Source organism: Scardinius erythrophthalmus, assembly GCF_964197995.2.
Source record: "Scardinius erythrophthalmus genome assembly, chromosome: 1".
Lineage (NCBI taxonomy): Eukaryota > Metazoa > Chordata > Actinopteri > Cypriniformes > Leuciscidae > Scardinius > Scardinius erythrophthalmus.
The window spans coordinates 69290981-69435159 of NC_138221.1; the positions used below are offsets into that span (position 1 = coordinate 69290981).

The window sequence follows — 144179 nt, forward strand, 5'->3', positions numbered from 1 at the left end:
TGGGTAGAAATTTTTGCATCTACAACATTGAATCTACAGCACTTGAATAAAATTACATATTTCATTTGTCTTGTAAACTTACTCAAAACCTTTAATTACAGGGAACGACAGAAAGGTGATAAAGAAGTTTGTAGTGATTTTTACACAGGCTGTTCAAAAGTGGCTGCGCTATATGCACCAGACCGGGCAGGAGGGACTGGACGACAAAAAATATTCAGGCGTCATAGGACACTGAAGTGTAAATTAAGAATACAAATAATTAAATAAAAAGGCTAATAAAAATGAATTTGTTTTTAGTGTGGTGTGTTCAGTGTTTTATACAAGATTTCAAATGTTCCATTACTTTTTAACATCCTGGCTGTAGATAAAGCAGGCTATTTAATTTATGGCATTACATTTAAAATTAATATTTAAAAACGATTTAAATTCCATTGAAATCACGTTGATCCTGCAGTTGAAATTTCAACATTGTTTCAATATTCCTGATAATTGAAATACCATTGAAATTCCGTTGATCTATGGACAGGATTTCAACGTTGTTTCAATATTAAAACAGGGTGCAAAATGATGTAGAATCAACATCAGAGTTCGATGTTGATTCAATGACTTAATGTTGAAAACGGAATGTAGCTTCAATGACTGTTTGCTATCTGGGAAGTGACTCCGCCGTAAGACATCTAGCCTTTATTATATGATATCTATGGTTCTACTCACACCGGTGTAATCGTATCGTGCGCTCCAGGGACCAGCCTGATCACACAATAGACTACGTGCACGTAGTCTCGCGTAGCCAGACCTTCAGACTGACGGCTAAAGGTCTGGAATTCATAGCAGCTTTCTTTGGCCAAGGCCCGCCCATAAGGCCGTTTGACCGACATGTCAAACAACCAATTACAGTTCGTTTCGTTCAGCGTCACGTTTCGGGGCGTGGAAATGTCCCTACAACAACAGACCGGCGTGCAACAAGTCAGTCAGCATAGAAAATCAAAGAAGGAGAATAAAACAAGATAGATAGGAGGGGACACACAACTAGTAAAATTGGATCTGCTGGGAATCCTTCTAAATGCTGACAAAGGGTCGGCCAGGCTTGGAAAATAATACTCTTCCCAAATCCCGTCGGCAAACAGGCTAAAATATTTCTTTTTGTCTCCACTAAGTGCCTCAAACAAAACTCCTGGACATCTCTTAAAGAGTCTATGCCGTGAACCTCGCATACTTTTGAGAATCCTACGTTTAGCTGATCTTAATAAATGCTCATTGTCACTCATGTAAACACAACAGTTTTTCTTCCGCAATCACACGTCTGCGCTTTGTTTCCCGGCAGACCGAAAATAAACGCGACACTCGTGCCCCCCGGAAATCCGATAAAATTCAACCAATCAGATGACGACTTCGACATTCATGAAGTGTTTCCAGTTAAGTGTACCATATGCATCAGACGTTTAGCCAACGTTCCGTGGGCGTGACGTCTGAGGCTGAGACTAACGTGCACGTAACTAAAAAGTTCTACTTCCGCCGCCTTGAGTGTGCGGTCGACCATTTCCGGTTCACAGCATTGCTATAGCAGCGAGACGGCAGGATAGTGTTGATTGCGAAAGATGGCATATTTCATATTTCAATATTACGACATACTTTATTAGTGTTACCTTGTTATGATTATCAACTGGTTGAGTGTATTTTTAATTTGGGTTTTGTATTTCCTCTCAGTGTCTCAGAAAGATCCAGTGACAGGAGTAGTGTGTGTGAGGGCGTTATGTCATCCGTCAGTGGACAGATCTAAACCACCTCACAGTTTAAGTGTAGGATGAGTGTAGCGTTAAGAAGGTTACCCATGTTCCTGGGTTAATCGTGTTCTTTTGGTTCTTTGCTCTAGGTTAACCATATTCATTTGGTTGACCATGTCCCCCATTCACGTTAAAAACGACCAGTGTAAGCTTAGTGCTATGTTACTACTATGTTTTCACTAACTGCAATCAGTGGTGTAGTATAGTTTGTTTTTCCAGGTATGCTGAACATCCCATGTGAAAGGTGAAACACATAAGATAGGTATATAAGTGTATGTAAATCTGCTAAGTCTAAGTAGGTATACTGCAATCTTGGTACTTTTTAAGTGGGGATTCTGTGTACCTGCAAATCAAATAGACGTGCTCCACTGACCACATACAAATAAATAGATTATTAATCCCTTTGCTAACAGTGTTTACAAGAAAAAAAGTTACGTTTTTACTAGCTATTTTAACTAACAGTGTACAAAATAAATAGTAGCTTACTAGTCCATATACATATATGACAAATCAGTTATGCTACTCTTTTTTTTATATATATATATATATTTTTAACATCTTGTTACAGGTGGGGCTGAAGGACTCAATCCCTGTTGAGCTGGCCCATCACAGCTGTACATGTGTAGCTGGATCAGTGCTCTGTAACCATTGTGTAGCTCTACTTTTCCAGTCTGCACATTATTCTCAGCTAGACACTCCAGTTGTTCCACCAGTGCTGAGCTGTACGGAGAGTGAACAACAGTGGCACAAGCCAAGAACCCTGGCAAGTCTTGGAATAATGTTACAATAATTCCAATACTACATCTACACATCACATACGCTCATCGCTGCTTATGGCCTATATTCACAGGGTGTTAAACCAGGTCCTGTCGAGAAGATGTCTGTGATGTCTGCCAAACCAAAGCAGAGGACCATGGCCGAGGGAGTAAGGTGAGAATTTGACTAGTAGTTAGTAATCTATTAATTAATTTGTTAGGCCTACTTTTCTCAATCAAATCAAGAAAATTGTAGTTTTGTTACTTGTAGTTATGAAGTGAGGTATCTTACTGGTGTTTCTCAATTTGTTTCAAATAGGTCCACACTGTACAAAGCCATCAGTGGACAGTTGCTGGACCTGTCCATTCTCAGAGTGTCAGAGATCTACAAAGAGTTCACCCCTGTTTCTGCACCAACCATTTGTACAATGGGTATCACCTGTGAGGTGCCACTAGTGGACTCTGCACTCGGTTTGGTACAAGCAGGCAGTCCCCTGTCATACCAACAACTCAAGGCAAGAAGTCGCCCTTTTCCTCACCATGACGCTCCACCACGCCCAGATTTGCCATTGGCTGGCTGCAGACTGGAGACATAATGTGGACTATGTGGATTATCCACATCTGAAAATGAAAGACGGCAACCTGGAATTGAAGCAGGGTCATGGCTACTACTGGCAGGTGCAGGGTCAGCTGCTCCTAACAGGGATGGAGTGGTGCGATTTTGTGGTGTTTGCAGAGGAAGACACCCTGATTCAAAGAATATACCGGGACAGTGGTGTGATGCAAAAAATAAGAGAGAGCAGACTTCTTTTTTTTCTACACATACCTACATAAATATCTGCTGTAATAAATTGAATTATCAGTAAACAACTTCTATGAACTGTCTTGTTCTTGTTGATATCTCATTATAGTGTGAGGCCTTCAAGTGGGTTGTTTTAAATTTAAGTTAATTTAAATTTGTCAAGTTACTAATCAGAAGATATGTGCTAAATAGAGTTGTAACACTTTTAGGATTGATCACTTGAATTAAAGTGTACACAGCAAAGGTGAACCCATACCAGTGTATTGCTAGATGTTAAACTAATAGTCAATGATTCAGGCACACTTGAGGGGAAATTAAACAACACAAAGGGAGACCAAGTTAATATAGATTTCAAATAAATCATTTATTAAATAAAAAAGTCAGTAAATGTAAGCCAAAATGAAATTGTGGAGTGAATCAGTATATTGTTTGTAAAAAAAAAAAAAAAAAAAAAGGAAAATGAGGAAGAGGAGCAGCCAGCCATGAAGCAAACAGTCAGATTTCTACCTGGCTCTTATGTTCTCTCCAGTCTTTGACCAGAGGTCCATTTTGGTAGTTGCACAAGATACAAGCTACAGTGAAAAGTTGGCTAATGCTCCCTGAAATAGACAAAGGGATTACAGTGTCAAAAAGTTTGTTCTCCTTAACCCGCCTGATTAGCTTTTCAACATGAACTCGCAGCTGGGTGATTGACTGGGTCTCCAGGACGTCCTGTGCTGCCATTTGTTCCTTGTTGGAGCGGAAGGCAGGCCTGTGAAGTTTTCCTGGCACAAGGTTGTCCACCCTAAAGCCCTTGTCCACCATCACAGCCATGTCAGGGGACAGGAGAGGTATGATGCCTGACAATCTGAAGAGCTCATGGTCACTGATAGAGCCCCCATAGAGTGCAGAAACAAATGTCAGAGGACCATGTGGTGCCATGCCAATCATGGCCTTGAAGGTACAGTGTGATTTGTAGTGCGAGTACACCTCACTCTGTAGCACAAGTGAGGATGGAGTTTGACACCGCAGTTCTGTGCAGTCAACAATGACCTGAGTGTCTGCATATTCCTTGAACTCAGGAGGTAGGTTGGCTGTGATTTCTTCAGGTGTCATCCAGATACACACAGCTCCCAGTACAAAGTAAAGAAAGTTGGCCCAGGTTGTGATGATCCTGCCGGCTGTTGTCCGATGGATGTTAAATCGGTGGCCAAGCTCTCTCTGTGTGCATACGGTTGATAGATAATTTAGAAAAATAAATAACTCACCTATATATATATATCTATAGTTTTTATTACGAAGATGGAATTTTGTAGGTTTGTTAAGACTGTCAAAATCAGATTTTTTTTTTTAAACAAATGTAAGCAATATTAACCTTTTAAACTGTGGCCTTTTGCGTTCGGGTCTGTATTGACCTGAAAGTGAACTGTAGCTATACACATGAAATTATGCTGATGTTTTTCATCTATTGGTTAGATTTGTCTCAAAATTAATTTCACTAAAATACATGTATCCTCTTTCCTACACTGTAAAAAAATATTTTTGCAATTTAGTTATTTCAACTTACCCACATTTCCCACAAAAGTCCACATTTCACTTTGCTGCCACTATTGATGAACCATTGCAGCATGAAAAGATTCAAGCTGTTTATCATCTCATTTTTTCAAGTAAAAGTTTATTAATGAAATGTTTACAAACAAAATGTTAATTTTACTGAGTAATATTGATGTTGTTTTGTTGGGAAAACAATATGTAGGTTTCATAAGTTTAGGCTGTTTTGAGCAGTCATGAGTTATTAACATCTGCTTCATTTCTCCACACAAATCACTCTCATCTTCACTGTTATTGCACAGGGGAAAACACGCATTATTAACAACACACACTGATCTTGTAATGGGGCATGTTGACACACTAATCTGGGGAAATGAGAAACTCTTTACATTGAAAACAACAACAACCGTTCATTTGATGCAACTTACATGTGAAATAAAGCTAACTAGATGTACCGCATGGCGGTACAAAATATGACCGCCGCTCAGGCCTGCACTGGCTTTCCACAAAAATAAATGACATGGAGCAATTTGGCTGTATTGCGTGTTTATGTATATACCTAAACAAAGTAGTAGTATGTGCATGTCTGTCTGTGTGTGTGTGTCTCTGTGTGTGTATGTCTGTGCGTGTATGTATGCGTGCGTACATGTGTGTGCGCGTGTGTGTTTGTGTGTGTGTGTCTGTGCATGTGGATTTGTATGTGTGTGTATGGGTGTGTGTCTGTGCGTGTGGATGTCAGTGTGTGTGCATGCTTGCGTTTGTTTGTATTCCTGCATGTGTGTGTGAGTGTGTGTGACAGTTAGGGTTGCCAACTTCAGAAAAGGAAAATGCGGGACAATCGTGGTTATTTATAGGAAAATGAGGGACACTCAAAATATTTGTACTGTATTACACAGTGTACGTCATTTCAGTGTCTGCAGTTAAGTTTGTGTTTAAAAGGTTATCAGACATAAACACATTTGTATTGCTTAACCTATTTATGTATTTAATTCTAAAAATAATTTTAATGTCATACATGAAACAAGTCACATTACAAACAAACCATAGTTCAAAATAACAGCATTTATCTAAAATAGAAAGATTATTACATTATACACTAGGCTTACAGTTCAAAAGTTTGGGGTTAGTAAGATTATTTTTTGGGAAAAAAAATAAAGAAAGTAATTGCCTACTTTTATTCAGCAAGGATGCATTACATTAATCAAAAGTGACAGTTAAGATAATGTTACAAAAGCTTTCTATGTACTTTCTAAAAGCTTTAAAACATTAATAATAATCAGAAATGTTTTTTGAGCATATTATCCCCTCAGGTAATTACATGTTAACTTGCGTGGCTGGATGTTAGACTCATGAACAATAATCACGTTGTTTGCATTCGCCAAAATTGATTAGCCGAAATCAAAACGTGGACAGTGAAAGGAAATTACCGTTAGCGCGAGACGAGTCCGGCTTGAAGCGGAAGCGACCAGACGGCAGAGGATGTTCGCAAATCAAACAATGATTTGTCTCAAAACAGTGATTAAAAAAAGCTGTGATTGGATGATGACAGGTGTCGGTGATCATTCTCAAGTGTCGTGGTCAGCACTGCTGCTGTTGCTGTTGTATCAGTCAGTGGTTTATCAGCTTGTCAAAAAACGGGACACGGGAGGTCACGCACGGGACAAATAAATTAGGCCCAAAATACGGGACGTCCCGCCTAATTCGGGACAGTTGGCAACCTTAGTGACAGTATCATCCTAAACCAGCAACCCTTCGCTCAACACCACCATCTACAGGCCGATGAGTGTACAGTCACTAAATGTGCACATAAATGAATTTATTTTATACCCCCCCATGGATGAAATTCTACGAAACTTAGCATACCCCCAGAGGATGTCAAGTTAATCATACACATGAAATATGGTGCAGTTATGAACATCTCAACTGAAGATAGAGGCAATTAAAGCAGAATAATATTGCATTTTCATTTTTTATGGGAGGGGCGCAAATCACAAATGAGTGATTATGGGCTAGGTTGATGTGGGCCCTTAAGAGCAACATACCATAAAAATGTCTTCATCCTCGGTGCCACGGTTCAGGTAGTTATTTAGGAAAAACTGCATTTTTTGGGTTTGGGGGGGCCCAGCGCGGGAGGGGAGTGGCCCCCGGGGACCAAACGAAATTTTTCCGTAAAAGTCTAGTGGGGCTACATGCCCACCAAATTTCATGTTCCCCGGTGTTTCGGTGTCCCTGGTATCGTTGACGAAAAATTACAGTAGATGACGAAAAAAAAAAAAAAAAAAACTTTGACAATCGATTATGGGCTAGGTTGATGTGGGCCCTTAAGACCAACATACCATAAAAATTTCTTCATCCTCGGTGCCACGGTTCAGGTAGTTATTTAGGAAAAACTGCATTTTTGGGGTTTGGGGGGGCCCAGCGCGGGGGGGGGGGGGGGGGGGGGGGGGAGTGGCCCCCGGGGACCAAATGAAATTTTTCCGTAAAAGTCTAGTGGGGCTACATGCCCACCAAATTTCATGTTCCCCGGTGTTTCGGTGTCCCTGGTATCGTTGACGAAAAATTCACGGGGGGCCCAGCGCGGGGGGGGAGTGGCCCCCGGGGACCAAATGAAATTTTTCCGTAAAAGTCTAGTGGGGCTACATGCCCACCAAATTTCATGTTCCCCGGTGTTTCGGTGTCCCTGGTATCGTTGACGAAAAATTCACGGGGGCCCCAGCGCGGGGGGGGGAGTGGACCCCAGAGACCAAACGTAATTTTTCCGTAAAAGTCTAGTAGACCAACATACCATAAAAATTTCTTCATCCTCGGTGCCACGGTTCAGGTAATTATTTAGGAAAAACTGCATTTTTTGGGTTTGGGGGGGCCCAGCGCGGGGGGGGAGTGGCTCCCGGGGACCAAACGAAATTTTTCCTTAAAAGTCTAGTGGGGCTACATGCCCACCAAATTTCATGTTCCCCGGTGTTTCGGTGTCCCTGGTATCGTTGACGAAAAAATTCAGTAGATGACGAAAAAAAAGAAAAAAAAAACTTTGACAATCCCTATATGACCGCTTTCGCTAGCTACGCTAGCGGCGGTCATAATAATGGACATTATGAATCGTAGTGATGAACCAGTCAGTGTCTGTCAGTGTTACTCTGAAATCAGAATCAACGACTAGAAACTAACCTTTATTAATATAGATATAATATATATATTTAGAGAGAGAGATTCATCATATATTCATGTTGTTTCAATCCTGATGTAATAATGACTGTTGAAAAAAAATAAACGAGCATTTATTTTTATTTTTTTCTTATTTAAAATTATAATTGCAATATTTTTAACATAATTCAGATGTAGTCTCACATATAAAGGTGTTTAAGGACAATATGTACTATATTCTTTTTACATAAACCACATTACAGTTTTTAAACTTGTAGAAAATAATATAAAAGTTTTCTAAAACTATATGAATCAAACACGAATACTGCGTACATTTATAAACACTTGATACATGTTTTGTTTTTTACATGTTTTTGTTGGTCACACTATTTTACAGTGTCATTGTTACACGTTACATGTATTTACTATAGTAATAACTATAAATGAACCCTAACCCTATAGTACGCACATGTACTTAATATTACTCAGCACTTAAATATATAATTACACATTAAAATAAAGTGTTTTTTGACTTTGATTATTTGTCCCAGACTCATTTACTTTCCTGTTCAACAGTTCTTCTGTATTAGATTCAATCCAAACTCTCTTTTGATGAAGATTCATAAAGTGATTCAGTCAAAACTGGACATTAAAAAGCAAACGTGTAAAAACAGTGAAACGATACTTGGTTACTCACGTAACCTCGGTTCTCTCTAGAGAGGGAACGAGTATTGCGTAAGGAACTTACGCTACGGGAAAAGTCATCTTTTCTCGAGATACTGAAGCCAAAAAATTATCCTTAATTTTTCATAATTTGTCAACGCAGTGCAGCAGGCAGCACAGCAGAGCTAGAGCGGGCAATACTGCGTGCTCATTGGCTGCCGCGCGGCAACTGCTTAAGCCTACCAGTGAGCCCCGCGTGACGTCACGCCCAATCAGGGTGCGCGCGCCCTCGCGCGTCACAGCCCGCCAGAAGGGGCGGCGTCAGAGCGTATAAAAACAGGGCTCGGAGGCTTAATTCTCTGGTTTCTGTCGAATGAAGCGACATGAGCTCGAGGCGCAAGCACGGCAGGGAACGCAATACTCGTTCCCTCTCTAGAGAGAACCGAGGTTACGTGAGTAACCAAGTATCGTTCTCTTACGAGAGGTTCTCTCGTATTGCGTAAGGAACTTACGCTACGGGAACCCTTTGTCAACGCCGTGCGCGCCATGCATCCACACACAACTCCAGGGGGAGGGGACCCGGGGAGTGAAGAGTGGGGAGAGAGGTGGCCAGCCATGCGGGCCAACACATGTACATAAGCACCCGTAGGGAGAAACAGAGCAGCGCAGCCGGTCTGTATATAAAAGCTTTCCCTGAAAGTGCGGCTCGACCAGAAGAGTCAAATCTAATATCCAGCCTGCGAAGAGCAGGGCATGAACATGATTTTAGACTGCAAGAAGTTTAGCCTGCAGGGCGGGAACTTCCAGGTTATAAAACCTAACAAATGTAGACGGGGAGGCCCAGCCTGCTGCCGTACAAATGTCATAAATGGAAATCCCACTGGACCATGCCCACGATGAGGCAACGCCTCTGGTGGAATGAGCCCGTATGCCCAGAGGGCACTGCAGGTCTTTGGACGCGTATGCTGTCGCAATAGCATCCACTATCCACCTGGATAACGTCTGTTTCGAGGCGGCGAGACCCTTGGTGCGCCCACCAAACGAAACAAAGAGCTGCTCTGAGCGCCTGAAGGCTGCAGAGCGCGTAATATAAAGCCTTAACGCCCTGACAGGGCAAAGGAGGTTATTATCGACCTCGCTGGCTGCCGGCGGCAGGGCTGAGAGGGAGATAACCTGTGCTCTGAAAGGAGTACCCAACACTTTAGGGACATAGCCATGTCTGGGTTTGAGAATGACTAACGAGTCGTTAGGTCCAAACTCGAGACACGACGCGCTAACTGATAGCGCATGTAAGTCACCCACGCGTTTTACTGAGGCGAGGGCCAGCAGAAAAATGGTTTTGAAAGTGAGGTATTTGAGACCCACAGAGTCTAGCGGCTCGAAGGGAAAAGCTTTAAGGGCCTCCAGGACCAAAGACAGATCCCATATCGGAACCGAAGGTGGCCGCGGAGGGTTCAGCCTCCTGGCGCCTCGCAGGAAACGGGTAACGAGTTCGTTTCTTCCAAGTGCGCGGTCGCGCGCCGAGTCGGCGAACGCAGCAATCGCCGCAACATATACCTTGAGCGTGGAGGGGGACCTGCCCGCGTCCAAGAGCTCTTGGAGGAAGTTCAGAACCTGTGGAACCTCACAGGACTGAGAGTTCAAACTCTTCCCTGTACACCATTTATTAAACACTGACCATTTAGACGCATAGAGCCGCCTCGTCGAGGGGGCTCTGGACTGCGAGATCGTGTTAACTACCCCTTCTGGCAGATCAACGAATATTCGTTGATTACCCACGCATGCAGAGACCAGTGCTCTGGATGGGGATGCAGAATTGACCCTCGGGCTTGAGAGAGAAGGTCTCTCCTCACCGGAATCGGCCACGGGGCTGTGTCTGACATGTTCACCAGCTCCGGGAACCAGGGTTGGTTCTCCCAGTGCGGGGCTATGAGGAGCACTGCGCAGCGCGTTTCCCTGATCTTCGCTAATACCTGAGGCAGCATTGAGATCGGGGGGAAAGCGTACAACGGGACACTGGGCCAAGCCTGGGCCAGTGCGTCCTCGCTCTTCGAAAAGAACCTTTTGCACTGAGCGTTCTCGCTTGTGGCAAAAAGGTCCAATTTCGCTTCGCCGAAGCGGAGCCACAACGTCTGTATCGTCTGGCTGTGTAACGCCCATTCCCCTGGGGGAACATTGTCCCTGGACAGTTTGTCCGGGCCGTCGTTCAGGTGCCCGGGCACGTGCGTGGCTCTCAGCGAGCGCAGCGAGCCCTGAGCCCAGACCAAAAGGCGTTCTGTTAGAGCGCGCAGGGCTCTGGATCTGAGTCCGCCCTGGCGGTTCACGTAGGACACCACTGACATGTTGTCTGAGCGAACTAGCACGTGGTGTCCCCGCAAGTATGGGAGAAAATGCTTCAAAGCTTTCTTGACCGCTAACATCTCCAGACAGTTTATATGGAGGTTCCGCTCTGGGCCCGACCAGGGGCCGCAGATTGGTCTGCCCTCGTAAAGCGCTCCCCAACCCATGTTGGACGCGTCTGTCGAGACCACTTTGCGGTGTGAGATGGCTCCCATTGTCACTCCCTGACGGTACCATTCGGGCGCTAGCCAGGGCTGCAGGGCTGAGAAACAGACCTGAGTCACGCTGACTCGAGCGCTGCCCGAAACCCACGCTCCGCGGGGTACTTTCGATTTCAGCCAGCATTGTAGCGGGCGCATACGAAGTAAACCCAGCCGTAGGACCGCTGCGGCTGATGCCATATGGCCTAACAGCCTTTGGAAACGTTTCAGAGGGAGGTATCTGCCCTTTTGGACGGATGCGGCGAGGTGTCGAACACAGCGCGCGCGCTGTTCTGACAGCCTGGCAGTCATCGCCACCGAGTCCAGTTCTATTCCTAGGAAGGAAATAGACTGACTGGGGATAAGTGAGCTTTTGTCCCAGTTCACCGAAAGACCCAGGCTTTCCAGATGACTGAGAAGCGCTATCTTGTGAGAGATGAGTTCCTCTTTTGACTGCGCTAGAATGAGCCAATCGTCCAGATAGTTCAGGATTCGCATGCCCTGTTTTCTCAGGGGAGCGAGAGCTGAATCCATGCACTTCGTGAATGTGCGGGGTGCTAGGGACAGGCCGAAAGGCAGGACGGTATATTGATACACCTGGCCGTCGAAGGCGAATCTCAAGAATGGCCTGTGACGGGGTATAATCTGGATTTGAAAATACGCGTCTTTCAGATCGAGAGATATAAACCAGTCCCTCGGGCGAATTAGCGCGAGGATCTGCCTGGTCGTAAGCATTTTGAACGGCCGTCTCATGAGGGCTCTGTTCAAATGTCTCAGATCTAATATGGGTCAGAGCCCGCCGTCCTTCTTGGGCACGAGGAAATAACGGCTGTAAAAGCCCTCCTCGGTCAGAGAAGGAGGAACTCTCTCTATCGCCTTTTTTCGCAGCAGCTTCGCTATCTCTGCATGCAGCAGATGGGCTGCTTCTGCGTTCACTTTCGTTTCGGTCCGGGCTAGAAAGCGTGGAGGCCGACGACTGAACTGTAGCGAATAGCCCTGTATTACCGTGTCCAGCACCCATGTCGACACACCCGGAATAGCCTTCCATGCATTCGCACTCATAGCTCGAGCAAGAGCGCGCAAGTGGTTTTTTCTAGAATACTCTGTTCTCCTGTTATTTCAGTGCTGTATTTTAATCGAGGTAAGGCCATCTTCGATTCTCTGCTTACTTTGTATTTTTAACTTCACATAATTCTGTATTTTAGTTAGACGCGCTGCTTTATTTAACATAAAGCCGCGAGTGATATTAATTATTATTGCAGTCTAATTTGCACTTAAGCCGTTGCTCTTATTGCAGTTTCGTCTTGGCACATTTTCGCGTTATTCAGACTTAATTGCCCGACCGAAACAGCTTATGTAAGAATAGATTTAAATAGTGAAGTCTCAGATAACTCCATAAGGACCAGCGAGCAGCACGCAAGAGACACAACAAGAGCGCGCAAGTGGTTTTTTCTAGAATACTCTGTTCTCCTGTTATTTCAGTGCTGTATTTTAATCGAGGTAAGGCCATCTTCGATTCTCTGCTTACTTTGTATTTTTAACTTCACATAATTCTGTATTTTAGTTAGACGCGCTGCTTTATTTAACATAAAGCCGCGAGTGATATTAATTATTATTGCAGTCTAATTTGCACTTAAGCCGTTGCTCTTATTGCAGTTTCGTCTTGGCACATTTTCGCGTTATTCAGACTTAATTGCCCGACCGAAACAGCTGTACTCACTCAAGCGGTGAAAGCATTATCTGTATATCTGTGTAATTTGCGCGCTGTCGCGGAAGCGTCAGCGGAAGCGTTCAGCTCTCGTGTTCAGCCTCATCGTGTGAAGACCGACTCGGGTAAAGACCATCGACTCTACCTGCGCGACTCCACCGAGCAAGGACACCAGAAAGGCACTTAAGTATCTCCTTTTCCCTTTTCCTTCACTCTTTTTATCTTATTGTTCACCTTGAACAACATGTGCTTTCAACACATTACTGTTATCACTCGGCAACGCCCTTTCATCACGCTCAAAAGGCAGCGCAATACTGCCAATCTGCGTCCCATTCTCTCATCCGCACACACTCCTCTCTCTCTTTCCGTGGGTCTATGGAATTGCCAGTCAGCAGTCAATAAAGCTGCCTTCATTCCAGCCTTTGCATCTCATTCTACTCTAAATATCTTGGGCCTGACTGAGACCTGGATTCGTCCAGAAGACTCAGCAACCCCCGCTGCTCTCTCTAGCAATTTCTCCTTCTCCCACTCCCCTCGCCAGTCTGGGAGAGGTGGGGGTACAGGGCTCCTCGTTTCTAACAATTACAAATACTCTGCGCTCTCTTCTATATGCAACAACAACTCATTTGAATATCATGCTATTACACTCACAACTCCCATTAAGATCCATATTGTAGTCATTTATCGTCCCCCAGGTCAGCTGGGTAATTTTGTGGATGAGCTGGATGTGCTGCTGTCCTCCTTCCCTGAGGACGGCACCCCACTTCTAGTCTTTGGTGACTTCAACATCCATCTCGACAAGCCGTATGCAGCAAACTTCATCTCTCTCCTAGCCTCTTTCGATCTCACACAACTCATCACCACAGGTACTCACAAATCAGGCAACCAACTGGACCTGGTTTACACACGCAACTGCACCACAGACAACATCTTAGTGAGACCTCTCCATGTCTCAGATCATTTCCTCATTACCTCCAGTCTACAACTCTCTACCCCTGCACCACCAACCCCACCACCAGTCACTTTCAGGCGAAACCTGCGCTCACTTTCCCCCTCCCATCTTTCCTCTGCCGTCTCATCTTCTCTTCCCTCACCCTCACAATTCTCATCTCTGGATGTGAATACCGCAACGGATACCCTATGCTCCACTCTAACCTCTTCTCTAGACATTATCTGCCCTCTCTCCTCCAGGCCAGCACGCGCCACTCCCTCTAACCCCTGGTTATCTGAGGTTCTTAGGGAACACCGGACCGAACTCAGGGCAGCGGAGAGGAAATGGCACAAATCAAAAGACGCATCTGACCTGAGTACGTATCAATCTCTCCTCTCTTCCTTTTCTGTTGATGTTCATGCTGCAAAATCTTCATACTTCCACAACAAGATCAACAACTCCTCCAACACACGATTACTCTTCAAGACATTCAACTCTCTCCTCTGTCCACCTCCACCACCACCCGCCGCCTCCTTAACTGCTGACGATTTTGCGATCTTCTTCACCAACAAAACAACATCTATCAGCAGTCAGTTCTCAGCTCCACACACACAGGAACCCAGACCGACCCCTTCCACAGCCAACATCCCTCTGCCCTCCTTTTCTCCACTAACCGAGGAAGAAGTATCTACACTTCTCCTCTCCAGTCACCCTACCACCTGCCCTCTAGACCCCATCCCCTCACACCTTCTACAAGCCATCTCTCCCACACTTCTACCAGCACTCACACACATCATCAACTCATCCCTTCATACTGGCATTTTCCCTACAGCATTCAAGCAGGCTCGGGTTACTCCACTGCTTAAAAAACCAACGCTAAACACATCATTTGTAGAACATTACAGACCTATCTCTCTCCTACCATTCATTGCGAAGACACTTGAAAGAGCTGTTTTCAACCAAGTAACATCCTTTCTGTCTCTCAACAACCAGCTGGATGTCAACCAATCCGGCTTCAAGAAAGGGCATTCTACTGAGACTGCATTACTGTCGGTCACAGAAGCCCTACGGATCGCAAAAGCTGCTTCCAAATCCTCAGTCCTCATCCTCCTGGATCTGTCTGCTGCCTTCAACACTGTGAATCATCAAATCCTTCTGTCCAGCCTCTCAGCACTGGGCATCACAGGAACTTCACTCCACTGGTTTGAGTCCTATCTCTCAGGTAGGTCCTTCAAGGTCGCATGGAGAGGCGAGGTATCCAGAGCACATCAACTGACCACAGGGGTTCCCCAGGGTTCAGTTCTTGGTCCCGTCCTCTTCTCCATCTACACCACATCACTGGGACACATCATACAAGCACACGGCTTCTCCTACCACTGCTATGCTGATGACACACAGCTCTTCCTCTCGTTTCAACCAGATGATCCCACAGTAGCTGCACGGATCTCAAGCTGCCTGGCAGACATCTCGACGTGGATGAAGGAACATCACCTGCAGCTCAACCTGGCAAAGACTGAGCTTCTCGTCCTCCCTGCCAATCCGTCTCTACAGCACAACTTCACTATCCAGCTAGGGTCATCATCAATCACCCCATCAAAGTCGGTGAGAAATCTTGGAGTAACGTTTGATGACCAGCTGACCTCATTTCTAGGCTTGACTACTGTAATGCTCTTCTGGCCGGACTTCCATCATGTGCAACTAAACCCCTACAGATGATCCAAAATGCTGCAGCCCGTCTTGTCTTCAACGAGCCAAAGAGGGCCCACGTCACTCCTCTGTTCAGCTCACTGCACTGGCTACCTCTCGCTGCTCGCATCAAGTTCAAGGCATTGACGCTTGCTTACAGATCTATCACAGGCTCAGCTCCCTCCTACTTTCACTCACTCCTACGAGTCTACATCCCTGCCAGAAGCCTACGATCGGCCAACGAGCGACGTCTCGTGGTTCCATCCCAGAAAGCCACAAAATCACTTTCCAGAACATTCTCATTCACAGTTCCATGCTGGTGGAACGCTCTCCCCACCCTCATCCGGAATGCAGAATCCCTGACAACCTTCAAAAAACATCTGAAAACCCATCTCTTCCGGGAGCACTTAACCTCATAAAAAAAAAAAAAAAAAAAAAAAAAAAAAAAAAAAAAAAAAAAAAAAAAAAAAAAACCTCCCCTTTCCCTCTAAACCTCACTTATCGGGCTTATGCTACTCTGAATAATGCCTGAACTTTGTATCTTGAGCACTTCTTGCGCTGCTTTTTGCCTCTTCATGATGACTCGCTTACTCTAGTCCTACTTTGTAAGTCGCTTTGGATAAAAGCGTCTGCTAGATGACTAAATGTAAATGTAATAGCTAGGGGTCGAATGGCCTCTGAGTCCCGTCCGTCGCATAGCGCGGGACGAGGAATCTGCAGTGGCGGGCGCGCGCTGCGCGCTGAGACAGTGCTGCGAGACGGGGACTCGCTGATAGCAGTGACCGGCCGAATTGCGCTGGGAGAGCGCGCGTGAGTGTTTACAGCAGAGTGTGAACGCGGGGGAGCAGGCACAGGACTCTTTATTAAAACACGGCCGGTGGCGGTGGCGATATCTGAACCCTGAATGTGTGAGACAGAGCGAGCAGTGTGTGGTTGTGAGCACTCGTGAGCGGGCACATTTCTTACACTTATCGCTCGAGCGGCAAGAGCGCACTTTATGCGAGTGTGCTCTGTAGGGTACACAGGGGGATTTGTGCTTGTGTGTAGAAATGAACACTGGGTTGTGGGCATATTTACTACACTCATAACACTGTCGGCATGAGCCGAATGGCCAGATATTATGCTCATATTGTGATTTATCTGGGTCGCCGTAAAAACGGCGTTTGAGTGCAGGCGAGTGAGTCGACACACTGGCTCGTTGGCTGCTGAAAACACTACTGCAGTAGCCTTTTTTAAGGGGACTGGCAGAGGAAGACAGATGAATTTTGACGGCGGTCCGGCGGGACCCGGCCGTCTTTTCCTCCCGACGAGTGCTAGGAGGACTTCGCAGGCTCGGACTTCAGCGAGACTCGAGGCCGAGGCCCTCGCGGGGGCGGCGGCCTGCGCTGGCTGGTTGAGCGGGACCTAGGGCGGCCGCGCTGGCGCTACTGTGTGGTCGGAGGGCGGGAAGAGCGCTGGGCAGAGCTGCGTGCAGGAGGCTCTGTGCTAGAGCGGCCTGCAGCGGAGCTCGAGCGGCGAGGCAGGAAGAGGCTCATAGCCTGTGATGCCTTCTGCACCTCCGTAAACCGGTCCACGAGGCCACTCACTGCTGGTCCGAAGAGGCCGGTGGGGGAGAGCGGGGCGTTAAGGAAGACGGACCGCTCTGATTCTCCCATATCGGCTAGCGTCAGCCACAGGTGGCGCTCTGTGACGGTGAGCGAGGCCATTGAGCGACCGATAGCTTGTGCAGCTACCTTGGTAGCGCGGAGAGAGAGATCTGTCGCGCTGCGCAGGTCGGTCAAGGTGGTCTGGTCGGGGCCCTTCTCGTCCAGCTGGCGGAGGAGGTCGGCCTGAAGGACCTGAAGGACCGCCATCGTGTGCAGGGCTGAAGCGGCCTGTCCGTTAGCCGAGAAGGCGCGGTGGACGAACGCCGAAGTAGTCCTGCAGGCCTTGGACGGGAGGGCAGACTTTGAGCGCCATCTCGCGGATGGGGGGCAAAGGTGCGCTGCGACCGCCTGTTCGACCGGAGGGATGTCGTTGTATCCCTTCTCCGCGGCTTTGTCCACTCGTGAGAGAGTAGCTGAAGCTGGAGAGCGGAGCCTGGCCGAAACCGGAGCGTTCCACGCTTTGGAGAGTTCCTCGTGGAGCTCGGGCAGAAAAGGCGCTGGTCTGGACGCTGTAGACTGGCGGCGGTTGGGCAGGAAGCATCCATCGAGCCTGTTCGGTGGAGGCACCGCAGGCGGGGACCACTCGAGGCCTAAGCGCTCGACTGCCGTCGTGAGGAGGCGGAGAAGCTCGGTGTCCACACCGGTATGGGTCCTGCCAGACTCTTTTGAAGACGAGGCGGAGCGGAGTGAACCGGACCACTCTTCGCTGTCTGACGCCAGAAGAGAGCAGCTGTCCAGAAGCGCGTCCACTTCCGCTTCATCCTCAGAGGCGACGGCATCGCGGGCCGTAGCCGGCGGCTGCGCGTCGGGAAGCGGGGGAGGCGAGGGAGAGAGCGAGGCTCGCGGGAGGTGCTCCGGCGAGGGCCTGACTCGAATCTCCGGCTCCGGTGGTCTCTGCGAGCGGCGTTTCTTCTTACGCGGCCCGGAGACAGTTGGAGCGGGTTCTGCATTGAACAAGGCGAGTCGAGCCCGCAGGGTCGACATCGGCAGTTCCTCGCAGAATTCGCAGCCGCCCGAAGACAAGGCAACGGCTGCATGGTCACGTCCCAGGCAGAGAGCGCAGATCACGTGGCGGTCTCTGTCGCTGAGCGGAGAGCGGCATGAACCGCATGAAACTCGAGGCATTTTGAAACAAACGCCTTGCTCTTTTAGTGAGTGCTGCAAGAAAAACACACACAAAGCAAGCGAGAAAGGATATATCGCCGGATAGCTGAGCTGGCACGGCAGGCTGAAGGCGGCGAAGATTCCACCGGCTTCCTCAGGCTGTCCTAGGCTGGCTCGTTGCTGGTTTCGACGCAATACGAGAGAACCTCTCGTAAGAGAACTCAGGGTGACAAACGTTTATCATGAATGAAAATAACAGTCAAAGATCAACAACTGAAGAAACATGTTCAGACTGAAACAGGAACAAGCGTTTATTGACCATAAACTACAATAACATGATTAAACTGTAATAAAACATGTGAATTAACAGTGAAATACTGGAGGTGACAGTAGATTAATGTTCATTTTACAGTTATCTCTATGATTATATAGATGATGTGTTATTCATCTCACATTATTGATTATAATAATCCTGTGAGATCCAGCAGTTTTAATCAGATCATCTGAAGGATTTTAATAACACATTGTGCACAAATAAAGTGTGTGAATATCAATAACGGTGATAATGCAGTAACACACACAATCAGTTACACAGCTGGAAAAATTTAGTGAGTGTGTGTGTTTATGTGTGTGTGTGTGTGTGTGTGTCAGTCAGTGTGTTTGTTGTTTAATGTGACACAGAGACACTGAAGAGTCTGAATAAGGAACTCTAAATCCAGCACAGAGGGGTTCAGTGAATGTGTGTGTGAATGTGTGTAAGCGTGTGAGTGTGTGTGTGTCAGAGACGCTGTAGAAGGACAGAGTGCCGGCCAACACGTCCACAAACACTCCTACTCTCTTACAGGATCCTGAACCAGCAGAAACATCAGTGGAGTTATTATTGTGCCAGACAGAGAATCTGTGATCAGAGCAGTTCAGACTCCAGGACTTCACATTACATCCAAACCAACAGTCTAAACTCTCTCCTTTCCTCTTGATTCCTTTATATGACACTGATATATCAGCACCATCTCCACTCCATTCAGCCTCCCAGTAACAGCGTCCAGTCAGACTCTCTCCACACAGAACCTGAAGACACTCAAATCTCTCTAGATGACGAGGATACGACTGACTCTCTTCCACAAGCGTCACCTTTCTGTTCTCCTCAGACAGAGCGAGACGAGTGTGTGCTGTGTTTGGATCCAGTGTGAGATCAACGGCATCTGAACACAAGAACACACACATTACAACAGCAACATTTACAACAACACACACTAAAACTGTGTTTGAGGACTTACATCTGTGTAGTCTTGATGTCATCATGAACTCTCCACATTGATCCACACTAGAAAACACACACACACACACACACACACACACACACACACACACACACACACACACACACACACACACACACACACACACACAAAATATAAAATAACCTTAAATAATGAATAATTAAGACACACACACTCACTCTCTCTCTCTCACACACACTCTCTCTCTCTCTCTCTCACACACACACTCTCTCTCTCTCTCTCTCTCTCACAGACACACTCTCTCTCACAAACACACACACTCACAGACACACACACTCTCTCTCACAAACACACACTCTCCCTCTCTCACAGACACACACACTCTCTCTCACAGACACACAATTTCAATTTCAATTTTTCAATTTCAATTTCATGTTGCTTTATTGGCATGACAAAAAAAAAATGCACCCGTGTTGCCAAAGCATAAGAGCAAACATATTTAAACAACAACAAGGAGTTAATACATCTGATATAGTAATACAAGTAAACAGGATAATTATGATATAGATGCAGATACTAAACACATTCTGTGCATGTCCCTCAAAGGGTACATTGAAACAATTATATATATATATATATATATATATATATATATATATATATATATATATATATATATATATATATATATATATATATATATATATATAAAACATAAAAATAAAAGAGAATACAGACAAAAAAAAAAAAAAAAAAAAAAATCAAATATATATATATACCTCTTATACAAGTTTCTATTTATTTAGCCTTGTATTGTGGCAGGAGAAGACATATTTAGCTGCTAGCCATGCTGTGCTTTTATCTTCCCCTAATAAAAAAGGAAGCTTTTTGTCCTCAGTGTAGGTAGTGAAGCCTGGTATATGTTTTTCAAATTTTTGGAAATATTTGTTTCTTAAGTCTTCATATTTGGGACATGTACATAGAAAATGTAATTCTGTTTTGATACCCTGGTGGCAGTGTGTACAGACTCGTTTCTCTCTTGGTCTCCACACTTTTAAATGTCTACCTCTTTCAATTTCCAGCTCGTGGTCACTGACTCTGTATTTTGTTAAAATTCGTATTTCTTTTGGATTTTTTGTTTTGAGATATTCGGCCAATTGGATATCTCTGTTCAGGGTTTGATAACAGAGGAGTTTGTGTTGTATTTTATTTTCATTTTGCCATTGTTCTGTATACTCGTCTTTTAATTTAGTTTCAAATCTTTTGATTGAAGACTGAGGATTGTGTCTGTGGCGACTCTGATGCTCGGTGTACCTGTCTCTCTCTCTGCCTGTCTGTCCACTACTGACTGTGTTTATCTCCGTGTACCTCTGAGCCAGCTGGTCCAGGGGGTGGACATCTGAACCCCGCTGGTTGCTCAGGAGAGCTTTGTATGCAATGGAATTTTTATCAGCTTGATTTAAATGCTGCCAAAATTTAATTGACCTTTTTTTAATTTGAATTTTCAGAGGGAATATACCGAGTTCTGCTCTGCATGCATTGTTTGGGGTGTTTGGGCGAACTTTTAGAATAATTTTACAGAATTCCAGTTGCAGTTTTTCAGTGGGAGTTTTATCCCAGTTTTTAAATTCTGGTTTCGAAATCGGGCCCCAAACTTCGCTTCCGTAAAGCATTATTGGTGTTATCAGAGAATTGTAGATTTTTAGCCAAATTCTTGCGGGGATATTTGTTTTTCCAAATTTGCATTTGATTGCATACAAAGCTCTCCAAGCTTTATTACATAGTGTGTTTATGGCCAGGTTGAAACTCCCTGATGCACTAATTTCAACCCCTAAGTAATTATATCAACCCTTTTGTTCTAGTCTGGTGTTGCCCAGAGTGAAGTTGTAACTCTGTCTATTTCCCAGAGATCTGGCTCTCCTCTGAAATACCATAACACTGGTCTTTTTCAGATTGACTGTCAGTGCCCATTTCTGACAGTACTGCTCTAGGACGGACAGGCCCTGTTGTAAACCTTCTTCTGTTGGGGACAACAGAACCAGATCATCGGCATAGAGCAGGAACTTGATGTTGGTATCATGAAGAGTGAGACCTGGGGCTGCAGATTGCTCCAACATGGTTGCTAGTTCATTGATGTAAATGTTAAACAGTGTTGGACTCAAACTGCATCCCTGTCTCACGCCACGCCCTTGCTTGAAGAATTCTGTTCTTTTGGAGCCAATTTTTACTGCACATTTATTTTCTGTGTACAGTGATTTAATAGTGTCATAGACTTTACCCCCTATCCCGCTTTCGATAAGTTTATAAAAAAGCCCATCATGCCATATTGTGTCAAAAGCTTTTTTGAAGTCTATAAAACATGCAAATATTTTCCCATTTTTAATTTTGGTGTAGTTTTTAATAAGGGTGTGGAGAGTATAAATGTGGTCTGATGTACGATATTTTGGTAAAAAGCCAATTTGATTTTTACTTAAGACATTGTGCTTGGTGAGAAAGGACAGTATTCTGGCGTTGATAATACTGCAGAAAACCTTCCCCAGACTACTGTTCACACTAATGCCTCTGTAGTTGTTAGGGTCCAATCTGTCGCCATTTTTGAAAATAGGGGTGATGAGTCCATGGTTCCAGATCTCAGGGAAATAACCAGACTCCAGAACGAGGTTGAACAGCTTGTGGAGAGCTGCCTGCAGTGTAGGGCTACTGTGCTTTAGCATCTCAGGGCAGATGCTGTCCACTCCACAAGTCTTTCCAGCCTTCAGAGCCTTCAGTTGGATCTGTATTTCTGTTAGTGTTATTACTGTATCTAGGGGGGTTTGGTAGTCTTTCACCTTTTCCTCTAAGTGGTGAAGTTTTTCAACTACTCAGTGTTGTTGGGGGGTGATTGCACTATAATCAATATTCTTATACAAAAATTCAAAGTGATTTTTCCAGATCAAACCATTTTGTATTGTTAATTTATCTTTAGTTTGTCTTGGACTGAATTTATTCCACAAATTCCAAAAGACGTTTTGGTCAATGGCTTCTTCTATTTTGTTAAGTTCTTCAGATCTGTAAAGCTCTATTTCTTATTGATTAGTATTTTGTAGTGTTTTAGTGCCTGATGGTATTGGACCCGTATCTGACTCTCATGGGGTTCTCTGTGTTTTTGGTTTGATAATAGTCTTAGTTGTTTTCTAGCATAAACGCATTCATTATCATACCATTTTTCTTTTGAGGGTTTGTGTTTTGTTATTTTGTTACTATAGTTAATTATTTTGAGATTTGATTTTGTAGCTAATTCAACAAATATATTGTTTAAGTGCTGTATAGCCAAATTTACTCCATCTTTTGTGCATGGGAATTTAATAAGTCTGAAGAGATTAAGTTTTGATTTGATTTCTGTACTCTCAAGTGCAGTTAAATAATTCTCTATGTTGCTGCATTTTTTCCATATATATTTTTGGTGGAGGTCATACATTTTGCTGGTTTCTGATTCTTGTACAAAGCTATACTTTGAAGACTTATTTAAATAAAGAGTTGTTTGGCAGTGATCTGAAAAGGGAAGTTGTGGTGAAACTACAAATGTATTGATATCCTCTGGGTCGATATCGGTTATCGTATAGTCCACCACACTGTTACCTAACACAGAGGAATAGGTCATTCTACCCAGAGAGTCACCTCGGGTCCTTCCATTAACTATGTATAAGCCTAGGCTTTTGCATATCTGGAGAACTTGTCTTCCGTTTTTGTTTATAATATTGTCAAAACTTTGTCTTTGTGGTATTGCGTGAGCTGGGACTGGGGAGATTTGACCGAAAATGTGTTTGTTTCCATCTACTTCGATGTAGTCTTTCTCTTTTCCAGTTCTTGCATTGAGATCTCCACATATTAAGATGTGACCCAATGACTGGAAATGAATTATCTCCTTTTGAAGGTCTTGAAAAATCTCCTCAGTGTAATAGGGGGAGTTTGAAGGTGGGATATAGATTGCACATAAATATATATCTCTGGTGCTATTAACTATACCTCTGTTGATTTTTATCCAAAGGTGAGTTTTTCCTGTTTTCACTGGTGAGATATCATTTTTATATTGTGCTTTATGCCAAATTAATGTTCCCCCTGAATCTCTTCCATTTTTAACATTTTTCTTTTTTACAGAAGGTACCGAAAATTCAATGTAATTATTAGGACAATAAGATAGTAAATCTGAATAGTTCCATGTTTCATGTATAATGATGATATCTAAATTATTTACACTTTTTACAAATTCAGGATCTGAAGTTTTATCCCCAAAAGTTGTGGAGTACAAACCCTGGATATTCCAACTACTAATTGAGAATGACATTTGTCCAGATATAGGATCTGTGTTTCACGTAGAAATGTGAAAAAAAATAAAATAAATAAATAAATAAAATAATAATAATAATAATAATCCAACTCCAACGATATTAAGTATTATAAATGCTATGTACCTGTTATATATGTTATAGATGATACATAGGTTTGGTGTCTAATAATGTTGAAAGCCCATGTTAATTTAACAGTTTTGAGCACAGCAAGGTGACTAGGTCTCTTATCTGGTTTGGATCACAGTGGGCAGATGGTGGTATTGGTGCTATGGCAGCTAAGGCGTAGCTCTCTCTCTGGCTGGGTGGTGCAGATGGTGGTATTGGTGCTCTGGTAGCTATGGCGTAGCTCTCTCTCTGGCTGGGGGGCTGAGGCATGTAGGTAGGTAGCTCCCTCGGTGGATGGTGGGCTGTGACTTCGTTAGGTAGATAAATCTCTCTGGGAAGGCAGGGCTGTGGCAGGTAGCCCTCTCTCTTTGGATAGTGGGTTGTGACAGGTAGATTTCTTGGTTTGTTTGGTTGTACTGTTGTTGTGGTTGTTTTGTGTAGGGGGGCTGCTGAGGGTACATCTGCTGGGTAGGGTGATGTCTGCGTGGGTGAAGAGAGTTTCCTGATTGAGTGGAGTTTCTTCTGCGGTCAGGTGTGGAAGTGCATCGGCCTAGGGCAGTGTCTTTGAGGCTCTTCGCAAATAGTCCCACAGCTCTCTTACTGAGGTGGATGTGGTCACATAAGTGCTGCTGAAGTATGTCTCTGTGGAGGGCTACATGGACGTTTTGCAGTTCTGCGCATTTCTCTCTAATCTCCGCGTTGATTGTATTAATTGTGTGTTGGGGTGTGTCAGTCCTTGGAAGTAAAGATGATATAGTTACTCTTGCTCTGGGGTATTTCTTTCTCGCTTTCCTTGCCACCTGCAACAGTGCTGATGGTAGGTCGCTGATCCTTGCAGTCAGGTCGTTGGTCCCTGTGTGGATCAGAATGTGCTCCACATCTTGGTACCTCTGTTTGGATAGCTGCTCACTAGCCTTCTTCGTGGTGGGGCTCCAGAGTTTCACTGCTTCTCGGCCTGGGAAGAGGCGTTTTAAGTCAATGTGTTTCCCGTTTGAGTCACACAATAATATGATCTGAGAAGTGTGTGCTGTGTGTGTGTGATTGGGTTTATCAGTACTGTAGTCAGTATGTGTGTTTGAGGGGGTTCTGGAGGCGAGTAAGTGGTGGGGTCTGGGTGGAGTGTAGTGGGTTCCGATAGGATAGGAGGGTTCGGGGGCAGGGAAGTGGTGGGTGTGGGGTTGATGGGAGGGGGGGGGGCGATGATCTCTCAGCTCTTCTCTCAGGGTGTGGACCTCCGCCTGTAGAGCCTGTAGAGTTTGCCGCTGGTTGCTCTGGGTGGTGGAGTGTTGGGTGAGATCCTCCAATACTCTGTGTAGGGCTAACCTCAGGGCCTGGTTATCTTCCTCCAGCTCCTTCATGGCCTGGTACAGCTCGTGAATTTCAGCTTTCTGCTGAAGGACCATACTGCTTAGCTCACTCACTGCTGGGTGTTGATGTTCACTGTTGTTGTGAAGGCAGGTCAAGGTCTTTTCTTTGAAGTCCACAAACTCCCTCTCCAGGATGGAGAGTCCCTCTCTCAGTACCTTCACACTGGTGAGGAGTTTGGGACTGCAGTGAGGAGAGGCGGTCACATGACTGCTGCTGGGGACGGCTGGTCTCTCTGGGGTCTCTGGCTGTTGTCTGTTTCCTATCTTCTTCTTTTCTGCTACGATTTTCATTGACTGGAAGTGTTTGTAAAAATTATCCAGGCTATTTTCTGATCTAATCCCTGGATCATGATTGTGCCATTGTGATATATTTTGATGATCAGGGTGGGAGAGGTAGGGTCTTCCTCACATACTGTAATTTGTCTTCCTTTGCTGATTCCATTCTTTTTAACATGGGTGAAGATTTCACAAAAGGCTGCATGCCAGGCAGGAGGATGATGGGTGAAGAAAAGAAGGTTACTTTTGACCCTACAGTTTCCTTTCATTGTAAAATCTGCAATGATCCTCTCAGGTGAGTCCCGGAGGGCTTTTATTTTGAAGGACTTCCTATCTTTTAGGGAAGTCACATGGTCCGGATACTGGATCTCATATCTGTCAGTGTCCGGTGGCAAAAGCGGCAGATCTGAATCTTTTACCGGCAAGCTGATAGCGGAGCCGTCCTCCATCGCGGCATCCATTCTCTCGAACCTAACGTTACGGTAGGTTTTATTTCCTGTAGTTAGGATTATCGTTTGACGGTGCCGGTTGATCCTTGTAACGTTGATTAGTGTTTGGTGCTTCGTGTCTTCTTGTTTGTTTTCGGTCGTAATGTTACCGTTACAAGCTAGCGAACGTTACAAGCTAGCAAACATTAGCGTTCCGTTGATGCTGTGAGAGGCATCCAGCTGCAGCCCCGCAGACTCACTTCTTGCTAGACACCAGTGGCTGGACACCAGTGGATGGACAGCAGACGTCATTTCCGTATCGTCATTCACTTTTCAAATTGACGTCATTTCCGTATCGTCATTCACTTTTCAAATTTGACGCGCCACGCAGATGTCAGCGGTAAGAAAAAATAATAAACTGTCGATAATTTATAGGTCATGTCAGAATTCAAATGCACAAACTAGCTAGTTTAAAAAATCGTCTTGTTTTCAAGGTACTGTGTCGTGTTTTTTAACGCAATTTTCCACCGGACAAAATTGCGATTGTTAACTCATGATTTCTGTTCTGTCTGTGCACACCAATCTTGCACTTCTATCTACTCCTCAACCAGACCACCTAGAGACTTCGGGTTTTCGGCATTATGTTAAGGAAGGTCTAATCTCGGGAACGCACAAAAAAAATCCAGGAAAAGATTTACTATCTCTTAGTGTTGTGATCCCATGACGTGAGAAAATTGCGCTAAAACACTCACTGAGTTTTTATTACTTGTTTAAAGGTATTAGTGAACTCTGTTGTGCCTCAATTCTAGAGCTAACTTAGGTTGCTACAATAGATTTTCCAATTAAATCGTTCTTTGAGTGGTATGATTTAATATTGTAAATACGTTTTTTTTTTTTTTTTTTTTTAACTTGAATGTGTGAAGATTGTACCATTTGTACCATGTGTAATTTCCAATAAATATTGCAAAAACATGAAGTGTTAATTTGATCTGGATTGTTTGGTAAATTGTCTGATCATGTGAATCTACGTATATTTTAAAAACAGAAGTGGTTACATTTACACAAAAAAATAAGAATTGAATATCCAAATGGGCAAGGCAAAAAACTGTGGTCAATTAACATGTACAAGTCTGTTGTATTGACAAAACGTTATAGTCCGTTGAGGCTGAATTTAAGTCACAAAAAATAGTGATATGATCTGAACAATATATATTTTCAAGGTGGTTCTTGTGAATGCAGTTTGCATGAATTATTGATGTTATAATATTAAGTATATTATTGAGAATTGTTTTATGTAAAGAGATATGATAAAGATCATATTTCAATTTGCACACAGCTTTCATATTATATATTTTAAGTCATAAAAGTAAAATGACAATACGGAAAAGACGTGTGCAATTAAGCCTGCAAAGAATGCTGTCACTGGTGAAAACAGAAAATAAATATGCTGTCTATCCATAGGTGAAAATATAAAATAAATATGTCAATCCAGAGGTGAAAATATAAAATAAATATACTGTCCATCCAGAGGTGAGAACTAAATATGCTGTCAATCCAGAGGTGAAAATAGGAAATAAAATTGCTGTCCATCCAGCGGTGAAACCGGAAATTAGCGGCGAAACGGAAATGACGGAGAAAACGGAAATGACGTAGGCTGTCCATCTACTGGTGTCCAGCCACTGGTGTCTAGCCGGAGGTGAGTCTGCGGGGCTGCAGCTGGATGCTATTGGATGCTGTCAGTTGTGTTCTTTGTGTTCATATTTGAGGAAATAATGAACGGATTTTATCGGTCTTGGTCTCAAAAAAAAAAATCCTCTCCGTTTTATGTTCTTCGTGTCAGGAGTTGAAATTGTAAATTGGACATTTCACCGTGAAAGCACATTAAATGTATAATGTATCTCAAGAGCTTGTCATTTTGTTGCCAAACAGTTCGGTAACCATGGTAACTCTCACACTCTCTCTCACAAACACACACACACTCTCTCTCTCTCACAGACACACTCTCTCTCACTATCTCACAGACACACTCTCTCACAAACACACGCACTCTCACTCTCTCACAAACACACACTCTCTCTGACAGACACTCTCTCTCTCTCAAACACACACGCACCGATCTCTCACAAACACACTCTCTCTCTCACAAACACACACACACTTTCTCTCTCACAGACACACGCACCGATCTCTCACAAACACACACACACACACACACACACACACACACACACACACACACACACACACACACACACACACACTCTCACAAACACATACACTCTCTCTCTCAGACAGACACACTCTCTCTCTCTCACAGACACACTCTCTCACAAACACACTCTCTCTCTATCACAGACACACTCTCTCTCTCACAAACACACACTCTCTCTCTCTCACAGACACACTCTCTCTCTCACAAACACACTCACTCACAGACACACTCTCTCTCACACACACTCTCACAGATACACACTCACTCTCTCTCTCTCTCACACACACACACTCTTTCACTCACTCTCAGACACACTCACTCACTCTCTCACAGACACACACTCTCTCTCTCTCACACACACACTCTTTCACTCACTCTCACACACACTCTCTCTCTCACAGACACACTCTCTTTCTCACACACACTCTCTCTCACAAACACACACAAACACTCTCTCTCTCACAAACACACACACACTCTCTTTCTCACAAACACACACACACTCTCTCTTTCTCACACACACTCTCTCTCACAAACACACACACACTCTCTCACAAACACACACACACTCTCTTATAGGTGGTTAATCGTGGTTATTTATAGGAAAATGAGGGACACTCAAAATATTTGTACTGTATCACACAGTGTACGTCATTTCAGTGTCTGCAGTTAAGTTTGTGTTTAAAAGGTTATCAGACATAAACACATTTGTATTGCTTAACCTATTTATGTATTTAATTCTAAAAATAATTTTAATGTCATACTTGAAAAAAGTCACATTACAAACAAACCATAGTTCAAAATACAGCATTTATCTAAAATAGAAAGCTTTTTTAACATTATACACTAGGCTTACAGTTCAAAAGTTTGGGGTTAGTAAGATTATTTTTTGGGAAAAAAAAATAAAGAAAGTAATTGCCTACTTTTATTCAGCAAGGATGCATTACATTAATCAAAAGTGACAGTTAAGATAATGTTACAAAAGCTTTCTATGTACTTTCTAAAAGCTTTAAAACATTAATAATAATCAGAAATGTTTTTTGAGCATATTATTCCCTCAGGTAGATTACATGTTAACTTGTGTGGCTGGATGTTAGACTCATGAACAATAATCACGTTGTTTGCATTAGCCAAAATTGATTAGCCGAAATCAAAACGTGGACAGTGAAAGGAAATTACCGTTAGCGCGAGACGAGTCCGGCTTGAAGCGGAAGCGACCAGACGGCAGAGGATGTTCGCAAATCAAACAATGATTTGTCTCAAAACAGTGATTAAAAAAAGCTGTGATTGGATGATGACAGGTGTCGGTGATCATTCTCAAGTGTCGTGGTCAGCACTGCTGCTGTTGCTGTTGTATCAGTCAGTGGTTTATCAGCTTGTCAAAAAACGGGACACGGGAGGTCACGCAAGGGACAAATAAATTAGGCCCAAAATACACAAAATTTCTTCATCCTCGGTGCCACGGTTCAGGTAGTTATTTAGGAAAAACTGCATTTTTTGGGTTTGGGGGGGCCCAGCGCGTGGGGGGAGTGGCCCCCGGGGACCAAACGGAATTTTTCCGTAAAAGTCTAGTGGGGCTACATGCCCACCAAATTTCATGTTCCCCGGTGTTTCGGTGTCCCTGGTATCGTTGATGAAAAATTCAGTAGATGACGAAAAAAAAAAAAAAAAAAAAAAAAAAAAAAACCTTTGACAATCCCTATATGACCGCTTTCGCTAGCTATGCTAGCGGCGGTCATAATAAGCTGATAAGTGAGTAGACTAGGTAGGCTACTGTAGCTTTACTGTGGCGATCCAGGAGACGTCCGCTATGCGCTCTGGCTCTGACCACAGCTTATACACACTCTGCCTCCTCTTTCAGTGAGAGTTTAAAAAACTATATAACTTTATACAGTTCATATATTTTCTTATTTTTTGAAAAATTTAATGTATACATTTAATATCCCTTGCGTTATTCAGCCCTGACATAAAATGACTAAATAAATAAATAAAGTAACAGTAACTGGTGTTTCTAATAGCGCTGCCGAGGGAGTGACAGTAAATTTGACGTTTGTCTATTCTGGCTGCCTTAATGCATTTCTCTATTTTTATTTTATATTGAAAAATCGTGAGAATTCAGTAGTGGATTTGTTCTTTCACTATTAGATAAAATGGTAAATTAATTTGCTCTGTCCTCCCATGCCACCGAGTTTACCCTGCTATTATATTATTCCAGTCAAGGAAATGTAAAAAGGCTTGTCCCAGTTATGTGCTATTGGACAGCCCCAAACAAGGTTTGAATAAATAAATAAATAAATGCAATATCTGGCTGTATGTTGTTAAAGTCACACTCCGGATGTTCGGGGTCTTTTTTGACCCCATATAGGATCCATAATGCCCCACTAAACCATAAAACCGATAACTTGAAATGAAAAATCACAGAAATGATGAAGCAAAACTATTCTACAAGCACAATGTTAAATGCACACACACACACACACACACACACACACACACACACACACACACACACACACACACACACACACACACACACACACACACACACACACACACACCACCATCCCCCCAACATCTGCAATATGGAGCATCTGCTGGACATTGTACACAAGGAAAGCTTCTCCACAGTTCTCTGCACTGTAGCACAAAGAATCTCAAGAGATCTCTCGCATGTTGCCAGTGTTTCCTTGTTAGACTTGGTTGGACCAGAATGCACATTGCTGTGGAGAAACAGTTGTCGTACTGCACTTGTTTAAGAACAACAAAAAAAAAAACATTTTTAATAATACAAATATATAATTGCTTTGTTTACTTCTCTATACATTAATGCTGTGTTTTGGGAGATTTGAAGTACTTTTGTAGCCTACTTATTTACTGCAAAACTCCTCAGCTACACCATTAGCATGCATATGAAATATTACATTTTTAAGAAAGAAAAAAACACATTCATTAATAATGATCAAAATTAAATATGAGTTGTTTCTGAATATTGATCATTTTTGTTAGATGCATAATTCTGCCATTTGGTCAGAATTTTTTTTGCAGATAATATAGTTTTAGCCAGAAAGTGTAATTGCCCCATAGAGATCCATTCATTTTTCTGGATGTGACTTACTGCTCTTCTAACAGCTTTTGTTATGAATATATATATTTAATCATTTTAAAATACATTAAATCAGTATTTTTGGCAAAGTTTAGATTTTTTTTTGTTTTGTTTGAGGTCTTTTGAAGTGTCTTCTTATTGCAATAATGTATAAAATTATTAACTTTAGAATAAGAAACACATTTTTAGTAAATAAAACCAATAAAAAAAAAAAAATAACAGCAATATGCGGATAGGAACATGAGTGAAGAGTGAAGTGAAGAGAGTGTGTGTGTGTGTGTGTGTGTGTGTGTGTTCATTCCACACTGCATTAGTGCTCTAGTATACCAGGCCTTCATTCAATTCTGAATCTCTGTGGATTTTAAGAGATTTCAGCCCTGTTGCTCAGAGGTCTTTAAGAAGAGGAAGGTCTGTTTTAAGTCTCTGTTGTGTGATCAAACAACCTCTGGTGTTATCTTTGTGCTTTTCTTTTTGTAAATCATGATGTCTCTTTTTTTCCCTCACTCTTCTGTGTATGAACCTGGAACTATTCATCTTCACACTCCGGCTCTAAAATGCAGATCTCCTCTCATCACCTCTGCAGATTTCCCCTCTTAAAGGGTTAGTTCACCCAAAAATGAAAATTCTGTCAGTAATTACTCACCCTCATGTTGTTCCAACCGCGTAAGACCTTCGTTCATCTTCGGAACACAAATTAAGATATTTTTTATTAAATCTGAGAGCTGGATCACTTCTCCATAGGCTGCTAGGTGACCGAAACTTGCAGGCCCAGAAAAGTTATTAAAGAGATCGTTAATATAGTCCAAGTGACTACAGTGGCTTAATCTTAAGTATATCAAGCGACGAGAATACTTTTTGTGCGCAAAAACAAACAAAAATAACGACTTTATTCCACTATTTATTTCCTTCTCTCTGGGCCTCGTAGTGTTTTTGCGCTGCGCGTCTGTGTTGCACGTCAACACGCATCACACACATGACCAGCTTCGGCCAATTGTGAGCCTACGTGGTGACGTGTAACACAGACGCGCTACGCAAAAACACTACGTGAACCAACTAGAGGCCCAGAGAGAAGGAAATGAATAGTGGAAAAAAGTCGTTATTTTTGTTTGTTTTTGCGCACAAAAAGTATTCTAGTCGCTTGATATACTTAAGAATTATTATTCATACAGGTTTGAAACAACATGAGGTTGAGTATATGATGACAGAATTTTCATTTTAAAGTGGAGTATGCCTTTAAATCAAACTTCATTCACGCACATATGAAACCCTTGCATACACATATAGGCCTACTAAGTAGTCACACATACATGTATACTGCTGAATGCTCAAACTAATACATATGAAATGCACAACGTCAAAACTAAAGTCGCTCACGCACAAACACGCAAACTCTACACACACGAGACGCGCGGAACTCTCCGCGAACATACTCATCTGAGACGCGAGCACACACACACACACACAAACTCTCCGCGCACATAATCATATAGACGGCGCCTCATAAATAGATCGATCTCCGCAACGTATTGAAGCGCGTGTCCGAGTGAAGACAGTGTGTGCGCGAGCCACAAGAGAAAACACTGTATCCGCGCAGAGCACTTTGATCACTTGATTTAAAAAACACATTTCAGCGCTAGATCGTCTCTTATTTAACAAACGAACTAAATGAATGCTCTGCTGGTTTACTGGAAACGTTTTATTATTGGATCATTCGTGCCGCGAGATGTTTTATAGGGGGCGGTAAAAAACGTCAGGCACCGAAATCAGGCACCGAAAGTTTCGTTCTTATTCGGTCTCGTTACTACTAGGGGTGTAAATATTAATCGATTTGTATCGATGCATCGATTATACAGCCGACGATTCGATGCATCGATGCGTCCGCGAGAGTATCGATTAATGTGTTTATTTTGCCGCCCGTCTATTTTCAGCATTTGCTCCGACATATGCGTACAACCTACTAAAGCTGCGGGTGGCGCTAACCTCATTATTGTCTTCTTCACACCGCTTCACACGCGTTACTTACGTTTCACAGTCTATCTATGTTCACACACATTGTTGAGTCTGACATGGATCCGTCAGAGCGAGCTGGAAATGACAGTGAAATGTTACACACTCCAGTCGGCGTCAAGTCATGGGTGAGGATGTATTTTGGCTTCAGGAAAACAGATGGAGCGTTTGTCTGATTGCGCCCGTTTCACACATACTCCGTTTGCAGTGCGTATGCGGTGCATATTTTTTTCAGTACCCATGTTAACAGGTCAGAGCACGCGGTTGCGGTCCGTTTATCCGTTCCAGTTGCGGTGCACAGCAGTGCAGAGATCGTTTCCGCACCGAGTCTATTTCTGCTGTGCTGCACGCGCTGAATTAAAGTGACAGCACATGTTTCGTGGTCAAAATGAACACAGATTGACATGAAAATGTAGTAATTTCACCATAAATGCGTTTAATTAAATAAATTGTAGTAATCTCACCATAAATGTATTTAATTTAATTCTACTATTTTTCACAGTCATCTTTTTTACTGTAAGACCGGGGTAAAGCAAGGAAAACTACAATTTACCTCAACAAGGTGACATAATGAACAACACTCATTCGTGGAGGTGGAAAAACAATTTCTTTGTTACATGCAAATGTATTCTGTATTCTCAATAAAAGGCAAATTATTTATTATTTTTGTTGATTTATTTGAAACTTAATAGATATCATGTAAAAATCTAGTATTGAATCGTATTGAATCGAATCGAATCGTATCGCAGGGAATTCTGAAGTATCGAAAATAATCGAATCGTTGGCTTAAGAAATCGGTATCGTATCGAATCGTCATGTAGGCTCCGATTTACACCCCTAGTTACTACCGTTTACGTCGGAACCGGTTCCCTATTGTCACCGGGTTTCGGTACCCAACCCTAGTAATTACTGACAGAATTTTCATTTTTGGGTGAACTAACCCTTTAATGGTCCTGATTTAAAACTATTTACCTAGTTATTTTTTTTTTAATGCTGTAACAAAACTATGTGTTGTTCCATTAGTTCATTTTTTAAATACAACTTTTAAAGGGCACCTATTATGCCCCTTTTTACAAGATGCAATATTGGTCTTGGGTGTCCCCAGAATGTATTTGTTAAGTTTCAGCACAAAATTCCCCACAGTTAATTTATTATAACCATTTGAAAATGTCATTTTTGGGGCCTGTTTTAAAAAGAGCTGTTTTGGTGTGTACCACCTTAAATGTAAATGAGCTGCATAATCCCCGCCCTGCTGCTGGACCTAGATGATGAAGAGACTCCGGCACAGAATAAACACGAATGAGAATGGACTAAACGTCTCGGAATGGTTATTTGATACATTTATGTACTTATAGAGTTTTAATTGCGTCCCCTTTGCAATTATGGATGTGCAACACACACACACACAAACAAATTGTGATAACTTTCGCGCAATTTTTTGAAACTAACTTACACACACGCTTATGTGGCAAATATGAGAAGATGGCTAACGTTACAGAACCAGAAAACAAATGCTGCAGGGAGATAGACGTTTATATACTGTCTGTGGAGATAGAGGTATTCATTTTACATTTGTTATTGCTGCAAAAAATAATGTACGTGACATAAAACTGTCTGACGTTGTTTGTTGAGACATCCTATGACGACGACAATAAATAGCTTTAGACGCATTTGTTGTTGAACTGGCTGACATCGATTGAAATGACTATTTGCTCAAAAATAATAAAATACACTTACTTCTTCTGGAGATGACGTTGGATCGCGAACAGTAGGCAACGATCCACACTTGAGGATTAACTTTGACCCTCGTTCACTAAACAGTCAGTCAGAAAATTATTCTTGTATTTAGGAAGTTTAAGTGGTGCCTTTTCTTCATAAATAAAATCCATCCGCTGCGTTTTCAGTGGCTCTGATGTCAGTGAAGATAGTATGTCCATTCTTACATCCCACAACAGAACACCTAAACTTCTTAGGAGACATTACCGGCTGTCGTTGAAACAAACAATGGCGATGGTGTACAGAACAGATCACCGAGGGCGGGGTCTATGCCAAAACCAGACTGTCAATCAAACACGTCGGTGGGGCTTAGCGCATTTCTACGTCACAGTGAGGAAAATCTAGAACAGGGCGTTCTGAGACAGTGCTTGTTATTTATTGAGATAGTAAAAAAACTACTGGGTGGATTTTTATCATTCTAGGGTGGTTTTGCTCACACACTGCCAACACACATTTATGTTCAAACACCATGTAAAAGTGAATTTTGCATAATAGGTGCCCTTTAAAGCCTGTTTTGTAATTGTATTGTCAGTCATTCGATTTAATCTTGCCCAGAAGATCACAACTCAAAAATGTGTAATGGTAAAAACTAGACAAATCTTTCATATTTGCATAGTCTCTTATCTGACTGCCATGTGGTGCAGTGGTTTGAACACTGGGAACAGTTTCGTAATGTCTTGTCACCAGGGTTTGAAAATTATCTTTTACACTCACCAGACAATTTGGCTACAAAATGTTTAAGTTACCGGCCATTCAGAACTTCTACAGTGTTATCGCTAGTGTTGTCAAAGTACCGGCACTTCTGTACCAAGTCGGTGCTGAAAATGTGTCGATACCAGCATTTCAGTAGTACCGGGTATATTCAGTACCCACTAATAGGAGCTGCTTTAAGTCGCTTCCGTGTTTTTATCTTAGTGCGCGGCTCCAGACTAACTTTTTTACTTGGCGCACCGTCTGTAGCCGATATCTACAACGATATATATAGTGCCTGTGTATATTAAACTGCAAAAGACTATTTAAATATTAACCCTGCATGTTCTGCTTGTCTCTGTGTGAATGAATGGCGGAGACGCGCGGTTTCATTTACCTCACACACACACTGAAGCACGAGTGACGCTCGCGCTGTTTTAAGTCTCTGCTGCCTCACGATTTGATGACATGATGAAATTCATCTCCAGAGCCACTTCATGAGCATTTTACCGTTTAATTTGAGAAAAAACTATCGTCATATGATATCATACACACACACAGAAACTCAAAGCGGCAACCCGTCAAAATAAAAGTTCGGTTTAACTTGAAGTAATTATATTAGGCTTCTGTACAGTAGATTTAGCTCCGTGTCCATGGGATTTTTTTTTATAAGCAATATTTACGTTTAAACAGCATGTAGCCTTTAATGCTTATGTATTATTTACTTATGATTACCATCATAAATAAAGTAATTTAATTGAATTTAATATTTTGTTCAAATAGTTAAATAAAAAAATAGTTCCAACAGATTTTGCTGTTGTACAAAAATTGGTCCCGAGAACCGTAAAATTTGAATGGTATCGGTACCGCTCGACCTGTCAGTCAACCCGTCACTGTTATATGCGCTTGCCACTCGACCAGTCACCGTTATATGCGCCCGCCACTCGACCGGTCACAGATATAACCAGTTTCGACACCTAAGAGTTGCGCCAGCCACAAGATCTCTCACTGTTTTCATCTACCAGACACTCCGATTGATAGACGAAAGCAAACAGACAATGCAATCCTGCTCTTATTTACCTATTTCTCATCTTATCTTTTATTCGCTCTTTTTGCCCATAATTGAGCGCATCTCGTGGTTCTTACTAAGCGTCGCATCAGCCACAAGATCTCTCTCTGTTTAAATCTACCAGACACTCCGATTGATGCACATGTGCAAACAGACTGCTCTTATTTGCCATCTTATCTTACATTTTATTCGCTCTTTTTGTTCATAATTGAGCACGCTTGTTGACTCCTAAAGCGTCGCACCAGCCTCAAGATCTCCCACTGTTTTACTGCCTGATACTCCGATTGAAACGCTGAAGCGAAAAGCAGACGAAGAGTCTTCACTACATTGATTTGTTTGTTTTATAGGCTATTTTATTTCATTTTATTTAGAATATTGCAGAATATCAACATTTAAGGATGAGGTCTTTGAATTTGCATCAGTGAGAACTGCAAAACAAACAAAAAAACTTGTTCAGGCAAAGAACAAAATTTTATTTTAATAATTAAAATAAATAGAAATTAGTGCATGGGGTTTTACCAATCGGTGACTCTACCAGAGGCCGTTAAAAAAAATCAACACGGTATGGCAAATCCAACACAAATGGACTCATATACTGAATTTAGAGTGTGAAATTGATAGCATTTTAATGATTAATCTAAAATATTAAAATAAAAGAGAGGACACAGCAATATTTTGCACTTAGTTGTTATTTTGCCAGTTTTTCACACAAACATCTAATGCGAAAGATGGGAGCTATAGGACATTAATTACTTGGTAGACACAACCGTAATTTCTACATAGACCTTTATCAGAATATCGATCACAAGTAGCCTAATAATTATGATCTACCATAACAACAATTTGCAAAAAAAAAAAAAAGTAAATAAAATAAATTCAAATAGATAGGCCTAGGCCAGGGATGGGCAAACTTTTTGGCTCAAGGGCCACACTGGGTTTTAAAATTTGACAGAGGGCCGGCCCAGTAGCAGATTATGAAACACGATCTTATGAAAGTGCGTAACGTTATCTATACCACAAATTTTATTTATTGTGCAATTTATACGCCAAAAATGTTTTTGCCTGCATATGCTACCCACTGCAAACCCCTTGGTTAGGATTAGGGGTGCGGAGTGCTTGCCTATTACACGCCATAAAGTGCGTATCATATGCACGCGAAAACTGCGTATCATAAGCACTACAAATACAATTCGTGGTATTCGCACTTTCATGAGATCGGGCTGAGCAAACACATTTACGTTGTGGCAACGTCTGTGCGAAATTCAACAACTGAGAGACGACATTCTGACAATATTTTTTTTTATGCTAGATATCCCCCATTTCGCATTTTATGTTTTGAGGTTAATTTTGAATTAGTCAGATGTTAGATAATTATATCCTATACTTTTTAAATATTGTTTATCCTTATTATTATTTAATTGGCCTAACAGTAAATTAGAAACAAAACACCTGCAAGTGTAGGCTACACTTAGAACAGTAAAAATGACAGAAGGTTACTTCAACTTTATTGACAATCAATTTGCACTTCCAAAAGTCATACATTTGTGGGGAAAAAACGAAATAAATGAATATACAAATTTATTTAAGTATAATAAAATAAAACATAAAAAGCAAAGGCAGATCAGAACATTTAATGAACAAAACCGGGTTCTGTACATGGCAGACAAACGGTCGGTAAACGGAATCAGTCAGGATACATCCACAATTCCAGAGGAGCAAAGAAACTAAATAGCAGACAAATCAAAGGAAAAACTAAACAGGTGTGCAAGCGGTTACCAAACATTTTTTTCTGTGAGTTTCCAAAAAAGGAAAAAACATTAACGTGCAACAAGTCTATGCGCTTAAGTCGCTGTCTGTTTGGTTTCCATGGTGACGCGTCATTGCTTGTTACGTGACACACTCACACACCGCAGCCACAACAGCGCTGAATGAATGATGATCTGCTTTTATGTCATTTTTCCTTTTTTACATTTGTTAGCTATGGCATGACATATCCGATATTCCGATTGTCAAATATATGCAACACAATATATGTATAACGCAAAGTATTGCAAGAAAAAGGCTAAATTAATGCAATCTTAAGACAATTTTTTTAATACTAGACGGGCCAGATTAAACAGCCTAACGGGCCGTATGTGGCCCGCGGGCCGTATTTTGCCCACCCTGGCCTAGGCTGTAAAACAAAAAAACTGATGTAGTGAGGAATCTTCGTATGCTTTTCCCTTCAGTAAATTATCAGGCGGAATAAGTGAGAGATTTTGAGGCAGGTGCGACGCTAAGTTGTGGCTGGCACGACGCTGATAGGTGACGTGACGCACGCTCCATTATGGACAAAAAGAGCAAATAAAATATAAGATTACAAATAGATAAATAAGAACAGGACTGCACTGTCTGTTTGCACATGTGCATAAATCGGAGTGTCTCTGCCTGGTACATGTAAACAGTGAGAGGTCTTGAGGCTGGCAAGACGCTTGGAGCTGACACAAACGCTCCATTATGAACAAAAAGAGAGAATAAATTGTAAGATAAGATGGCAAATAAGAGCAGGATTGCACTGTCTGTTTGCACATGTGCATCATTCGGAGTGTCTGGTAGATTTAAACAGTGAGAGATCTTGAGGCAGACGCGACGCGTAGGTGTCAAGACTCGCGCTCTGGATTAAACGGCGGATAAAATATAAAGTAAGGTCGGTGTATGTTTTCGGTAACCCCAAAGCGCACGTTAAGAACGCATGCTTTTATGGCAAATCTTTGGCTGTCGAAACGCACGCTTTTGACGTGTCAGTGTGCAATCAGATGCCTGACCATGCGTTTATGAATACTTTGGCTTGCCATAGTCTACGGCTCGAGCACGCTCGAAACCGTGCACTCGGAAAAAGACGAGACAAAACCGAGAGTGTCAGAGCTCTGTCACAAAACCAATAATTGAACTAGACAGAAGTGACAGAACCCTGACACTTTGTTGTTTATGATGGGATAATTCTCGAGTTTCAGTCAGAATTCAGCCAGAGAAAACGCGCACTTTGGTTCAGCGATGACTAATCTGAACGCCACTGATTGGCCATCACACTCAAACTCAACAGAAACGTGTGTGATTGGTTATACATTATTAAAAATGCGTTGTCACAGTTTTTAATAAATGTGATAAGTGATACTGTTTGAAGGGCAAATGCTTGGATGGGTGAAAAAAAAAAAAAGTCTGAAAATTGCTTTCCAAAACAACAATTGTGGCTGTTCATGTGTTTATGTCTAGGATTGTTGTTGATCTTTAACATTATGGCAAAGAACAATATGACATCTTTTGAAATGCAGTGCTGTTATAATAACATTTTCTCTGCACTTTTATGGGGGATTTAATTTTTGTATTTTATTTATTTGAAAATTGACTGTGAAATAAAGTTTTAAACATATATATAAAACAACCTCTCTCACACACGCGCCGTGTCATAAATGGGTTCACAGACATGTTCGAGAAGTTTATCTGTTTGGGTGATCGTGTAAGATGGGGGTCTCTTAAAGAGTATGTTGGGAAATGAAGGAGGAAGTTCCAGTACTATGTCTTTGTGAGGTTTCTACAGCTTCTATAGTATCAGAGTCTATACATTATTTTCTCAGCACATTCTCACAAACAACTCGTCTGGATGCTTTGTCAGGACTGTTTGGTGTCATTTTTTAACACACTGGGACCCCTTCAGAGTTCAAAAACTATTATAAACTCTCAGTCTCTCTCACATACACACCAACCAGGATGATTTTTACTGGTCCACTTACTTGAGTTTGTCCAGTGTGCAGTCTGGATGGTTCATTGCATCAGTGAGCAGCTTCACTCCTGATTCTCCTGGGTGATTGTAGCTCAGATCCAGCTCTCTCAGGTGTGAAGGGTTTGAACTCAGAGCTGAAGCCAGAGCAGCACAACCTTCCTCTGTCACCAAACACTGAGATAATCTACAACAACAGTAAGTGTCCATGTCAGTGTGCTTCATTTTTAGAGAATATACCCTACAATAAACAACCCGGCTCTTCAACCCATCAATTATCTTTACAAGGACTTCTGATTGATAAAAATTTGTGATGCTGAGATTACCCAATTTCAAAATTGGCTGTTATTACAATGGTCACGTTATTAAACAGTAAGAATTTGGAAGCTATGTTTAAAAATAAATAAATAAATAAATTAGTCTTTCAGACTTGTGTGTGGCGTGACTCTGCAGTGGCGGAGCCAGGATTTTTTCATAGGGGTGCAAGGGCCAGCAACCAGTCTGGGGTGGCACAGAAATCTTGATTATTAATCATCTCAGTATCTGTGCATCTCTGCACCTGAACTGATCATCTCTGCATCTGTGCATCTCTGCCCCTGAACTGATCATATCTGCATCTGTGCATCTCTGCCCCTGAACTGATATTCTCAGTATCTGTGCATCTCTGCACCTGAACTGATCATCTCTGCATCTGTGCATCTCTGCACCTGAACTGATCATCTCTGCATCTGTGCATCTCTGCCCCTGAACTGATCATCTCTGCACCTGAACTGATCATCTCTGCATCTGAACTGATCATCTCTCCACCTGAACTGATCATCTCTGCATCTGTGCATCTCTGCCCCTGAACTGATCATCTCTGCATCTGTGCATCTCTGCCCCTGAACTGATCCTCTCTGCATCTGTGCATCTCTGCCCCTGAACTGATCATCTCTGTATCTGTGCATCTCTGTCCCTGAACTGATGATCTCTATATCTGTGCATCTCTGCACCTGAACTGATCATCTCTGCATCTGTGCATCTCTGCCCCTGAATTGATCATCTCTGTATCTGTTCATCTCTGCACCTGAACTGATCATCTTTGCATCTGTGCATCTCTGCATCTGAACTGATCATCTCTGCATCTGTGCATCTCTGCACCTGAACTGATCATCTCTGCATCTGTGCATCTATGCACCTGAACTGATCATCTCTGTATCTGTGCATCTCTGCACCTGAACTGATCACTGTACTTCTAGATTGTTACAAACACTACCTTCGAAAATCCTCCCGTGTGCCACAGGAGGTCTCCCTCATCTGAGTTTTAACAGTATTAACTGAGTATTGACTACAAATCCCAGAACTCGCATACCTGGACTGATTGCACAAACACGTTCCCTGTTCCCTGTCCCGGTGGCTCGCCCGTACCATCCGGCTCGGCTATGCAATTCAGTTTGCTCGCCGGCCTCCCAGGTTCAGGGGCGTCCACTTTACCCGTGTGCGGTCAGAGGATGCCCCTGTCTTGCGGAAAGAGATCGACGTCCTGCTGGCAAAGGACGCAATCGAGCCGGTCCCTCCAAACGAGATGAGGTCTGGGTTCTACAGCCCTTACTTCATTGTACCCAAGAAAGGCGGTGGGTTACGGCCAATCCTGGACCTGCGAGTTTTGAATCGGGCCCTTCACGCGGCTGGGGTGCCACGTACAACGGGCATGCAGTTTCGTGTCTATGGACGGGGCCCCAACTGCATTGGCACATCAACTGCCTAGAGTTGCAAGCAGTACGCCTAGTTTTGTGTCGCCTCAAGGGGTTTCTCAAGCACAAGCAGGTACTGGTCCGTACGGACAGCACTGCGAACATTGTGTACATCAACCATCAAGGTGGTCTACGCTCCCGTCGTATGTCGTGACTCGCCCGCCATCTCCTCCTTTGGAGTCAGAAGCATCTGAGGTTGCTTCGGGCCATTCATATCCCTGGTGCACTCAATCATGTGGCCGACGAGCTCTCACGACAACCGCCACTTCCGGGAGAATGGCGACTCCATCCCCAGGTGGTCCAGCTGATATGGGGGATCTTCGGAGCCACTCAGATAGATCTGTTTGCCTCTCCGGACACAACCCATTGCCAGTTGTTTTATTCCCTGACCGAAGGTACACTCGGCACAGATGCACTGGCGCACAGCTGGCCCCAGGGTCTGCGCAAATATGCGTTTCCCCCAGTGAGCCTTCTCGCACAGACTCTGTGCAAAGTCAGGGAGGACGAGGAACAGGTCCTGCTAGTTGTGCCGTATTGGCCCAACCGGACTTGGTTTGCAGAACTTATGCTCCTCACGACAGCCCCTCCTTGGCCCATTACTCTGAGGAAAGACCTTCTCTCTCAGAGACGGGGCACTCTATGGCACCCGCGCCCAGACATCTGGAAACTTCATTTCTGGTCCCTGGACGGGACGCGGAGGTTATAGGTGGCCTACCACAGGCTGTGGTAGACACCATCACTTCCGCTAGAGCCCCCTCTACGAGGCACCTCTATGCGTTGAAGTGGAACCTATTCGTCAATTGGTGCTCTTCCCGCCGGGAAGACCCCTGAAATTGCCCGATCAGTGTCGTGCTTTCCTTCCTGCAAGATGGGTTGGAGCGAAGGCTGTCTCCCTCCACCCTCAAAGTGTATGTTGCCGCAATAGCCGCACATCACGATGCAGTAGAAGGTAAGTCCTTGGGGAAGCATGACCTGGTCCTCAGGTTCCTCAGGGGTGCTAGGAGATTGAATCCTCCTCGTAATCAGCACCCCGTACCCTCTTGGGATCTGACTTTAGTGCTCAGAGCACTCCAGAATCCACCTTTTGAGACCTTGCATGCAGTCGATTTAAATATCCTGTCAATGAAGACAGCTCTCCTGCTCGCTTTGGCGTCCATCAAGAGGGTAGGGGACCTGCAGGCTTTTTCGGTCGACGAATCGTGCCTAGAGATTTCTCTCACGTTGTTCTGAGACCCCAGCCCGGATATGTGCCCAAGGTTCCTACCACCCCGTTTAGAGATTAGGTAGTGAACCTGCAAGCGCTGCCCCCGGAAGAGGCAGACCCAGCCCTGGCTTTGCTCTGCCCTGTTCGCGCTCTGCGCTGTTACATTGACAGGACGCAAAGCTTTAGGACCTCAGACCAGCTCTTTGTCTGTTACGGAGGCCAGCAGAAGGGGAAGGCTGTCTCCAAGCAGAGGTTAGCCCACTGGCTAGTGGATGCTATCGTCCGGGCTTATGAGTCCCAGGACGTGCCTTGTCCACCTAGGTTGAGGGCACACTCTACTAGGAGTGTTGCCTCCTCCTGGGCTTTGGCTCAAGGCGCCTCGCTAACAGATATTTGTAGAGCTGCGGGCTGGGCGAAACTTAACACGTTCGCTAGGTTTTATAGCCTTCGTGTGGAACCTGTTTCCTCCCGTGTACTTGCTTCGGCCAGTAGCGCGAGGAATTAGGTTAGTGTCGGCTTGCCACGCCATTCTCGCCCCATGGGCCAGATACGTGCGTTATTCTGCTCCGTTGGTTACCCAACAAACGGCTAACCTCGGGAGTTCCTCCATCACCCCCTCCGGCGACAGGCGAGGTGGATCGCCGGTCGCCAGGCCTTTCCTCTCTGTTGAGCTGAGTTAGGCTGGGTCCTATGTAGTGGTCCCTAAGGCGACCCCATAGGTGTTTTTCCACATTAGGTTACCCTCCGGGTTAGCCAGTGTCTTCCCCTTGACAGATTCTATCTGTCGTCTCTGCTGAGTACGCTCCCACCCTCCGGGCTGGGACTACCTCAGAGACTGCCATGTGTTCACTACCCTACGGGCTAGTGCACATGTGTTTTCCTAGTGCCTCCCTTCGGGCAGGCTGGGCTCTGCAGCGTTCCCTTCTACATCTTGGGCACGCTTTCCCAGTGTTATCCAATGTGAGTGTGTGAGCAGTGTGACTCTTCCCAGCTAAGCTTCCGCACATAAGAGTAAGTTTCAAGAAACTGCTGCTGAAGCTTAGGCAGGGCGCTGGAAGGGGCCAGCATCATGGCGTTTTATTAGGGATCCCAATTCGTTGGAAACTCCTACGACGAGACGTAGGAGTTCCCGAACGAAAGGGAAAGTCTCGGTTACGTATGGTAACCCTTGTTCCCTGAGTAGGGAACGGAGACGTCTCGTCCCATCGCCATGCTGCTGTACCTTCGCGGAAGACTGGACACCGTTCGGCTCCTCAGCGAAAAGCGTTTGTGTATGCGCTTGCTTCCGCCTTTATACCCGCGTTGGTAGGCGGGCCGCGGAATGCAAATCTTGCATGCCAATGTTTATTGGCTCGTTTTATTTCACTCAAAGGCAATTGGTCTCCCTAGCGTGATCCCAATTCGTTGGAAACTCTTCCGACGAGACGTCTCCGTTCCCTACTCAGGGAACCAGGGTTACCATATGTAACCGAGACGTTTTCTGATAATATAATTGACATATTAAAGTGTGGCAGTAAATTAAATGTAATAATACTAAATATAATCATTCCAATAGAGTTGTTTAATGCAAGTAAATGGTGCTCTATCTATTTTATAGTTTTTATAGTGTTTATATGGCAGAATATATGATCATGTAATATAGACTATAGGCTTATATTTATAAAAAAATAAAAAAAGATTAAATGGACTTGAACCTCCAAAAACCTGTAGAGTAGTGGTTTGAGTTTAAACATTCTTAAATGCAAAGTGAAGCATTCACTTGACTAGAAAAAAAAGTGAGGCTTCGTTTTTCGTTGATCACGTTTCTCTGAACAAAATCTACACCCTTTATTCCAGTGGTCAGGGGAACCCTCTGAGTTACCGTCCGTTGATGACTGGCTCTGACGGAGCGAGACACTATGAAACCAAGCACACATCCAACTTCTGGTTAAGGCGGAGTGAACTGCGATTCTAATCGTGTCTCATGAATGCACAGTCTGCACAAAATACCAAAAGCAAATGTCAGGATTTTCATTAAGTAAATTAAATTTCGATTTGTTTTTCACCAAACACTATCATATATCCCTAGAACACTTGGAATTTATGACACGTCACATGGGACCTTTCTGTGATACTTTTGCATCTTTTTTTAAGCTTGATTCTGGTCACTATTCACTCCCATTATGTGAATGAGCATGAGCGGGATATTTTATTTTAAGTCTCCTTCTGTGGTCCGAAAAAAAAGGACATACTGCATTAGAAGAACACCAGGGTGATTACATTATGACTTTTATTATTAACTCTTTCCACACCATTATGCATCTTCTGAAAGAGTTCTGAATCTCCTGAACAAAACACAAAGAAGATTCAGAAACAAGGGATCTCATATGTAATCATATGCATATGTGAAATAACGCGATCACCAACATTAAACAGCATATAAATCAAAACTGCCTAATGTTACTGAATTAAATGTCTATTCACGATGAGCTATAGGCCCGTGCAAGCATTAGGGGTGTTGAAGGACTCGATCTACTCCATCTGTGTTTTGATCATTGTTCTGAATTCCATCTGGATGTGGTCTTTGACAAAAACATTATCGTAACCCCCCCTCAGATCTTATAAAATCAGAACCAGAGTTTCTGCTCCTGTATTGTATGGAAGCATATCGGTAGCAATATTCAATTTGAAACGTTTCTGTATATAAATTTACATTTTCTATTACATTTGTGCAACATTTGGTGCAAAATTAAAATTAAATTATATAATTTACATTTGACATTTAATACACTAGGTTTAATATGTAAATTGAATGCATATTTTAACGCTTTATAAGTTGCAAAATTAAAATGTATTACAGAAATGATAAGATTTGTTTAACATGTTCAGGTAAAATTTGTAGCAACATGATCATTTAAATTTTATTTCTCTTAATTGCATTTACACTCGTAGGTAAGACACTTGCGATTGCATTTTCATTGAATGTCAATGAATGTAGCAAAATTACGAGCCAATCACGTCCCCACCTTGTCCCTCCCTGTCAGTCACTGCATCAAGGTGGGGCTCGGCAACAGGTAAACATAGGCAAATGTTCGCGTGGGAGCGCGCAGACGTTAGTGCAGAGAGGAGACCCTGAGGTGGAATGAATGATCATCGTCAGAAGAGCCGAGTGGTGCTGTGAAAGAGGTTTATGTTTTAAAGAAAAACGTCCATTGGACAAGCTAGATATTGTGGAGAGCATACAAATACATGTTTGGAGCAGAAATGAAACATTAATGCTGTGCTGTTGTTGTCTGATGCTGGACTGTGTAAATGATGGTTTCGTTTTTATATAAAATATTCTCATTGTTTGATGTATGCTTATCTTTATTTAGGCCAAATTTAGGACATTTAGGCCAAAGTGGGCGAAGATAAAAATCTTAATTCAGTCAAGAGTAGTGAGTGATTTTCTCTTTCGTTGTTTTATTAACATTAAAGGGATGAAATGAATGTAGAAATGTTTACCCGGCAAAGCTTTAAAGCACAAGCAAATAATTTGTGAGAACTTTTGTGATTGCGAATAAGTGCAGTGTCCTGTGAGTGTAACTCTACCGCTGCATTAACATGTGATGTGAATGTATGTCGAGTTTTACAGTATTGGGACTGAGGTGCCAGAACTGCAGCTGATAGAATGTGCGCTGTAGCACGATACTATCATATTTCTTCAAAAGCAGATCGTGGAGACATTATGAATGTCGTGTGACTATGTCGTGTGACATATCTCACTATGTCGTGTGACATATGTCGCACTGTACAGCCCTGCTTATGCTCATGCAAAGCCTCATTGATGTAATTTTTTTTATTGCAATGTTTTATGTTGAAATGTTTTTATGGGGGGTGCTGGATGGCTAAAATACACATTAATTGCGCAGATATTAACAAATAAATATGTGATATTCAATAAAAATAAAAAGCATGGATAAAAAATAAAAAACAGTTTGCACTGCAATTTTTTTTTAATTATATATAGATTAATTCTTATTAAAGTTACAAAAGGTCTTTAGTCAAGAGCAGTGAGTAATTTCCTCTGTTCCCTTTGTTCTTTGATGAACTCTACTGACAGAAAGCTTCATTGGCTACTGTCCCTTTAAGATCTGCCGCTGCTGACAGAGACACGGATCTCACACGCGCCTCATTCTCTCACAACTTTTTACGTTCATTTAAGACTTTATTTAACTCATTTAAGACTGCTCAGTCTGCTCTTATGAGGATACTCGATAAAACGGACATTTTGGCATAATTGCATGTGTTAGTGTTCGTTCAACTTCAAGCCGAAAGAGAACTTGATTCTGGTCTTTCTGTGCGTCGTGTGTGTGTCTTGAATGGTTTAAAAGCATTTGCATGAATAAGAGCGCATCATATAATGTGACGCCAGCCAAAGGATGACCGAAAAAAAACGGATGCTGCGTTAACTGCGTTAAATATTTATCACTGAGTCTTCTCCTCCCAGTTCTACCAGTGACGCTTATCCAACTTCCCAACTACTACCTGCGCAGACGTCAACAGCGCAACTGGGTTGTAGGTTGCCAGGTTGAGCTCACAAATGGGTTGAAATTTGTATGAAGTGTAGATTGTGTGAGTAGGATACGTTTAATACAAGATCTGGCAATCAGACAACCTTGGAATAATAAATTGATGAGGTTATTCATATAACGAGGTTTGGACCATACAAATTATGGGAGTTTGATGGGAGAAATAAAATGGGAGGGGGGTGGGAGATGGGTGTGAAATACAGGAGACTCAGGGGAAAACAGGAGTGTTGATAGGTATGCACGTTAGCTTGTTTGAATTGGAAGCTGTTTACCTGCCGCCTGCGTTCTGCGCATGTTGCTAGCGCGTGATGTCACACATTTGCGCACAGCATAGAATTACCGCGAGAGCGTTTAGAGAGTCGACTGCTTGTAAGCTTTCGAATCGCTCGCGCTATAATTTGATGCCCCTACGGATCGGGCCCATTGTTACCGATACCCGATCTAAAATTTTATTCCATATCTGAGCCGATACCCGAAACAAATATCGGATCGGAGCATCCCTACTATTGACATGCATTGCCTTTCTAAATTATAGAAAAATTGGGCACACAATGTTAAAGTTTAGCCTACTTTGCTAAAATCTGATGCAATAATAGAAGCCTACATTTGTTTCAGTTCTAAAGTTTCAATGTAATTTCAGCATTGTGATTATGAATTTGTTTAACTATAATGTTTTACTTGAATTTATCAGCTACCAGCTCTCAATCGCTCTCAATGAGCCGCAGTGCAGCGTCAGATTACACAATAGAGAAAATAACTGACACTTTTCAAAGTCCGTGATTATAGCGCCACTTAGCGGTAAAAGGCAGCAAATACACATCCCCAATTTTACCGCAGTGGGAATGGCGTATTATTCTGGTTGAGTAACAACTGTACTTTTAGGAATTCCATGTGCACACCCAAATCACTCTTTGCTATAGTTATCAATCTCACTAATCCACCACAACATGTTATTTCTGGCTCTGCAGTGCTTGTGAATAGCTTTTCTCAATTCTTTTCAGACAAATTGAAGTCAATTGAATCCACTACCAAAGACACCAAAGTGACTCAAATGTTCATTTGATGTAAGCTGATTCAGCTCATTCAACAAACTCTCTCTGCTTTCACTCTGACTACCTCTGCTGCCATAAGTGATCTAATTATGAAGTCTAATTCCACGTCCTGCCAGCTTATATCTAATATCTAATTTACCGTTCTTAAGCAAAATGCTTGAAAAAGTTGTGGCTTCACTACTGAGATCATACTTAGATCCTAATGGTCTTTTTGAACCTTTTCAGTCAGGATTTCACCCATCTCATAGCACTGAAACTGCTCTTCTTGGGGTGGTTAAAGACATTCGTCTGTCCATGGATTCAGGGTTAATAAATAAGTGCTGCAGTTGACACAGTCTCCCATTAAATACTCATCTCTCCCCTTTTTTGATATCGGCAGGCACGTGCACACAGACATCAAAGGGGGCTTGAGCACCTGCCCTTTTTATTCCTGGAGAGAAAGTGCCCTTTTTTCTGGGGTGCTTTTTTTTTTTTTTTGAAAAATAATATATATTTCTGTTTGCGCACAGCTTCCCTGTCAAACAAATATATTTATTGAAGAACAGTATATATAAATATCAGGTCAGGAGTTCTGAAGCGCTCTCGCTCCCCCAATTGTTAAAACGATTGTATTGCTTCCGCTAAAGAAAATAGTACGCTCCGTCTCTATGGTTAGAATCCTGTGAGTCCATAGCAACGCTCTGTTTTTCATGGCAACGGTCTGTTATACTCTGCACAGCGGTCTGTTATCAAGAAATAACAGACCGCATTCTACATTGGAATTCAACCAAACCATGTAATAAAATAAGTTAGTAATAAAATAAGCATACTGTATATCACCACCAGGTGATATGCTTTAGTTATTTTGTTTATCCTATTTAACTGCATTGCCCTGTCAATTAGATGCAAATGTGCGCATTTTAACAAGTTGATGACGCCTAATTTGCATACAGAACGTGCCCAGTTAATGACTTACATCAAGAGTCTTTCCCCCTAACTTTTTATTTATGAGTAATTTAACTTTTTTTATTTCCTCTAAACCTTTATAAAATAGTATTCCATACAACCACAAATACATACATGACATTGGCTTTTATTGAATTTTTACTCAATTATTTTGGTAAGTTTAATTTTAAAGTGTTATGTATTCTAATAACACCAAAATAATTAAAACGATGTAGTGCCTTGTGCAAAAATAAACAAATTATTAGTAAAACACGCCCCTCTGCTTGATGCAGTTATTTAGGTTATTCTAAATATATACTTGAAACTAGTAGCATAGAAAATGTTTTCAAAACATGCACATTGTGGAACGGTTTCTATGGAGCGAATTATGTGCCATAATTTAACAAACAAATCCAGCATTTTGCAAACAAACTCAATCTACTTCGCAAAGGAAAACTCGACTCGCAAACAAACTCAATCTACTTCGCAAAGGAAAACTCGACTCGCAAACAAACTCGATCCGCTTTGCAAAGGAAATCTCGACTCGCAAACAAAAAGAAACCAATGTGCAAGCACAAAGGTCACAAATGCGTCCAGGCAGATTTTCTCACAAATACGTCCAGGCAGATTTTCTCACAAATGCGTGCAGGCAGATTTTCTCACAAATGCGTGCAGGCAGATTTTCTCACAAATGCGTCCTGGCAGATTTTCTCACAAATGCGTCCAGGCAGATTTTCTCACAAATGCAGTTGAGCAACTTCCTCTTCTAAAACAGTAGATGGCGCTAAACTATAGGCTAATTTAGTGCTAGTCTCCCGGGAGAAGCACTGATTTGAAACTTGCCTTTGCCTACAGATGAGGAAAATGACCGGTGAACGGGTGTGTTTCTGTCTTATTTGATCTATAATGAACCTTTTTGAGGTTTTCTCTTGCCAAACGTTTATTGCATATCTAGACAGAAATCCACATTAGCACTTAGTAGCACTTCACTCTAGGATCGGGGAATCTATAAGCTGAAAGCTCTGCCATCTTGTTGCTTTTTGTCATTTTTTTCTGCATCGGACTCATGCGAAATTACTAAATTAGTGATTATGTCTACACTTGAATGAATCTATTTCTTTCGTTCTCCATAAATTAATGAGAACATTTAATTTAATTGAAAGGAGGCTCACACTTATTTATTTATTTAGCCTAGTTGGAATTCAGTCAGCTTAACAATTAATGTAATAAAATAATTAATGAAAAAAAAAAAAACAAACAAAAAAAAAAAACAATATACAATTGTTTCTTATCTTGCCTGTGACGTAGCCTATGCAGTGCCCAAATTATTATTTTGGACACACAAATGAAACCCGCCGCTCAATTAAATGAAATGTTCTCATTCATTTATGGAGAACGAAAGAAATAGATTCGTTCAAGTGTAGACATAATCACTAATTTATGGTGCTAATGTGGATTTCTCTCTAGATATGCAATAAACGTTTGGCAAGAGAAAACCTCAAAAAGGTTAATTATAGATCAAATAAGACAGAAACACACCCGTTCACCGGTCATTTTCCTCAGCTGTAGGCAAAGGCAAGTTTCAAATCAGTGCTTCTCCTGGGAGACTAGCGCTAAATTAGCCTATAGTTTAGCGCCATCTACTGTTTTAGAGGAGGAAGTTGCTCAACTGCATTTGTGAGAAAATCTGCCTGGACGCATTTGTGAGAAAATCTGCCAGGACGCATTTGTGAGAAAATCTGCCAGGACGCATTTGTGAGAAAATCTGCCTGCACGTATTTGTGAGAAAATCTGCCTGGACGCATTTGTGAGAAAATCTGCCTGCACGCATTTGTGACCTTTGTGCTTGCACATTGCTTTCTGTTTGTTTGCGATGATTTCCTTTGCAAAGCGGATCGAGTTTGTTTGCGAGTCGAGTTTTCCTTTGCGAAGTAGATTGAGTTTGTTTGCGAGTCGAGTTTTCCTTTGCAAAGTAGATTGAGTTTGTTTGCAAAATGCTGGATTTGTTTGTTAAATTATGGCACATATTTCGCTCCATAGGTTTCCTTTGCTGCTCTATAAACCAGTCCCTGGATATCGGTATCACTGGTTCAGCTCTTTCCTGGATCATTTCCTACATCAGCGACAAAGTATTCTATCACTATAGGTCACTGCTCCGCTTACACTGGGTGTTCTTTAAGGTTCAGTTCTTGGCCCACTACTGTTCATCATTTATATATATCCACTTGGTGACCTCATATACATACATGGACTTCAATTTCATTGCTATGCTGATGACATTCAAATTTTCCTCACCACCAGCTCTAATAGAGCATCCCTGCCCGACTCACTTACTGCATGTATGAGGGATATCAAGCATTGGATGTCCCCGAATTTCCTCAAGTTAAATAATAACACAACTGAAATATTGATGATTGGCTCTGCTGCCTCAGTAAAAAGAATGGACCGGTCCTTTGATATTGATGGGGTTCATGTTAAGCCTTCCTCATCCATCCGTAACCTTGGTGTTGTATTTGACTCAACTCTTTTTGCGCTCATATTTCTTCTGTTGTTAAAAACTCTTTTTTTCCATTTTCGTAATATTGCACATCTTCGATCTTCTCTAGCTGATGCTGACACCTTAATTCATTAGTAAATCGATCAATCGATTACAATGTGTTCTCACATCGACCAGGCATTCTGCTAACATTACCCCTCTGCTCATCACTGGTTACCTGTGGCATCACGTATTCACTTTAATATATAGTCCATGAGCCAGGGGGGTCCATCGGTATCAACGGGGGGGCAAATGCTATCATTGTTTTTTGGCAAGGTATACACTAGAGTTCTCAACGGGTCGGGTCGGCCCGACAAACCCGACGGGACCCGCGGGTTCGGGCCGGGTTCGGGTCGAAAATATAATCAAATGACTCGGGTCGGGTCGGACCTCGGGCTTAATCTTTTCCGCTCAGTAAAAAAAAAAAAAAACATTTATTAATCATCGCTGCTGGTCACCGTAAAGAAAGTCTGGCTGCTGCGTGTAACGTGCATCATGGAGAGGGGCGGGGGCAGACCTGACGCCGCTGCGTGCGCGCCTTTAGCCTGGAGAAGAAGATGGAGTTGGTGAGAAGTAAACTTGCCGCAGGTGAATTCACCGTCGCTACTACAGCCTATTTATATATTTAAAGTGTATTGTTTCAGTTGTTTGTATTGTTAAAAGGCGTGAACATTAAAGGTTGATTTGAATTCCCGTCTGCTGGTCATGATAATACGTGTATGAGAGAAAAAAAAACTGACGCGGCGTCGGGCCGCGGGTCGGGTTCGGGCAGATAATTCATGTTTATGTGTCGGGTTACATCGGGTCCGGGCTTTAAAAGCCACGGGCCGGGTCGGGTCGGGTTGTAATTTTCAGGCCCGTTGAGAACTCTAGTATACACCCCTAGTATTAGAAAAATCACGATAGCAGTGCAGCGGTGGTAGCGAAATCACTTTTTTGAGCTCATGAAGTTACTAACCCCCTAAAATAAATTCCGTTTTTGAAATCTGGTGTATATCTGGTTTAGGCTCATGCTAGGGATATTATCAATATTCTATAATATGGTGCTTGGTATCGTTGGAAAGGGGACCTTTTAGGCTTTCATTTAAGCCCAGTACTGAATCTGTCTGACAGACACAGAGGTCACAAGACTTCTTTAAACCAGAAATAACACATTTTTTCACAATTTCCGCCTAAACTGTATGCTTTCTTTTATCCCTGTGGCATGAAAGAACACCATGGACACAAAACTCAACAACTTCAATACTCAAGGCACTCTGATGACTCAGAAAATGTATAATATACCCATACTATTTATTTGTGAGAGCCTTAAATTAGACTTGTGCAGCCAGCACAAGTCTTCAAAATAGAATAGAGCCAATAGAATGGACAAATAGAATACCCTATTAGTCCAGGGCCAAATGGCCTACTTATTCATGTACAGTTGTAATAAAAAGTAATTGTTTCAATAGTGTAGTCAATGGTGTTGCAAACATAACACTTGTAAGTGGTTTAACTAAATGTTTCTATCATGTATTTTGATATTCAGATATGATGTCAGAAAGTAGCTCATGCACGGAATGTTGATGGATTTTGACAGTTTGACGAGGTTTTGTCAGTTTTGTGAAAAGATTGTTGGTTCAGTTGACTGGTTATAACAACACTACCAACTATGTCATCTTCAAACAACTTCCATTGAGTTCCAGGGGTATTAAATGTAAGTACAAAATACTTTTTCTCTTGTGCTTGTGAATTGGTGGGGAATAGTAGCAGTAGCTAATGTAAGCTTGGTGTTTTTAGCAGGCTAGCTATCTAGCAGGCTAGCTAGCTTGCAGGTTAAACAGTGTAACAGTAACTGCTACAGTGCAGTCAGGGCTCTCAAGTGTCACGTGACAGTCACTCATTTCGGTCTATTGTCTATCCATTATAAAAGTGCATCTATCCATTATCCATTATAAAAGTGCATCTATCCACTATAAAAGTGCATCTATCCATTATAAAAGTGCATCTATCCATTATAAAAGAGCATCTATCCATTATAAAAGAGCATCTGTCCATCATAAAAGTGCATCTATCCATCATAAAAGAGCATCTATCCATCAAAAAAGGGCATCCATCTATCATAAAAGTGCATCTCTCCATTATAAAAGTGAATCTGTCCATTATAAAAGTCCATCTATCCATTATAAAAATGCATCTGTCCATCATAAAAGTGCATCTGTCCATCATAAAAGTACATCTATCCATCATAAAAGTGCATCTGTCCATCATAAAAGTGCATCTATCCATTATAAAAGTCCATCTATCCATTATAATAGTGCATCTATCCATTATAAAAGTGTATCTATCCATCATAAAAGTGCATCTATCCATTATAAAAGAGCATCTATCCATCAAAAAAGGGCATCTATCCATCATAAAAGTGCATCTATCCATTATAAAAGTCCATCTATCCATTATAAAAGGGCATCTATCCATTATAAAAGTGCATCTATCCATTATAAAAGTGCATCTGTCCATCATAAAAGTGCATCTATCCATTATAAAAGTCCATCTATCCATTATAAAAGTGCATCTGTCCATCATAAAAGTGCATCTATCCATTATAAAAGTGCATCTGTCCATCATAAAAGTACATCTGTCCATCATAAAAGTGCATCTATCCATTATAAAAGTCCATCTATCCATTATAAAAGTGCATGTATCCATTATAAAAGTGCATCTATCCATTATAAAAGTGCATCTATCCATCATAAAAGTGCATCTATCCATTATAAAAGAGCATCTGTCCATCATAAAAGTGCATCTATCCATTATAAAAGAGCATCTATCCATCAAAAAAGTGCATGTATCCATTATAAAAGTGCATCTATCCATTATAAAAGTGCATCTATCCATCATAAAAGTGCATCTATCCATCATAAAAGTGCATCTGTCCATCATAAAAGTGCATCTATCCATTATAAAAGTGCATCTATCCATTATAAAAGAGCATCTATCCATCAAAAAAGGGCATCTATCCATCATAAAAGTGCATCTATCCATTATAAAAGTGCATCTGTCCATCATAAAAGAGCATCTATCCATCAAAAAAGTGCATCTATCCATTATAAAAGAGCATCTATCCATCAAAAAAGTGCATGTATCCATTATAAAAGTGCATCTATCCATTATAAAAGTGCATCTGTCCATCATAAAAGTACATCTATCCATTATAAAAGTGCATCTGTCCATCATAAAAGTGCATCTATCCATTATAAAAGTGCATCTATCCATTATAAAAGAGCATCTATCCATCAAAAAAGTGCATCTATCCATCATAAAAGTGCATTTATCCATTATAAAAGAGCATCTGTCCATCATAAAAGTGCATCTATCCATTATAAAAGAGCATCTATCCATCAAAAAAGTGCATGTATCCATTATAAAAGTGCATCTATCCATTATAAAAGAGCATCTATCCATCATAAAAGTGCATCTATCCATTATAAAAGTGCATCTATCCATTATAAAAGAGCATCTATCCATCAAAAAAGTGCATCTGTCCATCATAAAAGTGCATCTATCCATTATAAAAGAGCATCTGTCCATCATAAAAGTGCATCTATCCATTATAAAAGTGCATCTGTCCATCATAAAAGTGCATCTATCCATTATAAAAGTCCATCTATCCATTATAAAAGTGCATCTGTCCATCATAAAAGTGCATCTATCCATTATAAAAGTGCATCTGTCCATCATAAAAGTACATCTGTCCATCATAAAAGTGCATCTATCCATTATAAAAGTCCATCTATCCATTATAAAAGTGCATGTATCCATTATAAAAGTGCATCTATCCATTATAAAAGTGCATCTATCCATCATAAAAGTGCATCTATCCATTATAAAAGAGCATCTGTCCATCATAAAAGTGCATCTATCCATTATAAAAGAGCATCTATCCATCAAAAAAGTGCATGTATCCATTATAAAAGTGCATCTATCCATTATAAAAGTGCATCTATCCATCATAAAAGTGCATCTATCCATCATAAAAGTGCATCTGTCCATCATAAAAGTGCATCTATCCATTATAAAAGTGCATGTATCCATTATAAAAGAGCATCTATCCATCAAAAAAGGGCATCTATCCATCATAAAAGTGCATCTATCCATTATAAAAGTGCATCTGTCCATCATAAAAGAGCATCTATCCATCAAAAAAGTGCATCTATCCATTATAAAAGAGCATCTATCCATCAAAAAAGTGCATGTATCCATTATAAAAGTGCATCTATCCATTATAAAAGTGCATCTGTCCATCATAAAAGTACATCTATCCATTATAAAAGTGCATCTGTCCATCATAAAAGTGCATCTATCCATTATAAAAGAGCATCTATCCATCAAAAAAGTCCATCTATCCATTATAAAAGTCCATCTATCCATTATAAAAGTGCATCTATCCATTATAAAAGTGCATCTGTCCATCATAAAAGTACATCTATCCATCATAAAAGTGCATGTCTTCATGTTCATTTTATGAAGTATACTTAAGTAATTTTCAAGTATATTTTTTGGTCCCACTTTATATTAAGTGGCTTTAAGTACTATGTACTTACATGTACTTACATTGAAATTAATCATTTGATACAATGTACTTATTGTGTAACTACATGTTTTTACATTGTACTTACATTTGAAAAATTCCTGCATGTAATTACAGCTGTAATTAATTTATGTAATTACATTTGTAATTACACAGTTGACCCTTCCCTTACACCTTAAACCTACCCAATCCACCACACCTGTCCCTAACCTTACCCGTATCACACCTCAATAGCAGCAAAAGTGCTTTACAATACAACATGAACACAATAAGTACATTGTACTTATTTTTTTTGTGTAAGTACATAGTACTTAACGCCACTTAATATAAAGTGGGACCTATTTTTTAAGTATACTTTATGTTGTAAGTATACTAATATCAATGTGTACTTGTAGTAAACTTGTGTACTATTTCAATACTGCTTGGGACTAAATTGGCCCACTTTTAGTATTTTTTGTATTTGTAAGAGTAGTAAACTAAGTACACAACTAGGTTTCTCATTTGTAATGCATCTGTACTACAAGTGAACTTATAAGTATACTAGTAGTTTACTATTTTATTACAAGTAGTACATTTTTTAGTTTATGAAAGTACAAACTGATGTGTGCTCTCAGTAAACTACTAGTTTCGTAGTTTATACTACAAGTATACTTGTAAGTTTTCTTTAAGTGAACATAACATTATACTTATAGTTTACTATTTATATATTATTTTTGCACTTGAAAAATACCTTTAACTGTTCTTTAATTTTAAAAACATTTTATTAGCTTCATGCATCCTTTTTTAATCAACACTTGAATGTCAGTAAGTTTTATAAAGAAAGGCAACATTTTAAACAAAAAAGTAGAATTAGAGTAAATTGCTATACACTACCAGTGGACTAGCCTACACAAAATTTCAGATATGCAGAATTAGAAACATATCTGTTTTATATCAATATTCTAATCAATATTTTCAAACAATGTAAGTTTCATAAGACTGTATATGAAAAACTATGTAAAAAAAGTATATTTAATTGACTACTCAATCAAAAGAGTTAACACAACTACAAGACAAGTATACTTTGAATTCTTAATTATTCTTTTAAGTATATCTGGATCAAAAGATTGAGTTCAAGTACAGGCCAAATATACCTGGGCCCGTATTCATAAAGAATCTTAATGCAAAGAGTAGCTCCTAGTGACAAAATTCTAAGAAAATTCTTAGAAATGTGGGCGTTTACTCTTAAAATTAAAGAAAAAATCCCAGTAAAGAAAAAAGTAATTCAGAAAGCATCTTAACCCTTAAAAGAGGTCTTAAGGTCAAAACTGTAAGGAGTATGGACGAGGACTTTTCAGAGGCTGAAAAGTTTCTTTAGCAGAGGAGAACATGGCAGAAAGACAAAGAGGGAGAAAAAATGTGTTGCAGACAATGGATGACAGTGAGTTTCATTTCCAGAAATGAAAGTAATCACTACATTACGATATTTGGCAACTGGGAAAATGCAACAATGCAGCATGTGTGTAATGTACACAGTCACATGTAATTTCAAAGTGAAGGCTTAGAATAGACCCTATACTTTTCACTCTTTTTTTCCTTCTTGGAGAACCAGCCAATCACAGTCTTCAAAAGATTGTATCATACATAGCAACGGGGTCAGCCCCGCCTCCTCACTAAGATGAAAGTTTTTGTCTTTTCCTTGCTCAGAGTTGCTCTCAGATTGGCCCCGAATCGCTCTTAAGCTAAGACTCCTATGTAAAAGTTTTTAAGATAAATTAAAGGACAAGTTCGGTATTTTACACTTAAAGCACTGTTTTCAGATCGTATCTGATGAAATAGAACAGTTAAGATTTCGGTTTAAAATTTTAAAATTTTCGGTTTCTGGGGTAGCACCCCCCCACCTCCACAATGGCTGCATAGGTTCACTGGAACAATCCTTCCTAAAACGCATTAAACTTTCGTTTACAAAGACGTGAAACTCACCGAGTGGTCAGGGGTGTTCACTGATATGCTCACACAAAAATTGCAGCAAAAGATGCTTTCCAACAGGTTTTATCGTAGTTTTTGTCCAACTCCATTGACTTGTATTGGATGTGTTGTGAGGTACGGTGTTACTCCGCCGCCGTCTATTATTCAAGCTCTCAACGGAAGAATGTACGGGTGTGAGGCGTTTGGAAAAATAGGTCCACAGTTTTACAACGAATGGTAAAACACCTGTTGGAAAGCATCTTTTGCAGCGATTTTTGTGTGAGCATATCAGTGAACACCCCTGACCCCTCGGTGAGTTTCACGTCTTTGTAAACGAAAGTTTAATGCGTTTTAGGAAGGATTGTTCCAGTGCACCTATGCAGCCATTGTGGAGGTGGGGGGGGTGCTACCATAGAAACCGAAAATTCTTGGGACAGCAGCATGTGTCCAAATTTCAATCTTAACCATTCTATTTCATCAGAAACGATCTGTAAACAGGGCTTTAAGTGTAAAATACCGAACTTGTCCTTTAAGAGTTTTCGGAGAGGATTCTTAGAATCTTTATGAATACGGGCCCTGGACTTTTCTCTCAGTATAAATCAAGTAGGCATACACTGAAGTGTAATTTTAAGTATATTTCTGAGAAGTACATAAAATGTAGACTGAAAGTATACTTTCTTATTTTAAGTTTAAAAGAAGTATACTAAGTGTGAAAAACACCAAGCTTACATTAGCTACTGCTACTATTCCCCACCAATTCACAAGCACAAGAGAAAAAGTATTTTGTACTTGCATTTAATACCCCTGGAACTCAATGGAAGTTGTTTGAAGATGACATAGTTGGTAGAGTTGTTATAACCAGTCAACTGAACCAACAATCTTTTCACAAAACTGACAAAACCTCGTCAAACTATCAAAATCCATCAACATTCCGTGCATGAGCTACTTTCTGACATCATATCTGAATATCAAAATACATGATAGAAACATTTAGTTAAACCACTTACAAGTGTTATGTTTGCAACACCATTGACTACACTATTGAAACAATTACTTTTTATTACAACTGTACATGAATAAGTAGGCCATTTGGCCCTGGACTAATAGGGTATTCTATTTGTCCATTCTATTGGCTCTATTCTATTTTGAAGACTTGTGCTGGCTGCACAAGTCTAATTTAAGGCTCTCACAAATAAATAGTATGGGTATATTATACATTTTCTGAGTCATCAGAGTGCCTTGAGTAGGGCTGTGCAATTAATTGAATTTCGATTTCGATTTCGATTTTGGCTCCCAACGATTACCAAAATAGTACAATCGAGTAAAACGATTATTTTGCCATATTCTGTTTTGAAAGAACGCTCTAATTTTATCTTATGTTCTGAATGACGCGCGCACGCGCACATCCGCCCCTCCCGATGCCATAAACTCTCTCAGCTCGAATGTTTAAACTGATAAGACTTAAAAGAAGTGAAAATGATAAACTTTAGTTACGATGCAATGCTGGCCCGATTGTGCAACTGACAATTCCGTCATGTCCCGACTCCTGAACGCGAGAATGTAGTTTCGACGCTTGCCTTGTCCAACACATTCAGAGAGAGAGAGAGAGAGAGAGAGAGAGAGAGAAGACGCAGCAGCGCTGAACACTCGCGCGGTTTGTGAAATTGCGTCTTGGAGAAAGTTTTAAAATGATTGATTTGATTTTATAATCTGTGTGGATTAATTTAGGCTACTCATACAATCTACATGCTAAAGTGAGTCAATGTTACTTTGCGGGGGAATTTCCCGCATTATAAGTGGTAGACCTGCGGGAATTATTAAAATACTCATTGAAGTATTATCTGTTATATTATTTATTTTAATAGTTCAAAAAGTAGGCTACAATAAATGTTCAAATTTCGAATTTTTTTTAGCACTTTACAATAAGGTTCATTAATTAGCATTAGTTAACTACCTTAGTTAACATTAACTAATAATGAACAATACTTCTACAGCATTTATTAATCTTAGTTAATATTCATTTCACCATTTACTAATACGTTATTAAAATGAAAGGTTGTATTTGTTAACATTAATTAATGCACTGTGAACTAACATGAACAAACAATGAACAGCTGGATTTCTATTAACTAACATTAACAAAGATTAATAAATACTGTAACAAATGTATTGCCCATTGTTAGTTCATGGTAATTAACATTATTGTAAAGTGTTACCGTGTCTTTTTAATAAATGCAACACATTCCCAAAGTCATGTGAAATAATCGTGTTACATAATCGTGATTTCAATACTGAACAAAATAATCGTGATTATGATTTTTTCCATAATCGAGCAGCCCTAGCCTTGAGTATTGAAGTTGTTGAGTTTTGTGTCCATGGTGTTCTTTCATGCCACAGGGATAAAAGAAAGCATACAGTTTAGGCGGAAATTGTGAAAAAATGTGTGTTATTTCTGGTTTAAAGAAGTCTTGTGACCTCTGTGTTTGTCAGACAGATTCAGTACTGGGCTTAACCTGTTAAGCTGCAACCCCACTTTTGAAAAATCCCCAGAAATGACATACCCAAACTGAAACAGATACAGTTCATGAACCCTTTGCACTAAAAGCACAAGTATGATCTCATTTGAAAGCTGACACCTGGTAGTTTATTGTAAATGTAGAATTAATTATTGTCATAATGATTTTTTTTTTTTTAAATAGCTTCAAAGTTTTGTAAAGTTATTAGAATTTTTTTTTTATGAAACATATTAATGAAAATAAAATTGAAGTTGGCACTGGAGCAATCTAGAAATGCACTACAGCTAAAGCCACATGTCTAAACATTTTATATTTAAAATATGAAGATAATAAGTCTAAAACTCTGTATTTAGTTAAATGTTTTTCAAGATCATGTCATGACTTTATTTTGATTAGGCTACTCTAAAAATGCTACTGATGTTTAGTCGTCTTCTAAGCATCCATTCAGACTTTTGTCTCTATTGTTTTGTGGTGCAAACGAGCCCCATTCAGTCTCAGTCTCCCCCTGCACACATTCACACCTCTCCAGACTGGTTATGGCTCGAAATATGCATTTCTTTTGTCTGCATTATAGTTACTAACGACTGGCTATTCACAGCCTATTCATAGGGTTTCAATCCCTAATTTCTTTTATCAAAGTTCTCACTTCACATTTGAAGTGCACTAAATAGTGGTCAAATGCACTAAAACATATCAGTAAGCATTCTTATTTAGAACAAAATTCATAAAAGAATAACCCCTGGTGGCAGGTGCACCTGGGCTAGCTAGCATGTTAGCTTAGCACACCATCAATACACGACCATTTATGAGATTAAAACCATGTTTGTGCTCCAAACTTACTTCATAATGCAATCGAGTGTTTTAAATAATCTTCTGTGATATAATTTGGCTTTAGATTAAAAAAAAAATCAGACAGAAAACATTATTTATAGTTTTATGCACGATGATAAAGTCTATATCGATTAGCATTACATTATAAATATAACCTATTATTATGAAAATACCTGGCATGGCTTGAAGAACACAGGCAAATCAAATATCATAGCAAACATGTTTATTGTCTTCAAAACATGCATATTACAGCGGGATCTCTGTAGCTTTGTGTGTAGCAGTGACGTCCTGGAATGTCACATGATTATGGCTCTTCTTCATGTCCCATATATGGATTATTTTTTGTGCATATAGCGCCCTCAGGCTATTGGTATGAATTGAAAACACTGCACATCTCAGTAAGAAGCGATCATAATGATTACATCGACGCATTTGGGTATAAATTCAATAAATATTATTCCTGTCTTTAGAAATATGACGTGAATCTATGAGAATATATCAATATTTCTCCAAGTTTGCACATTTTTGAGCTAAAAGCCCTGAAGGACGTTGTTTTGTGTATCGCTGTCATGACGACAGCACGGGAGTTTTTTATGAATGAAAGCGGCTGACGTGCATAATTCATATTAAAGGTATCGACTCATTTTTTCATTTCATAACTCCTGACACAAATTAAGACATAACTGTCACTATAAGTTTCTCAGAATACAATAGTGGTCAAATACTGAAACTTGAGTATTATATCTTTTTAATGATGTATAGTTTGTCAAGGTATAACATTAAATCTGATAGTAACTTTGAACTATATAAATAAAAAAACGCTTCAGTGCGCCCACGCACTGGTGAAGCTTAACAGGTTAAATGAAAGCCTAAAAGGTCCCCTTTCCAACGATACCAAGCACCATATTATAGAATATTGATAATATCCCTAGCATGAGCCTAAACCAGATATACACCAGATTTCAAAAACGGAATTTATTTTAGGGGGTTAGTAACTTCATGAGCTCAAAAAAGTGATTTCGCTACCACCGCTGCACTGCTATCGTGATTTTTCTAATACTAGGGGTGTATACCTTGCCAAAAAACAATGATAGCATTTGCCCCCCCCCCCCCCCCGTTGATACCGATGGACCAAATTTGGGGCCCTGGCTCATGGACTAATATTACTTCTAACATTTAAGGCATTAAATGGTCTTGCACCTCCATATCCATCTGATCTACTTTACTCCTACCACCCTGCCCCGGTCCCTTAGATCAGCTGAACCTTTTTTTTTTTTTTTTCACTGTAGGTGGAAGTTCATTTAGTGTTAATGATCCTAAATTATGGAATTCACTACCCCTTACACTTCGTTATATCTCATCTATGGCTACCTTCAAGCTAAAAACATATCTATTTAACATGTACTTTGGATAATGTGGCTATATGTATCCTTATGTGTTTGCAATGTGTGTATGGGTGTGTAAATGTATTGTAATGAATAATGTAAAGCAACCTTGCGCTACGGAAAGGCGCTATATACATAAAACTTCTAAGTACCTCAAAATGTTGAGTTGACAGTTTGGATTCTTCAGTCCAGCACTGAGCAGCTTCACTCCTGAATCCTGCAGATCATTGTTACTCAGGTCCAGCTCTCTCAGGGAGTTTGATGACTGTAGAACTGAAGCCACAACTTCACAGTGCTGATCAGTGAGATTACAGGCTGTTAATCTAAAAAAAGAGAGGAGTCTTGTTAAAAGGTTATGATCAGTCAAGAGCTAATAATGGAGAAGCTTTTACGTACTGGAGAGACGTTAGAGAGCGGGAAGGCCTGGGTTGCACTTTTATTTTACATTACATGCACTTACATGTTCTTACAGTGTACTTACTTTAGAAAGTACTGGTTAATATAAGGTAACTGCATGGGTTAAGGTTCGGTTTAGGTTCATGGTTAGTACCTAGTTAGTACCCAGTTATTGTATTTACTATTATAACATATTAATTAGTTTATGTAATGTACAAGAGGAAAAGGATTCTAAAATAAAGTGCTACCAAGGCCTGAAAACGGATGCCGAGGTTACTTTGTTTCTGGTCGATAGGCAAATAACATTGTTTTTTTTACTGTTTTAAATAACCAAGGTATGATGTTGTTGTTGCTGAAGCACAGTCGTTTCATCCATTTTTACTCAAACTGTCTGATGCACCAGCTATTAGATGTTGTGTGTGTACGGTAACCAGATTTATCTTGGCGGCATACAAGATGGGATGGACAGGCAACCCCACCCCCCACCCACCCACACACACACACACACACACACACAAATAAAAGTATCTATAAAACGACTGTGCTATAAAGGCTACTACTACTACTATCACAAATTCACTTAACAAACTTTCACTGAAACTTTGTGTAGCACACTTAAGAAGCATCCACTAGGGGTGGGCAATATGACCAAAAACTTATTTCATGATATGATACATTTTATTTCATGATAATGATATCCTACAGTTATTTTATTTTTGTTACAAAAAAAAGAACAAAGCAAATGACAAAAAATAGGACAAATACGATAGTGATACAGATTTTAATAAACTACTGTAGGTTTATATAACATGTACACAGTTATTTAACATCTTCTGTTGTTTGATTGATATTAATTACACAGGCTGCGGTATTCTAGGCTGCTGTCACTTTAAGACTGAATGCTTCTAATATACTGACACATATCTGGTTTTAACCCAGCTGTTTATGTTCACTTGAGCCATAATTGACTGTATTTACGTGTAGTGATCGACCGATATTGATTTTTTATAACCGATACCGATACCGATTATTTGCATGTTTATGTGCCGATTACCGATATGCAAAACCGATATTTATTTACTGTTATACTTCTGTTTTTGACACAATTATTACAACACAAATGAACTGAACAAACAATTTTATTTATAACAATCACTCCCTCCTTGCATACATAAAAAAACTTTATATTTATACACAAATAAATAGAGGGGTCTGAGTCCAAAAAATAAAGTGCACTGTTACTAAGTGTCTTTGTTTAAAAATAAAAGCTTTGATGAGGTAAAAAATAAAGCACAAAAATTATTCTAACATATATTCTAAGATAGTTGAGTGATGTATCTTTAAGTGGTTCCACATGTTGGAGGTATTTTTTGTATTGTATTTTGTATTGAAATGTAATTTATTTTAAACAGTTTTAGAAGGTTTATGTGCCGTTTAATAGGTTTAAAGAGTGAGGAATTCACTAGGTAATATTAATTCACTGAATAATATTAGCTGGAATATAACATTGTCAGGAAAGTAACAAACAAAACAGCATATTTGCATTTTCCAACTAGTAAGTTATTAACCCTCTAAGCGCCAAAGTCGCAAAATTGCGACAAGACATCATACTTGATAAAACAGGCTGTAGATCCTAATATGGTGTAATATCTCATTTGTATTCCCTACCACTAGATGGCAGACATGTAATACTTTGATTCAAGACCAAAATGACGTCATGTTCCTATTCAAAGTGTTGGAGAAAACAGCAGAGCAAGTAAGCGATCGTGTCATTGATGCGGAAGCAGTTCAGTCCAGAGCGTCTGAGTAAATTGTGAGATTAGTGAGAGAAAATTGTCAAATGGCTAATAAATCTTGTACCGTGAGGATGTGTTGCAAATGTTATTCGCTGATTCTGACTCTGAAGGGGAATATTTGCCTTTTGGAAATGACGATCGGCCGTCTAATGATCGCGCTTCTCCCGGTACATCTTTGCCGCGCAATGGTGTCGCCCGCGCCTCTCCCGGTACAACTTTGCTGCACAATTGTGCCGCGCGCGCTTCTCCCGGTACATCTTTGCCGCGCAATGGTGCCGCGCGTGCTTCTCCCGGTACATCTTTGCCGCGCGCGCTTCTCCCGGTACATCTTTGCCGCGCAATGGTGTCCCCCGCACCTCTCCCGGTACAACTTTGCCGCGCGCGCTTCTCCCGGTACATCTTTGCCGCGCAATGGTGCCGCGCGCGCTTCTCCCGGTACATCTTTGCCGTGCAATGGTGCCGCGTGCGCTACTCCCGGCAAAGTATTGTAATATAGTAATAATTTAGTACTTTCTCCTGTTATTGTTGGTTTCCTCTTTTCCGATCATTTGGAATGAGGATAAAAAAATAAAATAAAAAAAAAGCATGTAAATAAATTCCAACATCAATTCAATATCTACTATTTCCTGAATATTACTGATGAATAGGGCTGGTCCGAATACCATTTTTTGAGCTTCGAAGCTTCGATAGGAATTAACATCGAATATTCGAAGCTTCGGAGGGAGGGGGCTGAACATATTCTTCTCTCTAATAAAGGCAGGACTCTCTATGTGTCTGTCTGTTTGCATTTAGATTATTTATCTTGCATTTTGAACCGTTCATCCAATCGACTTCACGAGTGCAGTGTCACATTTGGTGCAATATAGACACGCGAGACGTGACACGTTCAGAATTAATAAACTTTTAATACAGAACAGCGCGAGCGGGAAGCGCGCGCGCCTCACGCGCAGGGCTCCGAGAACGGACACTGCACTAGTGATACAAAACACAGCCTAATATTTTTCTGAGTAACAAATAACTCTCAAATCAGAAATCAGCAGCACAGTAATTACTGACACAGTAAAGGGTAGGCTAATATATTGTTTCTATTCTATTTCCACAATGTCAAAGCAACACAGCTTATAGCCTACAAGCTCAGGCATGCACTTCTGCCCATACAAACTCCGCTGTTCTGCGCTCTAAAATAAGAGTATTGTATTTCGCCCAAAAATGCTAAAAAAATAACCGTGTGAGAGCGTTTTAGGCTATATCATGTTATAGCCAGATATGACGACGCTTACAGCACGCGTCACCGCAGATCAGCATCTATTCATCAAGCCAACGTGCAAACTATCGCAAATCAAAGTGAAAGTGGGTCGCAGATGCTTTAACACACAATCAACTTCATTAAAAGTAAAGAACCGAAATGATCTTACCAGGGCTGTTGCGCGCTCTCTTATTGCGGTCTTTGATTTAGAAATTTTAGCTGACGATCAGTAAAATGCAGCTGTTGCTGGTGACGTGCACTCCATTACATCTGCCTATAGCGCGGGATTTGAAGTTCGGATTCATATCCGTTTTGCAAAAACACATTTATGTGTTCATTGTTCATATTGATAAATCAGAGAGAGCTATCCGATCTGAGAAAACGCATGACAGCCCCATTCAAGCGCGAATGGGAACCGTTTCTAGGGGGATGCCAGGTGTGAAAAAAAAAAAAAAAAAAAATTACAACGAATATTCGAATGTCAAATTTGAAAATCGAATACCAACCCACCGAACGAATATTCGAATACTCGAATATTCTGGTACAGCCCTACTGATGAACTGATCAAAAAGTAGGCTACTGTTCACATGCGTTTTACTACTATATAGTATAGTAATAATTTAATACTTTCACCTGTTATTGTTGGTTTCCTCTTTTCTCAACATTTGGAATGAGGATAAAAAAATAAAAATAAAACATGCAAATAAGTTCAAACATAAGTTCAATATCTACTATTTCCTGAATATTATGAAATTCAAGAGGGCCGCCCCTGATGACGTCATAATATGCAAATTAGATGAGTATATTTACACCCCACATAAACTTTCAGTCATCCCCAACATTTTTCTAATTTACAGTAGACCTCTATCTTTAAGCCCTTTCAAGCCACAAGCTTTTGAAATTTTGATGTCAAAATCCAGCATTTTTTCCAAAAAAACCTTGGCGCCTAAAGGGTTAATGAAATCCTTTCTGACAAAGTGCTGTTTATCTATGCATTTACACAGAACTATAACTTATAGGCTACTCAACCGCGATCGCGCGTGGAGATAATAAATAATTAATTTCCACAGAGCGGTATTTATTTAGATTTTTATTAGCCAAATAATGGTTATGTAGTAAATGATAATACAATTTAGGGTGTTTAAATGAGATAATCTTGTCAAAAGTTTCATGCAGTAGCCGTGCTTGAGCATTCCTGGTCATGTGAGTGCGAGGCAATATGAACAAACTTTTTTTTTTCGAGACTATATAAACAGCACTTTGTCAGTTAGATTGAATCTAGATCATGAAATGCCAACTGACAAAGTGCTGTTTATATATGCATTTATTTTACACAGAACTACTCAACCGCGATCGCGCGTGGAGATAATAAATAATTAATTTCCACAAAGCGGTATATTTAGATGTGTATTAGCGAAATAATTGCTATGTAGTAAATGATAATATAATCTAGGATGTTTAAACAAGATAATCTTGTCAAAAGTTTCATTCAGTGGCCGTGCTTGAGCATTCCTGGTCATCAACCCATTGAGTGCTCAGCAATATGAACGAACTTTTTTCTCGAGACTATGGTGAGCAAATACAACAGATAGAGAATTAAATTCAGCGCTTTTATTTTCAACATGCACTCATTCATGTCTGTTTTATTTAATCCATGTAAATTTACGTCTTTATTGGGGCAGGACATGACGGATTTCGCTACGTGACTCCATGAGTTCGTCTCAATTTTTTAGAACCAAGCTGCATAAATAAACTATATCAGGCATTCATGTCTCAAATCTCATTTCTGCATGTCTGTTATGTTAAATAAAGTTGAATAATTAAAGCAAAGCAAGCAGAACATGTGTTTTACCTGTGCACAGAGTTGTTGTTGACTGATCTCCTCAGACGCGGGCTGCAATGGCGGAATTCTCAAAACGGCCACAAGATGGCGCCGTTTATCGGCGAATCCGATATTACAAAACCGATACCCGATTATGGGAAAATGCTTAAATATCGGGAAAAATATCGGTAAACCGATACATCGGTCGATCACTATTTACGTGAGATACGTGGCTTATTAAGGCTAAATCTTACTAACCACTTTTGCTAAATGGGTTAACCCTCTGGGGTCTGAGGATTTTCATGGCTAAAGTCTGATTACACTGTATTCAGCACAAACTCTGCTACAATATGTCAGCAGCATGTATGTAAAAGTTTGTAGTTTTGAAATAATGAAGTTTATGCGTGGTTTGTGAAAAAATGTGGTTTGTGCAGACAACTTCAGTGTTTCTGACGAGAGTTTTAGTGAGAGTGCAGAACGCGGTAAGTACTGTAAGTGATGGCTTAAAAGGGAGCCCTATTGACGATCTAAATAATAGTTTTGTTTTTCATGCTTCTAGAGGACCAGTGGTTACGTTCACACTGTAAGTGATAACTGCATTTAAATGTGGGAGTGAATCCGCTAAATTTTAGTCCTGTGAGTCATGAAATTGCGATGATTGACACTATGCAACATTATGGCTTCTAATAATGTTATGATTTTTGTTACATTTACACTTTAGTCATATGTTTACAAAACACCTTGCAGAATGTAACAGAACGTTATAGAAATTGTTATTTTAATTATTTTTTTTAATAAGAAGGATCATAAAAACATTGATTCTATTTAGTACTGCCCTGAAAAAGCTTTTTCACATAACAGATGTTCAATAGCCTAGTCCACAAGACAAAATACAAACACAAAATACAAGACAAATTACATAAGCTTGATTTTTAATATTGTGTGTCATTACTTGAATGATCCACAACTGTTTTTTTGTTTTTTTGTAATGGTTGTTCATGAGTCCCTTGTCTGTCCTGAACAGTTAAACTGCCCAGTGGTTTCTAGAAAAAAATCTGTTCAATCCCTCAGTTCCTGCACATTCTTTGCTTTTCCAGAACCTTCTGCATATATTGACTTCTTACTAGCAGTGAGCAAATGTCAGAGTGTTAAAATCCCAGAGTTTTGATGACCAGAGTATAATTTATACACTTTGGAGTAAACTGGGCTCAAAGTACACTTGACAGGTTTCACCAGAAACTCTCTCAAGTGTTAGTGTATTGGTTCAGTGTTGATGTGGAGCTGTTGTAGTGTAAATGGTGGGATGATGAACTCTTTGAGAGTCAATCTGTTGCTGTCCCGTCCGCATATGAGTTTAGGTTTCGATACCGTCATCAGATCGACTACGTGTTGTCATTGGTTGAATCAAGATGCAGCCTCGATACCAGTTTCCAACTGACATCCGAAGACGTTGTCGACATTTTTATTCTACAGGGACAGGACTAGGTAAGAAACCACCAAGTGAATCATGCCGAATATTCCTGTTTGTCTTCTTGTTTTAATTCTCATAACTAAAACACTAAAAACGCTAATGTAGAAGTAGAAGTGGTGTGAGGCTAAAGTAATTGCGAGTGTTAAATCTGGTAAAACTTTTTTTTTTTTTTTTTTGTGGTTACGTTAACGTTAATCAAATGATCGACCATTAAATGAAATTTCAAAATGAAAATGCAGCATTCATCCCCAATCTCGGGCCTTGTGCAGGCAAAATTGACTAACGTTAGCTAGCCTTGAAAGCTAACGTTACAGATTCCCGTCTGAAAGGATTGAGTCTGACTTTATTTGCACTACATTTGGTATTGTGCGTGTTCAATAAACCAATTGCATTTTTATGTTGTAGTAATATGTGAGGAAAACTACAGCAATGCTTTTCAAAGTGCAGTACCAAGGAAAGAAGTAACGTTAACGTTACATCAAACTCAATGGAGCATCATATATCCAGCATTTCTCAGGCAGGGTAAGTTAATGTTAATAGCATTCTTCTCTTCGTTATCTTTATAATTGAAGTTTAGATCAGAGGTCGTGTTAACCGAATATTTTCCATAATTGACTGATTTTTTTTTTTAGCAGTGAAGGAAACATCTGAAGGTCGAATCAGGGTTCCTACAAAGTCGCGAAAGTTTGGAAAATGCTTGATTTTAATTTATTTCTTCATGACATCAGATGTAACTAAAAATATAAATAAAACTGGCTGACAATCATTATTTTTTGTTTAATTTCGCGAGGCACCCTCTGTTACGAAGCACGTCTCGTGTAATTCCATGTATTTGGCGCCTCGTGTAGCCTATTCGCCTGGCGCACAAACATCTACATTAAGAAATGTTGCTTGCTGTCATTTTATCTATAACTGGCTAGAAGATGATAAATAAAAACTGATTGCATCGACGATCAACAGACAGAAAGGCATCCCGTTCTGCAAGAAACACACTGATGTGAGCGCTATGGGAGAGCTATGGGAGAATCAGCCTTCACCAGCCACTCCAAAGGTAATCGGAGACAAATATACAAATACAATTATGAATTTGAATGAATTCTTTAAAAACATTAATAAATTAATTCATATCTAATCAATATATAATTGTAATGTAGGGAGGGGAGGGGGGATGTTCTTTCCGTCGTGCACGTTTGTGTGAGCACTCTGGTTTCCATTTACAAAAGCAAAAGTTTAAATTTTAACGTCTGCAGCATTGTATGCATTGTAGCTAGGGGTGTAACGATACACAAAACTGACGGTTCGGTACGCCCCACGGTTTTGACATCTCGGTTCGGTTCGATTCGGTTCAGTGGGGTGGGGGGTTTAGAAAGCTAAAATTGGTGCTTTTTTTTTTTTTTACAGTTGTTTAATGAACAAATTCTGTCTTTGTCTTTAAATTAATTAAATTACAATTAAACTTTTTGTAACACATTACTATAATCTTAAAGGTTAACAACGGAGCCTAGACAATTTCAGATACTATTTATTTTTAGATATAATAATCAACACTCAACACATTGTATGAAAACATGTAAGGCATTCTCTCATTAACTTATGTTTTCTACTCTAATTTGTTATTGAAATATAAATATTTATACAGTTGCTGTCATTTTCATGACAGATATTTAAAACATAGGCTACATTAAATAATGAAGATATCAATCATTAACATGTTAAGTAAAATATATTATATAGGCTAATATAGTGCATTTATTTAGTGCAAGAGTTCGTTTAGGAACCAACAAGCTGTGGGCACTGAATTACTTGCCTGAGGTAAATATAAGGCTATGTGACAAACTAAGACGTTTTATTGGCGTCTTTCCGCTGCTGAAACACTGATCGATTGATTACACAAGTTATGATGCCTTTCAGTAAGTATACTGTATATTTTAACATACCTTCAGGTGTCCATTCATGTTTATTCAGTAACTGAGGAAGAGAATCGCGTTTACTCGCGCTCCGCTCTGCCGCTTTAAATGAGGAGCTAGTGCAGTGATCTGTCACGCCACATCAAAGAGCGCCAAAACGGCATTTATTGTTTGAATTTCATGATCAAATAGACAGAATTTGAAAGATTACACCTTGCTTATTATCGAAAGTAACAAAATACGGAGCTTGCTATTATAGGGTGTTAATGGTGGTTAGGCTATAACGCTGTATTCGTTGTGTACACATAAGACATGAGGTCCATTTGAGCCGGTGCTGGGCCAGGGCAGCAGGGGGCGGGGCGTCCTCGGTACGCCATGAGAGTATCGCGATCCGTATCGTGGGTGGTGTATCGCGGTTTTTCGGTTCGGTTTGAATATCGTTACACCCCTAATTGTAGCCAATCGAAAGTTTAGTTTTTCATGATGCTTAGAGGACTAAACTTTCGGGAGTGACCACCGCTTTTACCAGAGTGAGTTCTGTAAATAATAGTTCCGTGATAACCATAGCAACAGACGTGACAAAAAAAAAAACTCTGATATGACAATATACTGTAGATCTGTGCATCATGTCTTACTGTGTAAATAGACTAACAGAGCTGCCACTGACAAGAATAAATAAAACAAATCAGTGTTGGCTGAATATGTTTAGATTCAGTTAAATAGTCTATTGATAACACTTAAACACTCTTTTTCACGTGTGCTTTTTAAAAAAATGTTTATTTATTAAAATAATATTTTAAGGTATTTAAGGAAGATATTCATGCATTGTATACTCATTATTATCATTATTATTCCAGCCATCTACAAAAAACTCAACCTAACCTACAGTTGACAACAAATATACAAAAATAACCACATTTTTAAAAAGTATCCAAAGAGTGATTTAATATACATAATTTGTATTTATATTGAATATTCTAATATTTTAGCTTGTAGTTTTCTAAAGGGGCGCTGTTTATACTATTTATATTCTTATTTTTGTTGCTGCTTGAAAATGGATTTAGGGACCTTAAAAATGCTTGAAGTGCTTAAATTAAACTCTTCAAATTCTGTACAAACCCTGACTATGAAAAGTGACTCTTCATATATTAAAAACTGCATAATCTAGCCTATATGCTCCTGTATCATGTAAGTTCATGATTAAAAATGAAAATGTGAATTAAAACGAAAGCTATTAAATGTCTTATAATTAAAATATGAAATAGATTATGGTGCAATTTTTACGACCATATCCATCAAAATAAAGGACAAAGTGAAAGTCTTACGCAACCACTGGTTTAGATGTATGTTTATATGAAATTTTATTCTTAGCACCATGCTAGTCTACTGTAGCTTTGCCCATTAAGATAGAAATACTGCTAAAAAACATTATTGTTCTCCCAAATTGTTGCATTTTTAAACACAAGTCAAGTCAAGTTATCTTCATTTATATAGCGCTTTTAACAATTTAGATTGTTTCAAAGCAGCTTTACAGAGATAAGCGTATAATTTACGGTAACAGAGATTGTTCTGGCTTTATAGCGGTTCTTTAATTAAGTTATTTTCCATCTAAAGTTAGTTTTGATTGATTTGCTTCCGTCGCAACGATCATTTGTTATTTAATTAGGGGCCGCTAAGACGACACCATTCTCTCTACACAGACTTTAAACGCGAACCTGTGAGAAACGCTGATGGCGTTCACATGCGCATTTAGAATGGGTTCTATAGTTATGTGCGTTAGAATATATGTGCGCAGGTTTGGAATTCCCTACAAGCCAAGCCTAAACAAAGTACTTGTCTTTCCTTATAAACAACAACAACTTATGTTTTTTCTGTATTCAAAGCTAAAGAGAAGTTCAGCATTCCCCCTGAGACAAACATGTATGTGCTGGATGGCAGTGGAACAGAGGTTAACGAAGAGGTCTTCAGCGACATCCTGGATAGTAACACTGTTCCCCTTTCTAAAAGATCCCTACTCCAAAAAAGGCTATGTGAGTACATATTTAAAAGTAAGGTTAATCTTAATAAACAAATGAATAATGTTCTGGTGCATTTTAGAAGTCTCACACTTCTTTTCTAAAGATCTCTATTGATTAATGCTGAAACTATTTTTTTATACATTTCCATCTTTGTTGATACTGTCTTTAGGAACACTTTTTTGACATAGACAGCAATGAGGGCTACATTGCCTGGAAGATTAAAAACAATTTACTATCGTTTTCATAGGCTTCAATTTGCACAATGTTGGAAGGAGAGCATTGTGCAGAATAAAATTTCCCCGCTAAAAAAAAAGAAGAAAAAAATAGCCCTTTTAATCCAACCAATTGATTAATAATTGACAGGTTAATCGATTATCAAAAACATTGTTAGTTGCAGAACTAGTATTGTTATTGAAAAGAGTTTTGAGTTTTAATATTGATGTAGTATCAAAAGTTTTGGTCAGGTGTATATCAGGTTTCGTTCCAATGAACTGCAGTAGCCAAGGCGACATCTAGTGTATATATCTATACCCGCCCGCGCCCTCAGATCACTGGACGCGGCTGTGTTCAAGAGGTAACAACGAAATAAATACTGTTCGTTTTCTCACACAAACCGCTCGTTTCATGTCTTAGGCCATCAATGTGTACTTACGATGGGGAATTGTTTCATTTGGACGATGGGGAATTGTTTTAATTTGGACTCTGTGCTTGCTCTTTGAGGTGGTGACCACAGACCTGCATTATATGACTGACAGACAAGAACGGTTTGACCTAAAAATATCAAAATTGAAACTACTGTGGAAAAAAAGACACCCACATCTTGGATGCCCTTGAGGTAAGCTAAAACATACCAAAATTTTATTTCAAAGTGAACTATCCCTTTAAAGCAGGTGCTTCTGCCTTATCAGGTTGGGATAGTGACATGGCCTCACTGCTACTGCTGGTCTACCTACTGCCACCACCTCCAAGTGGAAAGAAGGGAGCTGTAAAGAACTGTACCCAGGAAGCTGTGGTCCAGACCATGTAGTCAAATTTCATAAGGTCAGTGTGTCCTGATCTCCAATGGCAATAGCCATTGTCACAAGGCAATTGTGTAACCCCCCCAGATTGATATGTTTCTTTTCAATGTCACCATCACAGAATTTTAAGTCTGATAATTTATGTTTTGCCTCCTTGAAGTGCATAGCGAATAGAGAGTGGGGTTCACCTCTTTTGACTGCGGTCTTGTGCTCGTTCATTCTTATTTTTAATTGTCTGTCTTGCCAACGTATTGGAATTTGCTGGGACATGTGATAAGGTAACCAACATTGATGACCTCTCTGTTTAATTCTCTCTCTTTGTGTGACCGTGGTACAAAAACCTTGGTTACCTTATCACATGCTGAATATATCCTGCATGGGAAAGCTAACTGTGCCATCAAAGGTTTCTATCAGAGTGTGACTTATCCATCAAAATGTGATGTTCAGTGTAGATTCATTTCAGTTTATTGTTATCTTACAGTCATGTCGCAGCCTTCAGGAGCACTCTGGTCCAAACCAGCGGAGGCAGCCCTACATCCTGGCAGTTGGGACGATAAGAAAGCACATCCACGAGTTCTACATTGCATTGGATGGTGATCTCCTTCTCCTATGACCAGGCCTTAAATGGCATGTACCACCATCTACAACATTGATGTAGATCATTCTCATGAAACTCCCAGAGTCAAGGACCTTAGAGCTAAGCTCCTCAACTAAAGAGTTATGATATTCAGATGCTTTGTTTGCAAGTCTATTTTTCTAACCGTTCAAATGTTGATCCGTCATCTAAAAGTTTTCCATGCATTTTATCCTGGTAATAAGTTTCAATTGATGTGTGACCAGACTGGATGCCACCAGAGATTTTGGACTTTTTCAGGCTTTAGAAAACATCTCCATAACAAACATAACGCTAAAAGTCTAGATCAGTTTGAGAACGAACCCGTCATAGTTGACATATTTGATGAACCCGTAGTTAATTTATTTCCAGAGCAACCAGAGAATTCTCAAAGCTGTAATGAGACCATACTACTTATGGTTTTGATAGAGATTATCAATATGTGGTTCCTGTACATGTGTTTGTATGAGTTTGTGGTTTTTGAACATACATGAACATTGTTAAATAAACGGACATAAAAAGCACTGACTTTGAGTATTTTTCACTTACTGATGGTTCTAGGTTTACACTGCAGGTGTTGGAAACTATTGAAACATTGTAAATAAAAAAAGTACCAGCTTTAGAGTACAGCTACCAAGTGTTAAATAATGAGCTCTGCAAAGGTTCTAGGTTTACACTGCAGGTGTTCAAAAGCACTGAAACGGTGTCAAAAGTGCTAGTTATAAGAGTACATTTTAACTCTCCAGGTGTTGAAATGTAACTATTTTGAGTAGGGTTGGGCATCGAGAACTGGTTCCAACTGGGAACCGTTTAAAAAATAACGATACCATTGGAATCGTTTCGAAAATTTGTTTTCGATTCCGATCATCGGTTCCAAACGCGCAAGTTTGAATTTCCGGAAGTGCTTGCCGCGCCCGCTTGTTCTGTTGCAGCAATGGAGCACGGTAAGCAGCGCTCAATAGTGTGGCTTTATTTCACCTTAAAAAAGCCTGGGTCGGCAGAGTGCAACACAGGTGACAAGCGTATTTCTTGCACGGGCGGGTGCACTACAAATATGACTAAACACCTACGCCTGCATGGTGTACAAAATTAAGTGTAGCGTTTTTGACATGCTGCGCGGTCCACTGTCTCGTCCTCCTCGGGCAACCCTGCGCGACCAACGTTAGTAACGTTGCCAGGAGTGCAAAATAATTCATCTGTAATGTTTGTTATTTTGAATAGAAATCATCACTCATAAAGCAGTCATTCACGTCTTCTCCGGTTTATTTGTGTTCACATACAGTATCCGCCAGGGCTCTTAATCCAATGGTGCGCATATTTGGAGAAATAATGATTTATCATCACATGTTTGTAAAATATTTCGTCATACAGAATCACATTACTATTCATTTTCCACTGCATTATGCGATCTGAAGAGCTCGAACAGCGAACACATCGAGCTCTGTCTCTGCTCTTCCTGATTCGCGTCAGTTTATGATATCAGCGCTCTCTCATTCGCTGTACAGCTGTTAATCATCTCACGTAGACCAACGCGATTTGAGGTATTTTCATATAAATAGAGAATATTTATAGTAAACTTGCTAAGCAAGGTAGCTATTAGCTGCATATAAAATGCTAAATATAACATATTTCAACATCTTTTTTTGACTTAAAACTATTTTAAACCACGACCGGAATATGGTGTTTTAAAGTGAGCTTTTATACATTGAGTTAGTTTATACATGTCCAGAGAGTCCAGACCAGGTTGCAAGTTCTGCATATATAAATCTGTTTTTTGGTCTGGTGCAGAGGCATTCCTAATTTTCTCCCACATGGGCTGCAGCTCCCAAAATTAAAACTAAATCAAAATAAAATTTTCCTCTGTGAAATGAGCCTGTGACAGGTTTTGACTCCACCCCTCAAAGAATCGGAATCGAGAATCGAAAAGAACCGAAATCGAAATGAAGAATCGGAATCGGAATCAGAATCGTTCAAATCAAAACGATGCCCAACCCTAATTTTGAGAGTATATATTTTTCACTTTTTACAGTGTTCACTGAACACCGAACTCTTGGACCTATATATACACTGAAACCAGTGTTCAGTGAACTCCTATAGAGTACATTGAACACTCTGATTTTTGCTGTGTATGATTGTGAGATCCATTTTTTCACACTGGTGACAACTTTTTTCGAGTATCCTCATAATATAAGAGCAGTCTTATGATGAACGTGAAGAGGTGTGAGAGAATGAGGCGCGTGTGAGATCGGCATCTCTGTCAGCAGCGGCTGGTCTTAAAGAGACAGCAGCCAATAAAGCTTTCTTTCAGTAAAGTTAATCAAAGAACAAAAAGAACAGAGAAAATGACTCACTGCTCTTGACTAAAGAACATTTTTAGCTTTAATAAGGATTAGTCTATATTTAATTTATAATTTATGCAGTGCAGACTGTTTGATAACTGGGCACTGGTAAATATTACATTTATTTTTTACAATTCTATTATTGAGTCAAATAAGTTTGCAAAGAAGTCAATATTTAATTTAGTAAAAAATATTATTTTAATTTGAAAACAGTGCATTTAGTTGTTGTTGCTAGTTTGAGTCGAGAACTACACATTTCAGCATTATCACTAATCTGTGTGTGCATTTTACTTGAGAACCAAGCAAGTTGACACATTTATTTATTATAATCGCATATCGCAATAGCAATATTGAGCTCAATAATCGCAATATGACATTTTCCCCAAATCCCACACCTGGTGTGTGTGTGTGTGTTCCTTTTTGAGAGTGTGGTTGTCAGGTGGGGTAGGGGGGCCCATGAGCTTCAGTGCCCAGGGGCCCCTGGGGGTACTTATCCGGCTCTGATGTCAATAATTAGTTATAAAACAGATAGTCCTGGACCTTGATTCTGAATGGTTGAGCCATGTTCTAAGCCGTAGTAAATTACTCTACAAGGACTCAAGCCGCCCAAGAAACATAACGTTTTCAGTGCTCTTATCACGGTTACAGTACCATAGCATTAAGGCCCGGACTAGTAGGCTCACAGACAGTTTCTGGTCAATCCTGTTCCTCGAGTACCCACAGCACTGCGCATTTTCAAATTCAACTCATCAGCTAGTTAGTAAAGACTCCAAGAGCTCTAATATGTGTGTTAGATAAGAGAGACATCAAAAATGTACAGTGCTGGGATTGAAAACCACTGACCTAAATCAACATATGTATTATTTTAATACATCATCACCGCAACTAGATATATGAGGTAGCCTAATTTTAAAAGTGTGATTTCTAGAACAGGAAAATTAATATATTTTTCTAAAAATGCTTAATCCTTATCCAGCAAATTATGAAAAATGGAAAAGTCATGTAAATTCATTGGTTGAAAAGATATTCAGCTTTTAAAACTTCAGAAATGTAATTACTTGGATTTCAATTATAATTACAAATTAAAATAATTATTTTAAATATTTTTATCTGTAGACACTTCAAATTAATGTAAATAAAAAAATAAAGCGCATTCAGCTAAACTATTAGCCTACATGAGAGGTATTAGTTCATATTTCAAATCAGTTTATATTATGTTCATATTTTCACACTCACAGAGCTTTTCTGCAGTTCCTCAGAGCAGGTAACAGTCTCCTTCGACCCTCTTGTGATGAAGTGATGCTGTACTTTTTAAGGTCAAACTCATCCATCACCTTTTCTGACATCAAGATCATGTTTGCCAAAGTTGAACATTGTGCAAGAGAAAGGTTTTGGTTACTTGTTCGAGATTGTAAAAATGCCTGCATTTCTTCAACAAGAGAACTATCCTTCATCTCAATCAAGCAGTGACACAGATTCATCCATCTTTCAGGGCTGACACTGTCTTCTGGACTTTCTGTGTTTTCGTGTTTTTTAAGGTTTTGGATTATTTTCTTGATGCTCTCTGGGTTGTTTTTTGTGTGAATCAGCAGATCCTGTAAGAGTCTCTGATTGGACTCCAGTGAGATGCCATGAAGGAATCGAAGGAAAAGATCCAGGTGTCCATTTTTACTCTTCAAGGCTTTATTCATTGCTCCCTTCAGAAACACATCCAGAGAAACAGTCTTACTTGAGAGCAACTTGAAAGTTCTGGACTTTCCTGTCTGGAACATTTCCATAACTTCACTGTTCTTGTGTAAATAACAGATAAACACATACAGTGCTGCAAAAAACTCCTGAAAGCTGAGATGTACAAAGCTGTAAACCTTCCTGTGATAAATCACAGATTCCTCCCTAAAGATCTCAGTGCAAATCCCAGAATACACTGAGGCGTCAGTGACGTCTATGCCGCTCTCAATCAGGTCCTCCTCATAGAACATCACATTGCCCTTCAACAATTGATTGAAAGCCAGTTCAGCAAGTTTCATAATCACTTCTCTGTTGGACTGCAGGAGTTTCTCTGGATCTCTCTCTTCATACTTCTGGTTCCTCATACTAGTTTGAATGAGAAGGAAGTGTATGTACATTTCAGTCAGAGTTTGAGGGATTTCTGCACTGAGATCTTGTTTCAGGATGTTTTGAAGCACAGTGGCTGAGATCCAGCAGAAGACGGGTATGTGGCACATGATGTGGAGGCTTCTTGCTCTTCTGATGTGTGAGATGATTCTGCTGGCTTGATCCTCATCACTGATTCTCTTCCTGAAATATTCCTCCTTCTGAGGGTCATTGAATCCCTGAATTTCTGTCACACGGTTGATGTATTTGGAGGGGATCTGATTGGCTGCTGCTGGTCTGGTGGTGATCCAGATGAGAGCAGAGGGAAGCAGATCTCCTTTCATGAGGTTTGACATCAACACACCCACTGATGAAGACTCAGTCACATCAGAAACTTCCTCACTGTCTGAAAACATCGGTGTAATTCTGCTTTCATCCAGACCATCAAAGATGAACACAACTGTACATTCATCATAAATCTTTGAGTCCAGATGTTGAAGTTCAGGATGAAAGTCCAGCAGAAGTCTGTGAAGACTGTACTGATGATCTCGAACCAAGTTCAGCTCTCTAAATGGAAGCACAAACATGAAATCTACATCCTGATTGGCTTTTCCCTCGGCCCAGTCCAGAATGAACTTCTGCACAGAGACGGTTTTTCCAATTCCAGCGATGCCTTTAGTAAGAACAGTCTTGATTTTGTCCTCCTTCTCTCTTCTCTTCTCCTCATATCCTAGTTCAGGTGAAGGATCAAAGATGTCATTGCAGTTGATTGGAGTGTCTTGGAGTGTCTTGTAACTTTTCTCCATCTGTAGCACCTCATGTTCTTCATTCACTCCTTCACTTTCTCCCTCTATGATGTACAGCTGTGTGTAAATCCTGTTCAGGAGGGTCTGATTCTCTTGTAGTTTGATTCCCTCAAATAAGCTCTCATACTTGTTCTTCATGCTGGTTTTGTGCTGGTCTTTGACTCTCTGCAGATCATCATGCACTGGCTGGTGAGAATCGAGCTGCAGGGCTGCTTCTGTGTCATGATGACTGATGTGTTTCTGACAGGAGGATGATGTGCTGGTCTGACAGGACACATCTCTGATCTGGTCAGCTTTCACACCACTGAAAACACATTAAGATGAACAGAGACACAAAAACCTCTGTTAAAATAAATATAAAAATCATACTACATGTAGAAACTGACTTCCTAATATCACACTTGGAGATCCTCGCAAGTTCTCGCACAGATTTTATTTACCCATGTTTCCAACAAACTGTAAATTAATTATGCACATCAGGCATTTGGGAGAAGATAATGAACTGCATATTAAAAGTAATGAGACATCAATATTTCAGAAGTCAAAATGTTTGACAAAAAGAGAAAGGCTAAAATTCTTAACAGAAAGTTTTAACAGAAACCATTATTTTAACCCTCTGGGGTCTGGGCTGTTTTTGGGGCCCTTGAGATGTTCTGACATGCCCTGACATTTGTGCTTTTTTCAGTTGCTTATAAACATATTAATGGCAAAGGTGTAAATTCACTCTATAAAGCACAAACAGGGCTACAATAATATGTGAGCCACGTGTATGTACATGTTTTCATTTTTGAGAGAATAATGTTTATGCATGGATATTGAAAAGACTAAAAACTAAAATTTCTGAAATAAGGCCACAAAACACATAGTAAATATGTGTCAATAAGACTTTTGACTAATGGATGTCCTCGCCTAGAATTTTTTCTTCAAAATTATGTGAAAATAGTCTTGCTTTATCGTTCACATAAAACCATACATTGATTTAAATTGATGTAAAACAGGTTTTGCTTGGAAAGCCAATATGCGAGGGGGAGGAGTAGTTTACACCTTAGATTACAATGTCACTCTGCATACCACTCTGCATAATGATGAGCCATTCACTCAGGTGTGAAACTGACTGAGCCACAATACAAGGACAAAAGATATATTTAGAAGACTTATATTGACCATTTAAGATTTCGCTTACATCTATCTTGTAAATATGTTTAGCTATTTTATTAAAAAGGTTACAATTACAACAATAATTACAATTTCAACAATATTTCAAGTGTACTCTTTCTTTGTAAAAAAAAAAAAGATTATAGGCCTACATTTTATCTATGTATTCATTAGTTTGAATTTAGTCAACATTGGAACAGCTAACATCTTAGTTGATGACTTATTTTTGACAAAAATAGTAATTTATATATAGAAATTGCTAAACAAAAGCTTATTTGACGAGGCAGTATATTCTACAGTAAAAACTGTATATTTCTTAAACTTTATAAACTTTCATATTTCGCCTGACTGTAACGTTGTTTTCATGAAATATTAGGGCATATTGTTAATTTGCAGTTTAATATGTGGCTTATACAAATAGCCTACATTTTATTTCAACATATTTCAGTCGATTTTTACTCATCTCAGTATAGCAATACAGTTTGCTAAAACATCATCATTCATTCACACACGCGATTTAAATTTAACTTCTGGCAAAGATGAAGTTGACGATAGGCTTTTGACTCGCGATCTTCGCAGTAGGCTAGTGAACGCACCGGAGAAATGCACATTTATTAGGCTACATAGTTTTTTGTTTTGGATGGTTTTGTTTAGAACCAGCTTTCTGTAAATATATTTCACATTTTTTAGACATGTGAGGCGAGTAGGCTAGTTCAAGAGGAGAGAGTCCAGTTCAAGCACCTTATGTAGCCTAGTGATTGCTAGCCTGTATTTACTTTAAATCCAGGAAATTTGTTAATGAAAAAAATATTAAAATTAAGATACAATTGATACAAAACTAAATTCGTTTTAAAGAAAGGATTTGTACTTTCTGTTTTGAGGTCTCTGTGAAAGTTTGAAAGTCTTGTAGTGCTTTTTTTAAGAGCGCTCACGTCCATAATGGAGAACTGTTGCGAGCTGTGGTAAACAGCGCGCATCTATGCCGTTCATTCATTCATAAACAGAAACCCGAGAAGGAAAAACTTACTAGTATTCCTCAGCTCGTATTCCTCATTATTCATCAAAGCGCTGCGTTGTAAACAAGTAATGTTCTGAATAAACTTGTGTTTTGGTTTTCTCGAGCTGATATGGGGGGCGTTCACAGGTTTGCGTGGATTGCCTCAGTAATTTGCGTTTGAATAGCACGCGCTCTCCGTGGGCGGAGTCACATTACATTTGAATTAGCTCTAATTAGCTCGACTGGAATCGTTCTCTTTTAATACAGATTTCACAAGATGAGATAATTTGTTTTTTATATAAATTACCTCATTTAAAAGAAGAGAATTCAAGCTTCATGCCTGTGTGACTGTATGCCTGTTTGACTGAGTATTCGCTGAGTTACAGTTCATTTTCGGACGCGTTTCAGAATGGTCTTCACTGACAGAGAGAAGGCAGAACTCGCATCACGTTTATTTTTCTTTATTTGGCAAAAAGCACAACACTTTGTTTTTATTGTGAGTATACACAAAAATAATACACATTTAACAGAATCGATTGATGTATGAAACTTGCTTGTAATATCAAAGTCCACAGAGCAAAATTAATTTCTTTTGAACTGAACTGAAAAAAAGCGAGCTGGTATCGCCGGCGATACCGTCGACCCCAGGGGGTTAAAGGGCACCTATTATGCAAAATTCACTTTTACATGGTGTTTGAACATAAATGTGTGTTGGCAGTGTGTGAGCAAAACCACCCTAGAATGATAAAAATCCACCCAGTATTTTTTTTACTATCTCAATAAATCACAAGCACTGTCTCAGAACGCCCTGTTCTAAGATTGCTCTCATTGTGACGTAGAATTGCGCTAAGCCCCACCGACGTGTTTGATTGACAGTCTGGTTTTGGCATAGACCCCGCCCTCGGTGATCTGTTCTGTACACCATCGCCATTGTTTCAACAACAGCCGGTAATGTCTAAGAAGTGTGGGTGTTCTGTTGTGGGATGTAAGAATGGACATACTAGTCTTCACTGACATCAGAGCCACTGAAAACGCAGCGGATGGATTTTATTTATGAAGAAAAGGCACCACTTAAACTTCCTAAATACAAGAATAATTTTCTGACTGACTGTTTAGTGAACGAGGGTCAAAGTTAATCCTCAAGTGTGGATCGTTGCCTACTGTTCGCGATCCAACGTCATCTCCAGAAGAAGTAAGTGTATTTTATTATTTTTGAGCAAATAGTCATTTCAATCGAAGTCAGCCAGTTCAACAACAAATGCGTCTAAAGCTATTTATTGTCGTCGTCATAGGATGTCTCAACAAACAATGTCAGACAGTTTTATGTCACGTACATTATTTTTTGCAGCAATAACAAATGTAAAATGAATACCTCTATCTCCACAGACAGTATATAAACGTCTATCTCCCTGTAGCATTTGTTTTCTGGTTCTGTAACGTTAGCCATCTTCTCATATTTGCCACATAAGCATGTGTGTAAGTTAGTTTCAAAAAATTGCGCGAAAGTTATCACAATTTGTTTGTGTGTGTGTGTGTGTGTGTGTTGCACATCCATAATTGCAAAGGGGACGCGATTAAAACTCTATAAGTACATAAATGTATCAAATTCCGAGACGTTTAGTCCATTCTCATTCGTGTTTATTCTGTGCCGGACTCTCTTCATCATCTGGGTCCAGCAGGGCGGGGATTATGCAGCTCATTTACATTTAAGGTGGTACACACCAAAACAGCTCTTTTTAAAACAGGCCCCAAAAATGACATTTTCAAATGGTTAATAAATGAACTGTGGGGAATTTTGTGCTGAAACTTCACAAATACATTCTGGGGACACCCAAGACCAATATTACATCTTGTAAAAAGGGGCATAATAGGTGCCCTTTAAAATATTACAGAAAAACTGACATGAAGAAAAAGCAGTGTTCATGTGAAATTATTACATGTAATTGATTTACTTGTAAATGGCGACGGATGATACTTAAATCAACAGTTATTCTGTAGAATATAAAGTTTGCTGTTGCTAACATAATTAGGCAAAAAAAGGCAAAAATAATTAACATGATAATCAACAGATGGCTTACTTTTCCATTTGTTGACATGACACGTTTTGATTCAGATGGTAAATATCGTATTAAAGGAGAACTCCGGTCAATTTTAACATTGAGCTCATTTTTTTGTACATTTGGAGTGCTGTCAATACAGAGAACAACGACAAAAATCGGTGTTGCCTACACCGAGTTATTCTATTTTTAAAATTTGCACCCTGTTGACTTCAATGGGGCAAGTACTAAACCTGCTTTTAGCCTCTTAACATCCTTGATGTGTCATTACAAGTGCACAGAAAATGTGAGTGATTCCTTCTGAGTGAACACGAGTGAGTCTGACTGCAGTAGATGTGAAAGAAATGTATAAAAATGATGTTATTTAAGCCAGCGCAAATACCTTTGTTTACATCCTGTTTTTCGGTTGAAGTCCAAAGTAGTCGATTGCAGAGTTCACACACATAGGTTTAATACCTATGATCACGCGCGTGAACTCGGCAATATTAGGTAGGCTACAGTAGATAGCCTACATGTTAATTTTTCTCAAGAAAAAATATATCTCACATAATGCTGTAAACATATAGCCTGGCAAGCCAGACCTACATCAAGATGTTAGGTCTGGAAACTCACCATAGTCAAGGCTCAATCCGAGGGGCGGGATAAACGGCAGTCTTTCAAATTCCCTCTGCACGCAATAGGACAGCGCTTCAACCAACCAGAGCGTTTTCCCAACAGCAGAGCTTAGTTGATAGATTCAACTTTTGCCATATCTGGCCGGCAAAACTACGAACACATCTTCCTTTTTTTAAGAATGACTTAAGTGCCGTTCTTTGCTCTTTTCTCAAAGAAAAACTTAACTCCAAGTCCTCCAGAGTCGCGGCCAAAGCCGATTCGAAAGACCGTTGTTCTCCATCAGCAGTCGTCATTCTTTGTTTTCAAGTGGCAGCCGTCGCAACTCTGTCGTCATATGTTAAGCCCGCCCCCGCCTACTCTATACACGACGTGATTGGCCTGACCCAATTTAGGTTTTTGCAGCTAGAAGGTCTATTGAGAGTTGCTAGACCCACCTGGCTGCGAAATACATTTTGCTGCCGCTAGGGTGCGTCTAGATTTCTAGGCTACGGCAATGCATCACATATGCTTAAACTTATGTAGCCACGCAACAATAATTTCAGCATGCATTCACTGTTTACACCGGGACGTGATGGAGGAAAAAATATTGTATTGCAGTCTTTGCGAGACCTTGTTTGTAGGCTATGTCACGTCTGCCAAATAGTTACAGACAACAGCAAAAAATGAAACTCCCCACCAACCTGCTTCTCCAAATCCACTCGTACTTTTGAGGAAGACATAATCGGCTACCAAAGTAATTGAGCATAGAACATTTTCAATTAACAAAAAAATATAATACTACAAAACGTGCTAATATACTTCAACTAGCCTAAGTGAAAAACAAAATGCTGTTCTTTTTCTATTTAACAAAATGCATATTTGCAATAAAACATTCCCCTTTTCAAAGCTACACTTATTTTTTTATACATTTTTTATAAATTGTATACATTGTGTACCTGTTTGGCTTGATATTTTATATTCATTTCATTTATTTTTGTTCTCAGGTGGGTAATTTGCAGAAGGTGCAATCCTTTTTTTGTAATGTTGTATTAAGAAGACAAAACTAAGGCCAAATGGCCTTTACTATTTAAGTTTTTATTCATAGTTTTACATGTTATACATGTTTTACAGTATAAAGTTGACAACTGTATTGTTATATAATTGTTGGCACTGGCATTTATAAACACTAAATGGGTAAAAATTACAATAAATAGGCTTATTCTGGAGCCAAATGTTGGAGTTGGAATAAATACCTCAGTTTTTTTTTTTTTTTTTTGAGAAATAAAAGCTAAATGCTTGATCATTTTACAGCCACATCATTTTCGTTATGCATTATTTGTTTTGGTTGTTTAAAAACGTAAACTTTTTTTATCCGATTACTCGATTAATCGATCGATTAAATGCTAGATTAATCGATTACAAAAAGAATCGATAGCTGCAGCCCTACTTAGATTAAAACGTACCGTTGTATCAGTGCTGCGCGAGCTCTCTCTCTCTCACAAACACGGACGTGCGCACACAGAGAGAGAAGATAATTGTAAAATGAAAATTGACAGGCTATAGTTTAAATTTTGTTCTTGCTTGTTTTTTTTTCTGTCAAAATGTCAGAAAGCATTTTGTATTATCCATCTGTGTTTTTAAAATTCGTTAAATGACGGACGTTTTACTGTTAACACAGCCCTCGTTATATGTCGGATTCGTCTAACTTAGCCTACTTGATATTATTTTTAGAATAAGTGATTCGTTATGCTATTATTGGACTCCTGTCTATTCATTGTCAACTGTTTTCTATAAATATGTTTGTATTGGCTAACATTTATGCAGCTACTGCGTGTCCTGTTTAAAATGTGCAATGTTCAAATGCAAAGACAGCACGTCACAAATAGAAGCTCTTTTCCCTGTGCTATTTAGTATCATATTTGGATATTGGAATAATAAATTAAGTAGCCTATCTTAATTGTACACCTGGTTTTTTTTGTTTTTATTTTTTTTTCTAGGGGTTTCTTAATTTTAGACAAGCTGACCAGCACACATTATTTGCAATGCAATGCAAAATAATGCATGTTTGTCCTGTCTGTGACATATTTTGCACACAGGTAAAGGTGCTCAACATAAGTCATTTCTAAAGTAATGTTTTGGAAAATATCTCTATTTGATTATCAGTAAATTTGTTTTCTATACAGAGATATCGGTATCGGCCATAACAGCAATATTAAAGGGGGGGGTGAAATGCTATTTCATGCATACTGAGTTTTTAACACTGTTAAAGAGTTGGATTCCCATGCTAAATATGGACAAAGTTTAAAAAATTTAATTGTACGTTTGAAGGAGTATTTCTGTGCCAAAAATTGTCCTTCCGGTTTGTCACAAGTTTCAGAAAGTTTTTTTCGAGTATGGGTCTGTGTGACGTCAGCTGGGGCGTAATTTCCTTATATGGGTCCTAAGGGCACTTATCCCGGAAGGTCGCGGGCGCGCGCGCACTCGTAGACCATAGAGCAAGAGAGCGAAAGCAGTACGCCATCAAAGCGCTCTGCTCGGCTTTTGGGAAGTCAATGTCGCCAAAGAAGTGTGTTTTTGATTGCCAGGGCAAGACAACCCTGCACAGATTCCCAAAGAACCCAGCATTAAGGGACCAGTGGATGGAGTTTGTTTTTCCTGAGCATCAACGGAGTTGTGTAAGACTGTTTGTTCCCTGCATTTTTCGACGATGATTGTTTTATAAACAAAGCCCAGTTCGATGCCGGATTTGCAGATCGTCTAATGCTTAAGGATGGAGCAGTCACAATGATAAAGGTTCGCGGTCGTGCGTTGGAACCGGGCGGTTATTGAAACTGCTTCAAATGTCTCTGTGTGTTGTTAGCTCGGCGCGTTAGCACAGCTTTATATAATGAACAGTTTAATTTTAATGACAGTATATTATTAAACAAAAATGCATTTATTTTATTTATTAAAATAAATAGAACTGAAATGATTGGTTTGAACAAGTACTAACTTAGATATTATGCAAAACGCATTACTTTTTATGCTAAAGTGTTTGTATCAATACTGGGGGCCTTTTGCCCCATCCTGGTGAGTCTTTTAAATCTTACAACAGTATGAGGCGTAGGCTTGGGCAGTAGTCGAATTTTGATACCGTCAATCCTCCTTCCTATTTTACCTGGGTATACGGTATTACCGTGACTAATAAAAAATTATGACATAATGGGCTCAGACGGCATCACCAAACTGTTGGCTTGTGCCTACACCGTTCAGAAACTGAATGCCAGATCGGGCAAAAAACATAAATAAATCAAGCCCAACCCGTGCACGTTGTGTCCGGCCGACGGCATTAACTGTTATTATGAGCCCGAGCCCACCATTATTCAACATAATATCTGTGTGCGTGCAACAAGCAAGAAGTGCCTTTGTAATCCGGTGACGAGTGTCCATTGATTTTTATTAATAAAACTTTTCTGCAAAGATGGAAGTTGACGATCGCCATCTCTGTAGTGAACGCGCCTATAGAGAGAAATGCACACCATTGATTAATCAGACTATATTTTAGGGCTGCAGCTATCGATTCTTTTTGTAATCGATTAATCTAGCACTTTATCGATCGATTAATCGAGTAATCGGATAAAAAAAATAGTGTTTTTAAACAAACAAAACAAATAATGCATAACGAAAATGATGTGGCTGTAAAATAATCAAGCATTTGGCTTTTATTTCTCAAAAAAAAAAAAAAAAAAAACCAGAGGTATTTATTCCAGCTCCAACATTTGGCTCCAAAACTAAGCCTATTTATTGTAAGTTTTACCCATTTAGTGTTTATAAGTGCCAGTGCCAACAATTATATAACAATACAGTTAAGTCAACTTTATACTGTAAAACATGTATAACATGTATAACATGTAAAACTATAAATAGTAAAGGCCATTTGGCCTTAGTTTTGTCTTCTTAATACAACATTACAAAAAAAAGGATTGCACCTTCTGCAAATTACCCACCGGAGAACAAAAATAAATGAAATGAATATAAAATATCAAGCCAAACAGGTACACAATGTATACAATTTATAAAAAATGTATAAAAAAATAAGTGTAGCTTTGAAAAGGGGACTGTTTTATTGCAAATATGCATTTTGTAAAATAGAAAAAGAACAGCATTTTGTTTTTCACTTAGGCTAGTTGAAGTACTGTATATTGGCACGTTTTGTAGTATTATATTTTTTTGTTAATTGAAAATGTTCTATGCTCAATTACTTTGATAGCCGATTATGTCTTCCCCAAAAGTACGAGTGGATTTGGAGAAGCAGGCTGGTGGGGAGTTTCATTTTTGTTGTTGTCTGTAACTATTTGGCAGACGTGACAAACAAGGTCTCGCAAAGACTGCAATACAATATTTGTACCTCCATCACGTCCCGGTGTATACAGTGAATGCATGCTGAAATTATTGTTGCGTGGCTACATAAAAGTTTGAGCATATGTGATGCATTGCCGCAATTGGTCTGACTGGCGCGTGAGAGAGACGTGTGTGTGTGTGTGTGTGTGTGTGTGTGTGTGTGTGTGTGAAGGGGTTCTTTTTTAGGCTATACTCTCTTGCAGTTGAACGTGAATACATTTATTACTTAAAAACATCAAAGCTAAACATCTCTAGTCAAATCGCATCACGACATCACTACAAATACAGTATGGGATTAAAATCAGCGAACATCAATGTATAGGCTTCGGAAGGGGCGGAAATATTGGCGCTGGGTTAAAAAAAAAATGCGGGGGACAGAATCGTTACCTTGTTTCAGCGACGCTGAAAGGAAGCGATCCCAAACTGTAGACATTCTCTGCCGTTTATATGGACATCTTTACTCTCCGCCATCGCGCCAACTAAATTCAAAATGTATCGACATTAGGTTAGAGGTGTTTACATCTCGCGGTCACCTTTTTATTGCACAATTTACAAATTGCCTCGTCAGTATTTACCGCCTCTCCTTTCTCATTCGGTTGGAACCAGAAATATTGCCAAACTGCAACCACACATTAGCATTTTTTAGGCAATAAATAAATTATATATATTATAGGCTATATAAGTGCCGGTAATGGGGTATTGAAACTGATACCGGTGCTATTTTAAGGGTGCTTTCACATCTGTAGTTCAGTTCATTTGGTCCGGACCAAGGGTGAAAAATGATACTTTGTAGCATTTTTCAGGCGTTTTGGTTCCTTTTCACACCAGACTGATCGCTCTGGTCCGAATCAGTTTATGAGTTGATAAAACGAACCAAAATGCAGTCACGTGACTACATCCACATCACTCTTGGCCAGATATGTCTGGCATTTCCATAACTGCACTTCGTTTGGTCAGAATTAACGTGCGGGAAAATCCGTCAGATAACACTCCGCTGTTTACTATGGAGAGACGACTGCGTGGGCTGATTGTATCCTTCGTCATATTTTATTATATAGTTTGTCTACTAACGTTACACCACTTTAGACAAACAAGATTATTTGAGAATGAAGCGAGTAAACTTACAACTTAAAGTTTGTCCGCGAGTGCAAACTGTCAACAAACATTTCTCCTCATCCCATAATCACAGCGCAGCTGACTACGGCAACTGGTTTAGTCCAAAAATGCGCAGTTCTTTGGCAGTTGGTTCTGTTCAAGGTCGGATCACGTTCTCACCACAAACGAACCGCTCCAGAGTTCGTTTCAAAACGTACCGAGACCACCTCTTCGAGCAGGTCTCGGTACGCTTGTTTGGTCCGCTTTTGGTGCGCACCCGAGTGCGATTGCCGCATTCACACCTGCCCAAACGAACCGTACCAGTGGGGAAAACGAACTCTAGTGCGATTCAACCGAACTAAATGAGGCAGGTGTGAAAGCACCCTAAGATCCTGTGGTATCCGATATTACCGTAATACCGCCCAACCCTAATGAGGCGGCAATTTTTTTTTTACCCAGACTCTGGATAGTCGGGGGTAAAAGGCTTAAAGGTGCTATAAGCGATCTCACGCGTTTTTTAGGCTAAATTTTTTTTTTTTTTTACATACCGCAAACATCTCCTCACTATCCGCTAGCTGCCTGTCCCCTGAACACACTGTAAAAAAAACACGGTCTCTGCAGACAGCCCACGCTCCACAAACTGCAACATAAACAAACTGAGCAACAAACAGAGCTACCCACAGCACGAAGCATAAACTGTTCCAGCCAATAACCGACAAGAATGATGTGGGGGTGGGGTTCGGGGGTTAGTGCGCGGATGAGGAGGAGGGAGGGTCTAGATAGCCTCCGTTTTGTTTGATAATAATTCAAACATCAACAAGAGGTTACGCCAACCGAGATCGCTTATAGCACCTTTAAAGGTTATTGCCGCCACATACATGTATAAGATTTTTTTACCAAAACAAACCACGTTAATGATTTATTTTCCCACAAAATGTATTGATCCATCAATATTCAATAAAAACATGTATTTTTTCTGCAATCATATACTATGCATAAAGAGCAAATGGCTCTGAATAGAGAGTGAGATTCAAGAGTCAGCCATAGAAACATACTCAGTTAATATTAGATCAATACTATTATTAAATCTACAACTGCAGACCTGAGTTCACCTTCACTGCACAACAGTTTGACAGTGTTTAGACCCTCAACATAACAATAATCTCAGACAGCAGCGTTTGATCAATATCATCAGCTCTGTCGGCCTAGAGAAGTTTTAGATGCTGCTCTGATCAGACTCTTCACTGATAGCAACATCATTCCTCTGAACCTCAAATAATATTGGCATTAATCAAAATAATTACGCTGTTTTGTGCATATATGATACATACATCTTCTGTTAAGCTGCTTTTAAACAGTTTATATTCTAAAAAGTGCTAAAGAAATAAACTGTGGTAACTATTTCGATGGTTCACTTTAGACATTCAACTAACCAGAAGTTACTTTGCAACTACATGTGAACTACAAGTCATTAGAGTCATTAGAGTATGAGTAGACTGTTTAATATCTGCTAACACTTTATTTTGATGATCCTCAACAGACATTTTACTGACTATAAGCAACTTTACAATTACATGTCAACTTATTCTACTAACACCCGTTTCACACATACTCCGTTTGCAGTGCGTATGCGGTGCGTATTTTTTTCCGTACCCATGTTAACAGGTTAGAGCTTTCTCACTGCGCGCGGTTGCAGTCCGTCGATCCGTTCCAGTTGCGGTGAGTATACAGCAGTGCAGAGATCGTTTCCGCACAGAGTCTATTTTTGCTGAGCTGCAAACGCTGAATTAAAGTGACAGCGCATGTTTCATGGTCAAAATGAACACAGATTGACCTAAAAATGTAGTAATTTCACCATAAATGCGATTAATTAAATAAAATGTAGTAATCTTAACATAAATGTATTTAATTAAATACTATTTTCACTTTAAGACCGGGGTAAAGCAAGGAAAACTACAATTTACCTCAACAAGGCGACATAATGAACGACACTCGTGGAGGTGGAAAAACAAATTCTTTGTGACATGCAAGATTTATTGTTTTAATTTAAATGCAAAAGAAAATGCATGAGAGTCGGCTGTTTTTTATATAGCCTAAGTAGGCTACATGGTTAAATATTTGACCACTTGCTTGAGGAACTTAATATAAAGTAATGCATTGAATAATAGGCCTACGTTGTTTAAATTGTGTTTAAATGTGCATACGTAAGAGTGTATGTGTACAAAGAGAATCGCAATGCTGAGACGTTAAGACCAGGGTAAATCAAGGGAAAATACATATTTCAACAACGCAACATAATGAACAACACTCGTCTCATTCGTGGAGGTGGAAAAACAAGTTCTTTGTGACATGCAAGATTTATTGTATAAAGATTTACATTATGCAAAAGAAAGAGTAGCCTATATGAGTCTGCTGTTTTTGTCAATTTTAAGGTTTAATTTAAAATGTAGTCTATGCGATTTTATTATAAGTAGGCCTACATGGTTAAATATTTTGCCACTTGCTTGAGCAACTTAATATATAATTATATATAAGTAATGCAATGAAGTTTGTTTAAATTGTGTTTAAACGTGAATACGTCTATTAAAGAGTATATGTGTACATAGAGAATCGCAATGCTGACAAAAAAACTTTTTTTTTTAAATAAAATTTGCTGATAACTTCTGGATTTGAAATACAATTTGTTTGTGGTACAGCCGGATCAGTTATGCACTGCAAACGCAGCTTATGTGAAAGCACTTTAGCGCGTGCTGCTCCTGCACCGCATACGCACTGCAACACGCACCACACACGCACTGCACACGGAGTATGTGTGAAACGGGCGTAACCCGAACTGTAACACCTTACCCTAACCTAACAGTCTACTAATACTCTAATGAGAAGTAGTCCATATAGGTGATTTGTGGACAAACGCCCATACAGATAAGCTGCCATTGGACTCATAGTGCCCTCGAGGGACCGTAGGGTGAATACCCAGCCCTAACTTCATGATACTCACACAGGGTTAGAGGTCACAGCAGCTCCATCACTGAACATAGGGGGCTCAGGCATGGAGATGTTACTCTTCATAGACACACAGCTGAATCCTGGATATGGTCCTTCACTGAACATCGGGGGCTCAGGCATGGAGATGTTACTCTTCATAGACACACAGCTGGATACTGGATATGGTCCATCACTGAACATCGGGGGCTCAGGCATGGAGATGTTACTCTTCATAGACACACAGCTGGATACTGGAGATGCTGCTCTCTGAGTGTGAACAGACGCCTCCTCCCCTCTCTCCTCACACACACTCATTTGGTTCTCCTCTCTCTCCTCACACACACTCATTTTAAAGATACGTTTCTCCTCTTCCTCCTTGATGTGACACTTTATGTAAAGGCCTGTATGTGGACACAGAGGACATGCACAAAACACAATTGAATTTTGAAATTGTTTTGAATTTTGAACATTGAATTTTGGTTTTATTTAAATTACATTTAATTCATTTTAACTTAACGTCAATAGTTTTTCTCCACTTAATAGTGTGTGTTTGTAGAGCAACATGCCCACTGCGCATAGACACGTCGAAACGACGTCTTTTCTACGTCGTTTTTGCACGTCCAATTTTGCTCCCCTAAAGGTGCAGAGTGTGACGCCAGATGACGTCTTTTTTCCGACGTCTTCCGCACGTCTAATGTTGACGTCAGTCCACAAAAGTTAGTTTGTGGGAAGAAGGAAGGAGACGGGGTCGGCTTGCTGTGGATCGACACACACACACAGATCGAACTCGTGATCTTAGCGTTACAAGCGTCAACGCTCTACAGTTTGAGCTACAGCATCACACCTTTGTACGCGTCTCCAGTTATGGTTATCACCTGATGCTGAGACGATCAAATTGAGTTTTTGGGAAATCATCTTAAATAATTATAAATAATCTGTATTCATATGTATTAATCATGTTGATAATAACAATGTTGATATTTGTAAATAAAATAAAAATATTACAAAGTAATCATTAGGGGTGTAACGATAGCCTACGCGTATTCGTAGGCTATTGAACCGTTTGGTACGAGGCTTTAGGTTCGGTGTTCGGTACGCATTTTCAAACCGAACGGTTCGTTGGACCATTTTGTCCTTACGGCCAAAATTTCGTTATTTCAAATGTAGGCGCGTTGCGCGTGGCAAGCGCGCTCATAATGTTAGAGACGCCGGCGCGACCACAACATTGCCCAACATCAAATGGCAAACGTAATGCAAGCAGAACGAAACTGCTTGTTATTGTGTGGTTGAAGGACCGTTTATCAGTTTGGACCAGTGCAGCTCGAGCCGATCGTGATCATGCGACACTGTTACTACACAGCGCTAAGAGATCCAGTAAAGAAAGCATTTGAATTCGCCACAGAAGTAATAACATCGCTGCGAGCTCTAGTGAGAAACATTCACATTTCTCCGTTATTAACGGATCAAACAGCGCTGACGTGGAAACCTGGAAGAAAAATTGTGCCATGAATGAACTATCCAGTGTCCACAGATCAGCAACATTTACCATGGATTTACTGTAGTAACACTAACTGCAACCATGGAAGTTTGTCAGGAATAGTAGGCTATAATGCCTTCAAGTAACACGTCGGTTTTATTTTGACATTATGAATACAATTGCTGCCCCCAAATGTTAATCTGAACTAAAATAAAGCTTTGTTTATAACTACTAAAATATTACATTTCATTTTTTCCAAGGAGCTGTTTTGTTTTATATGCTCCTAAGAAGAGTCAATTATAGCTCTAGAATTGCTCAAAGTAAAAAAATATCATACTTTATGATTTTAGTTTTAATTAAAAAAAAGAATAAAAAAAATATTAAATCAAGGAAATTTCCCTGGCATTTCTTTCTTTTTGCTGTATCAAAAACGTACCGAACCGAACCGTGACAAGTGTATCGAACCGAACCGTGAATTTTGTGAACCGTTACACCCCTAGTAATCATGTAAATTTCCTGCACCTGTCATAGACGTCCAAAAAAATTACCCAGGTCAAAGGTCCAATGTTGAACGTCAATATGACGTCCAAGTTGGGTCATGGTTGGACGTCCAAATAGTGGACCTAGTTTGGACGTCGAATAGATGTCCAGAATTGGACATGGACCGACGGACCCAATATAGACATGATCTGCACGTCTATCCGACGTCCAATGTTTAGTGGGTGTCGGCCACACTTTCAAGCACAGCATCCTCGTTTAAACACTGGATTCACCTTCACTTTAAAGGGGGGGTGAAATGCTATTTCATGCATACTGAGTTTTTTACACTGTTAAAGAGTTGGATTCCCATGCTAAACATGGACAAAGTTTCAAAAATTAAGTTGTACGTTTGAAGGACTATTTCTGTGCCAAAAATACTCCTTCCGGTTTGTCACAAGTTTCGGAAAGTTTTTTTCGAGTATGGGTCTGTGTGACGTCAGCTGGAGCGGAATTTCCTTATAAGGGTCCTAAGGGCACTTCTCTCGGGAGGGCGCGCACGCACCCGTAGACCAAAGCGACGAGCAGAGAGAGCGAAAGCAAAGCAGTACGCCCATCAAAGCGCTGTGCTCGCGATGTCAAAGAAATAAGTGTGTTTTTGGTTGCCAGGGCAAGACAATCTTGCACAGATTCCCGAAGAACCCAGCGTTAACGGACCAGTTTGTTTTTCCAGAGCATCAACGGAGTTCCCTGTTCCCTGCATTTCGACGATGATTGTTTTATAAACAAGGCCAGTTCGACACCGGATTTGCAGATCGTCTAATGCTTAAAGGGACACTTCACCCATTTGCATTAAGCTTTGCATTGTTAGAAACCCAGTCATACTATTGAATGGTCATGCAATATTTTTTCATTTTCCCCCGAGACGAGAGAAATCTGTATTTACCTCTTTACACTTCCTCCTACAATGACGCAAAAATCGTCATTTTGCGTCATTGTAGGAGGAAGTGTAAGAGGGGGGGATTTCTGTTAAGACTACAAGCACTAGATCCACCCTTTCAAACCCGCCCATAGGGGGTTGGACCTAATGCGCTAACAGACCTATCACAGATCAGTGCGAGTGCGTTTGATTTCAACGGCAGAAACCTGCAGAAAACAGGGACGAAGAAAGCTGAGTAGTAGGGGTTACTAGGGCTGCACGATATGAGGAAAAGCTGCGATGTGCGCTAACATTGTTTAATATTGCGATGACGATATGACTTGCGATAAATATTCAAATGTGAATGTTAGCTATAGCCTACTGTTCCCATGTCTTAGTGCTTTAATAGGTTCTTTGCGTGATAGGTCAAATGTTTATTACCTGCCTGGTTCAGATTACACGATTTTAGCGCGATATTGGCACGATCTGTTTGATGTAAGCCGGGTGTCGTGACGATTCGTGAATGTCAACGGGCATCGGGGCGCAAGATTCGATCGCTTCATCTCGTATAGTGTGTCATAGTGGGCGACAACCTACGTCGCGTCTGCGATGCTTCACGACATCACGACAGAAAGACTAGCATGTTTAATTTTTTAACGGTCCTCCACGACGGGTTCCGAGTGAGTGAGTATGTGAGCGAGAGTGTGTGTGTGCCAGTGTGTGTGTGCGTGCGCGAGTGAGTGAGTGAGTGAGTGAGCGAGGGACAGTGAGTATATGTGTGTGAGAGTGAATGAGTGAAAGTGAGTGAGTGAGCGAGGGACAGTGAGTGTGTGTGTGCGTGCGCGCGAGTGAGTGTGCGTGTGTGTGTGTGTGTGTGTGTGTGTGTGTGTGCGTGCGTGCGAGTGAATGTGTGAGTGTGACGGCACGCAATGACTGGTCGGAAAGCAACGTGTAGTCTGACATGTTTCTTGTCCACGACAAGATTTTAGGAGTCAAAATCGTGTAATCTGACACCGTGACTATATTAACAGACACAAAAATCTTGTAATCTGAACCAGGCATTATTCATCGTGTCAGGCTGTCGGTTGCGATGTGTTCATCGCGCGAGCTCATATCGCGATGACGATGAAAATTCGATGTATCGTTCAGCCCTAGGGGTTACCATACTCTATTTCCCGGACATGTCCGGCCGTCGAGATCGACAAAAATGTCCGGGATTCAGCTTTTGCTTTCTGCGGTCGCCATCCATTGTTTACATGCTCACCTTTTGTTTCAATCTAACTGAATTCACCCCGATTGGTGAATCTGAATGTAATGTTTACATGAATGCTAAACAAGTGATCGGTTGATTTGCGTTTTAACATTGCTAAGAAAATACCCGCATCTCCGAGAGAGATAGCCCATGAGACCGGTGCATCTCACAGGCGCGCTCATCAGTAATCACAGTAATACAGGGAGCAGGACGAGGCTAGCGCCGCGGGAGAAAGACGCGAGGCCGGTGGCGTGATCGGTTGAAAGACGCGAGGCCGGTGGCGTGATCGGTTGATGTGTGTTTTACCATTGCTAAGAAAATACCTGCTCCTCCGTGCGAGATACGAGAACAGTGCCTCACAGGTGTCGGTCGTCAGTAATCACGCCACCGGCCTCGCGCCGTTCTCCCGCGCCCCTCAGCCTCGTCCTGCTCGCCACAGTAAACATGATGAATGGCGACTGTAGAACGCAAAAGCCGAATCCCGGACATTTTGGGCAAACTCGTCACGGAGACTCACTCGTAGCCTAGCCTTGCCTTGATGTTTTTGTTTTCAACTGCGCTGTCTTACCGGTAGGCGTGGCTTGGGAGTGGCCTTGTAGGGCAGCGAAGCAAGTGCATTCTGGGAGTTGTTGTCTTTCATCCACATAAGCCAAAAATACATTTTCTGGCTTTTCTCAGTCTAGAAAGCTCCAAATTCAAAAATAATTTCACATTTCTTCTACATAAATGACCCACTTTCAATACACATTCATGTCTCCACGGGTGAAATGACCCTTTAAGAATGGAGCAGTCCCAACAATAAAGGTTCACGGTCGTGCGTTGGAACCGCAGGCGGTCAGTAAAAAAGTGCACGTAAACAGTGAACAGCGCTCGTGATTCTTTAGCTCCGCCGACACGGCACGCCTCCAGCCACTCGTTTTTTTCCGGAAATACTCGGAACTGCCTATCTTTCTTTTATAAATATAATAAAACTAAAGACTTTTTGGAGATATGAAGGATGCAGTACTACTCTATAGGTACTCAAGATTAACATGAGATTGACTGAAACTGAGTGTTTCACCCCCCCTTTAATGTCACTGCTGAACTCTTACAGGTGTTTTTCACAATCCGTTTTTTCGTCTCGCATTAAGCAAATATGATGTTATTGTTATGTGTTTATCCTACGGCCACACTTTCTTTCCCCAGTATAGCGATGTTCGCCGGAGTCAAATGTGACGTCACGATATGGGCGTGGGCGCGAACTGGTTGGCAGAAAGAACCAAAACATGTCGCAGCAGTCTACCTGTGTTTTGTCAGCAATCTCAGCATATGTTAATTCTTTGTCCGAAGAAGCTAAAATGAGATATAATTAAGCTTTTATATAACCAGGGTTCATGTTCTCTTTTTTTTTTTGCAATTTGACATTTAAACGAAGTCAGCCATTTCATTGGATTTTAGCTAAAAAATGTGGCGGCACATTACTGGAGTAAAGAAAGTATCTGTGAATGCAGCGCAGTTTGAGTGTTTCGGAACGTATATGTGATCGGAGAGAAATATGAGGCCCTTCTCTGACTACGTTTGAATGTGTGAGTTAAGTGTTAAACTGTTGGTGAGATGAGATGAGATAATGCAACGCTGACATAGGCTACAGTACAATGAAAGTTGCACAGATGTTGGGAGTTGGGAACCGGTGAGAAAATGTCCGGTAGCCTACCCGGTAACTTTACCAGTAATAACAATATTAATTTAGTTCTGCTTAACGGTTCCTGAACGCTGTAACTAACAGCTGCCCAGCCATCAACACAGCCGCGTGTAATTTGTTTACATACGAGCTGCACTAGGTCTATATCTGTATTCTAAGAGTTACTTGTATGGATCTCGTTAATAACTTGACAGCACTTAAATGTGTATTCTTACAAGTTAAAGGACAAACAAATGTTTGTGCAATTCCTTTTTTTTTCACCTTTTATGAGGTCAAAAAATTTAATAAACTGGCTGGTAAAAAGTCACAGTGGCTGGTGGTCAAAAAAGTTAACTTCAGGCCCTATAGGCTATATAACATTGGTTAACATATGTGACCCCGCCTGTGAAACCCCGGCTAAAGTCGCAGAATCGAATTATGAGTTAACGAGCGTCAAAGTAGTCATAGCCATAAAAATGACAAAAATAGTCCATGTGTGTTTATTGCTGTAAATGATAGATTATACCAATGGTTTTGAGATGCAATACTTACATTTTCATTTATAACATGATAAATACTGAAATTAATGATTTTATTGACACTACGTTATACTTTTGCGCAAAAAAAAACCCCCGGACGTGGGCTTCCTAAACATTGATTTCAGACGTCTCTGTGTTTATTTCGCGCAACAACACTGCTGATTCGTATATCAGTCGTTTCAGGAACTTCTTTTCTGTGTATTTTCTATTAGAAAGAGTAAAAACAGACTTTAATATCAATCCGCGAGCACCGGTAACCAGGTCAACACAATGAAAAAAGAGAGAGAGATGTCAGCCGCGTTTAGATGTCTGTGGTGATTTTTTCTTGTCATAGCCAATATTTTAAGAACTTTATTAAACTTATTTTAAGGACATTTTTGGCCTGCTACGTGTTATTTGCTGGATGATGGTAACGTTAATGCGTTGTTTTGACATCTGACATGGCCATGGCTTCGCCGGCGACACCGAAGTATGAGCAGGAACGGAAAATAGCTGCTTGCTTAAACAGCTTGCTTGATATTAATCTCGGTGGAATTGCCCCAAATTATGATTTAACCGGTTTTATTGCGGATTATTTTCTGGAGAATGATTGTGATGATGAACAGGACACTTCTTTGACGAAACTGACGAGGAATTTGATGGTAAGTTTTTGTTATTATTTTTTTATGCTAAATATGTAAAATGTATAATGTCAGTGTCCAGCCAATGTAATGCTAACACATATCTGTGATGCAAAAATAGTGGATTTAAATGTTTATTACATTTGTTGATGGGGATTGAGTCAGTTTAAATTAATTACGTTTATGGCATGATGTTTATTTGTTTCATTACACTCTGAATTGAAGTCTGCTTACCACCTATAGGCTGTTTCTTGTTCCTATGCCCTCCCCTCAATTAATCACAGGGCTCCAAACTGCGACTAAAATGGTCGCATTTGCGACCAAAAATATTTATTTGCGAGTGAAATTTCTGCCAAGGTCGCCATTGGCGACAATACAAATTTACTCCCTTTGATTGTAAAATTTGCATCCTACGTGCATGTTTTATAACCAGTAGCCTATCGTAGGGGTGTGCGATATGACGATTTTGGATCATGGACGATTAAAATGTCTCCACGATCTGCTTTTGAAGAAATATCATAGAATCGTGCATTATCTGTTCTGGCGCCTCTGTCCCAACCAACATACTGAACAACGCGACGTATATTCACATAAAATGTTAACGCAGCGGAACGGGACACTGCAGTTCACAAAAGTTAATAATTTGCATGTGCTTTAATGCCTTGTCGGTTAAACATTTAATTCGCGTGCTGATGCGCTGTTCTAACCGTGTGCGTTTCTCAGCGCGTACATCATGTGAAGCTCACATGCACTAAAAAGCCTGTCTACCAGCGCCTGTATACAGGACTAAGTTATCTTTCGAGTCTTATTGTGCTAATACTGTTAAATACACACAAGGTTTACATAAACAAAGTCGGTTATGTCTAAAGTGAAAGCAAACTTGAGAAAATTGAGAGAAAATCTGCTTGTCAAATGTGTGTACATATAGACGTGTCGCGCTCAGCTCTTAAAGAGACAGTAGCAATTGTAAACACGCTGCCGCTTGTCCTTAAAGGGATAGTTCACCCAAAAATAAAAATTATCTCATTATTTACGCACTCTAATGTTGTTCCAAAACTGTATTAATTCCCTTATAATATTTTCTAATATTAATAATTTGAAGAATGTGGGTAACCAAACAGTAGCTGGTCCCCATTGACTTCCAAAGGAGAAAAATATACTATGGAAGTCACTGAGGTACATCAACTGTTTGGTTACCCACATTCGTCCAAATAACTTTTATTTTCAACAGAAGAAAAAAAAAAATATTCAAGTTTAAAACAACTTGAGAGAGTAAATTATGACAATTTGAATTTTTAGGAGAACTATCCCTTTAATGTTAATGAAACAACAAAATGCAAAGAGAAAATTACTCACTGCTCTTGACTGATAACTTTAATAGTAGCTTTAATAAGTATCAATTTATAATTTATACAGTGAAGTCTATGTTTTGTTTTATTTTCATATTTGTTAATTTAATTACTTTCTTCAATGCTACTGTTAAATACACCTACTGTAGCTGAAAACAAAACACTCTTTATTTCATTTGTATATTAAGTTGTGTATGTGTAATGTTTATCTTTGTTTTTAATATTTAATAACAAAGAAAATAATGACTACATTTTTTATCTTCGCCCCTTTCTGCCATTCTTTTTTATTTTATATTTTGTTACCTAAGGCTTTGTTTTTAAAATATGGACATTAGTTTGGCTGTAATGCTCAGTCACAAAATAGTAAAACCAACATAAAAAATAATCGTGATAAAATCGTGAATTGTGATTTTCCTGAAAAAAATCGTGATATGATATTTTTGCCATATCGCCCACCCCTAGCCTATCGCTTCATTTGTTTGGTTAATGTCATTTAATGAGATGCTTTGCGTGAACGTTTCAATGAGTGAAAGCGCCAAAATATGAACTTATGAAATAGTTCATAAGTCGGAAGTGACATTCAGTTACCAAATAAGCTCCAGTTCCCAGAACATTCATAAGATGAAAATGCTGAAACTGTAAGAAGAGGAGAGACATGCACACAACAGGGTGACTAAAAGTAAGTGCATTGTTATGTGGCTCTTAAAAAAATTATTTGGCGCCTGTTTTTTTCCCCTATAGGAGCCAATGGCTCCTTAATTGATTTTTTTGTTTGGAGCCCTGAATCAGATCCAGTCTGACTAAACTGAAAAAATATTTTCTGATATTTTCATATAAAATGCTTCATTATCCATTTTAAATGTGGAATTAAACCCACTTCCCATTCTTGCATGTTACACAATCATGTTTTTAGGTATCTTGCTTTGAATTGAAAAAAAATTATCTTTGCATTTTCAGGCAGTGACCAACATGATGAGGAGGACAAGCCAGTTTTAGTGATTGAACCCCTAGCTACTTGTCTGGCGAACATGAAGAGGGAACACCAGCAAGAAGAATTTGCTTCGAATGCTGGAAGTCCAGATGTGAAACTGAAAATCAGTTTCTCTTGCAACTGCAAGTATTTCAATGGGGAAAAGTGTTCTTTATTTTTCAAGGAGGGAGAGTTGCTGTCACTCAGGATTTTTTTTGCATCTAGACAATTTTAGAATGTGTACAAATTTTGAGACTGACCTGTTAAAGGTATGGAAGTCAATGGGTGCCGTCAACTGTCTGGTTACAAACATTCTTTAAAATACCTTATTTTTGGTTAAACAGAAGCAAGAAACTCATACAGGTTTGGAACAACATCCGGGTGAGTAAATGATGACAGAATTGTAGTTTTTGGGTAAACTATCCCTTGAAATTTTATTTATTTATTTATTTTTTACTCCAGATTTACTCAATGTTACACTGTGGGCCAGTAAGAGAATGATAATTTCAGAGAATGAGAAATGGTAGGCTATGTTATTTAATTGATATATTATTGACATTTCACTGATATTTCATTTTACTAATAAAGTTATACAAATCATTCCACTGAATTGACATGGTAATTGTTGCTACGATCAAGCTCTTGTGGTACCCCCATTCGTTTTCAATGTTTTTATATGGGGGTATTATTGTTGCAATATTCCAAATAAATAGATTAATATTCACAAATAAATGTAAAGAGATTCACAAAAATGTATTGAATTCACAAATAAATAGATTAAGATCCACAAATAAATGTAAAGAGTTTCACAAAAAATATAAAATACACAAATAAATAAAATGAGATTTGCAAATAAATCAAATATTTACAAATGTTTAATCATTTTACAAACACAACTCTGCCTGGAATTTATTTGTGAACCGCTTTCTGTGCATTTGTAAATCGCTGCACACATTTGTGAATCGGTTCCTGTGCATTTGTGAATCCCCTCACGCATTTGTGGATTTTGAAACACTTCTAGCGTTGACGTGCAGACAGATCCACAAATAAGTGGACTCCACCCACCGCTTACTCAAGCCAATCAGACAACGGCCACATTGAGCTGCCACATAGCACGTTCTTGCTTCAACCAATCACGTTTGGCTTTACACTCGGCGTGGGAACTGATTCTTGCATCCTTGAAAGGAGCAGTAGTAGCGCTGAACTGTTTGTGTGGTAAAAACACTCTGTTTTCAAAAGATTGTTGGAGTTTATATTATATTTCCCTTTATATTTCCATCAGGATACACTCAGGGAATTATGATAATCAGAGATCCCGAGCATCATGAACAGTCTCTACACCGGCAAGAGGCGCGACACAGCGCGTCAAAAGCAAATAGGCACTATCTATTCACTGCTGCCGTAGCAGTTTCAAATAATGTAAAACTAGCATGTTTGAAACGTTAACACATATTCCCTATGTGACGTCTGCTTAGCTGCATACATGCCTGCATAATCGTACTCTTAACGGCTCTGATCGTAGCCTACTTTGACTAGTGCTGGTTACTTGAAAAATCATATTTCGGCATTCATTGATAGTAAACGGATCCCCGCACTTCTAGATAGATAGAAGATAGATTAGATTAGAAGATTAGAAGATAGCCTCGCACGGGGTAGACACGATGCAAGAAATTACAGGACATACGATTTTGCCTTTTAAAGCACAATTGCGGTGACAAATAGCAATAGGACATAAATAAATGTCATGTAGAATACCAAATATGAGGCCAAATGACCACCCAATATGGAACGGTACGAGCCTCAGCATCAGCGTGTGCTGCAAATAAAAATCTTGCAATGCAAATTAAAAACTCGTGTAGCTATTTATGGGTTGAACCCAGTTATTCATTAGTCAGCTACTTGATGCTTTTCTGTTCTATCTTGAATAACGTGACGCGTCCATAATGCGCTGTTCCCATAACAGAGATGTAAAGGGCTGTTTCTCTGGCTTTTTTCAAGGCTCATACAAATTGTGGCTTGGCTTGACAAGCAGTCTAATGGTGTAATTCTAACAAAATCCAAATTTTAAACATATTTTATGGGCCTTTACATGTACTTTTTGAAATGCAGATGAATTGATGAATGAGCACAGAGCAAGATCGCCCAGTGTAAAGCCAAACGTGATTGGTTGAAGCGAGAACGTGCTACGATTGGCCAGCTCGATGTGGCCGTTATCTGATTGGCTTGAGTAGGCGGTGGGTGGAGTCCACTTATTTGTGGATCTGTCTGCACGTCAACGCTAGAAGTGTTTCAAAATCCACAAATGCGTGAGGGGATTTACAAATGCACAGGAACCGATTCACAAATGTGTGCAGTGATTTACAAATGCACAGAAAGCGGTTCACAAATAAATGCCAGGCAGAGTTGTGTTTGTAAAATAATAAAACATTTGTAAATATTTTATTTAGCCTATTTGCAAATCTCATTTTATTTATTTGTGTATTTTATATTTTTTTGTGAAACTCTTTACATTTATTTGTGGATCTTAATCTATTTATTTGTGAATTCGATAAATTTTTGTGAATCTCTTTACATTTATTTGTGGATCATAATCTATTTATTTGTGAATTCGATAAATTTTTGTGAATCTCTTTACATTTATTTGTGGATCATAATCTATTTGTTTGGAATAATGCAACAATAATACCCCCATATTTTTATGCTTTTAGCTTTTTGGACATGTACATCATAATAAATAGATCTGTTTTACAAAACTTTAACACAGCACGATACAACCATTTTTCTTCTGTGTTTGCGCTGCGCAGCAAGCAGCTATTACTTTTCTTCTGCCAACCAGAGCGCACGTAACCGCGTCGTGACGTCACGGGCGAAGATCGCTATTACTGCGTCACTGAACACGCATTACAATCTTATAAAAAATAATTAAATACGTATTTAAAGTCAACCGAAGATTTCAACATTAAAATAATATTCTCCTGTTAAAGGAAAAAGTAAGTGAGAAAGTTTAACCATTTTCGGCCATTTTATGAGTAGCCTATTACAGTTGACGTGGTATGAAAGTAACTTTCAACTTTATCATGTGTTTGTGTTTGAGTTCAGCATAATGTCTGTTTAGACGCAAATACTCTATCGATATTACAGCTATGAAAAGTTTAACGACCTTACTGTCACATGTGAAGAGATTGCTGATTTTTTATCTTCTGAAATGGCGTCTTTACAGTCATCGACTGCTTTCGTTTTCACTGAGACGAGTAAACATCCAGCAGCTCCTCTTCCTCGAATGAATTCTTTTCACACTTCCGGGTTTGGGAATAATGGAGCGTTCAAGTCATCTCGTAAAGATCGTATTTACGAGTTGAGCGCACATAAACGCCACCACAATGTCATAAACTCGAGATTTTCTTTAAGCCCAGATCTTTACGAGTTGGGTGCGTCACTGAGAAACATGGCGGAATATCATCATCTTCTTCTTCTTCTTCTTCTTGTTTTTTTTTTTATTTTTTTTACGGCGGATCGCAAACAAATATGTGCATTACCGCCACCTATCTCAGAAATGGACCATTGACACTTTCCTATACTTCTTTAACCTAGCAACCGACATAAATTCCCCTTATTTACCCGCATAAAGGCTTCATAGAATTTCATCCGGCGCTGTGTGTTCAGCTCCTCAGTCCCCATGACAGGAAAAAACAAGCAAAAAAAAAAAACCCTCATTTAAATACGCTTATTTAACCCAGTATTTCCCAAATATTCTACCATTAAATTTATTATACTCCTATCTGACTTTAATACATTTTGAATTGTAAACTTAACTCCTATATTATTTAATTCCTCCTTCAACTCTTTCCTTTCAACATTATATCTCCTACAGTGCATTAATACATGTTCAACTGTTTCACTAACTTCATATAACTCACATAAACCTGTTGGATGCTTACCTATTAAGTGCAATGTACTATTCAATCTTGTATGCCCCAATCTTAATCTTGTAATCATATTCTCTTCAAACCTACTCCTACCTGATATTCTTCCCTTACCCACTGTTGACTGTATTTGATGCATATGTCTACCTTTTAGTTCATTATCCCAATACTGCTGCCATAATTTCAGAATATTCTTTTTTAATAATTTATTTAATTTCTGACCTACTAAATAAAATCTGTATATACTATTTATCGTTCTATTGCCTTTTTTGCTAATGCATCAGCCTCCTCATTACCTCTCGGCTGGAACCCACAAAAACTGTACCTTTAAATTAGCTTGTTTGATCGAATATAATTCTTGAATTATCTCTACCATATCCTGTCTTGTTTCTGACTTCATCTACTTCAAACTTATTAGAGCTGAACTCAGGGGCGTCGCTAGACACCTTTTACTGGGGCACGTGCCCCAGTATAAATCTGCTGTGCCCCTGTAAATCTGAAGTTTGAGTTTAACAATTTATTTTATATTTCAGTGTATTTTAAAAAATATAATTTATATTACCCTATAATATATCTATTTGCAACGCATTAATAAAATAATCAACGCTTGTAAAAGCAACGCAGTTTAACCGAAAACGTTTCGGTTACTCACGTAACCTCTGTTCTCTCTAGAAGAGGGAACGAGTATTGCGTAGTTGCTACGCTACGGGAAAGCCTTTCTTTCTCGAGATACTGAAGCCAAAAATTATCCTTAATTTTTATAATCTTGTCAACGCAGTGCGGCAGCCTGCAGACCTAGGGCAAGCTTACTAGCGTGCCCATTGGCTGCCCTGCGGCAACTGCAGCAGCCTACCGCTGAGCCCTTGGCGTGACGTCACGACCAATGAGCGCGCTTGGCGCGCTTAATGCGTCACAGCCCGCGAAAAGGGGTGTGGCTTAGCGTATATAAACAGGGCTCGGAGGCTGCTTCTCTGGTTTCTGTCGCATGAAGCGAAATGAGCTCGTGGCGCGAGCACGGCGGGCTACGCAATACTCGTTCCCTCTTCTAGAGAGAACAGAGGTTACGTGAGTAACCGAAACGTTCTCTTACGAGAGGTTCTCTCGTATTGCGTAGTTGCTACGCTACGGGAACGCCCTTGTCAACGCCGTGCGCGCCCAGCATCCACTGAATGAGTTCCAGGGAGAGCCCGGGGAACGTGATAGCAGAGAGCCGGGCGGCCCGAAGAGGGCTAGCGCCGTACATAAGCACACTAGGGGGTTAGGAGCGGCACGGCCGGTCCGAACTGACAATTCCCTGTGTAGTGCAGCTCAACCAGTAGAGCTAAATCACACAACGTAGCCCGCGCACAGATAGTGGGCTGGCATACGTGAGACTTAGACTGATAACACTTTCGCCTGCAAGGCGGGAACATCCAGGTTGTAAAACCTAACAAATGTGGAGGGGGAGGCCCAGCCTGCCGCTGCACAAATGTCATGAATGGGAATCCCGCTGGACCACGCCCACGACGAGGCCATGCCTCTGGTGGAGTGAGCTCGAATGCCCAATGGGCACTGCAGGTCTTTAGACGCATAAGCAGCAGCAATAGCGTCCACTATCCATCTGGACAGGCTGTGTTTCGAGGCGGCGAGACCCTTGGTGCGCCCACCAAACGAAACAAAGAGCTGTTCCGAGCGCCTGAAAGCGGCGGACCGTGAAATGTAGTTTCTCAACGCCCTGACCGGGCAAAGGAGATTACTATCGGCCTCGCTGCCGTGCGCTGGCAGGGCTGAGAGGGAAATGACCTGTGCTCTGAAGGGAGTGCCCAAAATTTTGGGAACGTACCCATGCCTCGGTCTGAGAATGACTTTGGAGTCATTAGGTCCGAACTCGAGGCACGCGGCGTTAACAGATAACGCGTGAAGGTCTCCCACTCGTTTGACTGAAGACAGAGCTATCAGAAAAACGGTTTGTGCGTGAGCTATTTCATATCCACAGTTTCCAAGGGTTCGAAGGGATGCGCTCTCAGGGCCTCCAAGACCAGAGAAAGATCCCGCATAGGAACCGAGGGGGGTCGCGGGGGGTTCATCCTCCTGGCTCCCCTAAGGAAGCGGATGACGAACTCGTTCCTTCCTAATGCGCGGCCTCGCTCTGAAACAGAGAGCGCTGAAATGGCCGCAACATAGACTTTGAGCGTGGAGGGGGACCTGCCCGCATCCAGTAGCTCTTGAAGGAAACACAGCATTCGCGATACCCCACATGTCTGTGGATCGAGCCCCTTAGCAGTGCACCATCTGTTAAACACTGACCATTTCGACATGTAGAGCCGCCTCGTAGAGGGAGCTCTAGATTGTATGATCGTGTTCATGACCCCGTCTGGCAGATCAGCGTGTAATCGTTGAGGCTCCACGCATGCAGAGACCAGCGCTCTGGATGGGGATGCCATATCGAGCCGCGGGCTTGAGAGAGAAGGTCTCTCTTCACCGGTATCGGCCAGGGGGCTGAGTCTGCCAGCTGCATTAGATCCGGGAACCAAGCTTGGTTCTCCCAGCATGGGGCTATGAGGAGCACTGAGTGGCGCGCTTCCCTGATTCTCTCGATGACCTGAGGCAGCAGAGAGACCGGGGGGAAAGCGTACAACAGGCCGCTGGGCCAGGTCTGGGCCAGCGCATCCTCGTTCTTAGAAGAACTCTGGGCAATGAGCGTTGTCTTTTGACACAAAAAGGTCGACTTTCGCTTTGCCGAAACGGCGCCACAGTGACTGGACTGTTTGGGGGTGTAGAGACCACTCCCCAGGGGGAACGTTGTCCCTGGACAGTCTGTCGGGGCCCTCGTTCAGGTGGCCAGGCACATGCGCGGCTCTCAGCGAGCGCAGAGAGTGCTGAGCCCACACGAGGAGGCGTTCCGCCAGGGTGCAGAGCGTCTATGATCTGACACCGCCCTGGCGATTCACATAGGCCACTACCGATGTATTGTCCGTGCGGACTAGAACATGGTGACCGTGGAGGAATGGGAGGAAGTGTTTGAGCGCTTTCTCGACCGCGAGCATCTCTAGACAGTTTATGTGTAGGAGATTCTCCTGGTCTGACCAGCGGCCATAGACCGGTCTGCCTCGAAGAGCGCTCACCAACCTAAGTTGGAAGCGTCTGTCGAGACGACTTTCCGGTGTGAAATCACTCCCATAGTCACTCCTGTGAGATACCATTCGGCCGCCAGCCAGGGCTGCAGGGCTGAAATGCAGCCCTGATTCACTCTGACTCGCAAGCCGCCGGCCGCCCAGGCTCGGTGGGGCACGCGCGCTTTCAGCCAGCGTTGAAGCGGGCGCATGCGCAGTAGGCCCAGCTGGAGCGCTGCTGCAGCTGAGGCCATATGCCCCAAGATACGCTGGAATGTCCTCAGCGGAACCCGGCTGCCTATTTGGAGGGATGCGGCGAGGAGGCGGATGCGGCGCGCGCGCTGCTCCGACAGTCTGGCCGTCATAGCCACCGAGTCCAGTTCTATTCCAAGAAAGGAAATTGACTGACGGGGCGATAGCGAGCTCTTGGTCCAGTTGACCGAGAGACCCAGCTCCTCCAGATGGCTGAGAAGCACTGTACTGTGAGACACAAGTTCCGTCTCTGACTGCGCTAGAATAAGCCAATCGTCCAGATAATTCAGTATTCGCTTTCCCCGTTTTCTCAGGGGAGCGAGGGCCGTGTCCATGCATTTCGTAAATGTACGGGGTGCCAAAGACAGGCCGAAGGGCAGGACTGTGTACTGATATACTCGACCGTTGAAGGCGAATCTCAAGAATGGCCTGTGACGGGGAGTTATCTGGATCTGAAAGTATGCGTCTTTTAGATCGAGAGAGACAAACCAGTCTCCTGGGCGAATCTGCGCAAGGATTTTTCTGGTTGCGATCATTTTGAACGGCCGTCTCATGAGGGCTTTGTTCAGATGTCTCAGATCTAAAATAGGTCTTAACGCTCCGTCCTTCTTGGGTACGAGGAAGTAGCGGCTGTAAAAGCCTGACTCGCTCAGAGAAGGATGAACCTGTTCTATAGCCCCTTTGCGCAGCAGCTTCGCTATTTCTGCTTGAAGCAGGTGCGCAGCTTCTGGACTCACTCTCGTCTCCGTCTGTGCTGTAAAGCGCGGAGAGCGACGAGCGAATTGAAGCGAATAGCCGTGTTTTATAGTATTCAGCACCCATTCTGACGCGCCCTGAATCGCTTCCCATGCTTCCGCATGCATAGCTAGGGGTCGAATGGTCTCTGGGTTCAGATCGCCGCGCTGCGCGGGATGGGGAACCTGTATCAGAGAGGATGGAGCGGCGTGCGCGCCGCTGGTGCTCGAACACGGGGGCTGGTAAACAGTATTGGCCGACTGTACAGCGTTCAGTAGCTCGGTCCCATCGGATGGAGCGTGATTTGCTGTCAAACATCCCAGGCGTGAGAGTGGCGTGGGGCTTATAATGTCTAAAAGTGAGTGCGCATGCTCGTGAGCGGGCGCAGAGTTTACACTTATGACACGGCCAGTGTTTGGGAGCTTTAGAGGGTCTGCGACCCAAGGTAACTGACTGGCAGAGCGAGCAGCGGGTAGGTGTGAGCACAAAGTTGTGGGCACATTTTCTACACTTAATACTCGAGCGGCTTGCGTCCGCTTCATGAGAGAGCGCTCTGTGCGGGTTACCATGGGGACCCTGTTTGTGTGAAGCAGTGAGCACATGGGAGTGGGCACATTTTCTACACTTATGACACCTTCGGCCAGAGCCGGAATGTTTGTGAGCTTTAGAGGATCTGCAACCCGGGGTAACTGTGTGACAGAGCGGGCAGCAGCTAGGTGTGAGCACAGAGTTGTGGGCACATTTACTACACTTAGTACTCAAGCGGCATGTGTCCGTTTTATGAGAGTGCGCTCTGTAAACGTTACCGGGGAGACCGTGTTTGTGTGTAGCAGTGAGCACATGGGAGTGGGCACATTTTCTACACTTGTAACACCATAGGCGTTATAAAGCAAATGCTTTGATGGCTCATATGTTTAGACGCTCATGAATACTCAAGCACCATCCTGTGAGATGCGGGTTCGCTTTCTGTATGTAAGAAAGCTGGCCGCGAGCTCGGAGAAGCCAGCAGAAAAAATATATATTTCTGCCGCCGGAGCCGGATTAGAACTCGGGTCTCCGGTGCGGCAGCGTAATATTCTGCCACTGAGCCACAGGAGCACACATGGGCTTCTAGTTAGTACGAGCATATGACCGAGCATCGTGTTTCGTTTCGATGTTTGTTTGCAGGCGCGCGTGTATTTAAACAGGCCCGTTTACTGCAGTATAGTATTTCCAGCCGCCTGAACTTAGAGGGGACTGAGAAATATGTATCCCGTGAGATGCGGGTTTGCTTTCTGTATGTAAGAAAGCTGGCCGCGAGCTCGGAGAAGCAAGCAGAAAAAAATATATTTCTGCCGCCAGAGCCGGATTAGAACACGGGTCTCCCGCGTGGAAGCCTAATGTTCTGCCACTGAGCCACAGGGGCATACATGAGCTTCCAGTCAGTGCGAGCATATGACCGAGCGGTGTTTCGTTTCGGCGTTTGTTTGCAGGCGCGCGTGTATTAAAACAGGCTCGTTTACTGCAGTATTAGTATTTCCAGCCGCCTGAACTTGGAGGGGACTGAGAAATATGCGAGAAATTGGAGGTAGTCCGGCCTAGGAGGGACGAGAACACTCTCTTCCTCCTTTCGCCGGTGCTCGTGACGTCCGCTCTGATATCCTTTGAGAACGGCGCAGTTGCGCGGCTCGAACAAAGGGAGAGAGAGCGGGAAGATATCATCATGTGCTGTGACATCGTTTGTTTGCAGGCGTGCGTGTATAAAAACAGGCTCGTTTACTGCAATATAGATATTTCTAGTCGCCTGAGCTTAGGAGGGGACTGAGAAATGTGTGAGAAACGGAGGTGGCCGGTGAGTGACGCGCGCGACCGAGACGCGGGGTAGCTTTCTTATAACGTAAAGGAAGCCAGCCCGTGACAGTCTACTTCTGACATCCCTTGTGAGCGGCGCCTTGCGCGGCTCGAACAGAGGGGGAGAGGGCGTGCGTCATCCGCCGGTAGCTTTCTTGTAACGTAAAGGAAGCTATAGCCCGTGACCGTCCGTTCTGACATCCCTTGTGAGCGGCGCCGTTTGCGCGGCTTGACAGAGGGGAGTAACCAGCTGGACTGCTTCATCCCCTGAGGCGACGGCAGTGCGGGCGAAGCCGGCCGCTGCGCGTCGGGAGGTGGGGGGGAGAAGGAGATAGCGAGGCTCGCGGGAGGGGCTCCGGCGAGCGCTCAGCTGTCATAACCGGCTCGGAAGGCCTTTGAGAGCGGCGTTTCTTCTTACGCGGCCCGGAAGAGGCAGCCGGAGAAGGGGGAGGATCATCAAACATGGCGAGTCGAGCCCGCAGGGTCGACATTGGCAAATCCTCACACTGTTCGCAGCCGCCCGAGGAAAGGGCGCGGCTGCGTGTCGAAGCCCAGGCAGAGAGCGCAGATATGGCGGTCTCTGTCGCTGAGCGTGGCTCTGCACGAGCCACAGGACGAGCGAGGCATTTGAAACAACGCCTCGCGCTCTTTTAGATGCAAAGTGTGTCGCGGGGCGAACACACAAACACACACAACACAGAGCAATAAAGGATATATTCGCCGGATAGCGAAGCAGGCAGGGAAAGCTGAAGGCGGCGAAGGCGGCCGGCATCCTCAGTCTGAGATCCTCGGCGTGCTGGTCGCTTGATTCGACGGCGGCTTCCTCAGAGTACAGCGATGCGGAGAGCTTCGCTGAAAAGACAGAAATCAGAGAAGCAGCCTCCGAGCCCTGTTTATATACGCTAAGCCACACCCCTTTTCGCGGGCTGTGACGCATTAAGCGCGCCAAGCGCGCTCATTGGTCGTGACGTCACGCCAAGGGCTCAGCGGTAGGCTGCTGCAGTTGCCGCAGGGCAGCCAATGGGCACGCTAGTAAGCTTGCCCTAGGTCTGCAGGCTGCCGCACTGCGTTGACAAGATTATAAAAATTAAGGATAATTTTTGGCTTCAGTATCTCGAGAAAGAAAGGCTTTCCCGTAGCGTAGCAACTACGCAATACGAGAGAACCTCTCGTAAGAGAACAGAAGCTGACCCGCGCGACAGAAATCCTTGTCTGCGCGCGTCTGTGTTTCCTAGCAACTGCAGCGCGCACACATCTGAGCACACCGACGTCCGGTGTTCGCACGCTATTGAGGTAGGCTATGAAAACATGACGACCAAAAGTTTGTAAATAATAAATAATACAATTTTTATTCATTGCTGGCTTCTGTAGATGGACATCAGAAATTTTTTTCAACGAAGCAGGGACAGGGAAGCAGAAAGGAGAGATGAGTTTGAGGGAGGTAAGAGTTGATTAACGATTTTCATAATCAAGCCTCAGAAAAACCCATATGAAAAACCTCTGCCAAGAAATGGAATTGCACTTTACTATATACTTTTTATACAGAAAACCAGCTAGTGCACTAGTCTCGCCTTAGCCTACTATGAATTAGAGAATGTTTCAATGTACAATATGGCGGAATTACCATATTTGTTCCGATCAGACTGTAAAAGAAGATGGACGACGCCCCTCTCTTCTCAAGTGAAGCCGCCAAACAAAGTCTCCGAGTCTGCGCAGTAGTGAGCATGAAGTGGAGCCGCGATATCAAGGTCCCGCCAAAACCATAAGCCGCCTTTCCACTGCACACGAGCGACACGCGTCATAATCTGCAGACCACGCCCACCGAGGGGGAAAACAATCCAGCCTGTTCGCTAATCTTGAAAATGTTTTACGCTAAAAAATACTTTTGTTGGGAACTATATTTAGATTTTACTATGTTAAAAAGGTTATTTTATAAGGGAAGGCAGATAAGGTAATGACGCCACAGGCAGGACTCATTCCGTCATTATCATAGTATTTAATAGTAACATTGAGTGATATTAAAAAAGTGCTATTATATATTATAATATATCAAATTAAAGAGTGATATTATATTGTAAAAAAGTTTAGAGTAAGAGTAAGTTTTACCAGTTATGATGATGAGACTTGAATTGTAATGACTATTATAACTGCATGTAAGCATGACGCTGACATTATGCACTTTAATAAATAAAGACAAAATTATTAATGTAATTATAAATATTTTGTTATATTGTATGTTGTTTAATTAAAATAAAACATGAAGTGTTGTGCCAACTACTGTGTGCCCAATGATGATGATATATTGCTTTTTAATGAATCATGGTACAAAATACATTATAGGGCTACTGTTGAAGCTGCCATCGTAACATAAAGGGTAGAAAGCCGGCTAACACATGACGGAGGAATAAACTCACATAGCCATCGGGTTTCGTTTGACTGGCGTGCACACACACACAGGGGCATGCAGTCATTTATTAAGTTGCAACACCTGAACAGCCACAATGAATGAACCACACCCCTTCCCAGATAGCAACATTGTTTCGGCCCGGATCCGGCCCACATCTGGCACTTGTGGAATGCGGATCTGGCCCACATGCAGCATGGAATTACGGCACTTGTGTGGCCCACTCCTGTTTGCCAGATCTGGGCCACAAGCAGGCCATAGCAATGCCACATGTCAGCCAAGAGTAAATAAATAAACCAGACCTAGACCTTATCTGAGTCACAAAACCTGTGTATATTAAATATGGTGTAATCTCAGCCTTAATAAGCCTGTTAACAAGCAGAATCACTGAAGGAAAGAAGAGAACATAAAAAGAGACGAGCAGAAACACAAGAACTACAACTGACTTCAGACACAGCCTTAGATGAAATCAACTGAAGAGAAAAGAAGACATTAAATCTGTGAAGATCTCAGCAGAGGAGGATTAAACAACTCCACAAACAGCATTACCAGCTTCACTTATTACTAACCAGCCTGACTTTGTATTTTTTATTTTTTTCTTGAGATTTAACAGAGGTTTAACTCTGTGTTTCATTTAAAGTTACCATAAGAGTGATTCGTGTTTCCATTAGTTGGGCTCTTAACTCTTAATATAACTTATGTCTTTTTTGGATGTTGTGACAGTGTGTTTGTCAAACACATTTGCAGCAGCAAAGAAAGCTAAAGAGAAATGAGATCAGGTGATAATGGTTACCTGTTGATGATTTTATATTCATCATGAAATAACCTTTTTCACTGATGTTTTTGGAATCTAACAATTGTGTTGATCCATTAATATTGTCACAACACAAACCCTGTGTTACTGCAGAATGAGATCCAGCAATATAATAACAAGAAGTTAGAAGACTTTATCAAACATGAGCACAAAAAGTCAGTCTAATATGACACACACAGACATCAACTATCAGTGCATGACTCTCAACAATGGTGACAATCAAAAGTACTTTTATGCAATGCATGCTGGGTACCAGCATACAGCAAAATTCCCAGCATGCATTGCAACATGAATAAATTATGCAGCTGAATTGTCCTATAATTTTGTTTGATTCTAAATATTTGCTTTTATTTTTTGCTGATGTTTTTGTTGTGAATTAGTAGCTTTTCAGTGATGTTCTGAATTAATGTTCATCTAAATATTTTTGATTGTCACCGTTGTTGAGATTCATACGCTGATTGTTGATATCTGTGTGTGTCAACATAAGCTAATCTTTTGATCTCATGATTGTTAAAAGCTTTAAACTGATTGTTATTATATTGCTGAACTCATTCTGCAGTAACACAGGGTTTGTGATGTGAAAGTATTAATGGTACAACACAATTGTTAGATTCCAAAGACATCAGTGAATCAGGTTATTTCATGATGATTATAAATCCATCAACAGGTAACCATCATCACCTGATCTCATTTCACTTTAGCTTTCTTTGCTGCTGCAAATGTGTTTAACAAACACACTGTCACAGCGGCCAAAAAAGACATTATAAAAAGATACATTACGAGTTAAAGGCCCAACTAATGGAAACACTAATCACTCTTATGGTGACTTTAAATTAAACACATTAGAGTTAAACCTCTGTTAAATCTCAATAAAAACTAAAATCTAAAAAGTCAGTCTGGTTAGTAATAAGTGAAGCTGGTAATGCTGTTTGTGGAGTTGTTTAATCCTCCTCTGCTGAGATCTTCACAGATTTAATGTCTTCTTTTCTCTTCAGTTGATTTCATCTAAGGCTGTGTCTGAAGTGAGTTGTAGATCTTGTGTTTCTGCTCGTCTCTTTTTCTGTTCTCTTCTTTCCTTCAGTGATTCTGCTTGTTAACAGGCTTATTAAGGCTGAAATGACTCCATATTTAATATACACAGATTTTTTGACTCAGATAAGGTCCAGTTCTGGTTTATTTCTTTGCTCTTGGCTGACATGTGGCATTGCTATGGCCTGCTTGTGGCCCAGATCTGGCAAACAGGAGTGGGCCACACAAGTGCCGTAATTCCATGCTGCATGTGGGCCAGATCCGTATTCCACAAGTGCCAGATGTGGGCCGGATCCGGGCCGAAACAATGTTGCTATTCTACAAATTTGGGAATTGGGATGAGATGAGAGTGTGCTTGGAGCATGCCTCCAGAGATGTGTCTTATTATAGGGAGATGAGAGGGTGTATCTTTAACATTGGAGAAAGCAGAACTGCTTACATGGATCACACGAGGAACCTCGGTGACGTCAGTGCACGCAGTTCAAAGTTTTATGACAGTCAGTTTCTTGTGGAATATTAGCGCGTTGGTCTTGTGAATAAATGCTCTATATTTGATGTTATATCGCTAGTAAAGGTACAGTAGGACTGCATTGTTTGTAGACTGTTCTCCAATGCATATCTCTGCAAAGTAGTCATTGCATGCCGCAAAAAAACTACATTTAAGATTACACTAAAAACTTAATTGTAATTTAATACATATTTAATTCATTTAAAAAAATTATACCATCATTCATGACAAAGCGTTATATCATCATCATTAAGCACACAGCAATTGACACAACACTTCATGTTTTATTTTAATTAAACAGCATACAAATATTTATAATTAAATTCATGTTGTCTTTATTCATTAAAATGTAAAATATCAGCGTCATATGCATACATCATTTACAATTCAAGTCTTATCATAACTGGTAAAATCTGAAAGTCAAAGAAAGAAAACAAATGTATTTTATACTTTTTTTAGACCATATACAATATCACTCAATATTACTATAAAATACTATGGTAATGTCGCAAATGGATCCTACCTGTCACGACATTCCCTTATTTGCATTCTCTCATAAAATAACCTTTTTATCATAATAAAATCGACATAACCTATCATTCCCAACAAAAGTATTGTTTCGCGCAAAACATGTTGAAGATTAGTGGACAGGCAGTCGATTCATTAAATAAGCTCTTTCCTACATGGACCCTCTTCTCCATCTCCATTGATATCCATTAAAACAAACAGACTCTGGACTCCTTTCCTTTTTTTGGCTGAAGGTTGCAGGCTTGTCTTCTAGTGGCTTTTATGCATCCAACTGTATCCATACACTCTCATCTCATCCCTTTTCCCACATTTGTAGTAATGACACTATAACACAAACCGGAAGTTGTAAACATGTTGCGTTCGAAACCGCATACTCAATGAGTACCCACTAAGCAAAATGATGTCCAAAAGACGTCTTTTCAACGTCTTTGTCACAAAAATCGGACGTTGAAAAGACGTCCACTGAGGGTCTAGAATGAAAGTTTATATGACGTCTTTTTTTGACGTGTTCTGCACGTCCGATATAGACGTTCATCGAACCTTCGTACAAGGTTAAAACTAGTTCAGATGTGGGCATTGTGGACATATTTCAACATCATTTATTGTCTTATTTAGACATAATTACTTTGACTATTGCTGTCAGATGATCTCAGTGAGAATTAATAGAGGTTTAGATGTTGATATTTGTTTAATTTGAAGTGTCACCATTGTGGTGGTCAATGTTTGCTTTAGTTGGGCTCTTGGTCCCCGTTCCTTTTACTTTAACTTTTATTTGACTGCTGTAACAGTGTGTTTGTAAAACACAAATGTTGTGGCAGAGAAAGCTAATAATAAGTAAGATCAGCTGTTTTCAGCTTATGGTTGATGATGAAATCATCACAAAAAAAGCATCAAATGTTGTCAGATGTTTTGGCATTCATAACCACCAACCTTGTGGAACTGCAACATTGGTGCCTAAAGCATTAAAATGATCACTTATTTGAAGGTATATAAAGCATGTGCACATGATGTTTTGAGCAAATGTATCATATAGTCACACACAGACATCAAGATTTTGCACATGAATCACAACAATGGTGACAATTAAAAAAAAAGCTTCATGCTGCAATGCATGATGGGTAGCTTTCATAGTACAAAACTCATCCTTGATTCTCAAGCTTTTTTGTTTTGATTGTCACCGTTGTTGTGAATCATATCCAAAATCTTGATGTCTGTGTGTGACTATATGATACATTTGCTCAAAACATCATGTGCACATGCTTTATATACCTTCAAATAAGTGATCATTTTAATGCTTTTCGCACCAATGTTGCATTTCCACGACGTTGGTGGTTATGAATGCCAAAACATCTGATAACACTATATGCTTGTTTTGTGGTGATTTCATTATCAACCATAAGCTGAAACCAGCTGATCTTACTTATTATTAGCTTTCTCTGCCATAACATTTGTGTTTTACAAACACACAATTAAAGCAGTCAAATAAAAGTTAAAGTAAAAGGAACGGGGACCAAGAGCCCAACTAAAGCAAACATTGATCACCACAATGGTGACACTTCAAATTAAACAAATATCAACATCTAAACCTCTGTTTATTCTCACTGAGATCATCTGACAGCAATAGTCAAAGTAATTATGTCTAAATAAGACAATAAATGATGTTGAAATATGTCCACAATGGCCACATCTTAACTAGTTTTAACCTTGTACGAAGGTTCGATGAACGTCTATATCGGACGTGCAGAACACGTCAAAAAAAGACGTCATAAAAACTTTCATTCTAGACCCTCAGTGGACGTCTTTTCAACGTCCGATTTTTGTGACAAAGACGTTGAAAAGACGTCTTTTGGACATCATTTTGCTTAGTGGGTAGGTACTTAATTTCAGTAGTACTTACTTACTTAACGAGCACTAAAGACTTTATAGCCTTATCTCGTTAAGTATGAACAGAGAATAGGCTTGTTTGAGATGCGCCTTGCCTCGCCTGAAATGTAGGCGAGAGTAGGCGGCTGCAGTGAGAGGAGGAGTGAAAAAAGCGCAGGCAAGCCGGACAGTTCTCTCTTCTCGTAGTGGATCTGACACCTGCGAGATCAAAGATGGATATCGCGGGATTCACCGGATTCACGCTCGTGCACAGTGTTGCTAATAAATTGGATGGAATTTAAGTTCTGTTGCTTTTATATGAAAATAAATATAATGAACAAGACACCCAAAGTAGCCTACTTATTTAATTCCATTCCAAATACATGTTTATCAGTCTTTTTTTCTTTAATACAGACATGTGTTTTTTTTTGTTTGTTTTTTATAAAAATTACATTGCATAAACCATAGTGATTGCACTGTTAGATAGTTTGGGAATATTCACACATAACGTATACACATAAAACATGATATCAGAGTTTTAAAATCAAACATTTTAAAAGAGAACAATACATCACGGTTGTTTAAACCAATGAACATCAAGCTGTGTCGTCAGCAAGTCGTTTCCCATCATGCTTTTGATCAGCGCAGTCGGTGGAGAGCAACTGCGCTCGACTGCAGAATCCGACAGGTGCGCCTTGCGCTCGCGAGAGATTTTTGACATACGTCAGCATGACATCAGAGCAAGGCGGACCGCACTCGGACACATTTCTAACCGGCATGCATCTCGCGCTGATCACCGGTGATCGATTCTGCGCAGATTTTGCTCATCTCAAACAAGCCTATTGTCTAATAGGAAGAGAATTGGCACTCTCTGCTTACTTCCGGTTTCTGGACTGGCTGCAGTAACACGTCTCTGTCCATGCGGGGGCGCTCGCAGGCGAGTGCAGAATGAATGGAGGTCTATGGCGAAAAACCCTCAAAATCCACTTTTCTCAGGATATAATTTTTTGTCTAGTAATTTGAATGTTGTATTCGAAAGGAGATGCAAAGAAATTACACATTGCTGGGTGTTAGATTTTTTAGAGTCACTTATTTGGTTTAAAAAGTCTTTTAAAATGTCAATGACGTCAGAATGCTGACGTCATTAGCAGAATGCTAGCGTGTTATGGGCAACAACAACTCAACCTGTAAGAAATCGAAAAGAAATAAGTACTCGTTCATTCAACTTTCGACCTATAACACATGTTGAACTTGCAAAACCTACAATAAAATCTGAGATTTCTCAACGGCAATCGGGTGAAAGAGACACATTTAGCCGTCTAGCCCCATAGACTCCCATTCAGTCTGCACTCGCCCGCGATCACCTCCAGTGGAATTCTAATGGAACTGCAACCAAGATCGATACAATGGGGCTAATAGGAAGTGCCAAGGCTCTCCGTAGACGGGCTCTGGTATGAATGCGAACCGAACATCTGCCATGTTGACGTTATCATGTGACCTACGACGCGATATCACAAGCGCAACAACTTAAAAGATTTGAATGACACTTTGATTAATTAATCTATCTGTAAATATCTTGATATTGATTAAACTTGCTCATTTTGTGGTCTTTTTGAAGGAACTGCTGTCCATTTATTTTGTGAATACATTTAGGGTTGATTTAAGTTCTTATATTTAACCCTACTAATGTGACCCAACATTTTATCCTTAACGATATTATTTATTTTTATTACGAAATCCCAAAATTGTCATCACTTGAATATGTTGTTAATTTCTTTATTTTATATCCAAACATTTTCATCCACAAGCAAAAGTGGCTAACTGCTTTGTTTTCCTCTTTTTCTTGTTGAATTTAACTCTCGTTTCATCCCTCAGGCCTAGAAATAACAAAACATGCATTTTTTAAATGTATTATAATGAATTATTTAAGAAAATATATATTAAGATATTCAACCTTGTAGGTTCTTTTTTTCCTGTGTATAAAATCTCATATTATGTATACAAACCCATGATATATATACCCTCCTTATGGAGGGTCTCATAAGGGCAGGTGGAGTGATGGAGGGTCTCATAAGGGCAGGTGGAGTGATGGAGGGTGTCATAAGAGCAGGTGGAGTGATGGAGGGTCTCGTGAGGGCAGGTGGAGTGATGGAGGGTCTCATAAGGGCAGGTAGAGTGATGGAGGGTGTCATAAGAGCAGGTGGAGTGATGGAGGGTCACATAAGGACAGGTGGAGTGATGGGGGGTCTCTTAAGGCTGGTGGAGTGATGGTGGGTCTTGTGAGGGCAGGTGGAGTGATGGGGGGTCTCTTAAGGCTGGTGGAGTGATGGAGGATCTTGTGAGGGCAGGTGGAGTGATGGTGGGTCTCGTGAGGGCAGGTGGAGTGATGGAGGGTCTCATAAGGACAGGTGGAGTGATGGGGGGTCTCTTAAGGCTAGTGGAGTGATGGTGGGTCTTGTGAGGGCGGGTGGAGTAATGGAGGGTCTCGTAAGAGCAGGTGGAGTGATGGTGGGTCTCGTAAGGGCAGGTGGAGTGATGGAGGGTATCGTAAGGGCAGGTGGAGTGATGGAGGGTGTCGTGAGGGCAGGTGGAGTGATGGTGGGTCTTGTGAGGGCTGGTGGAGTGATGGAGGGTCTTGTAAGGGCAGGTGGAGTGATGGAGGGTGTCGTGAGGGCAGGTGGAGTGATGGAGGGTCTCGTAAGGGCAGGTGGAGTGATGGAGGGTCTCGTAAGGGGAGGTGGAGTGATGGGGGGTCTCATGAGGGCAGGTGGAGTGATGGAGGGTCTCGTGAGGGCAGGTGGAGTGATGGGGGGTCTCGTAAGAGCAGGTGGAGTGATCGAGGGTCTCGTGAGGGCACCCAGCCAACACAGCCATGTGGGGCCCAAATGGGTTTGACCTAGGCTATCTAACTGGGACCCAGCCAGTTTTGTCCTCGGTTTCCATGTTGGCCCCACATGGCTTTGCCCAGATGAAATGAACACTGCTTAGTATGCACAGTACAGGCTGTTAAATGTAACACTTAATCAGTGTTGGAGGTAATGAGATAATTAAGTGATTGAATAATGATTGTGCATTAATGATGAACACCTGCTGTTAACAAGCAGAATCACTGAAGGAAAGAGAAACACAAGAACTACTTCCAGACACTGCCTTGGATGAAATCAACTGAAGATAAAATACATTACATCTCTCAAGATCTGATTAAACAACTCCACAAACAGCATTACCAGCTTCACTTATTACTAACCAGACTGACTTTATTTATGTCAGACATCTACAGAAAAGAATTAAGAAGAGGTTTAGATGTTGATTACTTATTTGAAAGTAATAGTTTGATTTGATGTTACCATTGTGGCGATCAGTGTGTGCTTTAGTCAGGCTCTTGACTTTTTAACATTAGTTTTTCTCTGGCAGCTGTGTCTGTTTGTTATGGTGAGAACAGCAAGAGAAAATATGATCAGATGCTGTAAGCTGATTGATGATAAAAATATAATCATCATGTAGTGGCTTAACTCATTGATTATTTTTGAGGTTCATACGGGTAGTATGTTATTCATTTTGTTTTATTGTTGTGATTCTACAGCAAGAGAATAATAGAATTTAATCAGAATGTCAAATTATTTTTAAAACTCCATTTACATATTTTGGGCTCCTCCTAATCTTACTCATACACAGACATCAAGAATCAGCATATGAATCTCAACAATGGTGACATGCTTCATGCTGCAATGCATTCTGGGAGCCATGGATAAGTTTCGTATGATGCTCCCAGAATGCATTGCACCATGAAGCATGTCACCATTGTTGAGATTCATATGCTGATTCTTGATGTCTCTGTGCAAGTGGAACTTTCTGTAGTCCAACATGTGTAAAAGGTGTTTTAAAAATCATTTGATGTTCTGATTAAACTATGCTGGATCTCTAGCTGTAGAATCACAACAATAAAACAAAATGAATAACATACTACCCATATGAACCTCAAAAATAATCAATGAGTTAAGCTACTATATGATGATTATATTCTTATCATCAATCAGCTTACAGCATCTGATTACATTTTCTCTTGCTGTTCTTGCCATAACAAACAGATACAGCTGCCGGAGAAAAACTAATGTTAAAAAGTCAAGCGCCTGACTAAAGCACACACTGATCGCCACAATGGTAACATCAAATCAAACTATTACTTTCAAAAAAGTAATCAACATCTAAACCTCTTCTTAATTCTTTTCTGTAGACGTCTGACATAAATAAAGTCAGTCTGGTTAGTAATAAGTGAAGCTGGTAATGCTGTTTGTGGAGTTGTTTAATCAGATCTTGAGAGATGTAATGTATTTTATCTTCAGTTGATTTCATCCAAGGCAGTGGCTGGAAGTAGTTCTTGTGTTTCTCTTTCCTTCAGTGATTCTGCTTGTTAACAGCAGGTGTTCATCAATAATGCACAATCATTATTCAATCACTTAATTATCTCATTACCTCCAACACTGATTAAGTGTTACATTAAACAGCCTGTACTGTGCATACTAAGCAGTGTTCATTTCATCTGGGCAAACCCATGTGGGGCCAACATGGAAACCGAGGACAAAACTGGCTGGGTCCCAGTTAGATAGCCCAGGTCAAACCCATTTGGGCCCCACATGGCTGTGTTGGCTGGGCAGGTGGAGTGATGGAGGGTCACATAAGGACAGGTGGAGTGATGGGGGGTCTCTTAAGGCTGGTGGAGTGATGGTGGGTCTCGTGAGGGCCGGTGGAGTGATGGAAGGTCTCGTGAGGGCAGGTGGAGTGATGGAGGGTCTTGTGAGGGCCGGGGGAGTGATGGAGGGTCTCGTAAGGGCAGGTGGAGTGATGGAGGGTCTTGTAAGAGCAGGTGGAGTGATGGTGGGTATCGTAAGGGCAGGTGGAGTGATGGAGGGTCTCGTGAGGGCAGGTGGAGTGATGGAGGGTCACATAAGGACAGGTGGAGTGATGGGGGGTCTCTTAAGGCTGGTGGAGTGATGGTGGGTCTTGTGAGGGCCGGTGGAGTGATGGAGGGTCTCGTAAGAGCAGGTGGAGTGATGGAGGGTATCGTAAGGGCAGGTGGAGTGATGGTGGGTCTCGTGAGGGCAGGTGGAGTGATGGAGGGACTCATAAGAGCAGGTGGAGTGATGGAGGGTCTCGTAAGAGCAGGTGGAGTGATGGAGGGTCTCGTAAGAGCAGGTGGAGTGATGGTGGGTCTCGTAAGGGCAGGTGGAGTGATGGAGGGTCTCATAAGGGCAGGTGGAGTGATGGAGGGTCTCGTAAGAGCAGGTGGAGTGATGGTGGGTCTCGTGAGGCAGGTGGTGTGATGGAGGGTCTCATAAGGGCAGGTGGAGTGATGGAGGGTCTCATAAGGGCAGGTGGAGTGATGGAGGGTATCGTAAGGGCAGGTGGAGTGATGGAGGGTCTCGTAAGGGGAGGTGGAGTGATGGAGGGTCTCATGAGGGCAGGTGGAGTGATGGAGGGTCTCGTGAGGGCAGGTGGAGTGATGGAGGGTCTCATAAGGGCAGGTGGAGTGATGGAGGGTCTCATAAGGGCAGGTGGAGTGATGGTGGTTCTTGTGAGGGCCGGTGGAGTGATGGAGGGTCTCGTAAGAGAAGGTGGAGTGATGGTGGGTCTCATGAGGGCAGGTGGTGTGATGGAGGGTCTCATAAGGGCAGGTGGAGTGATGGAGGGTGTCATAAGGGCAGGTGGAGTGATGGAGGGTCTCATAAGGGCAGGTGGAGTGATGGAGGGTGTCATAAGGGCAGGTGGAGTGATGGAGGGTCTCATAAGGGCAGGTGGAGTGATTGAGGGTCTCGTGAGGGCCGGTGGAGTGATGGAGGGTCTCATAAGGGCAGGTGGAGTGATGGAGGGTCTCATAAGGGCAGGTGGAGTGATGGAGGGTGTCATAAGAGCAGGTGGAGTGATGGAGGGTCTCGTAAGGGCAGGTGGAGTGATGGAGGGTCTCATAAGGGCAGGTGGAGTGATGGAGGGTCTCGTAAGGGCGGGTGGAGTGATGGAGGGTCTCATAAGGGCAGCTGGAGTGATGGAGGGTCTCGTAAGAGCAGGTGGAGTGATGGAGGGTCTCATAAGGGCAGGTGGAGTGATGGTGGGTCTTGTGAGGGCCGGTGGAGTGATGGAGGGTCTCGTAAGAGAAGGTGGAGTGATGGTGGGTCTCATGAGGGCAGGTGGTGTGATGGAGGGTCTCATAAGGGCAGGTGGAGTGATGGAGGGTGTCATAAAGGCAGGTGGAGTGATGGAGGGTCTCATAAGGGCAGGTGGAGTGATGGAGGGTGTCATAAGGGCAGGTGGAGTGATGGAGGGTCTCATAAGGGCAGGTGGAGTGATTGAGGGTCTCGTGAGGGCCGGTGGAGTGATGGAGGGTCTCATAAGGGCAGGTGGAGTGATGGAGGGTGTCATAAGAGCAGGTGGAGTGATGGAGGGTCTCGTGAGGGCAGGTGGAGTGATGGAGGGTGTCATAAGAGCAGGTGGAGTGATGGAGGGTCTCGTGAGGGCAGGTGGAATGATGGAGGGTCACATAAGGACAGGTGGAGTGATGGGGGGTCTCTTAAGGCTGGTGGAGTGATGGTGGGTCTTGTGAGGGCAGGTGGAGTGATGGAGGGTCTCGTAAGAGAAGGTGGAGTGATGGTGGGTCTCGTGAGGGCAGGTGGAGTGATGGAGGGTCTCATAAGGGCAGGTGGAGTGATGGAGGGTCTCGTAAGCGCAGGTGAAGTGATGGTGGGTCTCGTGAGGGCAGGTGGAGTGGTGGAGGGTCTCATAAGGGCAGGTGGAGTGATGGAGGGTCTCGTAAGGGCAGGTGGAGTGATGGAGGGTCTCATAAGGGCAGGTGGAGTGATGGAGGGTCTCGTGAGGGCGGGTGGAGTGATGGAGGGTCTCGTAAGGGCGGGTGGAGTGATGGAGGGTCTCATAAGGGCAGCTGGAGTGATGGAGTGTCTCGTCTATGGCACCATCTCCAGGATTCAGCTCTGTGCTCTTCATCCTCAGTGCTCACACCAGTCTGCTGACATTTCAGATCCTACAAAAATGCACAAACATAACACAAAAGCAGTCACTTTAACCGCACAATGTAATTTGATTTCTGTATTATTTAGAAGACAAAAACGCTTTTTTTCCACAAATGCCGCCATCATCTTTCCTTGCAGGTCCTGCTCCACCACAAAAGATCTGCAGCAAATGCACAGAAATCAAGAATCAGAAAAGTGCTGTAATAGCTCTGTTTGAAATTACAGTAATTAAAATAAACTACAACTTAATATTTAAATAGTTGTTGTTATTCATTTCTGTAGTATACTCACTCAAAGCCTTTGATGGCAGCATTCAGCTTCATGAGCCACTCTCCACTGGATAAACACAGATCTGTTCATCTGTCCCTGTAACATCCAGACAAGATTCACATTACCTCTGTGATTTATGAGCCCAACACTATATTTACATGTTGAGGTTGTTTTAAAGGGGGAGTGAAATGCTATTTCATGCATACTGAGTTTTTTTACACTGTTAAAGAGTTGGATTCCCATGCTAAACATGGACAAAGTTTCAAAAATTAAATTGTACGTTTGAAGGAGTATTTCTGTGCCAAAAATTGTCCTTCCGGTTTGTCACAAGTTTCGGAAAGTTTTTTTCGAGTATGGGTCTGCGTGACGTCAGTTGGGGCGGAATTTCCTTATATGGGTCCTAAGGGCACTTCTGCCGGAAAACCGCGCGCGCGCGCACTCGTAGACCAGAGAAAGAAGAGAGCCAAAGCAGTTCGCCATCAAAGCGCTCTGCTCGGCTTTTGGAAGTCATTGTCACCAAAGAAGTGGGTTTTTGGTTGCCAGGGCAAGACAACCCTGCACAGATTCCCCAAAAACCCAGCGTTAAGGGAACAGTGGATGGAGTTTGTTTTTTCAGAGCATCATCAACGGAGCTGTGTAAGACTGTTTGTTCCCTGCATTTCGACGATGATTGTTTTATAAACAAAGCCCAGATCGACGGATTTGCAGATCGTCTAATGCTTAAGGATCGAGCAGTCGCAATGATAAAGGTTCGCGGTTGTGGTTGGAACCGGGCGGTGAGTAAAACTGCTTCAAATGTCTCTGTGTTGTTAGCTCAGCGCGTTAGCACACAGCTTGATCCGCCCACACGGCCCGCCCCCAGCCGCTCGGTTTTTTCCGGAAAGACTCGTTACAGCCTATCTTTCTTTTATAAATATAATAAAACTAAATACTTTTTGGAGATATGAAGGATGCAGTACTACTCTATAGGCAGTGTTGGGGAGTAACGGAATACATGTACCGGCGTTACGTATTCAGAATACAAATTATGAGTAACTGTATTCCGTTACAGTTATCATTTAAATAGTTGGTATTTAGAATACAGTTACATTGTTGAAATCAATGGATTACATGACGATACTTCTCTGTTTCACGAATTTATTCACTCTCTAAAAAAATGAAGGCAACTCCATGCATTTCCCAGAAGCCCCAATATGAAGAAGAAAAAAAAAAAATGCGCGGATCAGTCACAGTGGAGTCGGAAGAGGAGCAGCGGGAGCTAGAGGTAGAGATGGAGCCGGAACAACAGAGCAGGGCAAGAATGCGTTTTTATCTTGGAAATTCAAACAGCATTTCACATCAAAGAAAGAGAAGGGAGAACGAAATATAACTGTGCAGTGCAACCTCTGCTTGCCAGCAACCAACCCAGCTAACAATTTTACGTTCTGGGAACGTTAGTTTTTGGTTCCCAGAACGTTCCCAAGAACGTTCCCTATTGGTTAGCCAGGAAAGTTTTCTTTACGTTAATAGAACGTTCCCTATAGGTTAGGGGAAAGTTCCTGGAAGGTTCACAGAACGTTCCCAAGAATGTTCCCTATTGGTTAGCCAGGAAAGTTTTCTTTACGTTAATAGAACGTTCCCTATAGGTTAGGGGAACGTTCCCGGAAGGTTCTCCTAACGTCTACACATCTTGATATGCCTGTACACAAATTATAGATCTAAAAACAACATATTCTACATTGTTTATTGTTCAAATACTTAAGAATCCTATGAATATATTATTATTACAATAAATTGAATTAACAGAAACTATCATTAATAAGTAAATCAATCAGTTTGTATTAAATAAATAAATCGGCACACAATCCATGTTTTTGTTGATTCATTGTTTAATTATCAACCTAAAATAAGTCATTAAAAACAGCATTAGCAAAATGTATTCAGGAACAGTAATTTACATTTAATATTTCAAACATGAAAATATTTCAAGAAATAAAACTGCACAAACATTTTAATTAAAACTATCTTTTTGCAAACTGTAGCCTACAACTTACAACAAAATTGAAAAAGTATTCATTTATATACAATATACATGAATGTGCCAATCTTCACTCCGCTCAAAACATTTAAACTCCCAACACCATCTGCAAATTTAACAAGAAAATAAAAAGACAACGCTTTACATGGACAAACAATCCCATGCCAAAATTCAAGCCCTGCAATTGCATTAATATTCATCTGGAGCAAATGAAAAGAGTGAGGTGGGATTGTGTGTCACAAGCTGTAGGAGATATGAGAGCACGAGCGCTGCTGGTATCGTGTATTTATTCAGATATTTCAGCATCAATGTGTATAGAAAAAATTATATATTTGAAAACACTACATTGCATTTATTTATACTGCACTATTTATTTCAGACTACAAATCAAAAAATGTTTGTAAAAAGTAAAAAGAATGTTTTATATAGGGGTATTTAAGCCTACATTAAGCCTATGTACCCTTTAAACCCACTTTCAACTCTGAAGTCAAACAAAAAAACAGAGAAAATAATATTCAAGTCTAGTGAACTCTGACCTGCGAATTCGCTCTACATATAACATATAAGTCTCACCTCCAATGAAGAATTTGAAAACCTGTAACTGCTGTGTTGTTCATGAGAGAGAAAGAGAAAAAAAGTTTGAAACGGCTATCAATTTTTTTTTTTATCTCTGTGACTTTACACCTACAAATTCCACTGTCACAGGTGCTCAGTTTTGCTATAATGAAACCCTCACAGAACATGGTAATAATCAGCCATCCATGCAAAAGCAAAGGTCGGTGTAGTTTACAGGTGCATCTGTCCAGGCCAACGTCTGATGCCTTGATGCCTTCCGCTGGGATCCCAGAAAACCTGAAAAAAAAAAAAAAAAAAAAAATAGTACAGTTCAAAATCTATCATACATACATCTCATCTGGTATCACAAATTATTATTCCAGGTTCACTTTAAGATATGCTCAATATTAGTGCTGCACGATATTGAAAAACTTAGAGTTTATTTAGAGATATTTTTCTAGAGTAGAGTTTATTTAGAGGAGCGAATGCTACTGCGGATGTTGACGTCACTTTACGAGTACAGAACCTATTTGTACTTCTGTACTACTCATTTTCCCCGACATAGAGCAGATCGGCACACAACAAAAACTGCTGTTCGGATGTTCCCTTTTCTGATATTTTAGCATTCGTGACATTTTAATTAAAACAGAAATAAGAATTTTTGTATAATAAGCAAAAATGAACAGTAAACTCAGAGATCACCTACCGCTGCAGATGTGTACGGAAGTGAAAAGCGGAAATGCTTACGCCCGTTTCACACATACTCCGTGTGCAGTGCGTATGCGGTGCGTGTTGCAGTGCGTATGCAGTGCAGGAGCAGCACGCGCAGTAGTGCTTTCACATATGCTGCGTTTGCAGTGCGTAACTGATCCGCTGCTGTAGGCTATACCACAAATACATATTCGCTATTTGTATTTCAAATCCAGAAGTTATCAGCAACTTTTATTTAAAAAAAGTTTTTTTTCAGCATTGTGATTCTCTTTGTACACATTGTACACATTTAATAGACGTATTCACGTTTAAACACAATTTAAACAACATATTATTAAATGCACTAGGCTACTTCTATATAATTATATATTAAGTTGCTCAAGCAAGTGGTAAAATATTTTACCATGTAGCCTACTTCGCATAGCCTACATTTTAAATTAAAACTTAAAATTGACAAAAACAGCAGACTCATATCCTTTCTTTTGCATAATTTAAATCTTTATACAATAAATCTTACATGTCACAAAGAACTTGTTTTTCCACTTCCACGAATGAGACGAGTGTTGTTCATTATGTTGCCTTGTTGAAGTAAATTGTATTTTCCCTTGATTTACCCCGGTCTTAACGTCTCAGCATTGCAATTCTCTTTGTACACACTCTTTAGACACACAATTTAAACAACGTACGTTAGCCTATTATTCAATGCATTACTTCTACTTATATTAAGTTGCTCAAGCAAGTGGTCAAATATTTAACCATGTAGTTATATTAAATCGCAAACATTTTAAATTAAAACTTAAAATTGACAAAAACAGCCGACTCTCATGCATTTTCTTTTTCATTAAAATTTTAATAGGCTACAATAAATCTTGCATGTCACAAAGAAAGAACTTGTTTTTCCACCTCCACGAATGAGTTGTTCATTTTGTCGCCTTGTTGAGGTAAATTGTAGCTTTCCTGGCTTTACCCCGGTCTTAAAGTGAAAAAAGTAGTATCTAATTAAATACATTTATGGTGTGATTACTACATTTTATTTAATTAATCGCATTTATGGTGAAATTACTACATTTTCAGCTCAATCTGTGTTCATTTTGACCACGAAACATGCGCTGTCACTTTAATTCAGCGCGTGCAGCACAGCAAAAATAGACTCGGTGCGGAAACGATCTCTGCACTGCTGTACACGCACCGCAACTGGAACGGATCAACCGGCTGCAACCGTGTGCGGTGTGAAAGCTCTAACCTGTTAACATGGGTACGGAAAAAAATACGCACCGCATACGCACTGCAAACGGAGTATGTGTGAAACGGGCGTTAGACCTCTTTCCGGTTCGACCGCTGGGCGCTCCGCATAACCCCTATTGGGGGGATTTTGTAGAGGAGTGAACCTGCATAGAAAATTACAATAGATAACAAGCATAGATAAATACAATAGAAGAAAAATACAGTTGAAATAAGCAGTGCATTATGTTTTTCAGTTAAATCTAACTTATCAGGTACAGAAATTGAATTATCAAAATGTAAAATAAGTCTTCAGTGTAAAAATAAAATAACTATAAAATTAATGTATCTTTGCTAAAGCTACAAGTCATTTTCTCTTTTGATGTTTGATCACCATTGGCGACACAAACAGCTGCGGGTACGTTAGGCTGCTGTCCCTTTAAGACGAATGCGAAGACCTATTATAAATGACACGCATCCATTTTCTTTCTGTTTAAAACACAAGACTGTTTACGAGGAAACTCGCCAAGATGGGCATTTTGACTTCATTTTGCGCGCACGTGTCTGTTTAAGCTCAAAAGAAAGGGAAAGAGAACTGAATTCGACTAAACTCACCTTCTTCATCTACTGACTGTGGATGGCATCAAGGTCTTGTCCTGAAGAATACAGGGCCAAACAATAGGGATTATATCTCATCTGTAAACAAGAGCAAAGCCATAACTTTAAGAACTCTAATGATATATTTACCCCCTGATATTGCATTGGGGATATCAATTCAAACATTAAAAGCTAAGAGTATGAGCCACAGCTGCCCAAGATATCTGTGAAAAATAACTGCCTAAAGTTGTCGACCCCCTGAACCACATTCAGCATTTAAAAGTACAAAGAATTTCAGTATTGATCAATAAAAAAAAACATACAAATACATAAATACCTTTGTGTTGGACAGTATGGTGTCAGTCTCATTGGCCAACATAATTCAAAACAGACCTAAAGAAATAAAATAACATATAGTAATCATCAGGATATCATGTTATCATAATAGTTAAATGAATTATTATTATAACTATGACCATTATAATATTGTATTAGTCGCCTATTATTTAGCTGATTATTTAGCCTACAGGCTTCTCAAGGACAATCTCACTGAAAAAACCTGGGGTTAATGATTTTAAAATGTGAGACTTATTTCAAAAGCATAAATCTTACAGACCCCAAACCTTTGAACAGCAGTGCACTGTATGTTTGAGGTGGTTTTGCTTACTAGTCATATGGTTCATAGAGATTTTCTTGGACAGGGGGTGCAGCAGGCCTTCAGCATGATGATCTAGGAACATAATGCTATTTGTCACAGAGCCAACAATATTACATGGGATTGGTTTATTACAAGGAACCAAGCTAGAACAGAGGTGAAATGCAGAGAAGATAAATATATACAAATCTTAAGATAATATATTGTGAAATAAATACATATGTAATTATCATCATGATTAAACAATAACTCACCCCTTGTTGTAGAGTTTCATTTTTTCTCTCGCTATTCTGAAATCACATTTTAGCAATATTGGTAAGCGACGTCACTGATTAAGTTAAAGGGGGGTACAATGGTGTTTCATGTATTCAGAGTTGTTTACAGTGTTAAAGAGATGGATTCTCATGCTAAACATGGGCAAAGTTTAAAAAAAAATATTTTGTAAGAATAACGGAGAATTTCTGGATTTAATAAGAAGTAAATATAGCAGACAATAATCACGGAGCGTGAACTGGAGCTGGTCTCATAAATGAACGCCCGTTTCACACATAGCCTACTCTGTTTGCGGTGCGTATTTTTTTCTCTCCCGTACTCATGTTAACAGGTTAGAGCTTTCACACTGCGGTCCGTTTATCCGTTCCCAGTTGCGGTGCATATACAGCAGTGCAGCGATCGTTTCCGCACCGAGTCTATTTCTGCTGTGCTGCACGTGCTGAATTAAAGTGAAAATGTAGTAATTTCACCATAAATGCATATAATTAAATAAAATGTAGTAATACCATCATAAATGAATTTAATTAAATAGGCCTACTGCTTTTTTTCAGAGGTGGAGAATCCAGGGGTCAGAAAGTAAAAGTCCTGCCATATATTTATTCCACCCATGAACTCACACAGCAAAAACTCCAGTGTTAAATGAACTCTCCTGTGAGTTTATTTGGCTCCAGACTCAAGAGTGTTAAAGTTAATGAGATAATTAAGTGATTGTTTGAGTGATGATTGACCATTACTGAAGACACCTGATGTTAACAAGCAGAATCACTGAAGGAGAAAATCTCTTTTTTAAGTTGCCATTATGGTGATCAGTGTTTGCTTTAGTTGGGCTCTTGACCCTTAAACTAATAACTTTAGATTTTGTTTGGCTGTTGTATCTGGGTTACTACTCTCAGATGAACAAAGAGAAACGTTGATCAGGTGGTGTTGGTTATGTTTTGACATAATCATAATTTAACCTGAATCACAAAACTCTTTTAGAGAGTTAAGATTACCTTGATGATTATAGGGATCTCCCAGTCACGTGACCCCTAGCCGTGTGTCAGCCATTTTGACGGTATACATCCGTCAGCTACTCACATTGGCTATACTGTCTATGGACTGTCTAATGGCAATAGATCTATTATTAGGGGTGGGTAATATATTAGGGAGTATATTATTATACTAATAATATAATTATTAGTATAATTGTTTTATAATTAGCCTAAATATTGCAATACTTTGCGCTACAGTATTGATATAATTGCGTGCGCAAAATATCTCGATACTGAACAGAATCGAGTTTTCCCCCACCACTATTATTAGCTTCAGCTAACTGTTCACGTCATGTCATCGCACTTATTAGCATCACAAAAATATATATCAAGTATACAAGAGGAAGATAGGAATCATAGATCCATATGAAGCACCGCAAGTTCTTTTTACAGGCATTTAATGTGTAGAAAAACTTCCTGACATTGAGTTCGGTGACATTTACAGCTGACGTTACCTTATTCACTTCCCATCACGCTACACCAGAGCTTCATTAAAAGCATACAAAAGCAGGCTATCGGTTGTCATGGACATGTTACAAAAACTGAATAGACGTAAAAAGTCAAGTAACCTTGTATAATTTCATCTCAACTTTATTGTATATTTTACATGCACTTTTATTATTTGTTTACATTTTTCTTCTTGTACCTTATATCACAAACAGTTGGAAGCCAAGCACCACCATCAGCGTTTTGCCTGTATATTGCCGCCAACCACTTGTTTCTCCGTTTTGTTTCTTTCGGGATACGGTATAAAGATAGGCCTATTCCTTTTGTATGATCACGTATCTGATCGCATCCAACTGCACAGCATCGCTCGGGCATGATAGAATATCGCGACGAGCTGCAGTATCAATGTAGTTTATACCAGAGCCCGTCTCTGTTTATACTGTCTATGAGTATCACCAGCGGTTTAGCATTTTCTATTCCGTCAAAATGGCTGCTCCAAATGGCGTGACGTCACGCGGGATGTCCCTATAGCTGCCTGTGAATCTAATATTATGCCATGTTAATCATTTTCAATGTAATCAGAAAGATTTCTTGAAAGTTGTTCTCATCAAAAGTCTTTGAAAAATATATTATTTGGACACACTGACACCAAGAATCAGCCTGTGATTCTCAACAATGGTGACAATAATAAAGCATGTTGCAGTGCATTCTGGGTGCCACCAATCAAAACTCATCCATGGCTCCCATCATGCATTGCGGTATGAATAAATTATGATCTGAATTGTCTTGTTTTCCTAATTGAATATTCTTTTTGTCACCATTGTTGAGATTCATACACTGAATCTTGATGTCTGTGTGTGCCTTAAAGAAAGATTTTCTTTTTCTTTATCAGAACAACTTTTAAGAAATAATTTGAATTATATTGAAAAATCTGGATCTTAATCTGTAGAATCACTGTGATGTTGTAATGACCAATATACATTTAAGTCAGAGATTAGGCTCTAAATGAGTTCAGTGATTCAGGTCAAATGATGATTATGTTAAAATATAACCAACACCACCTGATCAACTTTTCTTTTTGTTCATCTGGCTGTTATAACTCAGATCAACAGCCAAACAAAATCTAAAGATAATCATTTGAAGGTCAACCGCCCAACTAAATCGAACACTGATCTCCATAATGGTGACTAAATTGTGATTTTTCTCCTTCAGTGATTCTGCTTGTTAACATCAGGTGTCTTCAATAATGGTCAATCATCACTCAATCAATCACTTAATTATCTCATTAACTTTAACACTCTTGAGTCTGGAGCCAAATAAACTCCCAGGAGAGTTCATTTAACACTGGAGTTTTTGCTGTGTGAGTTCATGGGTGGAATAAACATATGGCAGGACTTTTACTTTCTGACCCCTGGACTCTCCACCTCTGCTTTTTTTTCCCTGGTCATCTTTTTATTTTTAGACCTGGGTAAAACAATGAAAACTAGGCCTACAGTTTACTTTAACAGCGAAATAATGAACAACACTCGTCTGATTCATGGAGGTTGAAAAACAAGTTATTTGTGGCATGCAAGATTTAACCCATTGTATTAAATTTAAATGCAAAAGAAAAAGCATGAGAGTCGGCTGTTTTTGTCAATTTTATTTTTTAATTTAAAATGTTTTCGAATTTAATAGCCTACATGTTAAATATGTTACCACTTGCTTGAAAAACTTAATCTATATAGAAGTAATGCATTGATTAATACGTTGTTCAAATGGTTTAAACTTGAATACGTCTATTAAAGAGTGTATATGTGTAGGCTACAAAGAAAATTGCACCGGTGGCAAAACTTTTTTTAAATAAAAGTTGCTGAAAACTTCTGGATTTGAAATACAAATATTGTGTATGTGTTTGTGGTATCAGTGGATCAGTTACGCACTGCAAATGCATCATATGTGAAAGCACTATAGCGCGTGCTGCTCCACATACGCACTGCACACGGAGTATGTGAGAAACGGGCGCTCAGCGTATAAGGTAGTAGGCCCTGCTTGCCTCACAGACATGTCTACTTTTAAACAGAACAATTCAACACGAAATAACTGCTCTTTGCATATGTAATCCGTATGAAATGTGCATTTCTCTCTGGCGCATTCACTACTGTGAAGATCGCGAGTCAGCATCGTCAACTTCATCTTTGTAGCCGACACTGACAAACCCAGTCAACACGTTGATCTCACAGTGATCTCTCCATATGACCACAATGTGAGTTCACAGTGAGCTAAAAGTGTAACCGCACTGTGCACTCACTGTGTGCTCATATTATGGACACAATGTGAGTCACCCCAGCTAGAAATGTAATTGGACATGGATGGACACAAATTGTAAGCTACCATTAAGGTGATGGGTGTTTGCTTTAGTTGGGCTCTAGACCATTATATGTTTACTTTAATATTTACTGTTGTTTGACTGCTGTTATTGATTTATAACAGTTAAATGAACAAAGTAAAATGTTATCTTATATTGTTGGTTATGTTTTGACATAATCATTCTGTGATATGAAAAAGGAGACTTATTGAGATAGTTTGGTTTAACTTGTTAGCTGCAGTTTAGTGATTCTTCAGCCTATGATTATCAGTACTTTACTTATAATTCAAAATATTTAATACACATTGTTCTGATCAAAAGACATTCAGATAAATTCATTTAAAACACAGACATCAATAATCAGCCTGTGAATCTCAACAATGGTGACAATAATAAAGCATGTTGCAGTGGCTGCCACCAATCACAACTCATTAATGGCTCCCATCATGCATTGCGGTATGAATAAATTATTATCTGAATTGTCTATGTAATTTTCTTTTCCTAATTGAATATTCTGCTCCTCACCATTGTTGAGATGCATAGACTGAATCTTGACATCTGTGTGTGCCTAAAATAATGATTTTTTTTTTTTTAACAACTTTTAAGAAATCCTTTATATTATATCTAAAATTCTGGGCATTTACGCAGATTCACTAACCAACAACATAAATCGAAGTCAGAAAGAAGGATTTTAATGAGTTCAGTGATCAAGTTCAAATGATGATTGTCATAACATAACCAACACCATCAGATCACTTGTTTCTTTGTTCAACTGGTGATTATAATTCAGAAACAACAGACAAACAAAATCTAAAGTTAATAATATATGGGTCTAGAGTCCAACTAAAGCAACCATTGATCGTCATAACGGTAACTTACAATTTGTGATTTTCTCCTTCAGTGATTCTGCTTGTTAACATCAGGTGTCTTCAATAATGTTCAATCATCACTAAATTAATCACTTAATTATCTCATTAACTTTAACACTCTTGAGTGTGGACTCATACACTCCCAGGAGTGTTAAATTAACACTGGAGTTTTTGCTGTGTACAAAGAGCCGTAGTTAACTGACAAGCTGAGCCATATCGCATTAATTATCGCTGGCGAAACGTCCGTGATATTAATGCGATATGGCTCAGCTTGTCAATTAACTACGGCTCTTTGTAGTAAATGCCTCTTCATCTGAAAGCAGGTGATGGTGATTTACTACTAATCAAGGAACCGGCTTTACTGACGAGATGCGCATAACAATATCGCGATTTAAATCACCCAACCCTAGTCAAGACCAAAGAGCCCAACTACAGCAAACACTGACCTCTACAATGGTGACCAAACCAAACTCTTCAAACAAACTTCAACATGTAAACCTCTTAAACATAATTTCTAAACATCGAAACTTCCTGCTATAACTGTCTAAGAATGTTAGGGGGGATAATGTTCTATCAATGTCATCACTAAACATGTTTGAAATGTTTATAGAGAGTGTTATCCTACCTTTTAGGAGAACATTCCGGTTACAAAAATAAAATTAGCTACAGAAAATATTACAAGAACATAACATAATGCTCTCAAAACATTCATAGAACAATAACATTTCTAGCTGGGATGAGCTCATATTGTGGTCATAGTTTGAGCACACAGTGAGAGTGCTGTGAGGTTACACTTTTAGATCACTGTGAACTCAGATTGCAGACGTTGTGACCACATGGTGACATCACTGTGAGATCATAGTGTTGACTGGGAAGAAAACACTTGTTTAATAAACAATTAAAATATCTCCTTTCTATATTTGACATATTCATAATTATTACTTTTGCCGGTTCTTTGTGACAGCTTTTAGGTGCTTTATTGGCATACGCGTCACCACCGCATCACCGCACCCCCACGCCACAAGAATAGGCCTGTTTATTAAGCAGGATTTGATGTCCGACACTTATAAAATGCAATTCAATGTGGAAGTAATCCAAGTATTCAGAATACGTTACTCAGGTTGAGTAACGTAACGGAATACGTTACAAATTACATTTTTGGGCATGTATTCTGTAACGGAATACATTTTGAAAGTATCCTTCCCAACACTGTCTATAGGTACTCAAGATTAACAGGAGATTGAGTGAAAATGAGCATTTCACCCCCCCTTTAACTTTTTATCCAACATAAATGTTCCTCAATTTATCAACAGTACTAATGGACAAATAAAATAGATAACTTATGTTTAGTTACTTTATAGATTTGTTCTACATAATAGCACACATACATCACTCAGATGTCTATTTCATGTTGTGATGTGCTCTTCTGCAATACTTAATGAAGATTTTCCTGTCAGATGTAAATAGACATTTAAAATAAGCGTCTTTAAGATGTATATGGTTTATGTAAATCCACTTTAGAGGCGTAACTTGCGTGTCTTTACTGGAGCTCCCCTGTTAGCTATAAGTTAATAAAATGTGTTTTTACAGCAAAATCACAACAATACTAACGTCTTTACACCTTCAACAATTCAACAGTTTTACTCTACAGTAGTTCAACACATGCAATTTTAACACAAGGAACTGTGTTTACTCACATTTGAAAGCACCCGCGTCGCTGATCTCAGATCGCCTTTTTACCCGTTATTATCAATCTAAATTAATCTCGTTTTTAATTTAACTTAATTTCGTTTTTCTTTATTTAAATTTAGTTTTTCTTTATTTAAATTTCGTTTTTCTTTATTTAAATTTCGTTTTTTCTTTATTTAAATTTCGTTTTTCTTTATTTAAATGTCGTTTTTCTTCATTTAAATCTACCCTTTACTGTGTCAGTAATTTGTTAGCCAGAAAAATATGAAACTACCTCAAAAGTATTGCTTAATTTAACAGACCTGTGTGTGTGCGTTTAATATCACTAGTGCAGTGTCTGTTCTCGGAGCATATAAGCCCTGCCCACGTGAGGTACGTACGCCGCTTCCCGCTCGCGCTGTTCTGTAGTTTACTAAAAGTTTATTAATTCTGAATGTGTTGGGTCTCTCGTGTTCATCTATATTGCACCTGCACTCCCTTGTGAAGTCGATTGGATGAACGGTTCTCGAAATAATAAGAATGCAAACGGACATAGACACAGAGAATACTGCCTTTATTAGAGAGAAGAATATGTTCAGCCCCCTCTCTCCAAAGCTTCGAATATTCGATGTCCATTCCCACTAAGCAAAATGATGTCCAAAAGACGTCTTTTCAACGTCTTTGTCACAAAAATCGGACGTTGAAAAGACGTCCACTGAGGGTCTAGAATGAAAGTTTTTATGACGTCTTTTTTTGACGTGTTCTGCACGTCCGATATAGACGTTCATCGAACCTTCGTACAAGGTTAAAACTAGTTAAGATGTGGCCATTGTGGACATATTTCAACATCATTTATTGTCTTATTTAGACATAATTACTTTGACTATTGCTGTCAGATGATCTCAGTGAGAATAAACAGAGGTTTAGATGTTGATATTTGTTTAATTTGAAGTGTCACCATTGTGGTGATCAATGTTTGCTTTAGTTGGGCTCTTGGTCCCCGTTCCTTTTACTTTAACTTTTATTTGACTGCTTTAATTGTGTGTTTGTAAAACACAAATGTTATGGCAGAGAAAGCTAATAATAAGTAAGATCAGCTGGTTTCAGCTTATGGTTGATAATGAAATCACCACAAAACAAGCATATAGTGTTATCAGATGTTTTGGCATTCATAACCACCAACGTCGTGGAAATGCAACATTGGTGCGAAAAGCATTAAAATGATCACTTATTTGAAGGTATATAAAGCATGTGCACATGATGTTTTGAGCAAATGTATCATATAGTCACACACAGACATCAAGATTTTGGATATGATTCACAACAACGGTGACAATCAAAACAAAAAAGCTTGAGAATCAAGGATGAGTTTTGTACTATGAAAGCTACCCATCATGCATTGCAGCATGAAGCTTTTTTTTTAATTGTCACCATTGTTGTGATTCATGTGCAAAATCTTGATGTCTGTGTGTGACTATATGATACATTTGCTCAAAACATCATGTGCACATGCTTTATATACCTTCAAATAAGTGATCATTTTAATGCTTTAGGCACCAATGTTGCAGTTCCACAAGGTTGGTGGTTATGAATGCCAAAACATCTGACAACATTTGATGCTTTTTTTGTGATGATTTCATCATCAACCATAAGCTGAAAACAGCTGATCTTACTTATTATTAGCTTTCTCTGCCACAACATTTGTGTTTTACAAACACACTGTTACAGCAGTCAAATAAAAGTTAAAGTAAAAGGAACGGGGACCAAGAGCCCAACTAAAGCAAACATTGACCACCACAATGGTGACACTTCAAATTAAACAAATATCAACATCTAAACCTCTATTAATTCTCACTGAGATCATCTGACAGCAATAGTCAAAGTAATTATGTCTAAATAAGACAATAAATGATGTTGAAATATGTCCACAATGCCCACATCTGAACTAGTTTTAACCTTGTACGAAGGTTCGATGAACGTCTATATCGGACGTGCAGAACACGTCAAAAAAAGACGTCATATAAACTTTCATTCTAGACCCTCAGTGGACGTCTTTTCAACGTCCGATTTTTGTGACAAAGACGTTGAAAAGACGTCTTTTGGACATCATTTTGCTTAGTGGGTTACTACCGAAGCTTCGAAGCTCAAAAAATGGTATTCGGACCAGCCCTAATATTTTTACGACAAAACCGCACGGATTACCCTCAGAAGGCCTTCGTTTATCCCCCTGGAGCCGGATGGATTATTTTTGTGAAGGATGCATGCACAATTTGCGACTTGAAGCAGCTGGACCCCATTGCTTCACATTATAACCACTGACATTTACTCAAACCGGAAATTGTAACGCGTGAACAGGCGAAAGTCTGTATATTTTTTATTTTTGCAAAGGTATATATATATATATATATATATATATATATATATATATATATATATATATATATTATATATATATATATATTTTTTTTTTTTTTTTTTTTTTTTTTTTTTCAACAAACTCATGTACAAACAATATGGCTTACATCCTTTTCAACATTCCACAGGAGCAGGTGCAACAACAACAACAACAAAAAAAATAAATAATTATACTTCAATACAAGTGGCTCTGCTGTAATTTATTTCCTCGTTCCAAACCCGGAAGTGTAAAGAAAGAAAGAAACCGAAAGCAGTCGATGACTGTAAAGACAGATAGAAAATCAGCAATCAGTTCACATGTGACAGTAAGTTCGTTAAACTTTTCATAGCTGTAATATCGATAGAGTTTGCGCCTAAACTGACTTTATGACGACCTCAAATACATGATAAAGTTGAAAGTTCCCACTAAGCAAAATGATGTCCAAAAGACGTCTTTTCAACGTCTTTGTCACAAAAATCGGACGTTGAAAAGACGTCCACTGAGGGTCTAGAATGAAAGTTTTTATGACGTCTTTTTTTGACGTGTTCTGCACGTCCGATATAGACGTTCATCGAACCTTCGTACAAGGTTAAAACTAGTTAAGATGTGGCCATTGTGGACATATTTCAACATCATTTATTGTCTTATTTAGATATAATTACTTTGACTATTGCTGTCAGATGATCTCAGTGAGAATAAACAGAGGTTTAGATGTTGATATTTGTTTAATTTGAAGTGTCACCATTGTGGTGATCAATGTTTGCTTTAGTTGGGCTCTTGGTCCCCGTTCCTTTTACTTTAACTTTTATTTGACTGCTTTAATTGTGTGTTTGTAAAACACAAATGTTATGGCAGAGAAAGCTAATAATAAGTAAGATCAGCTGGTTTCAGCTTATGGTTGATAATGAAATCACCACAAAACAAGCATATAGTGTTGTCAGATGTTTTGGCATTCATAACCACCAACGTCGTGGAAATGCAACATTGGTGCGAAAAGCATTAAAATGATCACTTATTTGAAGGTATATAAAGCATGTGCACATGATGTTTTGAGCAAATGTATCATATAGTCACACACAGACATCAAGATTTTGGATATGATTCACAACAACGGTGACAATCAAAACAAAAAAGCTTGAGAATCAAGGATGAGTTTTGTACTATGAAAGCTACCCA

At 40.5% G+C, this 144179-nt stretch overlaps 1 protein-coding gene across 3 annotated transcripts; it reads right to left on the reverse strand.

The window, feature by feature from the left end:
• Window positions 1-18565: 18565 nt before the first annotated feature.
• LOC308688067 (NACHT, LRR and PYD domains-containing protein 3-like) lies at window positions 18566-107429 on the reverse strand. 3 transcript variants are annotated; one of them, XM_081360916.1, is made up of 7 exons: window positions 107116-107429; window positions 94701-95088; window positions 79761-81728; window positions 64050-64220; window positions 40663-40836; window positions 19568-19614; window positions 18566-19492 (listed from the first exon to the last, which is right to left on the reverse strand). In XM_081360916.1, the coding sequence occupies exons 2-7, from the start codon at window positions 95033-95035 to the stop codon at window positions 18942-18944; spliced, it is 3246 nt and encodes a 1081-aa protein (XP_081217042.1). In that variant the 5' UTR covers window positions 95036-95088; window positions 107116-107429; the 3' UTR covers window positions 18566-18941. The 3 variants fall into 3 exon arrangements, with proteins under 3 accessions (XP_081217042.1, XP_081217044.1, XP_081217043.1); XM_081360918.1 differs by having other exon boundaries at window positions 18578-19492; window positions 107111-107223; XM_081360917.1 differs by lacking the exon at window positions 107116-107429 and adding an exon at window positions 99381-99706 and having other exon boundaries at window positions 18578-19492.
• Between the last annotated feature and the right edge of the window lie 36750 nt (window positions 107430-144179).

Excerpts from the sequence above, each read along its gene's own strand:
- LOC308688067 (XM_081360916.1), bottom strand. The coding sequence starts at position 95,035 with ATGAGTGTGTGTGAGGAGAGAGAGGAGAACCAAATGAGTGTGTGTGAG. Across the intron at positions 81,729-94,700 it reads GCTGTGACCTCTAACCCTGT|TGGTGTGAAAGCTGACCAGA; the intron begins GTGAGTATCATG and ends ATGTGTTTTCAG. Across the intron at positions 64,221-79,760 it reads AGGAACTGCAGAAAAGCTCT|ATTAACAGCCTGTAATCTCA; the intron begins GTGAGTGTGAAA and ends CTCTTTTTTTAG.